Source organism: Callithrix jacchus, chromosome 7 (assembly GCF_049354715.1).
Source record: "Callithrix jacchus isolate 240 chromosome 7, calJac240_pri, whole genome shotgun sequence".
Classification (NCBI taxonomy): Eukaryota; Metazoa; Chordata; class Mammalia; order Primates; family Cebidae; genus Callithrix; species Callithrix jacchus.
The window spans coordinates 153,106,802-153,250,980 of NC_133508.1; the positions used below are offsets into that span (position 1 = coordinate 153,106,802).

Here is a 144,179-nt window from a genome sequence, read left to right on the forward strand (position 1 = left end):
AGTAGGACCTTTGGAGCTATTAGGTTTCAATGAGGTCATGAGTGTGGAGTCCCCAATATGATGTTAGTACCCTTATAAGGAGGTGAAAGGACCAGCATTCACTTTCTGCCACATCGCATGAAGATAGAACAAGAAGCAGTGTAGCAGCTAACTATAAAGAGGGTCTTCATAAAAAACCAAATCAACCTGCACTTGATCTTGGACTTCCCAGCCTCCAGCAGCGTGAGAAATAAGTTTGCTATTTAAGCCATACTACCTACAGTATTTTTGTTATAGCAGCCAAACCTAACAAAAGCTAACAAGTAAGGAGACTGAGTAAGTAGACAGACTGCTTAAATGTCCGCCTCCTTCCATTAAAGGGAGCACCCCAGGAAAGCAAGATAAAAGTACACAGCATTTTTTGGCTTAGCTTTGGAGATTATACAACAGAAACCCCTTCCTACTGATTGAGGCAGTCCCAAAGGCCTGCACAGATTAAAAGAAAAGTCATGGACTCTCCACTTCAATGTGAGAAGTATTGAGTCGTTTGGCAAGATGAGCTTCTAAGTAGGAAATATTGTTGAGGACATCTTTGGAAAATACCATCTGGCACCACAGACATGTATGTGTAAACTATATTTAAAAAGAAGGTTGTGGTTAGCTCTTTAGGAGAGAAGAGGCAGAAGGACAGGATGGGAAGGAGTATATGTGTGTTTTGATTAGTGGTCTAGTTCTGGAATGGGTGGTGAGCAAGGTCATTTAGTATCGCTGTATAGGCTGGAATTTGAACAACTTCAGGAACCATTATGAACTACAATATGAGTGGGAATCCCAGAATTGTGCAATATGGCTACCCTGGGGGGGGTTCACAGATGCTTATTATAATATAATTTAATATATGATCTGAAACGAACAAGTAATGGATAATAAATATATGAAAGGAAAAATAAATACACAAAATAAAAGAGGACAAAGAATAGTTTTAGTCAATCAAATAGTCAATGGCATTTTTGGGGAACCCAGGAGCCACTTCCTGGGAGAGTCCCAGAGATACCAGGGTTCTCCTTAGAGATTAATGCCTCACCACAGTGGATTGCACTGGGGTGCTGCTTGGCTCGTAACCATTCTTTCTCTTCTGGGACAAGCAGAGGTGGGTTCCAGGTGGTCCTGTCTGTGCTTCATGGTCTGTGCTTATCAGAGAATGCCCTGACTATCACCACAGGGACAGTCATCTGACCAATTTAGGCATATTGATTATTTCTAAAAATTTGTCCAAGCTGGAATTGAGAAAAGGGATTCAGCCTCTCTCCGGCAGTGGAAGCCAAAAGCTGTGAGGCTCTGTAGTTCTTGACCACCGGGCAACCTGCCAGGGAGACGGTCAGTCAGCAGAAGGGAATGAGGGAGCAGGCAGAGAAAAGCAGGGGCAGGAAGACAATGTGAACTGGTTCAGTTGAATTCAGCTACATCCTTGTACTCCCTGAAAACAAAGCTGGGTTTCTGTCGCTTCCCATCGCAAGGTTAAGAACAATGCATATATACCTGTCTGCAGAATGGCGCCTCATAGCCACGTTTCAACACCAGATTTAAAAGTGAACACCTAAGTGCTCAAGTGTTCCTTAAAAAAAGGTAAAAAAAAGTGAGCATTCATTTATTTACTCTATTCAGTCTTTAAACCAGCATCTATTAAGCACCTTTTGTGTGCGAGGCTCTTCTGAGTCCAGGTTTTTCATAGTTGGGCAAACCTGCCATGATACTCATGAAGCTTATAGTTTAGTGCAGAGGTAAACATTAAATCCAATTAGTCAACATGTAAATTTGTAATTATAAATTCTGATAAGTGCTTGGAAGGAAAAGAATATGATGTTATGGAAGAATAACTGGACTCGCAGAGTGAAGAGTGGGTGGTCAGGAAGGCCTCCCTGAGCAAGGGATACTTAAGTCAAAACCAAGATGGGGAAAAAGTTAGCCAGGTGAGAAATGTTATTCAGTTCATGCTTATCACAGGGAACAGTATGTGCAGTGCTGTGAAGGACAAAATGATGATATTGAAAACACAGTGCTTACTATAAGCCAGGCATGCTTAGAATTAATCCTAGCAACAATCCTGTGAAGTAAATATCATCATTAAGTCTCTCTTTTTTTTTCCTTCAGAATTGGAAGCCAAGGCACGGAGAGATTAAGTAATCTGCCCAAGGTCACACAGCTAAGTAGTAGAGCTGTGGTTCACTTCTAGGAGGAGGCTGTTGTGGCTGGAGCTGGTGGTGAGGGCAAGGGTGGCAGGAGATCAGGCTGGAAATGTGTGGAGGGTCCTGCGTCATGTCCAGCCTTGCAGGCCACGGAAGACAGTTTGAATTTTATTCTACATATCATGAAAAACAATAAAAAATACCTAACCAGAAAAGTGCATGATATCTACATTTTGAAAAAACAGTGGTAGGATTTTAAAAATTATATTTTATGATTATAAAACGTATATATGCTCACTTGGAAAACACAGAAAAGCACCAAGTCGAAAATAATAAAAATCACCTCTAATGCCACACCCTGCAAACAACAGTCACTGTTAACCCTGGAATATAGTCTTCCGAGTACGGATAAGTACCTTCATTACAGCATAGTTGGAATTACACTGCACATATTGTTCTGTCAACCACCATCTAAGAGATACACGGTATCATATGGTAGTTTTGATCCAGGATTTTTCAGGAAGAAATTTACATTTGTGATGTGGGGTGTGGGATGGGAGGATAGAAAGCTCTTGCTCTAGAAGAAATAGTCCAGCAGGAAGATGGGCCATGTCTGGGACAGGGGTTTAGGTTGTCACATTGAAAAGCTGCTTGTGATGGTTTACAGATTCATCCTTGTTCCTGCAAAGGACATGAACACATCCTCTTTATGGCTGCATAGTATTCCATGGCGTATATGTGCAACATTTTCCTTGTCCAGTCTGTCCTTAATGGGCATTTTGGCTGGTTCCAAATTGTTGCTATTGTAAACAGTGCCACAATGAACATACATGTGTGCATGTGTCTTTATAGTAGAACGGTTTATAATCCTTTGGTTATATACCCAGTAATGGGATTGCTGGGTCAAATGGAATTTCTTTTTTTTTTTTTTTTTTTTGAGACGGAGTTTCGCTCTTGTTACCCAGGCTGGAGTGCAATGGCGCGATCTTGGCTCACCACAACCTCCGCCTCCTGGGTTCAGGCAATTCTCCTGCCTCAGCCTCCTGAGTAACTGGGATTACAGGCACGCGCCACCATGCCCAGCTAATTTTTTGTATTTTAGTAGAGACGGGGTTTCACCATGTTGACCAGGTTGGTCTCGATCTCTCGACCTCGTGATCCACCCGCCTCGGCCTCCCAAAGTGCTGGGATTACAGGCTTGAGCCACCGCGCCCGGCCGGAATTTCTATTTCTAGGTCCTTGAGGAATCGCCACACTGTCTCCCACAATGGTTGGACTAATTTACACTCCTGCCAACAATGTAAAAGTGTTTCTATTTCTCCACATCCTCTCCAGCATCTGTTGTCTCCAGATTTTTTAATGATCACCATTCAAACATTTTCAGCAAACTGACACAAGAACAGAAAACCAAACACTGCATGCTGTCACTCATAAGTGGGTGTTGGACAATGAGAACACATGGACATAGGTAAGGGAACATCACACACTAGGGTCTGTTGGGGGGCGGGGGGTTAGGGGAGGAATAGCAGGGAGTGAGGAGGTTGGGGAGGGATAACGTTAGGAGAAACGCCTAATGTAGGTGACGGGGGATGGAGGCAGCAAACCACCATGACATGTGTATACCTATGTGACAATCCTGCAAGATATGCACATGCACCCCAGAGCTTAAAGTGTAATAAAAAAAGAAGAAGAAGAAAAGCTGCTTTTGAGCCACGTGCATGCTCTCTGAGATTCCCTTTTCTTCAAGTTCTCCAAGGAAGAGACCAGCGCCAACACCTCTCCTTCTCCCCTAGGACTCATGCACACAAAGCAGCTATCCTGTGGGACTCAGGCTGAGGAAAAATGGTCCTGCTGTGCTGCTTTGTAGCCTCTCTCTTACTCATCTTCCTTTCTGCCTTCAGGAGGTCGTAAATCTGGGATGAAGGGATGGGTAGGTTATAGGCTACAGACGGCTGCACCTGTTCATACATACAATAAATCACCAGCTTTGTCTCATGCGCAGCCACAAGCACTTTTTACATGTGTTATTTGAGTGAATTCTCCCTACAGCCTCTGAGTAAGTGGTGTTACTCCTCACCTTCGCTGGTGAGGAAACTGAAGCCAGAGGAAGAACATCTGGAAAGTGGAAGAGCCATTGCTTCCGGGCCTTTCTGTAAGTGGCATAACTAGTTGAACTTGAGCATGTCAGACCCAAATTCCATGCATTTATCTGCTTCTTCATACAGAATATGGCCCTTGAAACCCTCTCACATTTTTCTGCTTTGTGGGAGGCAGATGTTCATTGCTTTCCATCTGACCCCAGGATTGGGCTTGAGTGAAAGACGGCCACAAATTATAGTTAAATCTGACCAGCCCCAAAGGTTGGGATATTTAAGACATGTGAATAATGGGCAGGTGCTTGGAGGGTAGACAGCCAAGTGCTAGAAACCCAGGCTAGAACTACTGTGCAGACCCCTTGAAGAGGGGAAGCTGGACCACCTTGTGCTTTAAGATCAGGGCGAAGGTCTGAATCCTCACACATCCATCACAGCCTTTGCCACAGCCGGATCAGGTTGGAATAACTTCCCCAAAGCTGGCTGGGAAAATCCCCGGGATACCAGGCCACCAGGCAGCATTCCCAGGGAAGCTGACTCTGTCGCCACCCCTCCCTTCCATTGATGGAAAATTACAGGCAGCGCTGGTGCCCCTCAAGCCTTCAGGCAAATGCCTGACTGCCCTCTGGACTCACCAACTGCAAGTAATGACTTGTTTGTCCTTGGTCCAAGGCTGAAGGAAAACAGTTTCCCAAAAAAGCAGTTTAAAAAAATGTGGAAAAAATCCACAACCCAAGTGTCTGCACAGAGTGGGGTGGGCAGTCTCCTCCCTAGACAGGCTTGCAGCTGAAGATTCTGCGGTCCTCCTGCGAAGAGGCAGGGAAGGAATGTGAAACCCTATCACTCAGGGGGCAATGTACAGTATGCCTTTCACTTTCTGACCACTCATGGCTGCAGATCATGTTGGGAAATTGCAGCCTCCTGAGAGTCAGCTTCACATGCCAGAATTTCAGTGCATGCATGATTCAGGATACCTGTCTGATTGCCCAAGGAGCTCAATGGAGACCTGGAGCACACAACTTCTTCCTCATGGACATTGAGGTCTCCCAGGCCTTCCAGAACTAACCTACTCTCTATTATCCCTCCTTCTCTTCCCACCTCATGTAGTTATTCACAGGTTTACTTAGGATCTCATTTGACACTTGGCAGCAAATGAGGAAGTGAGATATAATAGGTGTATATTATTGGGTTTATTGTACAAAAGGGGAGCCTAGGATGGGAAGGAAGGGAGGGAAGTTGTCTGCTCAGCGTCACATAGTCCTGGCTCTCCTCTGAATCCTGGTTCCTTGCTACCAGACCACGGTGTGTCCCTGTCTTGTACCTGCAGTTGTTATCTCAGAAGGAAGAAGTACAGGGACTGAGCACTGGTCTTCAGTCAGTAGGCCTGACTTTCTGTGGCACTGTGCTTGGCTCATGGTTGGTCAGTGATTGCATGACTCAATGAGTGACCTTGGGCAAGTGACTTCACCTTTCTGTGCTTTGGTTTCCTCATCTGCACAATGCAAGTGTTAAGTTGGATGACCTCTGACATCCAAGCCCCATCTGGCTCCAGTTTTAAGTATCTGTACTTTCTGATTAAATCCAAACTGCCAATGAAGCTGTTCCTTTCTCCCCAGTCCACTCATCCCCCTTTCCCAGCACAGACTCTGTGACATGACTTTTCCTGATACCCACCTTGCCCTAGCAGAGTGAGTGCAGGGTCTGCCAGCCCCAGACCTGCTCTGCACTGCATCTCCACGTAGTGCCCAGGGTTGCCCACACAAAATGCTTTGCAGAGTCTTTGATCCCTTGCATAGTCCAGCCCTGGGAGGCTGGTATTTGGGTGAGAGACTGAAAAGTGTGGATGAAAGTCATGGGCATAGAAAAATTAAGGTCTCACATTGGAGTCGGGGTGAGGCATTTAGGATGTGGATCATGGCAAGAGGCTGAGAAATGGTGGGTGGTGAGGGTGAGGCTTTTTGACTGGAAGAGGAGGAAATGCTGTGACTCTGTCATCCCAGGCTAAATGTCTTCTGGACCTGGAATGGATGATTTAGGGGGCGCATTTCCTTTTACTGGTCTTAGATGCCTGGGTGTTCCATAGTTGGACTAATGGTGCAGGGGATAGAAAAGGCAGGGAGGGATCTGACAAGGACCAGGGACCCCAGTCCCTGAGTGCTGGGTGAGCTTGAGGGGGTCTAAGGGCTTGGCTTCCCACCCTGTGGATGGCTGCGCATTGTCTGGAGGTTCCATCAACATGGCCATGCATGACTGGCCAGGGTTGGTCTGGTGGTGCCAGTGGTTTGGGGAGAGAATGCAGAGGCTGACTTGGGGAACAGGGAGAACCTGGCACTGGGATGAGGGTGGGGCCACATGTCTAGGCTGGAACGCCCCACTTCTGTTGTGTGGAGATGGTGGAGGAGGGTGGGGGTGGGATGGCTCCAGGCTTTCTCAGACCGGCCACCATGTTGGAAAGCAGTTTATTGAATTTACAGTAAAGGTTTTATGGGGCTTTCCTGGAAGCTTCTCATTATGGAAACTCTTGTGCTGGCAGTTTGGTGGCTGGTGTCTGGTTTGCTTGGGAGAGGTTGAGTCAGGCTCTGTCTTGATGGAAAGTTCCTCTGCCTGGGTCACTCGAGGGGAGCAGGCTGGGGGCCTGAGTGGGCCTGCCAGCTTCTTGGAGAGGGTAGGCTGCCATGCAGCATGGTCCTGAGTGGGACCCCCTTGTTTTCTCTCTGAGCATCCTCTGTGGGTTCTGGACATCTGCTGCTCAGGGGAATCCATGGTGAAAAAGTCACCCCATTATTAGAGCTATTTCCATTATTTTCCACACATTTGAAAAGCATGAGATGCTGGTCCACTGAGCAAAAACAAACCAATTCCACAGAAAAGGAATTGTTGATTATAAACAGCGGGAACACACAACTCACAGGACCATGTCTGAATTGAGTATCCTTCAGGCCTGGTGTGAGGTCCCAACAGCTGCCCCTTCGCTGTCCCTTAGAGGTTTGTTTCTCTGGCATTTCCAACATCCTCTTCAACTCCCACTGTATTAGTTCACTGTTGCATTGCTGTAAGGAAATACCCGAGACTGGGCCACTAATAAAGAAAAGAGGATTAATTGGCTCACGGTTCTGTAGCCTCTACAGGAAGCATGATGCAGGCATCTGCTCAGCTTCCGCGGAGTCCTCAGGAAACTTACAATCATGGCGGGAGGTGAAAGGGCAGAAGGCAGGTCACACGGTGGGAGCAGGAGCCGGGGTGTGGGGAGGTGTCACACATTTCTAAACCACCAGATCTCATGAGTACTCAGTCCCTATCATGAGAACAGCACCAAGAGGATGGTGCTAAACCACTGATGAGAAACCCACCCCCATAATCCAATCACCTTCTGCTAGGCCCCACCTTCAACACTGAGAATTACAATCGAACGTGAGATTTGCGTGGGGACACAGATCCCAACTGTATCACCCACTTTCCACTTTGCACTGTCCTCCACAACTGGGCTCACATTGTCACGGCAGCGTGGCTGACTTCGTTAGGGGGCAGAGCAGGGGCTTTTTCTCCAGGATCTTTGAAAAGGCCTAGAAGCCTGTTTGTGAATGTGATGACTCTGTCATGCTGAGGCCCTGAAATAGAGACTGATTCACATGGTACCAGCCTCCCTTTGGCTGTTAGTGAGACTATGAGGTCTTGTGGCTCTGGGCCCCCTGTCCTCCTCCACGTACTTTTCATTTAGGCATTTATATCGCTTCTGTTCTTATTATTTAAAACACAGGGACGTTCACAGAACAGACTATCCTGCTTGGCAGTTGAATGACCATTGTGAGATCATTGAGTTGTGAAGGTTTCCTCAGGTACCCAGGTGCGCCCCTTTTGACGCGGGTGCTGAGGAGGGTCACAACAGCTGCACTTCCGCGGGAAGTAATGTGGCTCCTCTGCAGCGCTAGTGAACAGCCACCTTTCTAATGGTTTCAGACGTCCAAACGTGTTCTGTGCGGCTGTGGGAGACAGCGAGCTGCCCATCACTGGGGACGCCAGGCGGAATTTTCACCGACTGCTTTGAAGGGTGGTTGCCCTGGATAACCTCTAAGGTTCCTGACCTGAGATTTGAGGGGAAACTGCCTGTAGTGGACAGTTGTTGGCCGTGCAGTCCGTGAGACCCGGGTTCAAGTCTCAGTTTTCCCACATACCCGGTTTCCTTCTTTGCAAAAAAGAGAGAAGATAATAACGTCAACTTTGCAGGACTGCTGTGAGGAAAACATGACACAGCACCTGGAGCTATGAGGACTCTTATTATTCCCTCCTCTCCATTTCAAGTCAGTTGTGGGCTGAGGGTATGGACTCCACACTGGAAACAACCCTGCACTGAAAAATAAACAGCCACTTAGCTCCATCTGATACATGATACATACACCACAAGAGTGTTTTGCCTGGTCTGAATTTCTCCCCACTGCCTGCGTTTCCACCCTGTGTATCTGGGCGTGTCTGTGCTGGTTGGCAAACCCTGAGGCATTCTGAGCGGCACCTGCCTCGTAATGACGAGGATGAGGATATCAACACCGTTTTACATTTATGATCGCATTTGACTTTTGAAGTGCCTCCGGGAGGTGGGAAGAAGTAATGAAGTAAGTGGCCACAGTTGATGAGAGGCTGCCCAAGGACACACAGCTGGCAGTAGTGAAAAGACCAGACCTAGGACAGGAGATCGGTTTGTGGATTTAGTGGAAGGCTTTCCTGAATGACCCTCCCTCCCACCCCTTCCTAAGCATTCTTTCATCATGGGTTCCCGAGCCCCTTTGTTCTGGGCTTGGCTTGAGCCCAGACGGCTCAATTTTCCATGTGGTAGCATTACCTAGAAGGCTTTTCCCAGGACCTACCTGGCCTAGGCGTCTGGGGTAGCTGAGGGCTCAGACGTCCATGGTGTGAATGCCCTGGGAAATTAGAGCGCTGGACCCTGATGCAGACTTTTGCATCCCTGAGGGAAGGCCGGGGCAGAGGAGCATGGCCAGAGTGGGCAGGTGGCCATTTGCCCAGGGATCTGCAGGGCTGTCTTTCTTTTAAAGAGTGAGGGTCAGTCGGTCAGTCTTTTTTTCCTCACTAAATTAATGTGTTCGTTCATGCTTCTGGCCTGCAGGAAATATTATCCTCCGTGCTTTGTCATATACAGGAAAGGTGAGATCTTTCCTCGCCCTGAGAATTTTGTAGTCTAGTTAATGGGTCAACTAGACAATGGAAATAGACAAATGGGAGCACCAGAGAATAATGTAAAGACAGAGAGAAGGAGTTCTTTAGCAAAAATAGCGTTTAAATAGGCTCAGAGTGGGAAGCGGGGATTCAGCTGAAGGCTATTTTGGAATCCCAGGTGTGAAGTAAAAGGACCTAACCTGAAGTCACCAGTGGAAGGGAAAAGGAGACATACACCTGAGTGCAGGGACATGGCAGTCATTGTCTGATCTTCCCAACTTACCACTCACAGCTCCTAGCTCTGAAACACAGCCCAAAGCTTTTATTTTTGCCCAAGACTGGCCCTGGATCAGTCAGGGCATCTGCCCAAGTGCCAGTAATCCACAGGCTTGCCAGTGGCACGGCTTGTTTGAAAAGAGGAGCCTGGCCAAGCCAGATTCCCCACTAAGATCCCTGAACCAGAAGACACTGAGCGAATGGACAGCACTGGGACTGGTGCTGCAAGATCACGACATTGGTGGGAGTGTGACCAGGATGGGCACACGGAGGAGCAGGAGCTATGAGGTGGGGAAGATCGACAGACAGTATGGGGAATCCGAGAGCCATTCAGTGGTAAGGAAGGCACAGAAAAAATCGTTATCATGTCAATGACGGAACATTAGGTGGAAATGTATGAAGTCCCACTATTGAGGGGCCTGAGGTCTGCTGCAGATCCAGAGCCAGCCTCCACGTGCTGCTCCCACCCCCCCAAAGCCAGGCCCTTTGGCTTTCTCTGGGTACCCAGGTCCTTGCATCCTTCAAGAAATCCCCACGACAAGAGGAAAGATTGGTTAGTCTCAGTCTCATGCAAACAGAATCTGTGCTAGCCTCAGTCATTTCTTAGAGACCTGGAGAATGAAAGTCAGTGAACATCCCCAGGCACAGGCGCACATGTGAGTATCTCAGTGTAACTGTATCTACAGACTCCACTGCAACCTAGAAGTCCCGTGAGTGTGGAGCAAGCATGGCGGGAGGGGTGGTGGGGAGAGCTCCGAGTTGGGGGAATCAGGGAGGAAAGCGCTGCCTACCCTTCCTGGAGAGTGCAGTTGGAAGAATTCGTGGGTCGTGGCAGTAGAGAGTGCTGCTTTTAGTTTCCTTCAGGATGTGGATGCCATTTAAAGTCAAACTATTTCCTAATACTGGTGCCCAGAAAATGATTCACTGGAGAATGCTGATGTTGTTTTCTGTGCCCAACATGAGGCAGCATGAGGCTGTTTCAGAGTAAAGGATATTGGCCCAAAGGGCAGTAACTGTGTGCTGTCCCCAAAGGCTGTTTCTGGGCAGTGTTTATCTTTTGTCTGCCTGAGACTCTCCGGCGTGGCTGACACTTCCTCGTGATTCTTTGAATGCCTGTAACGTGTGTCATCTACACGTATCCTTTTCGCACCCATCACCTATGGTTTTGCTTACTTCCCTTAGAGGCTCGTGTTTGTGTCTGGGGGTGTCTTGCTTTCTTTGCTTCCCGGGACCCTGGATGCATATTCAGGAGTCCCTGCTCCGACACTTGGTGCTGTGTAAACTTCGACAAGCCACGAATGTTCCCACACTTCTGTTTCCTCACCTGTAAAATGGGAATGATGACCTTGGCATCTGACCTTCCTTTCTGTAAGATAAATTGGCCATTGAAGCAACAACGGTGAACTCATCTTTCAGAAATGAAGGTCAGATGCCAGCGTTAGAGAAAGCTTTGTAAACTCTGAATTGTGTTCACAGAGAAATTGATAACATTTTCTTCTTCTAAGGACTGTGCTCCATAGATTTTTAGTGGGTCTCTCATATCTGCAAACCAAAGATAGCACACGGCTGAGCAAATAGGAGGAGCTCAACGCATAATTGTAGAATGTGATCATCGTTGTTCTCATCCTTACAAATTCCTTATTAATGCCTGTTTGGCGTTGCCAGAGAACTCATTCTCCTTCGATGCTGATGTTAGATAAGTCTGGGACACACATGAACATGGTGAACAAGCATCAGAAAGTTACATAACTGGCCAGCAGAAAATAAACATCAGTTACACACAAAGGTTACGTGCATTTTGGAGGTTAGAAAAAGTGATGAGAGAATAATTGAGATAGGAAGGTGGTTTGTGGGAACAGCTTTAAGGATATAGGTCGAGGCAGGTGGGGTTGGGGAAGCTGCTTTTATCTAATTAATCTAAGAAGACCTTCCAGAGGAAGTGGGTTTTCAGGAGCAGGTAGACAGGAGGGCAGAATGGGCTTGGTGAAGAGATGGCCAGAGAATATTCCAGACACATGAGTGTCTGCAGGCTGCAGGGGCAAGATACCTTCAGGATGGTTTGCTCCTCTTGACAGCTTGGAATGGCTAGAGGTGTGTGTGTGTGTGTGTGTGTGTGTGTGTGTGTGTGTGTGTGTGTGTAGACATCAGGAAGAAGGGGGTAAGAGACAGAAAGGAAGTGTGGGAGAGAAAAAAGGGGGACCTGGTGGGGGTAATGAAGGAAATGGAGGACTGATAACCTTCAGGTGTGAGATGATTTGGAGGAGTCCTGTAGAGATTTCTTTATACTGTATCCAATAAAGTTGTCCTCAGCTTCTTTGTTTGGATTTGGAAGTTGGAAATGGGGCTAGTTTAAAATCAGAGGGAGAGATAAGGTTAGGAATGTGGGCAGGGTAAAGAAACCAGATCCCCAAATCTGTACAATTTACAGACCTCACACCATTTTACTTTAGACTCAGCCTAGCACCTTTTGGTTCGAAGGTTTATCATTACATAGCTTTTATTTACTTGCTTCTCATTATGGAAAATTGTTGAAACCTCCAGATTCCTAATTGTTCTAGGCCCCAGAAATAATTGATCATTAGGTATTGTAACATTGGTCTGGGACTTCCGATTGTGCACATCCACTTAAAGTGAGGACAGAGTATGGTTTTGCCCCTGTCCAAAACAAACAGCTCAGGATCACTTCCTGGCTTCACCTATTTCCATGGATCCTGCAGCCCAGACGTGATCTCATCAGGGCCATTCCCTAGAAGGAAGTGAAGGAGCACAGGACTACTCTGTCTCATTAGAGAAACTGAGGCACTGAACAACGAGAGAAGCTTAGTAAGCATGAGATAATGAGCTAACTGCAGGGCTGAGAACAAACAGGGCTTTGACTCAGACTGGCTGCCATCCAGTACTGTGTGTGTGTGTGTGCATGTGTGCACATTCCCCTCTGATCCTAAATCTTCCAAAGGAACACCCTGAAGATGACACAGTTTAAAAAGGGACCCCATTTTCCAAGACAGAATGTGTGACAATGAGCTAGTTAAAGAGCCTCTGTAAGTCTAGCATCCTCACCTGTAAATAGGGAATAATGGTACCCACCTTTACCGTATTGTTGTAATGAGTCATTAAGGTTTGTAACGAATCTTAATATCAGGATCCAATTTCAGATCCCCAGCAAACCCGTGAACCACCTGACCACCGTGCCCAGTTGGTGGAGTTTATGTACTGGGCCGACACCATTCTTGGTTACCTGGTTCAGTGGGGGAAGCCACGATGTGGCCAGCCTAGACACCAGCTAATCTAACGGGGGTCTGTATTCTATTGAATTTGCTTTCCTTAGTGGGTTGTTTCAGTGGGGGAGGAAGCTAGCTTTCATGCCTGCTATGTGCTGGGCAATTTTCTAGGTGCTTTACCTCAATGATCCTATTGAATCCTTCTCACAGTCTTGTGACAGCTGTTACCAAAGCAAGGGCTTGGATCCCCCAAGAAATCATTTAACCGAGTGTCCTGGACGCAGAGTGGTAGAGGGAAACAAAACTAACATTTTAAGAATCCAAATGGAAGAGATTACAAAGCTGCACGTCGGCAAGAACCAACTCCGTCTCCCATGCCCATTAGCTCTTCAACCTGCTGCAAGACCTTGTCTTGGTAGCCATTTCGTGAGGTTGGTCACACCCTTCTTCTGGCAGCTCACTCTTTTCTGGCTTCAGCTCTTTCCTTGTTCTCTCTCCACCTCTACCTCCGTAGGCTCCAAGGGGGCTGCTCTTTCTCTGACTGCCTGTTAAACGTTCGCTTTCCCTTGGGGTCTGTCCTCAGCTCTTTTCTCTCTTCATGTTGACTGCTTACCTTGAGAGAGCTTTTCCCTTCCAATGCCATAGATCACTGCCAACCCCCAGATCAGTTCCCGGTGCTTCAGAGTAAACACTCAATGACCAGTTACCTCCCAGAATTTCCTCTTGAGGCACACCTGATTCTGCATGTTCGGAACTGAACTCACCATCTCTCTTCTTAACTTGCTCCTTGCCTTTCACTCTGGGCTTGACGAAAGACACCACCATCAAGCTAGCCCGCCAAGCTGGAGCTGGGAGTCAGTTGAGACCCCTCTCCATGAGCAGGTCTCCTTTACCCTCCACACCCAATCTGCGCTAGTCCTGTCGACCTTCTCTCCTTTGCATCTCTTCCCCCTTGCCACTCCCTCATCTTGATCCTAATTTAGGCCCTCGTTTTTAAACTTGCCGTCTGTTTTGCTTCCCTGCAGTTCAGCTGCTGCTCCCCAGAGTGATCCTTTTATAAATCTGTAAAATTGATTGATGCTTCTGTGGCTTCCCGTCCTCTTTAGAATGAAAGCCAGGCTCTCCATGATGTCCCCCTATCCACCCCTCTCCAGCTTCCTTTCTGGCCATGACCCCCCACCTTCTCTCTCCCCAGGTGGGTCCAGAACATCTCTAATTTGTGCTAATACCCATTGCCCACTTGTCTGTCCAGCAAACATCTCCTCAGCGCGAGGGTCAGCTCTCTTGGGAAGACCTTCCTGGCCCATCCAGCCCTTTTGCCTTTGCAAGCCTGCATTCCTGGCACACACACTTGTCCCACCCCCAGTCTGGCCAATCCCTCTTGGGAGTGGTGATCATGACGATTCACACGTCCCCCTGGCGTTCATCATAGTGTTTAGCACATAGTGGGAACTCAACCAATGCTTGTTGACTGAATGATTGAAGCAGGGTCATGGAAAATTCAAGTCCGTGCTGATCAGGGGTGGCGAGCGCTCGTTCCCCCCGCTAGAGGGCACTCTGGTCGTGTGCTTCACTGGAGGCCGTGAGCAGCGTGGCTCCACCTAGGAGCCTTGTGAAACCAGCCACGCTCCAGTTGCCGCAGCCTGAGCCAAGCTGCACAGACGCCCTTTTGCTCAGGCCAGTCCCCTTACCAGGCGCCATCATTCTCTTCACATGGACCCTCTGTTTCTTTCGCTGTCTTCCCCTCACCTCCGCTCACGCTCCCCCTGGAGGTGCACAACCTTCACCCATGGCAGATTCAGAACTTTTCCTGCCTCCTTTAGCGGTAGCCAATAGTTACCTGAAATAACTTCAGCTGAGACACCAATCAATGTCCGTCTCCCAGGGTCTCTTCCCCCTGTTGACACAGTGCGACTTACCTGTTGCTTTTAATGCCTTTGAGTGACACGGAACCGTGATGTGTTCTGGTGGTGGACATTTTTTGATGGGAGGGATGGTTTTGCCCTAGAGCCCCCCGGATCTCCCCACACAGTGGCCCCTTGGGAAGTTACTGCCCGGATTTGAACAGAGTTGTACTTTTTTTTTTTTTTTTTAAAGAAAATATGGTATAATAATGCATTTTTCAGCTTCATTCATAAAGCTTCTTTTTCATGGAGTTCCACAGTCTTGTGTGTTGTGAAACCACACTTGAATTATTGCGGATAATTACTATTATCCGCAATAATTGAGCATCTCTTTTTGAAGACTGTGGGAATTATTCAAGGGTGGTATCAAAAGGAATGGAACAGCAGCGTGCTGGGTCTGGGAGCTGTGCCATTGGGGGTCAGAGGAAGAAATGGGGGTGCTGTGGACTGAAGAAGAAAAAGATGTCAGAGAAGTATGACAGCTTCCCGACATGCAGATGCTTCTATTTCCAGCAACATGTTATGAAGAATTAAAAAAATACGTGTTGTCAATACTAAAGATGCTCCTGGGATTCCTTCTGTAGAGCAGGATCTGGGGAATGGAGTAAGAGGAAACGACAGAAAATTAAAAAGCAAGAGAGGCTGGAGCACTCACCACCGTTACTTGTGCAGGATGGGGGTGGGGCCCTTGTGGAGAAAGGCTGCAGCCTGCTTGCGGGCTTGCTTGGGAACCGTCAATAGAGGGAGAGTTTTGGGAGCCTCTCTACTGTGTAGGAGATCCAAAGAGAAATATAAGGAAAGAGGATTGTAAGAGGATGATTGCTTTTTAGTCATTTTTGAGAAAGCCCAGTGTGTTTTTAATTGCATTTTCACCTACTCCGGGTTGTTAGACTCTTATTTGAATGAGATTTTATTGAGACAGGAATAGAAGGAGCTCTGGGATTATATGGGTTAAATGAGGAAGCGTTTTCTAATAACCAGTCCAGAGCAAGGCAGGCTTCCTCACCAGGATGTGGTGAGATCTACCGAGTTTAGATGAGCACCTGCAAGGGATGTTCTGCCCCAGGTGGAAGGCTGTGATGGATTCTAGGATCCCTTTTGATTCTGAGGTTCTGTGACTTCATGAAAGCAAAACGTTGTTGGGCAAGTCTGAGTGGCCCACCTTACTTGCCTATCCCACAGTCTGAAGTGGCTTTTATGAAAAGCTGGGAATACACAAGGAGACGATGGGTCCCCAGCCTACGGTGAACGGTTCTTTCCCGGCAGCTAATTAGCTCTAGGGGACTCCAGTTCCCACCAAAACATCTTGCAGTGTCGTGCACACAATCAGAACAGTTAAATAAAAATGCAGGTGGTTAGTTTAACAAACATCTGCTGGAGACATTCCATGGCCAGGTACATAGAGGTCTAGGCATTCTATGTCTCCAGCCCTAGGAGCTGGGGATACAAGTGTCACTGAGATGTAGCTCTTATTCTTGAGGCATTCATCACCTGTGGAAGAGAGGACTGTAGAAGCCAGTGATTACAATCCAGTGTCCCAGCATGGATAGAAATATGCACAAGGAGGAGGCTATGGGAGGTGAGGACAGCTTTGCTGTGGAAGCAGTTCTTGAGTAAGATTGAATGAGTGAATGAGGCCTACCAATGAGACCTACCAAGAGCAAGGATAGGAAAAAAGCACTCCAGGCAGACAAAGCACCATGGGCCCAGGAGAAGATATGTGAGGCCAAATAATGTATTAGGGGAGTCGAGGCCAGGGAGGGGTGGTCTGGCTGGAGCCTGAAGGTCTGGTTATGAAGTTGTATGACATGAGACTGCAGAGCTGTGAAGGGCTTTGTCTTCCATGCTAAGAAGCTTCAGCTTTATCCTACAGGGGCTTTGGATTCCTGAAGCATTTTAATCCTATTCCTTTTTGGTGAGCGAATGGAGGATGGATTGGAGGGGTGCGATTGAGTGTGTACACATGTGAATGCACATTTATGGTTTCCCATGATCCAGCTAACGGCCCAGGGGCATGGGGAACCTTCCCAAGCAGAGAGCCTCACAATCTGTTTCTAAACCAAGGTTTTATCCCCAAATTGTTTCACTTCACTCTTGTGGAATTAAAAAAAAAGTCATTTAGCTCAATTATCTCATTTGACAGAGTTGGAAATTGGGGCCCCAAGAGGGACAGTTCCTTGCCCAAGGCTACATAGCTAGGGATGGGCAGACCCCATGGTTTGTTGGCTCTTGATCCAGTGCTCTCTTTATGATGTCATTCTGTTTTCTGAAATGCTCTGATAACCATAGGACATTGGAGCTCTGGAGAATGGCTGATAAGGCTTTAGCAATCTGGGCACAGCTATCTTCTTCTCCACTAGGTCCCCAGCACATAGTATGCCTGGGGACATGTCTATGCTTCACTTTAAAATCTCCTGATTCTACTCTTCCTGAAGAACTCCTACTCCTTCTTTAAGATCCAGGGCAAATGTCACCTCTCTTCTGAAGCAGTCCCTTAGCTTGGTGACTCCTCTGGGAAAAACAAAGAATGTATCCTCCCTGTTTTCACAGCTCAGTATGGCAGGTGTATAAGCTTCCTGCACGATCAGTCTGCAGGCTCCTCGAAGAAAGGCGTCATTTCTACCCGCTTCCTGGTTGTAGCTCCCATGCCTGGCGTGGTACCTGGTACAGACTAGATGTCCACAAAATGTTTGTGGAATGACTGAATTAAGGACTGTATCAATCAAAAGGCTGACCTCAAATCCCTCATGTGGGTCTATTGTGAGGTCCTTGGGGCTTTAATTGAGCTCATGGTTTTGCTTGTTTAAAAACTCATGAAGTGGCCAATGCTAGTGTTCTCAGTAGAAACACATTAGACCTGGGAAATTTCTATGCATTTCTTTTCTCTAAAGCAAATTGAAGGTGAGGACTCCGGGCTCATCGCTTTTTCATAATTCCTCTCTATCGTATTGAACTGAGGAAGCTAATTCACCTTGAATACTTTCAGCCTTGGAGATTGTTTTTCTCTCCTGACTAACTTAAAGCTATTCTTACAGTTTCGGTTTGTTTTGGGTCTTTAGGGGAAAAATTCCCTTACTTTTTTTTTTTTTTTTTTAAATTTCTTCCTTCTCCTTCTCAAATTCCATGCTTGTTTAATCTTGTTTAAACAGTTAGATTCACCTTAAGAAAGTCAAAATTGGAGCCACTTTGGGGCCAGCACTCCTGCCTTGCCAGCTTTTCTTCTCTCCAGAGGAGGCTTTTAAATCCAGGTCCTCCTGCCAAGTGATCAACACCTCATGAGCAGCGCCCAGGCCCTGTCTTCCCAAGGGTTACCTCTTTCTGGATGGAGATGACTTGTTCTTTGTTTAGGGAGAGCTATTTACTTTTTTTTTTTTTTTTTTTTGCATTTGATTAAAACTCCTGGGCTTGGTGCAGGCAAAGCTGAGAGAGGATGACCGTGGGCCTAGGTGGATGCCATGTGTGAGCAGAAGACCCGCCTGGGTTGTAGATGTGTGGACACCTCCTTCCCTCACCAGCTTCATTTTTGCCTCAGCCTCGGCTTCCTGTCAGCTGGTGGTTGTGGGCAGGTGGTCACACATGGCACTGAAGCCCTGGAGCTAAGTGGTATTAAGTGGGTACAGAAGCGTCTTTCTGGAGCTCAGGGAAGTCTGAGGATGGAGTTGGTAGTAACAGCCACCTGGGAAGCTGAATTCGGAAAGTGACTGCAGGGAAGGGAAAGGCGTGGTATTTCTGGATCGCCTTGCAGGCTTAAGGAATTGGGCTGGACATGTTCAAAATGTCTGTTCATTTAGTCCTTGTGATAATGAATCACTACCCTTTGCTGAGCACTTAGCTTACACCAGGCAAATTGCACACGTGATTACATTCTGTCCTCAGAACGTTCTCCAGGGTGGACCTGATATCATTTCCATTTTACAGAAGTGGAAACTGAAACTTGGAGAGATCTAGTTAAAGAATTTGCTCAAGGGTGGGAACCAGACTAAGCTCAAAGTCCTGTGCCCTCTACCAACTCTACCCAGGCAGGGGGCTGAGGCCTTGAAAGTCAAGAGGGTTTTTCAGAATACCATAAAATATGACCTATCAATTTTCCTCCGAAGAGCCAGGAACAATTTCCCTAGCAAACAAGTGATTCTATTCTGTGTATACATTATTAAACCGCAAGCAGCCTGGGGCCCCAAAAAGCCACAACACATGCATGCTGATTTCTGAGTCTTTTTCATTAGTTTCTACTCATTCATTATTTTGTCTTATGTTAGTTCTGGCTAACAGGCAAGTGGTAACAGGCACTGAGGGCGGAACAAAAATTTATGGGAGTCGACGACTGAGAAAAGTCTATATGTTCACTTTTTTTTTTAGTGCATCAGGAAAGCCGATAATATTTAAGCGGTGTACACCCTGGCATGCCTCCAGAACACCAGCCTCCACCGTTGATTCTGAGCCACACTGAGCTTGAATGATGAAAGCAGGTGTTCGTTGGGGAGGGCTTGTCCCAAAGTATGATCTTTCTTCTGAGCTCTGAATGATGTTACACATCATTTTTATGGGCAGACAATTTATCTTCCGTGTCCTTTTTCCTAGGTTATTGTCAAATCTGAAATGCTCAAGGACACTCTTGGGCCTATGAATGTGGCCTGGGTACGCCAGAGTATGGGTGGAGGCGGGAAGGTGCGACTTCTCTGGAATTTTAGAAATGGTTGAGCATCATGCCTTAAGTGGACCACTGCACTCCCAGAAATCACCTAGTTGATCATCTTCTTCTTGGGAAGTTCTCCAACAGGCAGACTCACAGACCATCATTTTCTCTAACTTGCAAACATTCTCCCTGGGGAGAACAAGAGCATTCTGGTGTGTCTTCCTGTCCTCATTCCTCCTAAGGGCTTGGAAGGTGTGAGCACCACAGATTCCTACAGCCTTCCATTCCGTAGGATAGGGCTCTCTCTGTTTTACTGCTGCTGTTATGCAGAAGGTTAGCTCTGTTGACAAAATCTCACGTGGACCTCCTGTCGCTCCCTTCCTTTGGATGGTAAGGGTGGGTGCAAGGGTTGGTTAGAGGAACGATAACAAAGCTACGGCAATGCCAGTGCATTTCTCCAAATCATCTCTATTAAATAGTGTCTGCAGTGAACAGGGACTGGGCCCCAGATGATAAGGCACTAATGAAATGTTTGTGCTGCGCTTTGTACTGGTGTAAAAGAACAGATGTTAAATAACAACAATAATAATAGTAATATGATTTTGGTTTGAAGCTGAGGCCTCAGAATTTCAGAGATGGAACGCATATGGAATACATTCGTAGCTCTGTGTAATACTCTATAAACTGATTGGGTTCAGATGAGAAACATTTGTCAGCAAAGTTCCCATTACTGGGTGGGGTGGGCTCTGATTTGGGCTTTTCCTGGAGGGGCTGCCTTAGGAGACAAGATGCTCTTGTTAGCTGCGATAGTGGGAAATGTACTGCAGGGAATTCTCTGTATCTTCACATACGCTCTAAGCCAAGGAATGGCTGAAGTAGTTTGTTTCAGTCTTTTATACAGAAGGTGAGATAGATAAAATAGGAAATTCCTAGTAGGAGATCTGCTCAAGTTATGTATAGGTCATGAGAATTTCAGATTTCAAGTTCATCCCCATAAGGCCTTCGCTATTCTCTTGCCAGTAATGGGATATTGACTTTGGTGAAGTTATTGCAGGTTTGGGTAATCTAAAAGACCATATGTGATGAGTTCCAGCATACTGATGGTTGGTTGTGGTAAACTGTGGTGCTGTTTGGGTGTAGTATACGTAATAGCAAAGCCTCTGTCATTCCAGTGCCTGGGCTGGGCACCACTTTTATGATAAGGTAAACCACCATGTGACTACATGTTTGCTCTGGGAAAGAGAATGCTGAAGATTTTCCCAGAGGGCTGTGTCCCTGGAGTTTCCTGCTCCTCTGTGGTTTGGCTTTCCCACTTGGGTGGTCTTAGCGATCTACTGTTTTTATCCAATTTCCTTGCTTCTATTTAAATCATGATCACTACCAGTCATTGTTCCATGTTCCAATGGAAATTTTACAAATAGTTGAAAATGAAATTGAGTTAGAGGTTTATCAAATAGAGATGTCTGCTCATCTAGGGAGTAGTTTTAACATATGCAAAATATTACAAAGCGAAAGTCTATTTTAAGCAGGTTTTTCCATTGTGACATAAATTGGGTTTTTGAGTTTTGTTTTATAAAACTCAACTTTTGCAGAACTTGTCAGGGCTGTGGGTAAGTAAGAGACTTTCATGGAGTCTGAAGGAGAAGGGTGCTGGGGGCTGGGGCTGGTGGAGGTGGTTGAGGAAGGAGTCAGTAATGGACACATGGACAATTTACAGACAGTAGATATTCTGATGGATGATGTAACCACCACCATTATCATAAAAATTATCATTGATATGGTCTTACATCTAGAAAAGCCTGAGGACTCCACCAGAAAGCTCTTGCATCTGATAAATAAATTCAGTAGTTTCAGTATACAAAACAATGTATAAAAATCAGTAGTGTTTTTATACACAAAAAGTGATTTGGCTGAGAACCAAATCAAGAAGACAATTCCACTTACAACAGCTACACACACACACACAAACCCCAAGAACATATTTAACCACGGAGGTGAAAAGATCTCTAAAAGGAAAACTATAAAACACGGAAATTATATTGACACAAACAAATGGAGAAACATCCCATGCTCATGGATCAGAAGAATTAATATTGTTAAAATGACCATACTACCCAAAGCAATCATAAGATTCAATTCAGTCCCTATCAAAATACCATAAAAATTTTCACAAAATTAGTAAAAAAAAAAAGAAATCCTAAAATTCATATGGAACAAAAAAGAGCCCAAATAGCCACAGCAATCTTAAGCAAAAAGAACAAAGCTGGAGGCATCACATTTCCTGACTTCAAATTGTACTACAGGGTAGTAACCAAAACAGCATGGTGCTGGTATAAAAATAGACAAATCAGTCAATAGCAAAGAATAGAGTACCCAGAAATCAATTTACATACAGCCAACTGATCTTTGACAAAGTTGATATAAATATACACTGGAGAGAGGACACCCTTTCAATTAATTTGCTAGGAAAATGGAATTGCCATGTACAAAAGAATGAACCTGAACCTCTATCTCTCACCAGGTACAAAAATCAACTCAAGATGGATTAAAGACTTACATGTAAAACTTGAAATCATAAAAGTAAAATAAGAAAACCTGAGAAAAACTCTTCTGGACATTAGTCTAGGCAAAAAAATTCATGACTAAAACCTCAAAAACACAGGCAACAAAAAAAATAGACAAATCAGACTTAATTAAGCTAAAAAGCTTCTACATAGCAAAAGAAATAATCAATGGAGTCGACAAGCTGTACAGCAGGAGAAAATATTTGCAAACTATGCATTCTATACATCTGACAGGAGACTAATATTCAAAGTTGACAAGAAACTCTACCCAATGACAACCCTAGTAATCCCATTAAAAAGTTGTCAAAGAACATCCATGGACATTTTTCAGAAGAAGACATGCAAACGACCAAAAGGCATATGGAAAAATGGTCAATATCACAAATCATCAGAGAAATGCAAATTAAAACCACAGTGAGATATCACATTAGACCAGTCAGAATGGCTACTATGAAACAGACAAAAAATAACAGATGATGGTGAGGATGTGGAGCAAAGGGAGCTCTTATACGTAGTTCATGGGAAGGTAAGTTAGTACAACCTCTATGGGAAACAGTATGGAGATTTTTTAAAGCACTAGAAATAGAACTACTATTGGATCCAGTAATCCCACTAGTATGTACTCAAAGGAAAAAAAATGTTGTATGAAAATGTACCTGCACACATATATTTATCACAGCACTATTCATAATAGCAAAGATGTGGAATCAACCTAAGTTTCTATCAGCAGATGATTTAAGAAAATGATTTTCTTTTACACACACACACACACACACACACACACACACACACACACAGTGAAATACTACTCAGCCATAAAAAAGAATGAAATTATGTCTTTTGTAGCAACATGGATAGAACTGGAGGCCATTATCTTAAGTAAAACGAGTCAGATACAGAAAGACAAATATACATGTTCTTGCTTGTAAGTGGGAGCTAAATAGTGTGTATACCTCTACACAGAGTGTGGAATGATGGACAGTGGAGACTCAGAGGATAAGGAGATGGAAAAGGTTGATGAGAAATTGCTTATAGGGACAAGGTATATGATTTGGGTGATGGATACCCTAAAAGCCCTTACTTCACCATATGCAATCTGTACATTTAACAAAATTATACTCATATCCCATACATTTATACAAATCGAAAAGAAGTAAATCATCATCAAGTGCTTCCGTATGCCACTAATAGAAACATGGGAATGACTGATATGGCGAAATCTAGGAAAAGAGTCAGGTAAGCTAGTGTTTCTTAACTTACCAGAGCAAGAGGGCTTCCTGGAGGAGATGAAGCATTTGAAATGGTGGATGGGAAGAACTCTGAGCAAGAGGGCCAGGAGGCTGGCTGTTCTTGTCCTCTTTATTTAAAAAGTTTTTACACTATCTTCGTTAGTCTTTGTTAAAATATTCCAAAGCAGTAGATGAGTTTTAGCAGAAAGTAATGCTAACTTCCAGCAAGGGAAACTCCGCCTCCATAGTTTAAGCCACCCTGTCTCTACAGACTTTGGACCTCGACCTCCTGCCTGAGTCCCGGCTGTGCATTTCCCTGTTTGTTGAACTTTTCCAATTGCACGTCCACTTGGTATCCCACATTTGAAATGTGCAAAATAAAAGGTTCTTATCATTTCTCCCTTTTTTTCTTTCCTCATTCAATTTTACTCTGAAATGCTTTTCACAACCTTATGATTTTCATTCCTATCACCAGTACCACAATCCACTTTTGAGATCAACTTACTTCATAACAGTGTACTACCATGGCCGTATTTCCCATTGCTCTGCCCCACATTCTCACTTCTCCCATGTTCTGAAGCTAGAATAGCTTCTCATATATAGTCCAGTTTAATAAATGTTAACTAAGTGCTTAGCATGTGCACAAGGTCTGGCCCTTGTAGGCCTTGGATAAATGTGTCCTGTATTACAGCAGTTGAGATGCATAAGATCTCTTTCAGGGCTACAAATACAAAGTCATAAAACAGAAAGAACTGAACAAGGGGAAGGGAGAGATTAACATAAAAGAAGAGGACAGAGAAGAACTTTCCAGCAGCATGGGATAGTGGACTCTGTGTGGGAGGATCTGGGAGTCATTGCTAGTCAGTGGTAGACTTGCAGCCACGTGCAATCCTGTTCATATCAGTTACCAGACCTTGGGCAAGTTATTCACTGTCCCTGGACCACAGTGTTCTCATTTGTAGAGTGATCATTAAAAACTAGATAATCGCCAGAGTCCTTCCTAGGGGACAATTCTTTGATCATTTTGTTGACTTTTGGTCATTTGCCAGTTATGCCTAAGGGCTTAGAGTTGGGGTGATAATGAACGATTTAGTTCTGAAATAAGCAAGTCAATAACTTCCTTAAAAATTTGAGTCCTTGAGTCTGTAAACATGACAAGACGCATGCCAGTTCATACTGAGCTCACAGACAGATGTGCAGGTCATGTGCTCCTGCAGGCCAGTTCATACTGAGCTCACAGACAGATGTGCAGGTCATGTGCTCCTGCAGGCCAGTTCACACTGAGCTCACAGACAGATGCGCAGGTCATGTGCTCCTGCAGGACAGTTCACACTGAGCTCACAGACAGATGCGCAGGTCATATGCTCCTGCAGGCCAGTTCACACTGAGCTCACAGACAGATGTGCAGGTCATGTGCTCCTGCAGGCCAGTTCATACTGAGCTCACAGACAGATGCGCAGGTCATGTGCTCCTGCAGGACAGTTCACACTGAGCTCACAGACAGATGCGCAGGTCATATGCTCCTGCAGGCCAGTTCACACTGAGCTCACAGACAGATGTGCAGGTCATGTGCTCCTGCAGGCCAGTTCATACTGAGCTCACAGACAGATGTGCAGGTCATATGCTCCTGCAGGCCAGTTCACACTGAGCTCACAGACAGATGCTCAGGTCATATGCTCCTGCAGGCCAGTTCACACTGAGCTCACAGACAGATGCGCAGGTCATGTGCTCCTGCAGGCCAGTTCACACTGAGCTCACAGACAGATGTGCAGGTCATATGCTCCTGCAGGACAGTTCACACTGAGCTCACAGACAGATGCGCAGGTCATATGCTCCTGCAGGACAGTTCACACTGAGCTCACAGACAGATGCGCAGGTCATATGCTCCTGCAGGACAGTTCACACTGAGCTCACAGACAGATGCGCAGGTCATGTGCTCCTGCAGGCCAGTTCACACTGAGCTCACAGACAGATGCGCAGGTCATATGCTCCTGCAGGCCAGTTCACACTGAGCTCACAGACAGATGTGCAGGTCATATGCTCCTGCAGGACTTTAATCTGCATCACTATTCTTGGGATTGACATTGAGGATGATGGCCAGCCACCAAGATGGGTGTGTAGGTAAGGTCCCAAACCTGGAGCAATACTTAGCCACCATCCCTGTGATCCTGTAAGAGTTCACCTTATTTTTGACCCTCAACTCCCAAAGTTCTACTATAATCCTTGTTTGTAATGTTCTGAACAGTGCTTCAAAAAACCCAGGCAATATGCTATGCTAGTCTGTCAGATAAAGCCTGGGACATGGTTAGTTAAGGTCACCAAACTGTGAGTCGCTCTGAACACAGGCTTCTGGAAATCTAGTTCCAGGTATGTTTTAACTCAACTGTGATAAAAGAAATTATGAGATCAAAACAACTCCAACTTTAAATATTCCTTAGGATCTTGTATTAAATTGCCTAATGTTGAGTACATGGCTTAATTTCCCTGGCTTATTAAATGCCAAAATATTAGTTTTGAGGAGCAGCGCTGGAGGTCTGGAAATCATCTCTGGAAAAATAAATCATACGTCTTTTAATTCTTCCCAAACCTGGGAAGAGTTATTGTCATTAAGGATAATAAATTTTATCAGCCTAACAAGTCGAGGAAAAATTAATTTTTGTCCCAGGGTAAGATTAATAGGAGAAAATCGTTCATATGCATTCTTTGCTCTTCCAGCCAGGCTAATTTATCCTCAGCATTCTCTCTCTCCATGCAACTTTCTCTTTCCTCTACCTCTATCAGTTTTTGCCTTTGGGTTTTGATTCTTCTCTATCAGGAATTGAACTTTACCCACTCCTCACAGAACTCTGTCACTGGTGCTCTCCCAAACTTATTCCCTTTATAAGTCTTTCATTATCAAGATATCCAGCTGGAAGATCACACAGTTGTGTGATAGTAGACGACTCTTAACCCCTGCCTCATTATGTTTCATCTTTGAGATGAGAGTGGGTGTAGAATATTAAGGACCTGTCTAACTCTTAAGAACTATGGCTCAAGATGTGGAAATTTGTATGTATTTTCCTTCTTTGTAGGAACTAGATTGCAGATTCAGATACAAGGGGAACAGAAACAGATCTGTGGCTCTGTTTGAACAGAAATAAAACATAGAAGACACATTCCAGCCCTCTCTGCAAAGTAGATTCTTCCCTTCTTCAAATTAATGTGATCTCTATTCTTTCTGATATCCACCCTGTAAGGACAGGGTCATTTTGATTCTTTCTGTTCCTGTAGGCTCCCTCCCCATTTAAGGTCATCCTGGTGTGAACTGTATTATTAGGTTGAACCATACGAAATTGTCTTTTTTTTTTTTTTCAGGTCAAAAACAGTCTAATATTGGCAGTTTCATCTGGTCAACCTACTACACAAGCCTTTCCTGAAGCTCTTCCCTCAGTCTTGCCACTCTGATTATGCCGTTTCTCTCACCATATCCCTTTGACCAACTGACAAACTTCTACTCATCTTCCCAGGTTTTGCTCAGGTATGAGCTTTGTCTCTGCAGCGTTCTCTGGTCTCTTGAAGTACTTGTACTCATAGTATGCCACATACTTAACTTGTGATGTCAGGGTATCAGTAGGAACACATGGCATACTCAAGTGGGGGTAAGCAAGGAGAGTTTAATGAGGGCACCATTTATAAAGATGTGGTCATAATGAAGGGGAACTAACAAGGGATGTTGAAACACCTGGGTCTAGCAACAGCAGGGAGCTGTTGCTCACCCCAAGGCCTGAAGAAGCAAGATGAAAGAGAATGACTGGTTTCTGGAGAGATCCACAGGAGAACCCAAGAGAGGCCTACACTTAGAAGTTGTGGCCCTAGGTAGAGAAATACAGCAAGTTCTAACCTGCTGGCCAGCAGGGAGGAAGTCAGGGAAGAAACACCCTGTCTTTTCTCTCTTCTTGTCATGCCATCTCTGCCTCTGCTTCCAACTTGCCAGACCCAATTTAGCCAGAGGACAATAATCCTGTTGTTCTCACAGGTCAGTTTCCCAAGGCTAGAGCAGGATGGAAGGGGGTCTGCTGAAGGTCACAGATGTTTCCGTGTCAGCAGCTGGCCAAGGAGAGTTGATGACCTTACTGCCAACTTTTGTTTATCATAAATTTCCATTTGCATCTCGAAGAAGAAGACATATCTAACAGAATCAGACAACTGATCTTTTGTGAGGGAAGCAGGAGCTTGTAGCATGCTTCAAGCGGGATAATTCACATTCATTTTTTGAAAGTTAGAAAATGTTTCGAACATAGAAAAGCAAGCAATAATGTAATAGGCACCCAATATTCCCATCGCTAGGTTCAAGCAGTTCTTAATATTTTGCCATATTTGTTTCAGATACATATTTAATGAAACAAAACGTGAGAGATTCAGCTATAGCTGTCTCCCCTAAATCCCATCCTCCTTCTCAGAGGTAACCATTTCCTGGAAGTAGGTCACTTTTCCATAATTTTGTTTCGCATTTATAAATGATATGCATTATCTTGTATGCTTAAATGTATGTAAGTGGCATCTCATGGTGTAAAATATACCCTTAGCAACTTTATTTTTTACTTAACTGTATTTTTGAGACTTATCTATGCTAATAAATTAGATCTGGTTCATTCATCATAATAACTGCTCTTTGTGTGACTATACCATCATTTATTTATCTATGCTTATATTGATGGATATTTAGGTTGTTCTAGATTTTTCCTTTTCTTTTCTCTTTGCTGTTACAGATAATTCTGCATTAAACACTCGTATCTGTGTACTGTGCAAGAGCACTTCTATTTTTATTTATTTTATTTTTAAAATTTTTATTTTATTTTTTTTTGAGACAGAGTCTCACTCTGTCACCCAGGCTGGAGAGCAATGGCATGATCTCGGTTCACTGCAACCTCTGTCTCCTGGGTTCAAGCTGTTCTCCTGCTTCAGCCTCCTGAGAAGCTGGGATTACAGGCATATGCCACCATATGCTAATTTTTGTATTTTTTAGTAAAGACGGAGTTTCACCATGTTGGTCAGGCTGGTCTCAAACTACTGATGTCGTGATCAGCCTGTTTCCGCTTCCCAAAGGGCACTTCTAGAAGTGGAATTGATAACTGGCAGGAAATGTGCATCTTCATCTTTACTGTTAGTCTTAGTGCTAAGTTATCCTTCAAATCGGCTGCACCACTTTATAAGGTTGTGGATCAGAGGCATGTTAAGGCCTTTGTGGTTGCCCTAGGGTGTAATTCCCCAAGATGTTATTTGCAGAGCATTTAGGACAGTCATAGTGAAGACTACAGGCTGCTGAGGAGTCCTGTCCAGTGTTATGTAGGATGCTGAAGAGCTCTAGCTGGTGTTTTTGTGTGAGTGGGTAGGTAAGCGACTTGGGCAAGGTGGCAGGTGGGTGGTTCTTTGACCTTAGGAAAATAGAACCATCCATGGTCCAGCTGTATGGGAGCTTTCTACATTTCTTTGTTTCTTCCCCCACACATAGAGAGCTCCAGTTTCTTGTCCAGACTGGAATATCCTGGTTCACTCTTTCCTCTTATGGGATCACTATATTTATGCTAAATCTGGTGCTACTGCTCAGAAACGTGAAGAGACTTGCCTGGCATGGCTCCCTGTAATCACAAGGTTGAGTCAAGGAGCCTAACTGCTGTGTGCCAAGTGGCTTGACCTGGAGAAGCTTGAGCCAGCTCCTGGGACGAGAGGCAGCAGTGACACATCATGTGACTGCGCATGCTTAGAGCTCCTTCAGATAAAAACAATCCTTACAGAAGGCGTGAGGGTCATGTAGATCTTGTAAACAAAGTAAGAGAGGTCACTTGATGGTTTTTGAGTGTTAAAAAGAGGCACAAACTCCGCAGTGGCTGATGATGCTCTACATTATTCTGTACATTTTCACATTTTCTCTGTGTGTCCAAAGCCTTCAAGTTGTTTTTCAGTTTAGTGGATGAAGATGAGGGTTGTTTTCAAGAGCCTGAAGTTTATACAGTTTGGGGGATATGTTTTAGGAAAAAATATAAAATTGCTAATATGAAATTAAGCTATTGGTAAAACTGCCTCTGCTTTGGTGATGTTGTGAGGGAGAAGGAGGGGAAGGGGTATCCGCGAAGGTACTGCCAGTGTATTCAGGCAGTGAGAAAGATGGAGATGGAGGTGAAGAAGCAGGTATCAAGGCACACATCAGGCCTGAACAAAGCCTGGGAGGTGACATGTTGGGAGGGCATGCAGAAGACAGGAAGGACGGTGGAGGAAAATCTGGTGGAGAGCGGTGTAAATGATGGTAACAAAATGAAACATTAAAGGCAAAGTTGTGAGATGAAAGAAGAAGGAACGTTGGCACCTGGGAGTATCCCGTGGTATCCACTTATTGGCTCTGCCACTACTTAGAACCAGTATGACCACTGATATACAAAGATAGGCCAATGATATACCGAAGTGCAGGAAGGAAATACGAAGGAGCATAAGGACCCACTCTCTCACGCTCTTTGCATACGGGAGAATGAAGTCTATAATGGCTGGAGCAAGATAACATTTTGGTTCTCACTAGTAGTTCACATATCTCTGTGGTTTATAGACAGTCTTGAAAAACTAGGTATTTGCACTAAAGAAATAGGCACATGACGATATACAGACAGCATATTGTATAAAGTGGAAGGGGAGCAAGGAGTGCCCCTCACCCCCAAGAAAAGAAACCCAAATCCATAAACTAGTTTGAGGGTGCCAGGAAGGGAAAGGGTGGGGTCTTTGTGGAAATCCTCAGTGCAGGAGAGGAGATGATGTGGACATGCGCCAAAGGTTTTCTTTCTCTAGAAAGTATGCAACTTCGAGTAAAGGGGGGTCATGTTTTCTAAACCAAAAGTGAGGAACATAGTCCAAGGAAGGAACAGAATGTTTGAAACCCCAATTTTCCAGGTGCATTCTGGTTCCAGGAAAAGACTTTTGGATGCCTGAGCTTTCTTGGAGAACACTGAAGAGACACCGAAGATGTTAGGTTTATAAAGAAGCTACATGGGGATGGGCACTTTCAGAAAGTCATCTCATTTGGTTTCCTCATTGAATCCATGCAATGACCCTAGGAAGTAATATAATTATTCTGAGGCCTGGAAAGTTTTAATAATTTTCCCAAAGTTACCCATGTTTATACATGGAAGAGCCTGGACTCTTCAGTAGCACCTGGTCTCCAGCTCTTGAGAAAGGAAAGATGATCACAGGAATCTATCCTTAGTCTGGGTCTGGTGTAGCAATGAAGAACTGCTTCTGGGTCCCTTCTATTACCTGTAACTTTGGACCCAGAGGGAGAGGGAGAGGAAGAGGGAGAGTCAACATTTGCCTGTGATAGCTTGTATTTTCCTTGGAGAGCCCTCTTGGAGAAGAAAGTCTGTTCTGTGTGCTCAGGGGCAAGAGGAGTGCTAAGAGAAAAACTGGGAACTTTATTCCGAGTGCTTATGGCATGCCAGTCGCTATTTAATGAATTTAGTTATTTTTAGCATTTTGAAAGAAGTATAATACACATATAGAAAAATATATATCACAAGGATAAATGTGCTCAATAAATTATAACAAGTATCTGTGCAACCTCCACCAAAGTGAAGAAAGAGAACAGTCACCACCCCAGAAACCTCCCTCATGCCCAGCCCTCTGTATTCACACTAGAACTTTCCTCAGTGTCAACCATTACTTGACTTTTAATGCTACAGTTTAGTTTTGCCTGATTTTGAACTTTATATAACTAGAAGCCTATAGTAATTACCATATCGTAATTTTTTCTTTTGTGTCTGGTTTCAAGTCACTCATTCATGTTGTCAAATGTATTTGTAGTTTGTACATTTTCATTGCTGTATCATATCCCATTGTAATATACATGATAATGTGTACATTTTACCGTTGATGGGCATTAGGTCGTTTTAAGTTTTAGCTACTACATATAAAGCAACTGTTGAGCATTCTTGACCATGTCTCTTGATACTGCTATGCATGCATTTCTGTTGGGTATATAGCTGGGTTACAGGATATGAGTACTAAAAATACAAAAATTAGCCAGCATGGTGGTGGGCACCTGTAATCACAGCTACTCAGGAGGCTGAGGCAGGAGAATTGCTTGAACCTGGGAGTTGGAGGTTGTAGTGAGCCAAGATTGTGCACTCCAGCCTGGATGACAAGAACAAGACTCCATCTCAAAAAAAAAAAAAAAAATCCTACTGAAATTTTTATTGGAACTATTTGAATTTACAGATTAGTTGCAGAGATAGCTTTACAATATTTGTTTTGTCAAACCATGAACATGAATTATTATTCTATCTATTTAGGTCTTCTTCAGTTTATCTCCATGATGATTTGTATCTTTCTCTGTGAAAGGTTTGCACATTTTTAATTAGAATAATTTCTGGGTATCTAATATTTTAAATGGTTTCAAATATGGCATCCCCCTTTTAAATTGAGGTTTAATTTGGAAACAGTAAAATGCATAGATCTTAAGTATACAGTTTGATGGGATTTTATGTATACTAGAGATGTACAAGATATGCAACTTTTCCATCACCCTGAAAGATTTCTGTTCTTTCCCTGAGTCAATCCCTCCTCCCTCCCTCCTCAGAGGTAACCACTGTTCTGTTGTTCTTATTTCTTTTACTATAGATTTGTTTTGCCATTCGAAATGTCATGTAAGTGAAATCATGCAGTATGAGCTCTGTTGTGTTTGGCTTCTTCAATTCAGCATGTGCCTTGAGGTTTAGCTGTATTCTTGTATGTGTCAGTAGTTCTGTCTTGTATTTTGCCTAATAGTGTTCAACTGCATAGATGTACTACAATTTGTTTTTATATTCTCCTACTGATAAAAATTTGGATTGTTTCTAGTTTTTGGCTATTACAGATAAAGCTTCACTGAACATTCTTGTATTAGTCTTTGTGTGGACATATGTTTTCATTTTTTGTGGGAAAATACCTAGAAATGGAATGGTTGGGTCAGAGGTAGGTGTATATTTAAATTTAACCGAAACTTCCAGATGTAGTTTCAAAGTGAATGTACAATTTGACGTTCCCTCCAGCAATGTTTGAAGTTTTGCTTGTTACTTAACCTTACCAATATTTGGTATTGTAGTTCTTTTTAAATGTAGTCATTCCAGTGGATATGGTAATATCTTATTGTGGTTTTAATTTTTTTCTCTGATGGCTAATGATCTTTAGTATCTTTTCATGTAATTACTGATCACTTATAGATCATCATTTGTCAAGTATATATTCAAATCTTTTGCCTATTTAGGAAAAATGAATTGCTTATATTTTTATTATTGAGTTGTTAATGTGTCAAAAATTTATTCTTAATATGTCCTTTGTCAGAAGTTGTGAATATTTTCTTTCAGTCTGTCTTGCTTTTCATTTTTTATAGTGCCTTTTGATGAGCAGAAGTTTTAAAATTTTGCTACAATTAACTTACCAAGTTTTGTCTTTTATAATTACTGCTTTCTGAGTCTTATTGAGAAAACAGTTACCTAACCAAAGATTGCAAAGATTTTCTCCTATGTTGTCTTTCAAAAGCTTTATAGTTTTAGCTTTTACATTTAATTATGTAATCCAGCTACAGTTCATTTTATTTATGGGTTGACATTCTTTTTATCAGATATGATAGGAGATTGTTCTAGCATCATTTGTTAAAAAGATTTCCCTTTCCTCATTCATTTGTTTTGGCATGTTGGTAAAATATTAATTGACCATATAGTATGGGTCTTCTTTTGGGCTCTGCTCATTCTATTGATCTATTTGACTATCTATTTATCTTTTTTTTTGTTGTTGTTGAGACAAGAGTTTCACTCTGTCGCCAGGCACCAGGCTGGAGTGCAGTGGTGCCATCTCGGCTCACTGCAACCTCCGCCTCCCAGGTTCAAGCAATTCTCCTGCCTTGGCCTCCTGAGTAGCTGGGACTACAGGTGCATGACACCACGCCCAGCTAATTTTTGTATTATTAGTAGAGATAGAGTTTCACCATGTTGGCCGGGATGGTCTCGATCTCTTGACCTCATGACCTGCCCACCTCGGCCTCCCAAAGTGCTGGGATTACAGATGTGAGCCACCGCGCCCAGCCTATCTGTTTATCTTCATGCTACAACATTGTCTTAATCACAGTGGCTGTATAATAAGTCTTGAAATCAGGTAGAGTAAGTTCTCCAAGTTTGGTTTTTTGAAGATTGTTTTGATTATTAATATTTCCATATAGATTTTAGAATCAGCTTGTCAATTTCTATAAAAAATGTCTTTGATGATTTTGATTGAGATTGTGTTGAATACACAGGCCAATCTGAGGAAAACTGACAAAATAGTGAGTCTTTCAAACCATGAATATGGTATACGTCTGTATTTTTTAAACCTTCACTACTTTCAGCAATGTATAACAGTTTTTTATTTATGGATCTCTTCCACACGTGGCTTCAAATTTATCTTTGAATGTGTTACATTTTTGATATCAGTATCAATAATACTTATCATTTTATTTTCCATTTGTTTTGCTAAAAATAAAAATACAACACATTTTAAAAATATCTTGACCTTATTTATTGTTACCTACCACCGTGTAACAAATTACCTCAAAACTCAGCAGCTTAAGAAAAGCACAAGTATTTATAATCTCACAGTTTCTGTAGGTCAGAAACCCAGGAATGACAGCTGGCTCAGTCTCTCATGAGTGGCAGCCAACTGTTGGCCAAGGCTTCAGTTCGCCACAGATTCAACGGGGGCTACAGAATGTTCACTCAGGGTCACTCACATGACTGTTGGCAGGAGGCCGCCGTTTCTTATCATGTAGTCATCTCCATAAGACTACATGCGACATGGCAGCTGGACGTTCCTTGAGCAAATGATCTGAGAAAGAGAGAGTAAGATAGAGTATCCAAGGCAGAAGCTGCATAACCTCATCTCAGAAATGATACACTATCGCATCTACCATATACTGAGCCAGACAAACTCTGGTACAGTATGGAAGAGGGCTACAAAAAGATGTGAATGCCTGGAAGTGGGAATCATCCTGGACTATCTTGGAGTCTGGCTACCATAGTCTGTTCTCTATCCCCCAATGATTTATATCTCTCCCACATGCAAATACACTTGTCCCAACCCCAGGCCCACAAAAATTTTATCTCATTACAAAATCAGCTCAGAGTTCAGAATCTCATCTTCTAAATCACATCCAGGTCCTCAGACATAGTTCCCTAAGCACAGCTCCATGAATACAGTTCTCAATTTGTAGGCCAGTGAATTTAGGAAACACTTTATCTGTTCCCTGCACACCCAACATACAATGGTGCCGTGGGTAGAGGACAGCCAACATAGACACTCCTGTTTAAGAAGGGGAAACTGAGGTACAAAATAGTCACTGGTTCATATCAATTCTGAAATCCAACCAGATAAATGTTTTAAGTTCTATAAGGACTCAGTCCTATTTCTGCCTGAAAATTACTCTATAGTTCTAGGTTCTGTTCTCTAGGTTTTTATTTCGCCTTTTGAATTATCCTTCCTTTCTTATTAAGGGATCATGTATTTGCAGCTGAGTGATTTTTTTCAGGCTATTTCTCACGTATAGATGTTTGAAGATTCAAAGGTTTCTTCATTTTTTACTGTCTCTGTCACTTTCAGTCTGTGTCATGAGTACACCTGGTGATATAAATCTCTCAACATTTCTGTGATCCTCCTGTGACTCTCACTGGGGTCGGCTTCATTAGACAAATCTACACCTACAGATATCCTTGAGATAAATCCTTTCCATGTGAATCTTCTATGGAGACGGCTGAGGAACTTAAGCTTTTTAGAACCCTTATTATTTTATGCTTAGATGCTGTGAGGCAAACTTTAAACTCTTTAGGGGGTCTTTTGTCTGACTTATCATATTCTGAAGAACCTCCTTTTAACTTAAAAAAAGGTTCTAAAAAAGGATTTTATAATTACACCCTTGGCTTCACCTCTAGAACATTGTTTGTAGAGGGTGTCCTGGATTTGACCCTTGCTTGGGAGCAATTTCTTAATTTTAGTATTGTCTGCCATCTGGATAGCCTTTGTATCTCCACAGCCTTCCAGATCCCATCTTCTTTTGGTTTAATAGTGCTTTCCTTAGCTTCTCTCTCTCCTCTCACATATGAATATAAGCAGCCACAGGAAACCAGATGGCACCCTCAACACTCTGGCTGGAAATCTTAGCTAAATGTCTACCTTTCTCATTACTGCAGGAGACAGTGCTGCTAAACTTTCTGCCGTATAACAGGGACCTCCTGTCTTCAAATTCCCAACACGATTTTCCTCTCTGTTTTTTTAAAGACCTCACAAACAAGCTTTTTAAAGTCTAATTTTTCTAATGGTCTGTTTGAGGCAATTTAGGTTTTCATTAACGTTTTCCTTAAAGTCCTTATAGCCATTCCATCTTCTGCTCACTGTCTGGTTCCAATGCCACTCCGGCATTTTAGATTTTTGTTATGCCAGCACCCCATTTCCAGGCACAAAAAATTTGTATGGGTAGATATAGTAGAAGGTATATGTTTTTAGGTCATTAAATGATGAGTCATTCGACCCACCAAGAGAAAACAAGCAAAGGAGAGGTGTCTTGGCATACACTGCTTCTTTCAACAGATGGTCATCTGGGTCCACCTAGAGTCCCTGAGTTAGTGTGAACCAGACCTGCAAGACTCTAGGGGCCTTGGGAGGAGTTGGTGACAAACACATATGGGGAAATATGGAAAAATCTTGGTCAGTGCTAAGTTTTTAAGAACACACACACACACACACAGAGAGAGAGAGAGAGAGAGAGAGAGAGAGAAAGAGAGAGAAAGAGAAACCTAGATTGATCTCATATTAGAGATGAGGAAGGAAGCTGTGATTCAGAAGGGTAAAGTGGCTTGTCCAAGGTCACCATGGCCAATTAATAGTTGAGAAGGGAATGAAACTAGTTCTTTAAATTTTATCCAGTGTTCTTTCCAGGTGCCATGTGGCCTCAGGCTCCCACAATGTTGCATGCCTTCCACAAAGCATCTTTGCCTGAGAGCTCTCAGTGGCATCGTGTGGGAAGAAAACCAAGGGAAGAATGTTGGAGTTTCCTGTTAGAATATTTTACCCTCTGCAGTAAGTCAGCTTGCTAATGCTGCTCATGGGAGCCTTTCCATTGAGAGTCTGAAGATCTGAGAAATTCATTATGACATCTTCAGATACAAAAGAGCAGAGGATGATCCCTGACTCCTTCTTTTGTTTTTGTTTCAGGAATGATAAAGCAGGAATATTTAAAAACAGTTTTAATTTTCCTGTTTACTTTTCTCCATGGAAGTAAACTTTTCAGCTCATGTTAACAAAAAGCTGGATTCTGAACGACTTGGTTCACCTGCCTCAATGAATGGTCATAAGTAAAAATCAGCCAGTGAATTCTTAGCAGCTTCTGACTTACATTTCCAGCTGCCCATTGGACTTTAGGACCCTGGCTCATGGATGCCTCAAATTCACTGTCTTCCTAACTCAACTCATTATCTTTATTTCTCTACCTGCTCCCACTCTTGCATTTTTAAATATAAGAAAAAAGAGGTGAAAACTTTGTTTTCAAAGAAAAAAATAACCAAAAAACTTGAAACTGTTTTTGAAGATTCCTGCTTACATTTTAGTTGCCCAATATAGAAAGTTTGGATTTTTTCCTTTTACCTAGACCAAACTCTTTAGAATCTAATTTAGAAAATATTTCTTAAATCTACATTTTCTCTATATCCCTACTGCTATTCACCTGTTTATTTCTCAATTTATGCATTGACCTATGAATGGTGTTTATTGCATGCTTATACTATGTAGGGCAATCTGCTTTGTGCTGGGATACAAAGGTCAACAGAATATGATACATGGGCACAAGAAACTTATCTCTGCCTGAGGGGTAAAGAAGAAGACAAAAACAAATAATGATGGTAAAATGTGATTTTTTACACACGCCATTTTTCTCCTAAGCCATTCCAACAGATCTTGACCTCTTTCGGCCTTCCTTCTCCCCTTCTTAATCCATTCTCTTCGTTGCTACCAGAATTGCCTTCCTAAAATACAGACTAGGTCATGATCACAGTCATCTTTGCCTTCCTGTTGCCTAAAGAATGAAAGCCCTAGTCCTCAGTATGTTGTTCAAGGCCCTTACAAGCAGGCCCATATCTACCCGTCCTCCTCTCCATTCCTCTCTCCCCTAGCATTGAACTCTATGCTTTAGCCACACATAGACTGCTAGTAGGTCTCCTGTAGGCCTCATAAACTCTCACATTTCTGCTTTTAATTTTCCTGTCCCTTTAGTCTTGAATTCCCTTCAAATCCCATTCACCCTCTGGGTTCTTACTCATCTCCCAACCCTTACTCATCACTTAAGACTCACCTTCCTCAACTTCCCTACCCTGAGGCAGAATTAATTACACCCTCCTTTGATATATCACAATTATATAATTTATTTTATTATAGACAATTTATAGATGCAGAATACCCTCTTACCACCCACCATGTTTCTCAATATATGTTGTATGATTGAAAAAAATCTAAAATATTAAAAATGTACAGTGTACCACTGTAGGAGGTGTTCTTATTTTTACTGGTAATGCCATTGTGAAAAAGTTAAAATACCCAGAGTCCCCAAGAACCTTTCCAGCATAGTACAAATTCCTGCATCTGGAAATCAAAGGACCTTTCCATGTCTGTTTGTCATGCTGTCTCTTTCATGTAAAGTTTGGGGATACAGGTTGGGACATTTCTGTTAGGATATACTGAGTTTACAAAGTGGAAGATGGACAAAATGACTCTCAGGGATTCCTATCAGAGAAGTAAGCAGTGGTGGGAGAGGATTCCTCAGGGATGCGAGAGGTCAGGAGACGGTCCCACTTTCACTTCGTGGATGTGGCTGAAGTTCTTCCACAATCTGTTTCCTGGTGCTGGCGGCGAGGTGTATGTGGATGTGTGTGGCAATACTTGGAGATAGTTTGAAACTTAGACATGACAGGACCTAGACATGATTCACTCGTTGCTGTCAGCGCATCTTCCCTAATAACTTGATGAGTAACTGGCAAAATATCTGGCTTAAGCTCTTTTTCCTACCAAACCCTGCTTTGAGAATGCAAACATGATGCTTTAGAAAAGAATATGCTCCGTATTCAATTAGATAAAGATTTCTCATGCATTTGGGAAAAATCACTCAGAAAATTTGCATCCTTCACTGCAGATTAATCCCCAGAATTTCGTTTTATAGACTATCCACTATTTCAAAACATTTCCCATAGGGAATTCTATTAATGAGTAGGACGTCTCAGAAAGTCACAGATAGGAGCTAGAATTCTCTCCTTTTCTTTAAAAAAACCACCTGAATTTCCAAGAACTAGACCAGATGATCCCTAGACATGGTTTAGTGTTTTGTGTTTTCAGGCTTTTAGAACGTTGGTGCTGGAAGGGACTTAAGGGAACATCTGGTTCAGGCCACTCACTTTACAAATGGCATCAGGAAACTTAATGGCTTTTTAAGGTCCTCTAGCATGTCAGGAGTAGAGCTGGGACTAGGACTCTCAGGCCCTCTAACTCTTAGCCAAGGGATCATCTTTCCTCCATGCCAACTTAGACACAAGGCGACTTGCTATTCAAGATGAAAACAAATTTTTTTTAAAATGCAGGGCTTTAAACACCTTGAGTATGGATGGGTACCACTGTTTGCCTGAAACCTGAGCTTCACCGTAGGACCTGCCTCTCAAAGGGAGACTTGTAAGAGACTTCTGCTGCCAGCCCTTGTCTTGCACATGATCTTAGAGGACCTGGAGATGTTTATGTAGATAATGGATCAATATTTAACTTATTTATCTTAGATTTTAGAGGCTGGTTAATTCAATAAATTTAATTGGTATGTGCTGTGTCCTCCCATAACTAACAGGAATCTCTAGTGCATCTCCAACTTTCAGCCTCCTTTATCCCTTAATCATTAAAAACTGCTTCCTACTCCCCTGTGAGTGAGTCCCGCTTCCCTCTCTTTCTATCCAGTTCAGCCCCATTCCCACCCTTGCTGCTCCTCAGTGGGATGCTTCACCTGAACCCAGTGGAGCCCCGGTTCTTTTGAGAACAAATTCCCTTAACCTTTCCCTAAAGCCCCTTTTCTGCTTCCTTACCACAACAGAGACTTGTATTTTCCCTGGGTACTGTTCTTGCATTCTTCTTCTGCAGAGATTTTCCTCCTTCTATTCCCAGTGGGGTACAGAGGCTGGAGAGAATGGGCTTCTTCCTTTCTTCCAGATTGTGCTCACCAGCCATCCTCAAGCACTCTCAATGCCTTTGCTTTTATTAAGTTTCTTAGTGGCTCACTAAGCCTTCTCTAGGAGTCTATTTTTTCCTCTCTCTTTAAACCTTGAACAGTGCTTCTGCTTCCTCGGGCTTTGTAGATAGCTTCTGTCCTTCTTTTGGAGAACACTAAGGCTTTTCCTTCTATTTCAAAATATCAATGTATTTTCATCCTCTTAAAAAGTCTTTCCTCCTGTTTCAGAGAAAAAGGCCAAAACTTTAAAGCCAACTTCCCCACGGTGTCTGGATTCTTGCCTCTTCTTGCTCTCGGACATCGAGACCCACATTCCTGAGTTGCCTATCTTGGTATTTTCTTTTCACTGCATGGGAACTCTCCTCCCCCATGTACATTGGAATCATTTAAGGTATTTCAAAATGCAGTATCTTTAGTCTCTTCCTAAAGAGTGCTGTCCAGCGAGTGCTGTATCCCCAGTGGCTACATAAAATTTTTTGGATCTGATTCTTTTATCCAGATCCAAAGATTTGGATTACAGGTTTCAGATTCCAAGGTAATTCTTAAGCACAATAAGTGTAAGCCTAGAATCATGTGCAGACTTCTCCTACAAAAAATGACCATTCTGTATTAGCTTCCTATTGCTGTGTAATGAATTATCCCAAAATTTGGTGACTTTAAAAACATTCATTATCTCAGTTTTCTGTAGGTCAGGAGTCAGCATGTGGCTAAGCCAAGTTCTCTGCGCCCAGGCGTCTCACAGCAGCTGAGTGTTGGCTGGGGTGACTGTCCTTGTCAAGGCTCCCTGAGGGAAGGATCCGCTTCCAGCCACATTCATGTGGTTGCTGGCAGCTCTCAGTTCCTTGTGGGCTGCTGGTCTGAGGCCCTTATTTCTTTGATGGTTGTTGGCTGAAGGTCATTCTCAACTCGCTACCACGTGGGCTTCCTAGGGGAGCTCATATCATGGCAGCTTACTTCATCTGAGTGAGTAAAACTGAGAAAAACTAGAGAAAGGGGAAAAGAAGAAGAGTGCAATTAGACAAAAGCGACGGTCTTTCATAACCCAGTCTCAGACATGTCATCCCATTCCTTTTGCCATATTCTATTTATTAGAAGTGAATCACCAGGCCCAGCCCGTACACAAGGGGAGGAGATTAAATAAAGATGTGAGCATCAGGAGGAGAATTATTGGGATCCTTTTGGATGCCAACTGCCATATACCTCAACCCCAAAGTCTTTTCCTTAAATGCTGCCCATTTAAGGTATCAACCTAGTTTCCTCCTTAATTTGAGCACGCAGCTTTCTCTGGAGAAGAATATGAACTGGTAGCCTTCACTCCTGACTCCATGTTCTCTTCTTAACCTATCCCACTGTGGCTTTCATTCTCACCACTCTGCACCACTATTTTCTTGATTCCAAGTGAACTCCTGACTGCCAAGTTCTTCTCTCCTCCTCCTCTAGCTGGTCTCTTTCAGCATTGGATTGCCTCCTTTTTCTTAAGATTCTCTCCTCTCTGGCCTCCATGATATTTACCTTTCCTTGATTCTCAGGTTCTCTTAACTTCTCTGTCTACTCCTCTACTGACTCCTGCCTTGAAATTTTGCCCAGTTATTAAACTATTCTGTACATATTATTTGTATCTGAATAGGACATATTATCTGAGGGAGATCCAGAAACTTTTGGGAGCAGCTCAATATTTCATGGGGTCAGAGAAATGACAAGTCTACTAAGCCTGTTTGGAAAGACAGTAGGAGAAAACTAAGATTGCTTTAAAAATGCACCCTATCCTGTCCATGACCATAGACCTGTTCTGTCTTGACCTTGACCTGTCCTGTCCAGTCCATGACCATAGACCTGTTCTGTCTTGACCTTGACCTGTCCTGTCCTGTCCATGACCATAGACCTGTTCTGTCTTGACCTTGACCTGTCCTGTCCTGTCCATGACCATAGACCTGTTCTGTCTTGACCTTGACCTGTCCTGTCCTGTCCTGTCCATGACCATAGACCTGTTCTGTCTTGACCTTGACCTGTCAAGGGGACTTGATCAAATTCCGTGTGGGACTCTGGATGGGATTCTGGAAGAGAAAAAAGATGCTAGGTAAACACTAATGAAATATGAACAAAGTAGGCGCTTCAGTTAACAATAATCAATATTGTTTCATTAATCATAAATGTACCATACTCATGTAAGATGGTAACACTTGGAGAACTTGAGTGTGAGGTACACAGGAACTCTGTACTGTTCACAGTTTTTCTGTTAATCTAAAACTGTTGTAAAATTAGAAGTTTATTTTTTAGAGTGTGTCTTATCAAGTTCCTGTCTTCCTGTGGAAAGTTCACACCAGTACTATGGGCATTTACATATATGTCTCATGTCTCTACAAGATCTTGCCTTCAGGTTTGTGGTCACCTTTGTAATCCTTAGAACTAAGTCCAGGGCATTGCATGGTCTGCAAGTAATTGTTCAATGAATGAGTGAGTGAGTGAACGATTGTGAAATACCAAAGTAAACTCTTGGGCAGGATTCTGTAAGGACATAATTAACCTGATTGAAGCCAAGGATAATGGGAACGATTTACTGGCCTTTGTCTTCAGTTCATTCAGTTCAACCAAACCTCTAAAGTGGCCCGTTTCTACTTTCTTCTTCAAATTACATGTTCCTGCTCTGTTTTTATCTCTGTCACTCCCTCTTCTTTCTCTCCTCTTTTTATCTCTATTATGGTTTCTTCTGCTGTGGTACACTTTCCACCCATTTTTACCCAAACAATAGTTATTCTTCCTAATGAGCTGCGGTCTAGTGGAAAGCTTGAGCATCAGTGATGAGCTCAGATTGAAGGACGCAGAGAGACAAAGACACTCAGCCGTGGATGCGTGCCACCCAGGTAACCACAGATCCTGGACCCAGCTCTGTGCCACTTCCCATGGAATTACTCAAAATTGACTTGTCTTTACTAGCATTAAACAATGAGACTTAATCTCCAAATTTCATCATTTTGGAACAATTGTTTTGATTTCCATTAGCTACAGTTTTAGTGTTTGCTTATGGCTATGATCGTCAAATAAAGAGGAAAGCTTCTTCTTCTTTTTTTTTTTTTAAAGACAGAGTTTCACTCTTGTTACCCAGGCTGGAGTTAAATGGTGCAATCTCAGCTCACTGCAGTCTCCACCTCCCGGGTCAAGCAATTCTCATGCCTCAGGCTCCTGCTAATTTTTTGTATTTTTAGTAGAGACGGGGTTTCACCATGTTGTCCAGGCTGGTTTCGAACTCCTGACCTCAGGTGATCCACCCACCTTGGCCTCCCAAAGTGCTGGGACAGGTGTGAGCCACCGCACCTGGCAGAGAGTCTCTTCTTTCATGATCACTCATGGAGCTCCCATCTCCACGTGATGCCAAACATTTGTGTATTTAGGAATATCTGGATGATTGGCCACATTTTTCCGCTTCTTTCTCCTTCTCCTCTCTCTCCAAGTGCATTCTCCTCTCCTCTTCTACCCTCTTCTTCTTCTCCTCCTCCTCCTCTTTCCTCACCTCTAGATAGATGACTTGCCTATTCATGGACTTGGGTTTTCCTGGACCTTGCTAAGTATCCTCTTTCTGTTTCTTTTGTGTGTCAAACAAACAAACAAACACACAAAACATTCCATCCTCTGAATAGGAAGCTAGTGCTATTGGCTGATGCTCCGAAGGATAGATGGGGGTCAGCCGGTTTCTACTGGACTTAATCAGATGTCCAGGGTTTCCCTGTAACATAAGAACAAATGCAGTTAATTAGGCCACAGGGTTTTGACTTCGGCCACACTGTTTTCTGATCCTCTGACTTAGTTGGTGATAGATTACCATTTTAAAATGCTTGTATTTTTATATTATTTCATGCTCTTCAAGAACTGTCTGAGTTTTACAGCCTTTGGACATCATTCTTGCAGGAATCCTACTTCTCAGGTTTTCAGTCCAGCATGGTGCTGGGTGGAAAGTGTGACTTCCTTGGAATGGGCTTCCTTGGACTGTGTTTCAGAGTGGTGAAGGCTAACTGTAGGGCCTGGGAAGGAATTTATGACCCTTCATGGAAGCAGGGACTGCATCTGCCCTTTTAATGGTCTCTCCTCGTACCCAAAACAGTACATGGCAGCAAGTATGCACTCAGAGAAAGTTGGTACAGTATCTCTTACTCTTGTGGAGGTAAGAGCAGGGAGCTAACATGGGCAGAAGGCGTGGTTTACTCTCATCATCCATGTCCCCAACTAGAGGCTTTAGTCAGCAGTCTTGGGGAAACTGCTGTCCCCAAAGTGCTCCTATTTGTAGGAGAGGGGTGGGCTTGGCTCCATTCTCATGTCCCTTCTTATATGACAAGGTGATGAGTTGTTAATTAGATTAGCCACAATCCTGGACATAGAGCCACACTTCCCAGTGGACAAGATTTGAAAGGCAACAGGCAGGTGTGTTTGCCAACCCACACATGTTTGTGTGGGCTCATCTTGTGGTTTTCTATGACTGGCCCGAAGGTGGTAAGACCTTTGGACTGGACACATGTGTCATCCCAGCTTACCAGGATTGCAGGGGAGTTTCAGGCCCAAACCCACTTAGATGGGTATGTAGTGGTATGTTGGTTTTCCATTTGCCATTTTTCCTCATGCTCACATCTATCCTGGGAACTCACAAAAACAAGGGGTGGCTGAGTCAAAGCAGGTCTTGGATACTCCATGGGCAGGACCCCAACTAGGAGCTCTCAACCTCACTCAGGTTTCTCATGGAATCACTTTTGGAGGTGCTGTTCTCTTACTGCTCTGTAGTACCCCTTTAATCTGAATGTGTGCTGAATAGATGCAAACATCAGTCAGCAGTGAATACTTTGTGTGTAGAAGATCCCACAGACTATTAGTCCACTTGTTCTCTCCTTCTCCTCCCATCTTCAGGCTTGTCTGCAGTAGCTTCTGGAAATAAGCAGTGTATTACTTTCCTATGTCTCCTGTAAGAAATTGCCACAAACTTGATGGCTTAAAAACCGTTTTTATTTCACAGTTCTGGAACCTGGAAGTCCCAAATCAAGGTGTTGGCAGGGCTGTGATTTTCCAGAGGCTCTGAGGGGAACATCCCTTTTTGCCTCCTGAGCTTTTGGTGGCTGCCAGCATTCCTAGGCTTGTGTTCACATCACTCAGTCTTTGCCTCTGTCTTCACATGCCATCCACTCTCCTGTGAGTGTCAAATATCCTTCTGTCTCTTTCTCAAGCGTAGATATGTGATAACATTTAGGGCCCACCTAGATCATCCAGGATGAACTCTCTATTTCAAGATCCTTGACTTAGTCATGTATGTAAAGATTCTTTTTCCAAATAATGTAATATTCATAGGTGCTAGGGACCAGGATCTGATAACTTTGGGGTCTCGTATTCAGCCCACTATAGTAAGACTCTAGGGTTTTGCTTTCACTTCTTTTTCTGTGTAAAAAGCGAGTGGCACGTCCACAGCTACATTTGTTCAACACACTAAGCATGCAGGTTCTGTTCTTGGGCACAGATCTGGAAGCGCCTAGCTAAAGGACGGGTGGCCTCTCAGTTCTTACAGTTGTTGCAACTTATTCCGAATTGTAATAGAAAACATAACTTAGCTGTGCCCACAGGACTTCCATGCATGGTCTACATTACACCAACATCTGGATGAAAAGCAAAAACCCAACAGAAAAAACCCCAGCCAGTTAACCAGATGCTTGTTTCCAAGCATCTAGATGTTTGGCTCTTGTATTTCGGGTGCAGGAAACTGCACAGGCAGTCCTGGGTAAAGGAGAGGCAAGTTTCCCTTCACCCAGATTGGACAAGACTCAGGGAGATGACGCTGGGCAGGGGCAGGGCTGGTGTTCTGGAGCTGAGGGGCCACCTTCAACCTTGGCTTAGATGAAAGGGAAGAAGGTGAAAGTTTTGAACTGCCCAGGAACTTGCTGTGGAGGTGAACTCTGTGGAGAATGAAGACAGAGACAGCAGCAAATGTGAGCTCCGGGCCCCACCGAGCATCCATATTAAGGATCAAAGGGACAAAGGCTGTGCGTTCCAGACAGAATCAGGCAGCAAAGCACCACTATGCAGGCATTCTTGGCTGTCATACTCTCGAGTGCTGAGAGCAGGCTCTTTGCTCAGCACTCTGTGTTCTGCCTGCTGAGTCAGGAATGCTCCTTTTAGGCTTCGCAGGGTCGGGGCTGTGGCAGGGAAGATTTTCAGTGCGATCAAAACAAGATGCTTCAGTGTAGTGGCTCCTCTCTGCTTTCCTGGAGTCAATTAGGGACCTTTGGGAAGAGGAGAATGGAGTGAGGGACTCAGTCTCCTTGGTGTCTGAGCTTTTGGGAGCAATTTAACTAATTCATATTTAGGCCAGGGCTTTCTGAACAATCACCTGGTTGACAGCCCATTTTCTCTTTGGGACCTTTCTGAGAGCTCAAGATTCTAGGCTCCTGGTCAGATTGTGCTTGACCAAAGGAGGCCAGAGCAGTTGTTGCTTGGGTCTGAGCCTCCAGGCCTTTTTGTCTGGGATGATGATGTGATTTTTCTTTGTCTCAAATGACAGAAACTGATATTACCCCCTTCCCTGCCCACAGTGGCTGGCTTGGATGTTAGATTGGCTAGCACATGCAGGCCATGCCAACTTGATCATGGCTCAGGTGAAAGTGACATCCAGATGGGCCGCTGGCATCAGTGTAACTGGGTATTAAGAGATAAGCTCTGAATCTGGTGGCTCTGCCTCTTACTAGCCATGTGATCCTGAACCTTGGCTTCTTCCTGTGAAATGTGTGATGATAATGCCTACCTTTTGAAGTGGTTTTGAAGACTACATGAGATACATTTTGTAAAGCACTAGTTCTGTGGCTGGACTATAATAGATGGCCAATAAATGAGGTTTTTATTGTGATTATAAACCTACTTCTCTGAGAAAGATATTTTTTCCTCTTTTTCTTCTCTTGCTTCCCCCTGCTTCCTTTCCTTTTAGAATTCTACATCTGGGAACCAAAATTTGGAGAGAGAGAGAGTGAGTGAGAGAGATAGAGAGAGAGAAGAGAGAGGGAGAGGGAGAGAGAGATGAGAGAGAGAGAGAAAGAGAAAGAGAAAGAGAAAGAGAAAGAAAGAGAAAGAGAAAGAAAGAAAGAAAGAGAAAGAGAGAGAGAGCATGGATTCTTCCAGGGGCCCTCTCATCCTGGGTGGAAGCTTATTTGTAAAGCAGTTTTGGGTCACCCATGCTCTGAGGCAATTAATTATTTTTATAAATCTCTAAATCCCACCTAAAGAAAAAACTGTGAACCACCATGATGGTTCCTGGTAGAGTTACATCCAATTGGTAGGTTAATATGCCTTTCCTGCAGGAGGCCATGGTACCAGGTCTTTGGGCCAAGCTGCTGTGTATTCTCTTCATTCTCCACCTTTATCTTACCCATCTCCTTCCTGAGGCTCAGGTTCCAGTTTTTCTGATACTTCAGACTTATTCTTCACATGCGGGTCATGCCTATCTGATTTTGGAAATCCTAGTGAAGCAGAATCCCTTGCTCCTAGTAGGTGCTCAATGAGGTTAGGATGAATAGTTCAGCTTGCTTTCAAGTCTGTGGGTTTTGCTAGCAAGCTTCTCTCCCCACAAAAGGAAGGATGTGCTCACAACTATCTGTAAAGTTAGTGGATGGTTGCCCAGGTGGCATGGTTTAGAGCTGCAAGTAAAGGATCCCCACTTATATATAGAGCCCACCTTTCCCTGCCAGCTGGAATAGATGGCATATATCCTTTACAGTCAACACTCTGACTTCCAAAACCAGCTATGCTGTGGACGGACTGTGTGACCTTGAGCAGGCTCATACCCTGAGAACCACGGTCACCTCATGGTCACCTCATCTATAGTATAAAGATAGTGATATACATCTCAAAGAGGCTGATAAAGCCTAAATGGAACACAGTGACGTATATGCCTGAACACAATGAGGATTTATCCAAATGATTCCAAGGAAGCAACCCTATATGTGAGACTGCACAACGGTGGGAATATGATGGACAACTCTCTCAATTAGATTATTTTCAACAGCAGGGTAGTGTTTGGGTAAAGCCCAGCCTGAAACAATCTTAATGCCCATTTGAAGGGCTTTAGAGATTTTTAGACAGAATCTATGGGAGTTAAAAGTACAGTAATTATTACTGAAAATGAGGCTTCTCATTTGCAAGTGATGGATGTAATGGTAAATAAGTCCTTTGAAGATCATTCTTAGATCATAAACACTCACCTATGAGAAAATGAGGTCAGGTATGGTAGCTCATACCTGTAATCTCAGCATTTTGGAAGGATTGTTTGAGGCTAGGAGTTAAAGACCAGTTACAGACCCTGCCTTTACAAAAAAAAAAAAATTAGCTGGGCATGGTGGGGCATGCTGCTCAGGCAGGAGGATCACTGAGCCCAGGGGTTCGAGGCTGCAGTGAGCTATGTTTGGTGGCCTGCAGTCCAGCATGGGCAACAGGGGGAGACCTATCTCTCACAAAGCAATCAATCAAGCAAACAAACAAACAATAAAAGCAAAAAAGTATATATATAGCAGTTCTGATGTTATACATTGTAAATTGCTGGTGTTATAAATTGTAAGTTGCTTTTCTCCTGCCTTTCTTCCTTCCTTCCTTTTTTCCTTCCGTGGCTTGGGATAAAATTTCCAGTGACAGGCTTATGTATGATCTTGAAAAATATACATGGATGAAGTGAAATGCTCTAGAAAACAATGTCTGATAACTCAGAAGATGGCTTCAGGGAGACCAGGACACTGGTATTAAAAATAAATGAGAAGTTTGAATACAACTGTTTCATAAACTGTGGGTATGGAAAATAAAATTTTAAAACATATCGTTTTATATATGTGATTTTAAACATGTTTCTAATTAAATGTTCTATTGTAAGTAGACATTTGCTTATTTCATCTACTGCCCTATTTGTCTGTGTATTAAAATTGGGGAAAGTTCCTTTGGGGTAGCACGGGTCCCTGGAGACTGTGAGGGACGGGGGATATTTTTTCCTCTGCATCCACTTCGCTGCACATGTCAGCTTGCTCCCTCCCTCACTGTGACCTGAGGTTTCCTGGTCATGTCAAGGAAAATATGGCTCCCCCCACGCTTCAGTTTTTCCGTCTTACTTGTTGAAGGCTTTAGTCCACACTGACACTGGAATTCCTGAGCCTCTATTCCATGTTTCCCCAGGGGAGACTCCGGCTGTCCAGCGTCAGGTCAGGGGCTCAGGCCTGGACCACTTTGTACAGGCTTTAGTTCACACTGACACTGGAATTCCTGAGCCTCTATTCCATGTTTCCCCAGGGGAGATTCCGGCTGTCCAGCGTCAGGTCAGGGGCTCAGGCCTGGACCACTGAGCTGTGGCCAGGGCCACTTTGTACAGCCATGGCTCCAAGGAGCTCGTCCCTCCCACCCCACGTGCAGCTGGCAATAAAGTGACCAGTGTCGGGGACAAGACATCTCTGGAGATCCTGAAGACATTTACAGGGCCTGAATTTGGTATGAGGTGGGGGGTTCTGAACCAGAGGCTACATCTGAGAAAGGTTCATCTGGTGATAATGTAAAGAATGATTTCAGGGGGTGAATAACAATTTACTAGAGACAGTATTATGGGACCGGGGGAGGAGAATTGGGAAGGCTTTGGGCCTTCAAGAGTTTTCTAATAATAAACTGCACTAGGTAGGGAGGGAACTGCCTTTTTTACAGTTATCCCCTATGAGTTGATAAAAATCATGGTGGCAATGAGGGGAAAAGAAGCCAGAGGAGGGAGGCTTCTGAGGAGGACCTGTGGCAGGGCTTGCGGTGGTCCTGGGCCCCGTCTCACCGGGGTGCTCACGGTGAGGCGAAAATGCAATTGCTGATGCCCGACGGGCCTGGCTGGGAAGCAGAGCTCCTGGCCTGACACAGCAGGGGCAGGCTGGGCCTCAGGTCTGTGGACGAGGCAGCAGGCAGTGAGTCAGGGCAGCGTGACAGGACAGTGTGGCGACAGAGCACAGGGAAACGTGAGGGGAGCCCTGAGTCATGGCAGCTGGTGGAGTCCGCTGAGTGTGTGGTGTAGATACAGACACCCACGGGCACACCCCACAGCCCTCGGCCAGGAGGGCAGCCCACCGGGACCGGGCGGTGACTCAGAAAGCAGCCACACAGATAACCGCTGACTCAGTTTAAAATTCCTCAGCTCCCTCCGCATGCCTGGGTTTGAAGGACAGGTGACTCACAGACTGACCCTCTCTATGGTCTGGTTTTTCAGAGGGCTATCTTTAGATCTCCAGGTCATCCTAACCTCGGGGACATCCCTTGTCTGGAGGCCAAGCCAGCCATGTTGACGTTCTCAGCCTACACTTGGTTTGCTCACTGTTCCAGCAGCCTCTCCATTCTAGTTGTCTGCCCTCTGCACACATTTTCAGTTGTATCTATAATGCCTCGGCTCCATGCTGGGCACTGAGGACATGGCAACGCACCAGAAATGACCCCTGCCCTTGGTGACAGTTTCTCACTCACCTTATGTGGAAGTTGGTTGAATCAGGAATGAGATACCTCTTTGGGCCCCCGTCCCTCACCCAGGGGCCCACACTTCCTGGTGGTCGGCTCTCTAGTTTCCTGGTCTGCTCTGAGCAGCTGGATTGTCTCCCATGTACCTGCTTCATTTTTCCTGCAGGTACATGGGAGAAGAGAGTGAGTCCACTTCCTTCCACTAAGTGTGTAGTAATGTGGGAGTGTTTTGGTAGCTAAAGGGCTGCTGGCATGTTGTACTGAGCTTGACACACATGCAGAGGCAACGAGCCCTGCACTGAGATTCCAGGAGATTGTCCATGGACTCACTCTGGGACAGCAGTCACTCCATTTAGAGAGCCTGAGTTTTATGTACAACTTGATGACCAGAGTACCTCTGTGAGCTAGAGTTTTATCAGATATTTAACATCGGATTGTATTAACATCATTGTTACTTCATATGTCACTAAGATCTCACAGCTTGTAAGAGGCAGTTCTGTTTCACCCTAAACCTGCCACTCTTCATGACTTGTACATATTGTTCCAACCCTAAGGTGAGTTCTCTACCCTCTTGGGAGCAACCTTATCTGGAGATCAGGGCTTCTTTATCTTCCGACTTCCCAAGGCCCATAACCTCATTGGGGCATAGAGGTACAGGCTGGCAGCAGAAGGAAGGGACAAAATCTAGATAAGAATGTGTGGGTACAGATTCAATAAAAGTAGAGAGCTCAGTGTTGTGGGGGACGGGTGACCAAGGCTTGTGATGGCCTGCAGGATGGTCTGGGGCAAGGCTGTCATACAGACATGATGTATCATCAGGCTCCAAGATCTTTAGTAATAGCTCCTCATGGTCCTGGTTTGGTGGGCCGCTCCTTCAGATGAGCCCCACCTCTGCTGCCTTTTCAAGAATGTGAAGGGAGAAGTATGCTAGAATCATGAACATATGCTTTTGAGCTGGAGGGGTCTCAGAGGTCATTTAATCCGATTTCCTCATATAATAGGCAAAGAAAATGAGAGGCAGAGGAGATTCTGTGACTTTCCTGAAATGCTGGCAACATGGAGACTTGAACCCAGGTCTCTGTTCTGCCTAGTGCTCTTTCTCTGACATCACCGCTCAGTACTCTGAGCAAGATTGCAGGCAGCTTGAGAGTCTATAAATTTGGCATAAAATACAAGGAAGCTTTCATCTTACAAGTCCACACCGATGGCCTACTCCTTCCCCATCCCCTGGACTCCCCTCTCCAAGTAACCTATCTCATTATTCCATTCTAGGCCTCTTGGGGCCCATCCTCCCCCATCCGTTATTTATGTAGCCTTAATGAAGAATCCGCAGCATAAGAATTACTTTCTAACAATGGCATCTAAGAGTGGAAAGTCTAACGTAAGTTTGGCGGGGAGAGCAAGCATTGTATTCATCTGCAGATGTCCTTTCTCTCTCTTTTGGCACTGATAACTGTCAGTTAGATCCCCTCCACCCCGCAAGAACCTGTATTTGGCTGAGTAGATATGTCAGCATGCTTGTAAAGTACATTTTTTCTTTGTGAGAGGCCTTGCAGAGTGAGTTCTTAGCTTTCTTCCACTGGCTTCAAAGTGTCTCCTCTTGGGAACATGCGTGATTCCCCTTAGACGACGGTGTGATGGGGTGTGATGTTGTGGAAAGATTTAGTTCCTAAAGGCAGATAGCTCTTAGGCTGAGTCCTGGCTCTGCTGCTTGAATAGTAGTGAGACCTTGGAAAAGATACTTAGCTCCAAATCTTGACTTCCTTATCTATACTCCGGGAAGATTCGGGATCACATGAGAAAAAGTGTATGAAGGGGTCTTGCGTGTGAGATGGTCTGGATGCCTCCTGGCAGAGGCAGCTTGAGCTTCAGGAAGTTGGGGAGATTCGGCTCCCAGGCCTTGCCTGAGAAGGGTAAAGGCTTTAACTTCAGGTAAACCCCACAATTATCACTTTGGTACACGTTTGTGTACCAAAAATAATAAACAATAAAAAGTTTTTAAAATAAAAGTAATTATTTATTTAAAAAATAATATATTTAATTATTTTAAAAATGATTATTAAAAATTTTTTAAAAATGATTATTTTAAAATAAAAAATAATTTTTCTCTTGCTGTTGTCCATGTTATTTTCCTCAGTGGCATCATGGGGAGAGTGGTTACCATCTAGGGGAATAGCAGGCCCGGTGTGGGGAAGTGTGGCTCAGAGGGCCCTGGTCTTTTCCCCAGCTGGCATTTACCAGCAATCTGAGACACTGGGCATGGTATTTAACTTCAGTTGACTCACATCTAGAAAGTAATAGGAACAGTTACACATCATGGGGTGATAGAGGATTGATGGGAAGGTGCTTGTGGAGCACTTACTGTACAGGGTCTGGTGTGTGGTAGGTGCTGAGTTAGCATAATTTCTGAAATCCTTGTTTGAGGGTATTTCTACATTATTAATGAGGCAATAGTTGATTATAGGAACCTCGCCTAAGAGCTGATAATTTTCCTGGCCCCCCTAAAGCTTTTCCAATTGCCTGGGTCATGTTTCTGATTTTGGAACGCAGGCCTTCCTTAGCAGGAGGGGCCTCGGTCTACATAGTAAGTATTGCTTATTCTCGGTTCCCTCCACTCTTTCTGGAGCTCGAGGCTTCATAATCTTGAGCCGTAATATGGGTGTGTTGCTCATCTTGGACCCCAACCAGGGTAGGAGAGAGAATACGGTTAATTTTCGAAGTGCCAAAATATCTTTGCATATATTGTTTTCTCTGCCTGGAATGGTCTCGCTTCTCCTGGTAAGTCCCTAGTCATCTTTTAAGAGGCTTTTTTTTGATCAAAGCCTTCTCCAGCCACCCTCAGTAAGTTCCATCACTCCTTTCTCCATGCACCCCCTCTATTTAAGCCCCTGCCATGTGTGGTCCAGGTGGCTCTGCTGGCTGTCCAGCTTTATCTCTGACCACCTCAGCCCCTGAGTTCTATGCCCCAGTCTTAGTGCATCCTCTTAGCTTCACAGGCACGCTATGCCTTCCCTTTCCTTTGAGTTTTTATAGCTAGTCCCTCTGTGTGTGACACTGGTCCCCTCCTCTGACCCCAATTTCCTTGACTCCCCAGCCCCAGTCAATTTCCTTGACTCCCCATCCTCAGGGCTCAGTTAAACATCCTTCTCCTGGTCAAAAGTCCCTGTGCTCCCAAGTCTGGGGTCCTCTTATGGGCTCTTGTGGCTCCTTCTCACAGACCCCATCACACTTTGTGTTTTATATCCATCTCCCCAGCTAGACTGTAGGTATCTTGTGGGGAAGGGGCTGTGCATCTTTCTCCCTCTCTTATCCCTGAATCTAGCACAGGCCTGTAGTAGCTATTCATCATATTAAAAACTGAAATCGATTTTCATGTTTTCTCCCCTGAAGATGGCTAGCCCCTTATCTCTCTTATCATGGAGTCCAGTGGTTGACACAGTGCTGGGGGCTTCTCATCAGGGCCAACTTACAGCGTGAACTCCCAGGTCCTGTCACAGCCAGCTCTGAAGTTACTTTCTCCTGAACAATCAAATTTCTCTTTTTAGCATCAGAGGAGCAAGAAGCTGGAAGGAGTCCCAGAGCCCCAGCTCCTTTCAGAAGGCCTGAGCTCCTGTCCCCTCCCTGGTGGGTGGCCCTGCATGCCTTCCCTCCCTCTTCTCTTCCACTTAGGCCCACTCTCAACCCCCCACGCAGCCAAGCTGTTATTGGCAATGAACGTAACTTTTCTGGGCTTTTCTTCAGGCTGAGACTCACTCTGGTTTTGCTTAAGATCGTGAATCAGTTTTGTCCGTGCTTGGACCTGCCAATGTCCGTAAATGATCTTCTAAATCTGGTCATTGCAAACGTGACTCCATCCTCTTCATTTATCAATATGTTGAGCAACCAGGTCAATGGGAGTCGCCCCATGGATTCCAGGCCCATTTATTAAAAATGTGGAACAATTTAAGTTCTTGCTGCTTCGACTGAAAGTTGTAGAGCACATGTTATTTCCAGCAGGCTCCAGGGCTGGAAGGTCAAGTTTCAGATGCGATTAATTCAGTGTAAAGGTGAGCCTGCCAGGCTTGGAAGAAAGAAGAACTGACAGCTGATTTATGATGTGGCTTTTAAGCAAATCACCCCTAAAACTCAGCTCATTTCATTATGGCAGAGGTTCAATTTGTAATAAAGTGTCATCCTTGGACACTGAGTCCTGCCCCTATAGTCAGCAGCTGGAAAAGAGAAATGGAATTTCAGCAGTTCCAGAAACCCTCTCCACGATGCTTGGCAAAAGAAATACCAGGGCCTTAAGGTCCCTCTCATATCTGCTTAATGACAAAATGTACCATGAGCTGCTGAGCATGTGTGCGACTGTACAAAAATAGCTCTGTGTGTCCCCATCCTTGGGGCCAAGGGTGACCACATATGCAGAAACACCTAGTCACAAACTGCCCTTTGCTTCTGTGGCCTGGAGTGCTTTCTGGAGGTGAATGAGATTAGGTGTAGGGACGGGTATGGAGATGATGAAGCTGCTCTATACTTTCGGGAAGTGACACTTGCCTGGAAATACTGATGTGACGGGGACCCTTTTTCTAACTAACATGCTTCAGTTTAGTGCGTGCCATGCAGGAGCTAGAAAGCACGTGGCAGTGCTGAGGAAGTGAGAGTGTGACTAAAGCCTTCTCTTAGGTTTCGGGGAGGGCCTGACATCCAGGTATTGTGGTGCTTAATGACAGACTCTGCTCTAAACATGAAATGGAACATTTCGCCACCATCCAGACACACTGGGGCCTAAAGTGGCCTTCTCACCCGTCTTCCCCGAGTATGGCAGTGTAGGGAGTGGCCCTCAGACGGAGACTCCGTTCACTTTCCTAGGTTTGGTCTTCCCATCCCTGTCCCAATAACAATGACTCAGTGGCAGAAAAAGTGGAGTCATTTCTGAATCCCAGACACACTGCTGCATGGGCTCCTTGTTAGTGGTCATCCAGGCAGTAGCTGGCGGACCGTGAGGGAGCCATCTGTATGGCTACAATGGAAGCGCGATGCTGAGAGCCAGGGCTCTGAAAAGCCATGGTGACAGGGGAAGAAAACCTCTCTGTGAGGGGTGTGTGCACATGTCCATGTAGGTTTTTGGCCAAATAATGCAGGGTAATGAATGCTCTTACACCCTGGGTTTCCAGGCTGTGCTCTGCTCTGCTTGGCTTGAGATAGACACATAAGTGAAGATTGCTCCTAGGAGGGACAGCACTTACTCCGGGTGTTTGCAGACAAAATGCCTATTAGCATCTGGAGCCCTGAGCCAGAGACGCCAACGTCTCTTGGCTGGGCCAGCGGCTTCCTGGACTGTGGAGCTGCGGCCCATAAAAGGAGAATTTATGAAGAAACAAGGAAACCTCTCTCTTTTCTGCAATGTTAAAAGAATATGTTTTCAACATGAAGTCTTCACTGCTGCTGTTTTCTGGTAAACCAATCAAACTTAGTAAATATCCCATAGTTCCATATACTACGTACACACACACACACATATAATATATGATAGGATACAAATTTCGTATATAGTATACAACTGTAGTATGCAAATATACTGCAGTTCCCCACTGAGTCTACCGTGGGGTCACCTGCCGCCCCGCCCCGACCGCCTCCAACAAGCTGTTTGTATATCTCATCCTGCACATATCACATAATGCCCAGGGCTTGGGGGCATTGACATTTGTCTATGTCCTCAGTATGATTTGGTGAAGAGAGTTTGAGCTTTAGAGCCAGACAAGTTCAAATTTAAACCAAAATCCAACTTTTCAGTGGCCGTGTAAGCTTGAGAAATCCAGTTAACTTTTCCTCGTCTGGCTTTCCTTCTCTGGAAGATAGAGCCACTGATTTCAGGGTGACAGTGAGGGATAAGTGGGGCAATGCATATACCGTAGTTCTGCTGCAGTGAGAGGCCTGGCAGAGGGTGGGCGGCAAACTCCATGTTAGTACCCATCTCTCTCTCCACCTCAACTGGACTCTCGTTCCTTAAAGGTAACATGGTATCATATGCATTCGTATATCTCTCTTGCTGCTCAACACACAATCCATTGCCTTGTATCTAGTAGGCACTCAAATAATAAAGGAACTCATTTTATTTTAACCTCAAAGTGGAGTAAGAAATGGACCAAAGGTCAGGTGAAAGGAATGTCTGATTGGGCTTCGACCCTACTCGAAGTGCGGGTCAAAGACCGGCAGTATCAGCACCACCAGAGAACTAATTAAAAATGCAGAATCTCAGGCCCCACCCGAGCTACTGAACCAGAATCTGCATTTTAACCAGATGGCCAGGTGATCCACGTGCATGTTGAAGTTTGAGAAGCCCTATTGTGTCAATAACCAGGTACTAAATAAATAAATGAAGGAGTAAGATTAGGAAGCCAGCAAAATAGCTTATTAGAACACCACTGGTTTTATTTAAAAGGAAAAATCTATTAAGTTGAAATATAATACTAAGAATTTCAAGACCAATGGCAGTTGTACTCTAGTTCTAACAGACGCTGTTCTTGGCTATGATTCTGCAGCTGCAGACACGGACTCCCTGACTTATGTTTCCCTCTCCCTCTCTGAGCCGCTGTCAACTCTTCCACTGTGCTATGCTCTGCAGAAGGCCATCTCCACTCCCCAGGTCTGGGAGCTACTTGGGTCTCCCCGAATAACCTGTGTCCCAGGACGCTCTGTTACCGCAGCTGCTTGCAGTCCCCTCTGGGGATCTTGCTCTGCTTTCCACAGAATGGGTATTGTTCTTATTTGGATCACTGCCCTAAATTCAAGTTCATTCAAAAGCGCCTTTGAGAACTTGGCTCTCTCTTGCATCTGCCTTTCAGAGTTGTATGTACCTGGAGCGCAGCCTGGGGACCACTGCTTCCAGGAAGATGAAGCATCCCTTTGCATCTTTCTGTCTTCCTTATGGATAGGGGTGCGTAGTCTTTTCTGCCCTCTTCCTTTGGGTTTATGCTTGGCAGATCATCTGATCAAGTCATATGCTTGAGCTCTAAACTCTGTGGCTGCCTATAAAACCTGTTTTCCAATGGTGGTAGAAACAAAGTTATAAACACCTGTGGATTTTATCTCTAAAATATCTCCCAAATGCCCCTGCTCTCTGCCATGAGCACCACCGCCTCTCTGGGCCACTGCGCTCTCCTGCCTGGATGACAGCAGTACCCTCCTCAGTACATCCCTGCAAGCTGTTCTCCCCACAGTGAGCCAGAGATCTTTTCTTAAACATAAATTGAAGTGTCATTTTCCTGGAAACCCCCCCCCCCCCAATATCTCTGCACTGCCCTTAGAATGAGATCCAAACTTTTTCTGGTGACCTCCAGAGGCTGCTGTGACCAGGCCAGCCTGGCTCTGGGGCCCTGCCACCTTTTCCCTGACTATCGTGCTCCTTTTCCAGAAGGATTTGCTGCTCTTCCAGCCTCTCACACTCACCCAACTCTTTCCTGCCTCACCTGAGACATTCCCTCCACAGACAGGACTTCCTGTCACCCAATTGTCACTCCTAGCTCCTTTCTTCATTCAGCCTCTTTGCTAGCTTTTTATTTATTTAGCCTGGCACATACTAGGTATTCAATACACACCTGCTGGATTGAATCCATAAACCTATTGGATGCTAAGTGTTTTCTCCTGAAATTCATTTTCCTGTCTCTATCCGTATTGATGTTCTTCACTCCTCTAGGTGCCCTCCATCAGGCAGATGGAATTCCTTCATGAGGACTTCCTAACCCACTCTAGTCTGGAATTGTCTTCTGTCTTAGGATCTGTTGTCATCCTATTCACCAACAAAACTCTTACCTCACTGAAATAGCTTCTCACTCCTCCCCTGCACACCCACACTCACATGTACACACACCTGTTCTTTCTGTGTTGGCGGGATGTTATTCATAGGGCATGGTAAGGAACAGTGGTTAAGTATCTGGGCTCTGGAGCCAAACTGCTTGGGTTCAAATCTTGGCTCTGTCAATTACTTGTGGGGCAGGTGATTTAACCTCTCTTTGCCTCGGTTTTCTCATCTGTAAAGCAGGGGCAATGCTAGAACCTTCCTCACATGGTTGCTGTGAAAATTAAATGGATCAAAACGTATCAAATATATAGAACCGTGCTGGGCACGTATTGAGCAGTATAGAAGTAGTAGGTATTATGGTCATTTGAATGAGGAAGAAATGATTTTGCACTGTGAGATTCTCATGAACTGGGTTTTCAATCTAGATTTCTCCTAGACTGAAGGTCTATCCACCTTCACTATGTCTGCTAAGGGATTCCTCTGGGTCACATTTCTCCTGGCATCTCTTAGGGCTTAGTCTGGTTGAAAGAGAAAGGGGAGTTTAGGCATGAGCAAAAACATATGTTCATTTAGCAACTTCAGTTGCTCTACTGACCCCTGACTGCCAGCTGGACACAGGAGGCCAGGACTGGCTGGGCTCCCAAGATGGGCTGACAGGCAGAGGGGACCATCGAGCAAGTGATGTTGTGAAAGTGGCTGCCCTCACATCCCCTTCATTCTCAGTGGCGGCGGGGATCCTGGCCTTCCCCTTCTATCCGTTCTGCAGCCTGCTGAAGTCTTCATGGCCTTGCTCTTTTTTTGGGATTAAGTCTTTTGGGATTTGTCTTAGTTAAGTTGCACCTCTTTTGATCTCTCCACCACAGTTTTCTGTCCCTCCCCTCCCACTCTAACAGCTGAAATGTCTCAGCCTCTGGAGCTGACTCCTGGTGCCTCCTGTTTCCTAGCCCTCCCTGAGAGTCAGCAAGGGCACAGGTTAAATACATGGTTTACCAGGCCTTTCTCCTGGAAATTCTGATTCTGGAGGCCTGGATCAAAGTCTAAAGGGAATCCGCACCTTCAACAAGCGCTCCTGGTGACTCTTATCTTCAGCGAAGCTTGGAAGTCACTGCCCAGGGCTTGCTCATGTTTTCATTCTCCACAAAATCTCATGGTTTCCTCCAGCCCAGTATGCATCTCATGCTTTTGACAGCAGACAGATCTTGTTTTGTTACCCTGTGTTGCTATCTAACTCTCAACAATCTATACCTTTTCTCTTCAAACAATAGAAACTTCTAAAGAGTGGGCATCAAGGTTTTTTGTTTCTTACATAGTAGGGCCTCAATAAATATTTGGTTGAAATTTTACTTTTTCTTCTCATTATATTCATTTGGGGTGAATACTGGAATTGTTTTACGTATCATCAAAAGGGCATGAAGGAAAGGGCTTGGAAATGTGTTAGGTAGGCTAGGTGCAGTGGCTCATGCCTGTGATCTCAACACTTTGGGTGGCTAAGGTGGGTGGGTCGCTGGAGCCCAGGAGTTCAAGACCAGCCTTGGCAACATGGTGAAACCTGGTCTCTACCAAAAATACGGAACTTAGCAATTCTTATAACCCAGTCTCAAAATAAATAAATAAACAATCGATCAAAATTTAAAAATAAAATAAACAATTTTTAAAAAGAGATAGGTAAAAGAGGCATGTTACTTTGTGATTACACAGGCCTTACATATTCAGGGTTTGATTAAGTAAGTTCAATGAAAACATCTCTGGTGACTGGAATAACTCGCTGCTGTCTAAAAGTGAGTCATGGATAGAGCAGCATGGATGTGTTACTCGAAGAACTTCTCCCCACCACGAATTGTATGTGTGACCTTTTTTTTTTTTTTTTTTTTAGATGGAGTTTCGCTCTTGTGACCCAGGCTGTAGTGCAATGGTGCTATCTCGGCTCACCGCAACCTCCGCCTCCTGGGTTCAGGCAATTCTCCTGCCTCTCAGCCTCCCGAGTAGCTGGGATTACAGGCACGCACCACCATGCCCAGCTAATTTTTTGTATCTTTAGTAGAGACGGGGTTTCACCATGTTGACCAGGATGGTCTCGATCTCTTGACCTCGTGATCCACCCGCCTCGGCCTCCCAGAGTGCTGGGATTACAGGCTTGAGCCACCGTGCCCGGCCTATATATGTGATCTTAAGTGAGATGTGTCTGCAAAGTAAGCGTCAACTTCCTTATTCAAAAAAGGTTAAATTCTGACCTCACAGGGTGCATGAAGTCAAATGAGATACTGTGTGCAGAATCATTTTGCAATTTGTAAAGTGCTGTACAGAGGGTGGGAATTACTCTTAGTCATCCTTACAGTTAGTTTTCCAGCTCACCTGCCTGTCTGCATTCCGTCACAGCGTTCCTGAGTCATGTGACTACATGTAAAGGCTGTGCTAGGGAGCCTAGGAAATCTGCTTCCCGACAAGAGCTGTGAAACCTCACATCCTAATTGACAGAGACAAGGAGCAACGGTGATTCACAGGCAGCTCCAGGAGAGCAGCCAGCTCAGGCCTGAAAACGTCTCTTTGGATGGGTCTGCTGGGGAACGGGAACAGATCCCTTCTAAGCTTTGGTTTGCCTCAGAGAGGAATTTAGGAGCTGGACTATGATTGGAGAAATGGTTAACGTCCACAAACATATACAAGGTTTTCAGATGGCAATGCTTAAAATCTCAACAACAATAAAAAATCATAGCTGCATTACAGCAAAAGGGGGTTGCTGTCCTCTAAGTGAACCCTCAGAGAGTCACTTTTCTGAGCTTGATAAGAATATATTACAAGACGCAGTTTTCAGAGTTCTGTAAGCTTTGGCAGGGATGGGCTGGTACGGGTGAGAAGAAAGCAACAGATTTAAAAAATCTGTATAAACACCGATAGAAATAAACTTGCTGCTTGCTGCAGCGTACCCATGTCGTTAGAGATTTTGCCCTTAACATCTCTCTTTTAAATCTGACTCCAGGAAATAGATTTGGAACCTGATCAATCCCATCCTTGACTCTGCCATCCTTCTCCCAGAATTATAAACATAAGATTATTACAGCGCATTTCCTGCATGTGCCTTCCATGTGGCTCCAGTCTCCACCTCACAAGTGCAGCGAGTAAACGCTCCCCAAGTGTAATTCTGAAGTGCGGCCCATCTGGTGCGGACTTGATGGGGAGGGCTGGGGACAGACACTGCATACTGCCAGAGGTTGTGCCTGAGGGAGGAAAAAGGTCTCCCAGTGGCAGGGGATGCATCCTTCCTTCATTTCTTGGCATGTTTGGTTGGTATGTGGGAGCTACAATGGAAGGTTGAAAACGTTTTCTTTTCTTTCTTTCTTTCCACAGATCCATTTCAATCCATCCCATTCCTGGAAAAACCACAGTCCCCCAGCAGTCTCTAAGCCCTTCACTTTTGAAAAGCACACAGCTTCCCTGCTACCCCTTGCTTCTGTGGGTCCGGCTGGAACGGTAATTAATTTTCGTGTAAATGAGTTTAGGGCTGAGGCTTTCATTAATGTGTTAAGGCTCCAGGGTCCTGTGGTTTGACACCATTTGAGTGCACAAACTGTTAGCTTTATAAATTTTCAACAGTTTTCTTTCCTCTCCTGAATCTCATATGAAACTCATTTCCCAAGGAACTGACCAAGGTCCTTTGACCTCTTGCCTCAATTGCTTAAAGGCCTCCAGTTCTTTTTCTTGGTCTTTTACTCTTGATATTAAAAGGTGAATTGAACTTCAAAGGGCAGTAAGCCAGATGCCTTCTTTCCCCCGTGAGGGGCTGGCTTCCTCTCACGCGGGGAAATGCTTTGTCGGCACTCTATGAATTCAGGTTGGTGTCCATTTCCCCTGGGCCTCAAGTAGTTTCTCCCGCTATACCCAGATGCTTGGGTTCAGGGCTCTAATTTGTGTGATTTGCTGGTCCTGATGCTGATATTTGACAAAGTTCCTTGGTTTGTGCTGGTCTGGTATGAACATGTGCATATGTGTGTGCACACAGCATGTGCATGTGTGGGTATGTGTGCACAGGCGCACGTGTATCCATGTGGGAATGTGCGATGTCCTCTGTCAGCACCAGCGGCACACACGAGACCTGCGCTGTCCGGTACCCGTAGCTATTAAACACTTGAAAAGTGGCTGGTCCTTGTTGAGATGTGCTGTGAATACAAAACACACACCAGATTTTAAAGACTTAGTATGAAAATTATAACTGTCATACAACTCAAGAGGTTTTTACATTGATTACATGTTAAGGTGATTGTATTTTGGATGTATCGGGTTAAACAAAATATATTATCAATATTAATTTCACTTCTTTCACTTTTGAAAATGCAGTTACTGGAGAATGTGAAATCACACATATGGCCTGTATTATATTTGCACTGGACAGTGTTGATCTAGATTGCCAGTTGAGGGCCTGAGTCATGTTGTTGCTGAATCACAGCTTCCACCTCAATTTCTCTGGTGTCCTCCAACCCTCAAGTTATGCAGCATGTGAATGGCTGAGCTTCCATGAATCATGCTTTGTAACTTGGAGCTGCAGAGGACACTCTGTATGTGTCTTTATGATCCCACCTCCTGTTTCCTCTGGCGTCCCTCCACCCTGACCAGGCTGGTCTCCTGTGTATGTGCTCATGTACAGCAGGAAAGACTAGTGCCCCTGGGTCTGGGGGCCAGAAGGAGGCTGCTGGTGACTCACACCTTCTTGGTGGCCCACACTATACCATAGGTGTTGATATGGTTTGGCTGTGTCCCCACCCAAGTCTCATCTTGAATTGCAGTTCCTGTAATCCCCATGTGTTATGCGAGGGACCCAGTGGGAGGTAATTGAATCATGGGGGTGGTTTCCCCCATGCTGTTCTTGTGATAGTGAGTGAGTTCTCACAAGATCTGATGGTTTTTTAAGTATCCGGTATTTCCCCTGCTGGCATTTATTCTCTCTCTCGCCGCTGTGAAGAGGTGCCTTCTACCATGATTGTAAATTTCCTGAGACCTCCCTAGCCATCTGGAACTGTGAATCAATTAAACCTCTTTTCTTATAAATTACCTTGGGCATTTCTTCATAGCAGTGTGAGAATGGACTAATGCAGGTGTACTTGTCCTGCACAGTACCCATTCACTTCTTACAATGTCTGGGCTGGACCATTTCTCTTTGATATTAACATACTTAGGATGCGGCTTAAAGGCTTTAAAGATTATCTAGTCTTATCTTTTCATTTTACAAAAGAGGGCACTAAGACCCAGGAGTACAGTGCTAGAGGGAGACGATTATAAGCTTAGACTTTGACAGAGGCAGCTTCAAGTTCAAATCCTAGCCGTGCTACTTCTTTGCCAGTCTCCAGCACAGCACTCCCCAGTCTGTACTGAAATGATCTGCTCAATGATCTGCGTCCCTCTGAGTACTGTGGGCTCCTTGAGGACTAGGTCTGTCTCGTACACATTATCATAGCTCTTTGGTTTTTTCAATTGTGTATTAAAGATTGGTCATATGCCAAGCCTGTTGTAGACCTTTGGGATGCATCCAGGAGAAAAACAGAGAAAGCTATTGCCTATGTGCAGCTTATAATCTAGCTGTGGGAGGTGGATACCACGTGGGAAGGTTGTGTGGGTTTCAGTTTATGCACAGTCGAGATCCACACATTTACCTTGTCCTGTGGGAGCAGCCCTGGCCACAGCTTGCTGCTGGTGCCTCCTCTACCCACTGCTGCCACCCTGCAGGCTCAGGGGCCACTGCGAGGATTGCCCCATCCCTCCTGTTGCTCACATGCAGGGCCTCTATCTCCTTACTGGCTGCCTGAGCTGCTTATCTCTCCACTCTCACCTTCTGCCCTGGGGCTTCCTCACTGACTCTTAGGTAAAGGACCATGTACAGCCCTTGTTCTCATCACCTGGAAGTATGAGAAAACCGACACCCACAGGGCAAAGTTTGACCAATGGAAGTCAGATACTGAAGACACATTTTCTCTCTTTCACTGTCCCTAGGCAGACGGTGGAGACACATTAGCTTCATGCCCCTTTCTGAATATGTCCCCTGGGACCCAGCCAGTAGCTTGTTACAGGGCTGTGGTCAATTTGGAAACCTATGTTTGCTCTTCCTTTTTCCCTCCCTACTCCTCTGTTCCCTCCTTTCTGCTTCCCTGGAATTCAACCTCTTGAGCTGTGTACTCTAGAGACCCTGTCCAAGGCAGCAGGTGCTAAGTGCGATGGAAAAAGCAAACCCAGAGCAGGCAGGCTCAGAACAGGGATAAGGAGTGCGTGGAGGGGCTGCGGTTTTCAACAGCACTATCAGTTTAAGTCTTGCTGAAAAGGTGATATTTGAGCAACAACCTGAAGAAGCTGGGGGAGTTAGCCACTCCGGGGAAAAGGTGTTCCTTCCAGGGGGAGTTAGCCACTCTGGGGAAAAGGTGTTCCTTCCAGGGGGAGTTAGCCACTCCGGGGAAAAGGTGTTCCTTCCAGTGCAAGGGCTCCAAGGTATGACTGCGGGAGAGCAGAGACAGGGTTTTGTAGAAGATGAGCTTAGGGAGGTGAGAGAGGGGGTTATCTTATGTCTTTTAGGCCATTGTAAGGGTGAAATTGGAGCCTGGGTGGAGTTTTAAGCAGCTCTGAGACTTGGCATCTAGCAAGTGCAGTATGCCTGGCACATAGAAGGCACTCATTCAGAGTTGTTGATTTGAAAGAAGGCATGCCGTTGATCTTCCACAGATGTCCCGCCACCCCCTTCTTCAGAGCAGCACTTTGCAGAGGAGCCCCTCACCCTGCAGAGGGGTAGAGCTGGACTTGTACATTTCTAGCCAAGAGTTGAAAACAGATGGAAACAAAAATGCCAGCATTAATCCAAAAGGCATGTGGAAGAAAGATCAAATGGGAGAAGAGGATGAATATGTTTTCAGCAGAGCTGTGTGCTTCCTACAGAACTGGACTGTGGGAAGCCAGTTGAGCCAGTCTGTGCCTCGTGGCGGAAAATGGATTTTGCCTGGAGACTTAAGATGGGAAATTAGGGGTGGGCTCCCTGCTAAGAGCCAGACAAGTTCTGTGAGCTTTGAGTTGTTGGGAATGCACACAACCAAGTTTGCCATATTTGCTTCTGTAAAACCTCCCTGGCAGAGTCCTTTCAGGTGTGAATTCTGTGAATCACATGCTTTTAAGGTCCTTGGTGCAGTGGCTGGCTTTTTTTTCCTGTCACAAGGACCAGCCGAGAGCAGGAGGAATGTCAGGGATAAGAACCCACAACATAATCCTTATTTTCCCTAGGGGCTTCTCTTCTCCTTGGCCCCTTTCTTTCATACCTACCTTTAAAAGATTATAAGTGTAACAGGAGAAGGAGTCTGCGGTGGTGGCTGGGAACTCTTGGAGCAGAGGTGAGGGAACAGGAGAGTAGAAACATCCCAAATATTTTCCCTAGTAAGGGGGGATATTTGCTTCCAAAAAGCAGAAATCAGGGGAAGTGTGATTATATGAATCCTTTTATTCCGGGAGCAGTGGCTTGGGCAGAGGGAGGGATTTATAGGCCAGCAGTTTTTAGAGACTGAATTTGACACGATATTGATTATTTGTTTTAAGGAAATCCCGAGACTTGTACTTAAGCCAAGGGAAACAATTGGGCTCTTTTTCAAAAGTCTTGCAAGTTCATCTTCCTGACGATCTTATTTTGATGCACAGCTGCCCCTCGGTTATGTTGTTAGAAGGACAGACAAAGCTCAAGGATTTTCAGGTGTTTTCCAAACAAGATCACATCAATCTTTGATTCAGTATGCAGTGGGGGAAGTGACTGAGATTTGTTAGGGTAAATAAACATTGTGTTTCTGAGGAAGGTCCAAGGATCTCACAAGTGAGAGCAGCCGGTTAGGCAAGAGTAAGTCTCAAGCATTTTATTTTATTTTATTTTATTGCATTTTAGGTTTTGGGGTACATGTGCAGTACATGCAAAATAGTTGCATAGGTACACACATGGCAGTGTGTTTTGCTGCCTTCCTGCCCTTCACCCACATTTGGCATTTCTCCCCAGGATCCCTCCCAAGCTCCCCGCCCCGCTGTCCCTCCCCATTCCCCCAAAGAGATCCCGATGTGTAGTACTCCCTTCCGTGTGTCCATGTGCTCTCATTTTTCCTCACCTACCTATGAGTGAGAATATGTGGTATTTCATTTTCTGTTCTTGTGTCAGTTTGCTGAGAATGATGTTCTCCAGTTTCATCCATGTCCTTACAAAGGACACGAACTCATCGTTTTTGATTGCTGCATAATATTCCATGGTGTATATGTGCCACATTTTCCCAGTCCAATCTATCATCGATGGGCATTTGGGTTGGTTCCAGGTCTTTGCTATTGTAAACAGTGCTGCAATGAACATTCGTGTGCATGTGTCCTTATAGAGAATGATTTATAGTCCTTTGGATATATACCCAGTAATGGGATTGCTGGGTCAAATGGAATTTCTATTTCTAAGGCCTTGAGGAATCGCCACACTGTCTTCCACAATGGTTGAACTAATTTACACTCCCACCAACAGTGTAAAAGTGTTCCTTTTTCTCCACATCCTCTCCAGCATCTGTTCTCTCCAGATTTTTTAATGATCGCCATTCTAACTGGTGTGAGATGGTATCTCAGTGTGGTTTTGATTTGCATTTAAGCATTTTAAGAGGTTCTGCCTATTTCCCAGATGGACAACTGAGGCCTAGGGCCAACTGGGAGGTCCAGCTGAGGCCTGGGCCAGGTGTCACCTGAATTACTTGATTCTTTTTAGTAGCTAGAGGAGCATATGATAGCCAGGATATGTATTGCTGTTTTTTTGTTTTGTTTTGTTTTTTAGATGGGAGTCTTGCTTTGTCACCCAGGTTAGAGTACAATGGTTCCATCTTGGCTCACTGCAACCTCTCCTTCCCAGGTTCAACCAATTCTCCTGCCTCAGCCTCCAAAGTAGCTAGAATTATAGGTGCCTGCCACTAAAATTTTTGTACTTTTAGTAAAGATGGGGTTTCAGGCTGGTCTCTAACTCCTGACCTCAAGTGATCTGCCCACCTTGGCCTCCCAAAGTGTTGGGATTACGGGCGTGAGCCACCGTGCCTGACCTGCTTTTGTTTTATTATTTAATTTTTTTTTGAGGACTTTAATTACCCTGATAGAGTTTACAGAAATCTAGGAAGCACCTTTTTAAAATTTAATTAATATAAAAGCATGTGAAACCCCATCACGACATCCTTAATTACGGGGGAAAGGGTGGTACGATCCATGACTACACAACGTCCTGTTAGAGAAGTAAGTGAAACTCGTAAAAGCTGGATTGGAAAAATGTGGCACATATACACCATGGAATATTATGCAGCAATCAGAAATGATGAGTTTGTGTCGTTTGTAGGGACATGGATGAATCTGGAGAACGTCATCCTCAGCAAACTGACACAAGAACAGAAAATGAAACACCGCATATTCTCACTCATAGGCGGGTGATGAAAAATGAGAACACATGGACACAGGGAGGGGAGTACTAAACACTGGGGTCTATTGGGGGGAAAAGGGGAGGGCCAGTGGGAGGGGGAGGTGGGGAGGGATAGCCCGGGGAGAAATGCCAAATGTGGGTGAAGGGGAGAAGGAAAGCAAAGCACACTGCCATGTGTGTTCCTATGCAACTGTCTTGCATGCTCTGCTCATGCACCCCAAAACCTAAAATCCAATAAAAAATTAAAAAAAAAAAGCATAGAGGGCAGTTATTTTCTTCACGTTCAGTCCAGTGTTTCATCCCGTACAGATTCCCCAGGGCCGTGGGTTTGGAAGCTGCTCCTCTACGCCGGCTGACCCATCCTGGCTCCCCACCTGTCATGAGATCCTTTTTCTAGGCCAGGCATGGCAAACCGTACTCTGCACACTAAATCTAGCCTGTTGCCTATTTTTGTATATGATCTAAGAATAATTTTTACATTTTTAAATGGTTTTTAAAAATGTAAAAAGAATAGTATTTTGCAGTGTGAACATTTTATGAAATTAAAATCTCAGTGTCCATAAATAAAGTTTTACGGAAACAGGAATGCTTATTAATTTATGTATTATGTGTGACTGCTTTTCTCCACAATGGTAGAACTGTGTAGTTGAGGCAGAGTGAATTCACACGAAGCCCTTTACAGAAGGGTGTTGACCTCTGCTGCAAGCCTTGGGGATCCCCCATGATATCCTGGTTGCAAGGAAATCTCTTGTTTTTGGACATTCTTTCCCCCTCCCCAGGAACCCCGCCTCCTTGATTGTGCTCCTTCTTGGCACACTTCTCAGCCAGTCACTCCTGACAGCCCCTGGATGGCACGGAGTGGGACTGGAGGGGAGGATGAGAAAGGAGCAGAGGACAAAGACTCTATTCTTGCCTGGTCACAGCCTGAAGTCACCATACGACCACCAGCCCTTCCATGCCATTGGGGGCAACTCTGTCATATCTTTTCTGGATTTATAATCTAGAAGAATTTCTGAATCTGTCTCTACCTTGAGCTTATTTTAGTATCTCTTTATGCCTAGCCTCAGGAAAGGAGGAGATTTAGGGGAGAAAATATAATCTATCTTGCCACAAATGCTTTCCCTATGACGGGAATGAGAATTCACAATGTAGAAGGCATGTTGATCATACACCCTTACCGCTAGCTGACCTACTTCTGTGAACAGCACCTAAATAATGCTGCTGCTTTGATTTTTTTCAATTCTTTTTCCCTGTCTGAGATCTGTTCCTCATCTCCACCTGGGTCCCATTCTTCTTTAAAGGGCTGCTGATGTGTCACCTCTTCCATGACGCTTTCCTAGACTGTGTCTGTGACAAAACCCCTCCTGAAGTTTTAGTATTTCCTTTCTACTTCTCACTGGGCTCTTGGGATCGTTAAAGACAGTCCTGCTAGTTGACTTCCATCCCTCTGATCTCCATCCCTATGATCACTGTCTCAACCCAAAAGCATCTTCCTTCTGAACCCTTCGAGGTGACCGGTAACTGCAGCCAGGCTTGTCCCGGGCAAGTCTTCCCTCCATAGGGAACCTGGAATCCCACAGGGCTGCAGAGGCTTTATCTGAAATGTCAGTCTGACTACCGTAATGCCTGTCTCCTCAGCTTCAAACCCTCTGTTGCTCTCTGAATATGGTGTACAGAACCTCATGTGAGTTGGTCCTCACTCACCTCTCCAGTCTCATCCCCTGCTTCAAATTCTATGCTCTGGCAAAACTGCACTGCTTGTGGTTTTCCAAAATGCTGTTGCATGTGTTTTCCTCTCTGCCTGGGATCTTGACTACATTCCATCCGGTTCCTTTTTCCGAACTCCCGCTTATATGCTAAGGTTCAGCTCAGGGGCCAACCCCTTTCCAAAATTCTTACTAGACACCCCCTCTTCCCACACCAGATTGAATGAGGTGTTTATCTATCTGTGTTCTCATATGCCTAGCTTTTTTTTTTTTTAATTTGAGACGGAGTTTCTCTCTTGTTACCCAGGCTGGAGTGCAATGGTGCGATCTCGGCTCACCGCAGCCTCCACCTCCTGGATTCAGGCTATTCTCCTGCCTCAGCCTCCTGAGTAGCTGGGATTACAGACATGTGCCACCATGCCCAGCTAATTTTTTGTATTTTTAGTAGAGACGGGGTTTCACCATGTTGACCAGGATGGTCTCGATCTCTTGACCTCGTGATCCACCCGCCTCCGCCTCCTAAAGTGCTGGGATTACAGGCTTGAGCCACCGCGCCCGGCCTATGCCCAACTTTAAGGCTACGATCACCACGCTCTTGTATTCACCTGTTTCCGTTATTGCCGCTTCTTTACTGAACTATAGCAAGGACTGTGTCCTATTTAATCTTCATACTGCTAGTGCTTCTTTCAGTCTCTGACTTATAGGAGGTGCCAAGTGTCTATTGAGTAGATAAAGAGATTGATAATAAACCCTTTTAAGACAAGGCAGTGTTTTATATATTTGTATATCCCTAGGACTTGGCTCAATACCTGTTTTTGCTGTGGATGAGGATGCTTCCAGGTTTTAAAGATGCCACTGCAGACTCTTGGCCAAACCTGTGGCTCACAGCAGGCCTGGCAATGCCTATCTGTTCTCTCACACAGTTCTTGGTTCATACTATGTAATCATGACGAAATTAATTACAGGCTGAGTGGTTGCTTTATGTGTACCAGGTGTTCAACATCTAATCTCTAATTCTAAACAGAATCCTGCAAGGTTGGCATTATTCTCTGTCAGAGAAACTGACGTACGGGGAACTTAAATAATTTTCCCGAGATCATACAAGAAGTCATTGGCAGAAGTGGGCTGTGCATCCAGCCTCGTCTATCTATGAAAGCCTTAATATTTCTGTGATCCCTTTTCCTGTCTGTAGTTTATATTTTAGCAACATAAATGAAACTACAAAGTAATAGTTCATAGTTTAGAAAAAGAAGGAAAATAAAAAAGGGAAAGTTCGGTCATCACCCTGCCACCTGAAAAAAATCCAGCTGTTTTAATTTAGCCATGTTTTTATCCTGTGTGTCCACATGTATATCAAGTGAATATGGTAGAGCTGCCATTTGTGTTTTGCTATCTTTCTCCCTCTCTCTTTTGAACCAGACATTATATCAGAAGCATTTTCCAATGTCTGGGCATAGTCTTTGTGACTGTAATTTCCACAACTTGCGCTTCATTTCTGATCTTGACATGAATAAGACTCCCATCTCCAGTGGCTCCCCGTCCCTTCTCCTTTCTAGTCACTGCTCTGTAAGTGCATGTGGCCTTTATTGGAGGCAGCTATGAAGAGAGTGCTGCATTTGGTGCCAGAAAAGTTGGACTGAGTCCCAGATCTCAGAGTTACTAGTTGTGTGACCTTGGGCAAGTCAAGTTCATTCAATTTCAAGCTCCTCTCTTGGTCTTTGAGCAAGTTTAAGGCGGGGATTATTTTATTTCTCCTTCGTAGGCTTTGTTTCTGGGACAGCATATGAGATCAATACATGCTTGATAAATCTCTCAAATTCCTCATCTGTAAAATGGGATAATTAAGCGTATTCCATAAAGACATTGTAATTAAATGAGGCTTTATACACACACACACACACACACACACACACACACACACACATAAAAACACATTCTCTGCAGTTGTAAATCATAATATAAATAAAAGTTGATATAACTATTATCATTGCTGGGTTTGTACAATTCACATAAAAGTCCATTCAATTATCTGAAGAGCAGCAAACTTCCTGACTGAAAGTTCCATCTTTCATCCAGATGTTTGGTATCCTATAGGCACAGTAGACCACAGACTTAAAGGAGTCAGTGTTTATGCTGACTTGCCTGTGCTACTCTGACATGATGTTGTCTGCCTTGACGATAGAGACTGCACATGTTTGACGTGCTGGATGCAACACCATGCTCAGCCAGGACCTAAATAAGTGCACTTTAGCGTGATTGAAGTGAGAGATGTGGAATTTTTTTTTAAAAGTTCAGGTCCAAGCCAAGGGACATAGTAGTTTGCAAGAACTTTCTAGTAGGTGCAGTCATTAGCCAGGGGGCAGACTAGGATTGGTTGGGTTTATCCACAAGGAAACAGTCCAATAGTGGGGGAGCAGTTTTTCATTTTCTCCAGGTATAAAGACAATGGTCTCATAGAAACAAAAGCAAATAGTTTAGAGACTTGTGAAATAATTCTTATCACATCTGTTCTTGTGGTAATAACAATTCTTTTTCACAAAAAAAGTCCCAAGAGCCAAATTCTTCCATCATCTACATAATATCAACATTGTAATTCTCAGTATTAACAAAGATTAAGTTGTTTTAAAGGCTGGTTAACTCAAAAAAAAAAAAAAAGAAACATTTTGGCACATAACACTGGAAAATAAATACTTCTCGAAATTTTCACATTTTATTTAGAGTGTATTATTGTTATCTGCAGGAAGGTTAATACAATACAAGCTACTCTGCCATTACAAGAAGCACACTCTCTCATACTGCTTTTAAACTACATTAATCAAAATAAACAGTATTTTAAAATTACACACCTGAAAAAATGACCACAAACAATACAAGTGATGATTGACAAACTAGAAAATCTAGAGGGAATTGAGAAATTCCCGTAAACATACAATTCCCCTACTTTGAATCAGGAAAAAATAGATATCATGAAGAAATCAATAAAAAGTAGTGATATTGAATCAGTAATAAAAAGTCTGCCAAGAACAACAAAAAGCCCAGAACCAGACAGATTTACAGCTGAATTCTACCAAATATTTAAAGAAGGATGGGTACCAATCTTACTGAAACTATTCCAAAAGATTGAGAAGGAGGGAATCCTCCCTAATTCTTTCTACAAAGCCAGTATCACCTGGATGCAAAAGCCAGGAAAGGGCATGACAACAACGAAACAAAATTAAAAAAACTACAGACCAATATCTCTGATGAACATAGATGCAAAAATTCCCAACAAAATACTAACAAACCAAAGCCAAGAGAACATAAAAAAAAAAAATTCACTATAATCGAGTGGGTTCCATCCCAGGGATCAGAGAAGAAGGTTCGACATACACAAGTCAATAAATGTGATTAAAAACAAAAGCCATATGATCATCTCAATAAATGTAGAAAAATCATTTGATAAAATCCAGCATCCCTTTGTGATTAAAACCTTCAACAAACTAGGCATAGAAAGAATATGCCTCAAAATAATGAAATCATATATGGCAAACCCACAGCCAGTATCATACTGAATGGGGGAAAAGTTGAAAGCATTCCTCCTAAGAACTGGAACAAGACAAGGATGCCCACTTTCACCACTTCTGTTAAACATAGTACTGAAAGTCCTAGCCAGAGCAATCAGGCAAGAGGATGAAATAAAAGGCACCCATATGAGAAAAGAGGAAATCAAACTATCTCTGTTTGCCCATGATATGACCTTGTATCTAGAAAACCCTACAGACTCCTCCAAAAGACTCCTAGATTTGGTCAATGAATTCAGTAAAGTCTCAGCTTACAAGACCAATGTACACAAATCATAGTACTGTTATATGCCAACAATGACAGAGCTGAGAATCAAATCAAGAACTCAATCTCTGTTACAATGGCTATAAAAATAAAATAGAGTACTTAAGAACATACTCAACCAAGGAGATGAAAGATCTCTACAAGGAGAACTACAAAACAGTGCTGAAAAAAATCGTAAGTAATACAAACAAACGAAACTACATCCCCTGTTCATGTACTGGAAGAATTAGTGTGATAAAAATGACCATACTGCCCAAAACAATCTATGTATTTAATGCAATTTCTTTCAAAATACCAACATCATTCTTCAAAAAAATTAGAAAAAACAATCCTAAAATTCATACAAGACAAAAAAAAAAAAAAACAAAAACCTGAATAGCCAAATCAATCCTAAGCAAAAAGAATCTGGAGGCATCACAGTATTTGACTTCAAATTATATAAGGCTATAGTAACCAAACCAACATGATACTGGTATAAAAGTTGATATATAGACAAATGGAATAGAATAGAGAACCCAGAAATAAAGCCAAATGCAACCAACTGGTCTCTGACAAATATACAAAAACACAAACCAGGGAAAGGACACCCTTTTCAATAAATGGTGCTGGGAAAATTGGATAGCCACATGTGAAAAATAAAACTAGATCCCTATCTCTCACCATATAAAAAGATCTAAGACCTGAAACCATCAACATTCTAGAAGAAAACCTAGGAAAAACTTTTCTGGACATTGTCCTAGGCAAAGAATTTACGATGACCTCAAAAGCAAATGCAACAAAAACAAAAGTAGACAAATAAAGGACAAATATCCTGAATCTACAAGGAAATAAAACAATCAGCAAGGAAAAAAACCAAGTAATCCCACTTAAAAATGCGCAAATTACATAGACATATCTCAAAAGAAGATATACAAAAGCCATATGAAAAACATGCTCAACATCATGAATCATAAAGAAATACATTAAAATGGCAATGAAAGACCACCTTACCCCAGCCAGAATGGCCATTAATAAAAAGTGAAAAAATAATAGATATTGAGTCGATGTGGTAAAAAGAGAACACTTACATGCTGATGGTGGGAATGTCAATTAGTACAACGTCTATGAAAAATTCTCAAAATGCTAAAAGTAGATCTACCATTCCATCCAGTGACTGGGTATCTACCCAAAGGAAAATAAATCATATTAAAAGGACACCTGTATGTGTTTATTATGGTGCAATTCACAACTGCATAGATATGAAATCAACCTAAGTGCCCATCAACTGATAAGAGTATAAGGAAAATGTGGTATAAATATATCATGGAGTACTAATTAACCATAAAAAGGAATGAAATAATGTCTTTTGCAGCAAGTTGGATAAAATTGGAGGCTATTGCTCTAAGTAAAGTAACTCAGGAATGGAAAACCAAATACTGTATGTTCTTGCTTGTAAGTGGGAGCTAAGCTGTTGGGTATGCAAAGGCAGATAGACTGTCCAGATACAACACACCATGGAAACTCAGAGTGGGGAAAGCAGGAACGAGGTGAGGGATAAAAAAACTACCTATTGAGGTACAATATACACTATACTACATGTGATTTTACAGTTGACTTTATTTTCTAACAAACTAGAAAATATTTTTTACTGTATTATTTAAGACCAGTTCATTTTGCCACTCAAGCAGAAGAGATGCCTTTAAAAATAACTATGATTTATCTCGATTTATTCTTTGATTCTTAAATTTAATTTATTTGGGTATATGTTCATTTTGAATTTTCATCAGATTTATTTATAAAGTAATGAAATAAATATTTTAATAATCAGCAAACAAAATAAGACATATAAGGAATAGTGGAGAATAAAAGATAAAGAACTATTAGGATGGTCCAAAGGTAATTGCGGGTTTTGCCATTGAAATCTATAATTCTACAGCCAGCAAAAACTTACTTCAAAAATAAAAGCAAAATTAAGATGTTTTTTGATAAACAAAAGCAGAGAGAAACCAATTCCAGCAGACATAATTATAATAACTGCTAAATAAATTCTTCAGACGAGAAATTTAGATCTATTTTAAAAATAAAGAGAACTCAAAATTCTAAATATTTTTTAAAAATATAAACATTGCTCTATTTTTCTTCTCTCAATTTCTTTAAAAGGTAACTTAGTTCCAGTCACAGTGGAATAACAGAACTAGGCTTACCTTCCCACCGTAAACAACTAGAAAGCTGAACAAATACATGAAGCGATGTTTTCAACAAAGGACGACAGGCAGCGTGAGCTTATCATTCCTGTAAGAAGGAAAATATATAAAGTGAAAGATACAGAGCAGGCCCGTATTTCTGCTATTCTAGTAGGAGGCACATTCGAAATGAAAGTATTTGGAGGAGTTTCCAAAGCAGAATCAAAAGTTAGGTGATTATACAGAGCTCAGAGTTCAGGGAGGCTGAGGTAACTGGAACCCATGGGGCAGAGTTCTGTAGAGGAGGAAGCTAAACAGAAAACGAGGTCCAGAAATCTGTGTCTTAAATGTCCAGTTGAGTCTTTGCTGAAAACAAAACTGCACCTGTGTAGAGTGAAATTCCACAAGGATGGGCAAAGAGAGGCTGCGGAGCTATAAGCTGAGCAAAGCTAGATCTCACACAGGACTGGAACACAATTGTATTCCGACCAGCAAGAAGAGAGAGCCCGTTTTAATCACCCAGGGCACAAAATAGAGACTCCTGGTGGGGGTTGGGGGTTTCATGCTTTATTAGTAAGGTGAAAATACCTCCACAAAAAGTGAGTTCTATTTTAGATTCACCACAACAAAAAGCTCAAAAACAACTTCTGAAAGAAGTAATATTACTGAAAATTATTACTTTCCTGAAAAAATGAAGCACAATTTGATTGTTTAAAATGGCAATAAATTGAGGCACTCAACAATATAAAATTCATAATATCCAATGAGCAATTAAATATTTCTAGATGTGACAAGAAGAAAAATGTGACTAATAACAAGTCAGTCGATAGAAATGAACCTCAAAATAAAAATGATAATGGGAATAGTACGCAAACATGCTAAAATAGCTCTTACAAATATGTTCAAGTATTTTAAGAAAACAAACATAATGATAAGAGAAATAGTACAAAAAGAACCAACTGGTACTTTGGGAATGAAAAAATTCTAAACATTTCACAACATCTGAAATAAAGGCTCACTGGATGGGATTAACAAAAGATAAGACACAACAGGAAGAAACACGAGTGAACTTGAAAACATGCAATAGAAAAGATCCTATTTGAAGCACAGAGAGAAAAAAGAACAAAAAGAACATTGCCTTAGTGATGGGTAAAATAATATTAAGCATAGTCTAATGTAAAAGAAATATTAAGGCGGTATAAAAACCATATTAACAATTACATTAAAGGTAAAGGGCATAAACTAATTAAAAAGCAGAGATTGTGAGACTAGTTAAGAATGCAACATCTTACTACATGCTGTTGAAAAGGAATCCACCAAAACAATAGTTTAAAAGTAAAATGATGGCAAAGATATGCCATTGATCACTCATACATTGCTAGTGAGAATGTAAAATGGTATCGTCATTCTGGGAAGGAGTATGGCAGTTTCTTACAAACCCAAACAACCTAATAAATGGCATCTGCAAAAAAACACACTATGTAGCTAACATAGTGCTCAGTGAAAGACAGAGTCTGCCCATCGTACCCACTCCCAATATCGTAATCAAGGCAAAAATATGAATCCTCACTACCTCTTTTCAATATTTTACTGTAGGCTTCAAATGATACAATCTTGTATATATTGTTTATTTTCTTGTAAAAGTAAAGCATAGTTCTATTTTCCATTAAAGTCCATAAAATCCTAACAAATCTACAAAAAAGTTGCCAAAAGTAACGTGAGTGTAGCAAAATCACAGGGTAAAAGAACAGAAAAATTAACTGCAATTCCGTATACTAGTAATGAAATTAGCAAATGAAACTGAAAAAACATCACCTTTTATAATAACATCAAATTTGGAATTCTTCAAGATAAATTTAACAATTATAGGCCAGATTGTACAATGGAAATTACAAAACATTGTTGAGTGAATTAAAGAAGACCTAAGTATTAAAGAAGACCCTAAGAGGGTTAAACCAATATTCCCAGATGACATGGCTGAATATTGTTAGAATGACAGTTCTCCTCAAATGGTCCATCGGTGCAATGGAAACCTACCAACAATCTCAGACTGTTTTCCTTTGCAAACTATATAATCTAATTCTAATATTTTATGGAACAGCAAAGGACTGAGGTCAAAATAATTTTTAAAAGAGGAAGAAATTCAGAGGATTAAACTACTCGATTTTAATACTTACTATGAAGCCATAGTAAACAAGACTCTGCGATGTTGATGTAAGGATAGATAAACATGCCAAAGGGACAAAACAGAAAATTCAGAAACAGATCCATGCATACATGGTTGATTGATTTTTTACCAAAGGCATCAAGATAATTCAATGAGGATAGATTAATGAACCTGCCAACTAGAATAAATGAAAATTAATCAGAAATTACATTTATGAAATAAACATTACATAAACTTGAAATAATGAGTACACTAAACTCAAACTTATTTGCCTAAATGCCATTACCCAGAAGAATAAGAAAGAAAAAGATGAGGAGCAAGAGGAGAAAGAGAAATGTACAGAGAAGAGAGCCCCAGATCAGAAGCTAAAGATCTGAGACCTGGTCCTAATTCCAGTGCTTATTAATGATGCAGATTTGAATGACTCAATATCATCTTGAAGCCTCTGTTTCTCCCTCTGCCACTCTATCGGGGCTGCTGTAAGTGAGCATGTTTAGGAAACTACAATGGGTCTCCTGGGCAGTGGGAATTGACTGTATCTAGCCTTTCAGGGAAGTGTATGACCTGTTGTATAAGATTTGCCTGAGATGGTCTTTGTTCCAGGGTTTTGCATGCATTACATTCTGGGAAAATGATGGGCTGGTGACAGCAGAAGAACCTGCCCTAAAAATGTTGAAAAAACATTGTCTTTTCAACAATGGTGTTGGAACAGTTGGCTATCCATTAAAAAAAAATAAATCCCAGCATTTAACTTATTCCTTACACTAATGTATCTTCAAATTAATCTTAGATCTAAAAGTAAAAGCTAAGACTGTAAAACTTCTACAAGAGAACATTGAGGAAAATCTTTTCAAACTCAAGCAAAAAATTTTATAGACAAAATTTAAAAAACTGTGAATCATGAAAATTGTTAAACATGGTTTAGTTTTCACAAGCAATAAAAACTTTTGCTCTTTGTCATTGTTAAGAAAATGAAATTTCTATACACCAATAACAGACTAAAAGAGAGCCAAATCAAGAGCAAACACCCATTCACAATTGCTACAAAGAGCATAAAATACTTAGGAATACAACTAACAAAGGATGTAAAGGACCTCTTCAAGGAGAACTATGAACCACTGCTCAAGGAAATAAGAGAGGACACAAACAGATAGAAAAACATTCCATACTCATGGTTAGGAAGAATCAATATTGTGAAAATGGCCATACTGCCCGAAGTAATTTGTAGATTCAACGTTATCCCCATGAAGTTTCCAGTTCTATGACCCTCTTCACAGAACTGGAAAAAACCACCTTAAACTTCATATGGAACTTAAAGAGAGTCCACAGAGCCAAGAACAATCCTAAGCAAAAAGAACAAGGCTGGAAGCATCATGCTACCTGGCAAACTATACTACAAGGCTACAGTAATCAAAACAGAGATGTAGATCAATGGAACAGAAGAGAGGCAATGCCACACATCTACAACCATCTGATCTTTGACAAACCTGACAAAAACAAGCAATGGAGAAAGGATTCCCTGTTTAATAAATGGGTGTTGGGAAAACTGGCTAGCCATGTATAGAAAGCAGAAACTGGACCCCTTCCTCACACCTTACACTAAAATTAACTCCAGATGGATTAAAGACTTAAACGTAAGACCTAACACCATTAAAACCCTGGAAGAAAACCTAGGAAAAACCATTCAGGACATAGGCATAGACAAGGACTTCATGACTGAAAACCAAAAACATTGGCAACAAAAGCCAATAGACAAATGGGATCTAATTAAACTCCACAGCTTCTGTACAGCAAAAGAAACTATCATTAGAGTGAACTGGCAACCAACAGAATGGGAAAAAATTTTGCAATCTACCCATCTGACAAAGGGCTAATATTCAGAATCTACAAAGAACTAAAACAGATTTACAAGAAAAAAACAACCCCATTCAAAAGTGGGCAATGGATATGAACAGACACTTTTCAAAAGAAGGCATTTATGAGGCCAACGAACATATGAAAAATGCTCATCATCACTGGTCATTAGAGAGATGCAAATCAAAACCACATTGAGATACCATCTCACGCCAGTTAGAATGGTGATGATTAAAAAATCTGGACACAACAGATGCTGGAGAGGATGTGGAGAAATAGGAACACTTTTACACTGTTGGTGGGAGTGTAAATTAGTTCAACTATTGTGGAAGACAGTGTGGCAATTCCTCATGGACCTAGAAATAGAAATTCCATTTGACCCAGCAATCCCATTACTGGGTATATATCCAAAGCATTATAAATCATTCTATTATCAAGACACATGCACATGTATGTTCATTGTGGCACTGCTTACAATAGCAAAGACCTTGAACCAACCTAAATGCCCATTGATGATAGACTGGACAAGGAAAATATGGGACATATACACCACAGAATACTATGCAGCCATAAAAAATGATGAGTTCATGTCCTTTGTAGGGACATGGATGAATCTGGAAACCATCATTCTCAGCAAATTGACACACAAACAGAAAATCAAACACTGCATGTTGTCACTCATAGGCAGGTGTTGAACAATGAGAACACATGGACACAGGGAGGGGAGCATCACACACTGGGGTCTGTTGTGGGGGAATGGGGAGGTATAGTGGTGGGTAGGGAGGTTGTGGAGGGATAACATGGGGAGAAATGCCAGATACAGGTGATGGGGGGATGGAGGCAGTAAACCACATTGCCATGTATGTACCTATGCAACAATCCTGCATAATCTGCACATGTACACCAGAACCTAAAGTGCAATAAAAAATATATATATATAAAATCTGTTTTAGTTCTTTGTAGATTCTGGATATTAGCCCTTTGGACACAGGGAGGGGAGTATCACACACTGGGGTCTGTTGTGGGGGAGTTGGGGAGGGACAGCAAGGGGCAGGGAGTTGGGGAGGGATAATATGGGGAGACATGCCAGATATAGGTGACGGGGAGGAAGGCAGCAAACCACACAGCCGTGTGTGTACCTATACAACAATCTTACATGTTCTTCACATGTACCCCAAAACCTAAAATGCAAATATATGTATATACACGTACATACATATATATTTATGTATATATATATACAAGAAAATGGAACAGGGAAGCCACAGACTGGAAGGGAATATTTGTCTCACATGTATCTGACCAAAACTTCTATCTGAAATATATAAAGAACACTTATAGTTTTATAATAAAAAGACAAACAATCCAATAAAGACTTTAACAGGCACTTCACAAAGGCAGATATACAAATAGACTCTAAGGGAGAGCATATGATCAGAAAAAAGAAAAGCTTTTCATAATAATAAAATGAGGGCATTCTAATTAATTCATTAGGAAAACATGACAATCACAAATGAGTATTCACTTCACAGCAAAGCTTTTACATTTATGAAATGAAAACTGACAGAACTAAAGGAAGAGACAGAAAAATCCTCATAAAAGATGAAATTTTTAACAGTTCTCATTCCAAATGTCCCACATTACAACTTTTCTGCAATGTATGTTACCCTGAATGAGCCTTCTTGGCTTCAGAAATGCCAGGCCGCTGGGGAGAATGAAAAGGAGGAGACCTGTGTTCTGGGACTACATCTGACCCTTAGGATCTTTAAGCAAATTTCATTTAGTCATTTAACAAATACGTATCTAGTAGCTTCACCCATGGGACCCAGATTCCCTAGAGGCAGCAATCTAGAAACAATCTGTTCTCTGGATTTATGGTTTAATGGAGCACATAGTGAGTACTTCTCCAAGACTCAGTTTTTCGGTTTCGGAAATGTGGGCCACAGCTACAATACGGAAACATCATAAATGGCCAGCCACATACGGATGCACAAATACACTGGGGTATAATCGTGAGAATCTACAAAGCAGTGAAATGGATCAACTGGAACTACATTTATCAATATGAATAAACATATAAAGTGAACTGGAGAATGATATATTGGTAGATTATGCATATAAGATTTTAAAGTGTGCAGAACAGTAATGGATTATAGGCACACATCGACAGTAAAGGCAAAAAGTCTTGTCTGGGAATAATATATCAAATGTAGAAAAAGATCTTTGGACTTTTATGGTAGGAAAAAGAGGTCTTGAGAGTTACAAATGCAAGAGAAAATTTAGTAGAAAGATTGGAAGATAAAAATGGAAAAATATTTCAGAAACTGTAGAAAAAAGAAATGAAAATTAGCAGTGAAAAGATATAAAATTAGAGGAATAATCCAGGAGGTCAGGTAACTAAATATTAGGAGTTCAAAACAGAAGGCAGAGAAGACAAAGGGGAGGAAATATCAATGAAATGAAAATTTCCACAACTGAAGTCTGTGGGTCTTCAGAGCCCACTGAGTATGTATCACAATGGTTAGAAATAGATCCGCATCCAAGGATGCGCATGTGAAGTTCTGGAATATTGATGTATTTATCAAGATTATTAACGTCAGCTCCTGAAGCAGACAACCCTCAAAAATCCCAGTGGCTTAACGAAACCACTTGCTTCTCATTTATGCAAAATCTAGTGCAGAAGTATTTAATCTTTTGGCTTTTCTGGGCTACCCTGGAAGAAGAAGAATGATCTTGGGCCACATAGAAAATACAGCAACACTGATAGCTGATGAGCTAAAAAAAAAATTGCAGAAAAGTCTCATACCGTTTTTTAAATGTTTACAAATTTGTGTTGGACCAGATTCGAAGTCCTAAGGGGCTGCATGAGGCCCACGGGCTGAGAGTTGAACGGGCTTGGTCTAACGTGCTTCTGGTGGTCCCACTTCATCTTGTAAATGTGTCACTTGAATCATGTGTCCCTTGAAATACCGGTGGCAAGAGAAAATAGGATTGAAGGAAGTGCACTGGCTTTTAGCTTCCTTAGCTCGGAGGTGACATGTGTCACTTCTACTGCCAGGCCACTCCCCAATCTAACTATGGGAGAGGCTGAAAAACCCAGAGGGGCACATACAATACTTGATGTTTTACATACCAATCTGAGTTACAAAAGGAAGATCCCATACATTTTCAGAGAAAGCCAAACTGTTCATACAAAAAAGATCAGGAACCAAAAAGGCATTGGATTTCTCAATAGCAACATTGGAAATTAGAAAAAGTGAAGTAATGCTTTTAAAATTTTCAGTGGGCTGGGTGCGGTGGCTCAAGCCTGTAATCCCAGCACTTTGGGAGGCCGAGGCGGGTGGATCACAAGGTCAACAAATTGAGACCATCCTGGTCAACATGGTGAAACCCCGTCTCTACTAAAGATACAAAAAATTAGCTGGGCATGGTGGCACGTGCCTGTAATCCCAGCTACTCGGGAGGCTGAGGCAGGAGAATTGCCTGAACCCAGGAGGCGGAGGTTGCAGTGAGCCCAGATCACGCCATTGCACTCCAGCCTGGGTAACAAGAGCGAAACTCCGTCTCAAAAAAAAAAAAATTTTCAGTGAAAGCAATTTATACGTAGAAATATTTACCCAGCCAAACAATCAATGAAGGGTCAGTGCAGACTAAACCCATTTTCGGACATTGAAGGTCTCAGTTTGCCTTCCATGTACCTTTTGTCAGGAAGCTACCACAAAATGTGTTCCATTAAGAGAGTGAAATCAAGAGGAAGACAAAGGATCCAGGAAGTAAGAGACCCAATACAGGAGAGAGGTGAGAATTCTCAGGATGATGGTGAAGGGAGATCCTGTGATGAGAGCTGTGCACCTGGAAGAGAAAAACAAACAAACAAACAAATCAGCCAGTCGGATAGTAGCAGGTGAGAAAACTCCAGGAGAGGCTTCTTCTACAAGAGATAGTTGACAGATGACCTGGAGTATCTGAATATGTTGAGAGAAAATGTAAACAGTTGGCCCTGAGTTTGTTGAATCAATCATAGCTAAGAAAAGAAGAAAATGGGGGAAAAGATAATTATTAAATCTAGAGACAGCAAAAAGTTTTGCAGGGAAGGAATTAATTAGCGCTTGCTATAAAACTCAGCTGTGAGCTGTGTAATAGTCATCATCCCATTAGATTGTTCTAATCAAAGTTGTGATCTAACTACATTGGGAGGCCGGAGGGATGGAAAGAATGTATGTGGCAGAGTGGGCAGGGGCGGCGGGAGGGAGAGAACCAAACTTCACCTTCTACTGTGAAAACTTAGCTGATAATTCCTAAAACTGGGAAAAAAAAATGTAGCAAATATTTTAAGAGATAGGAAGTAAATACCCACGGAACCCAAAGAACCAGCAAGAGGAAATGTGAAGGGTTGCCTTGGGGAGAAAGAAACGCAGAGGGTGGGGAAGCTGGGAACTGCTGTTTCACTTCACTTTGATCTGGGTGACTATGTGCTTGTATAACTTTGATTAAGAACAGTTAAAAAAAAGATAAACCAAGCTCTAGCACTATGTGGTATAATACTAGTTTCATAAAATTCTCCGCATTGTATTTTATAGACACATACATTGATGTGTATGCACCAAACAGAAAACAGCATTACCTCTGGGGTGGTGAGCCTGGTATAGTGTTTATATACCAGGATAATTGAGTTTTATTGTCATAAAATGTATTCATGTGTTACTTGTGAAATTAAGCATAAACAAAAGACAAATTTTAAAAGACAAAAATGTATTTTAGATCCGGAATGTAATGGCCTAATTAAAAAGCCGTTTTTGAACTCATCCCATTTTTGCAGAGTTGATAGTGGAAGGGTCAACAGGGAGGGTCAAGCTGAGTACAGAGGTGACCAGGGGAGGAGGCAGCGGGGGTGGCGCTAAGGGAGGGACAATGCAGGGGACCTTTACTTTGTTTCACGGTACATAACTGCATGTGACTCATCTGGTCCAAGGCCTATCAAGAGAATTTCACATTTTCAACAAGAAAATCCATTCAGGTGGAAGCTGATTACCACTGTCTCCATATTCCAGCCTTGAGAGAAAACCCAGATACAGGGTGGGGCTGGATGAGGACTTGTTCAATGTCAGGCACTAAATTAGGATTGGTGCTGAGTTGCCCGGGAGTTTTATCCATAGTTAGAGCTTCTTACTGCTGAACACTCAGGCAAATGGATTTGGATTCGAATTCCAAGTTCCCTACTTACTGGTCACGTAAGGTTGGCAAGTTCCTTAACTTCTCTGAGCTTTAGCGTCCTCACTTAAAATGGTGATAATGCATGGGACACCCTTAGTGACTGTACCATATGCCTGACACTCAGCAAGCACTCAATATATGTTGAGAACAATAAATACAATAATCAGAAAGTTGGCCAGGTGTGGTGGCTCATGCCTGTAATCCCAGCACTTTGGAAGGCCGAAGTGGGTGGATCACCTGAGGTCAGGAGATCGAGGCCAGTCTGGCCAACATGGAGGAACACTGTCTCTACTAAAAATATAAAAGTGAGCCAAGTGTTGGGGCGTATGCTTATAATCCCAGCTACTCAGGAGGCTGAGGCAGGAGAATTGAAGCTGAGATGGCGCCACTGCACTCCGGCCTGGGTGACAGAGCAAGACTCTGTCTCAAAAAAAAGAAAAAGAAAAAATACTAATCAAACCTTTTACTTGCCCTTCCTCCTCCCTCTGAAATCAAATGACGTGTTCTAGTTCCAAGCAGATATGCTCACGGTCTCCTGTTGTTTTGGGCTATCCATAGACATTAAATGTCGTATTAAACTTTTATTTTGATATATTATAGGCATATCAAAAGTATAAATAATAATATATCAAGCATCTGTGTACCTACTAGGTATAAATATATTTATCAAAAGTATAAATATTAGGTACACAGATAAAATGCTTCAGATTCAATCAAAAACTTCTGAGTGCATCTTCCAGTTCCTCTCCTCCCCAGAGATAATAATTTTTCTAAGTTTGGTATATTGTTCCCATGCTTGTTTTACTAGAAAGACATGTGTCCATAATCTATTAGTAAAGATTTTTGTGGTAAGGGTACTATGCATCCGTAATTACTGACACATGTATACAACTGAGTCATCTGACCTGCATCCTGATAAAGCAGATCCTCCTCAATTTCCCCTTGCTTTTACCAATATGCTGTCAAAAATGCAGTCTTACTGCCTGTCCAGTCCTGTGAATGACAGAGGTCCTGACCCAATCACATGCAGGAAGGACAAGAAATTCCTCACTCAGAATTCCTTACCTTACATTTCTATAATGTGCGTTGCCCTGGAAGAGCCTCTTTGGCCTCAGGGAATGTCAAGAAGTTGGGTAAAATGAAAGGGAGAGATCTGTCATCTGACACTGAGTTTCTTTGAGGAAACTTCATTCAGTCATTCAACAAATATGTATTGAGCTTCATGTATGTGCCCAAGATTCCCTAGAGGCAGCAATCCAGATGCAATCTGCTCTCTGGATTCATGGTTTAATGGAGCTCACAGGTGAATACACATCTCTGAGACTCAGCTCCCCTCTGCTTTGATTTGGTTCCTGGATTTCTGCCTGTTCCTCATTACCCGACTTGTTGCCACAACCAGATGCACCTTCCAGCCTAACTTGAACTATTTTGAAAGGCTCCAAGGGAAGCTCTCTCCATTCAGACATCAGCTCCAGAGAGGTGATTGTGTTCTTGTCAACTTCAGAACAGGGGTTGGTACTTCCAGGCAGAACCAGTCCTGTGACACGTGAAGGCCTTTTACCCACCCGGAATGAGGTGCCCGCTGGGCACTTCATTCAGTCTCCTGTTTACAGGTTGCTCCATCCCTGCCGGCCCCTGCTTCCACCCCTGCATGGGAGGTCCCAGTGGCTCACTGCAGGCCCTGTGCCCTCTTCATGACACACCGTGCTGGGATGGTGTCCTCTGTGGAAACCTCTTGAGTGCAAATGGCCCCTTTATGACAGAAACATAAGACCATTCCCCAGGGGTGCTGTTTGCTACGGTAGTCCGTCTACAGATTTTCCCACCAGGATCCTGGAGCGGGTCCAGTTTGGAATTGCCACTGTTATGAGAAGGGAACGGATGACCGTGGAATGAAGTAATAGCCCTTCCCCCTCGCCTCTTCGACCCTTCGATTTCAGAGGATCTGTACTCACTATTAGTGGTCAGGACTCCAGCAGCTTCTTTTTGAATGAGGAAGATGTGGGAATGAGAGGTTTTTCAGGCACTTAAAAGTGGCAACAAATAACCCACAAAATTACTATCTGCAGCTTGAGAGACCCTTGCTGTGGACCTCCCTGGATCTTAGCCAGGAAAACGACTCAAGCCAACCCCCCAAACAGGCTCCTTGCAGACACGTTCTTAAAAAGAAAAATAAAACAAAATCTTAAAAAAACAACAACAAAAAACTCATCCAGAAGCAATAATAGTATTTGTAGAATGATTTCTACTGTTGCTCACTTGGCTCGTCTATCTGTGAAAATACGTTATGGACTGACAAATAGCATGGCTGTCAAGAAGTTTCTTACCATTTTCCCCACGAAGCAGCAGGTTTCAGATTCAAATGAGGCTCTGCACCACGATTTCTCACCTTTACCAAGGCTGTTGAGGAAAAGTCTGTGAGGTGTGGAGAAGACTCCTGCTGAGGGTGGTCCCCGCATTATTCCTTGCATTTTCTAGAAGGCCTTTCAGATTGAATAGATGGCCTTTTATTGAAAAAGGCCAGCCGGCTGCAGTGGCTTACCCAGAACTTTGGGAGGCCAAGGTGGACAGATCACAAGGTCAGGAGTTCGAGACCAGCCTGGCCAACACAATGAAACCCCATCTGTACTAAAAATACAAAAATTAGCTGGGCGTGGTGGCGCACACCTGTAGTCCTAGCTACTTAGGAGGCTGAGGCAGGCCTTGAACCTGGAGGTGGAAGTTGAAGTGAGCTGAGATCGCACCACTGCACTCCAGTTTGGGTGACAGAGGGAGACTTTGTCTCAAAAAAAAAAACAAAAAAAACAAGGCCTACATTGTGTTGGAGATACCTCACTATGTAGGCACTTTTGCAAATTTTGGCTCTTTTGAGCTTCAGGAGAACCCTTCTTGGTAAATAAGAGCACTAACTCCATTTCACAGACAAAATGAAGATCAGAGAAGGGTAAGCAACTTGCTCAGAAAATAGCAGATTATTCTGGTTTTATGAAACTGAGTTAGGGTTCCTTACTGTCCTTAAAACCACTTATCCATTTTTTAATGACAACTTAATGAGAGGAGTTAATATGTGACTACACAGGGTCACAGCCATGTCCTGCCATTTTAGAACTGTGCCTTGCAAACCTGATCTCTACCTGAAATTCTGGACTAATCTCCAACTGTCTATTCAACATCTCCCTTGGATGGCTAGTATGCTTCTCCAACTTGACAAAGCCAAAACAGATCTTTTGAGGTTTACCCCCAAGTCAGCTACTCCCATAGTTTTCTCTATTTCTGTAAATCTCCCCACTATGCACCCACTAGCCCAAGCCAAAGTCTCATCCATTAGAAATCCTAAAAAATACAACAAAATCATTGCACTTCTTTCCTCTCTACCACTACTGCTCTACTCCTTTTTCTGTTTCTTATCAAGATTACTGTGAAGAGCGGTAGTAGCCTATCCTCTGGTTCTTCTATTTTTCCTCTTCCCTTCAATCCCATCTCCATTTTCCATACACAAATTAAATAACCATGCAATTTCTTACTCAAAACTCTTCAGTGGCTTGACCCTTCAATGGCTTTTAGGTTAAAATCATAACTCCTACATGACTTCCTTATCTGACCCTCATCCCACACCAGTCTCACATTCTCCACCACGCCAGCTACTCTGGCATCCCCTCTGTTTCTTGAACGTGCCAAGCCAATGCCATTCCTGCCTGCAGACAGGTGTTACTCTCTTTGCCTCTGATTGTTGCATGCCTGGCTCTGCTTGGCATTAGATCTTAAATGTCTCTTCCTCAGAGAAGTCTTTCCTGATCACCCAACTTAAAATAAAACTCAGTTATTTTCTATGACATCATCACCCTTTCCCTAATTTTTCTTTAAAGTACTTACAGATACCTGGTTGTATCCATGCACTTATATATGTACCTCCCCGTGTAGAATGTGGATTTGGACTGGTCTTTCTTATTTATCTCCAACGTCCAGAACAGTTTTCCCCAATACCTAGAACAATGCATGGCACATAATAGGCATATCGTGTGAATGTTTTTGTGGGCAGCAGCAAAGAACAGTTTCTGGGAGATTTTTATAAGTGTCTTCTATGACCGAGTCCTCAGAGGTAGAGATATACACTGTTCTGTGTTATATGTCCAGATGAAAAGATGGCAACTTCAGAGATTAATGTTGCAATCAAGGACACAAACCTAGTTGGTGACAGTTACAACTAGACCTCAGGTCTCTTTTCAAGGGACCACGATCATCTGTCTGTCACTGTCTCCATGTTGTCAAGGGCTTGCTGTGTGACTAGTGAAGCCTTCTTCACCTTCCTTAAATAAAAGAGTTTCTCTAATTAATTCAAATAATTCACTCATTTATTTGATCTTCACGCATGTATTCAACAAACATATACTCAATGTTCAGTGTTTCCAAACACTTTGATATGATTGTAGAAAAGGTTCTGTATTTGTGGCTTGAGCTTTCTGAGAAAAAAAAAGGAACTGATTGCAGCTGCTGGGGGATTTCTGGCCAATTAGAAGGAACGTTTGACTAAAGAGCTGAGTCTACTCCTAGGAGACTGAGAGTTGGCCTGTGGGAAAAATTCTCAAAGACTCCATTGCCCCCACATATCCCTCACTATGTTTGTCATAAGAAGTTATATGGGTACCACTGTGTGTGGACCTCTGGGACTAGCGATGTGGGGGGAACCCTTCCCCATGGACCCTTGGCTTGACAGCCTGGGGTCTAGTTGAAACTTTTCAGGCATGTACAGGTGAAGGCAAATGGTATGACTCATGGCAGAACAATGACAAAGATGTGCTGGATTCTGGCCTTTTTGGTCACATTTTAAGCACTTTACCCTACTAGTCCTGCCCTTCCCTAATGTTACATACCCTGAAGAACAATATATTTTAAGCAAATGTCATGTGCGGAAGCCTATCCTGCTACTTCCTATTTACATTTGTAGTTCTCCCCCTACTTGGTCCTCCCCACCCCCATTCCCTACCTACTTTCCCCCATAGCATTTATTAGTTTCAAGCCCTCTGGATAATATACTACTTTTTTGCTTATTGCAGCCTTGATTAGTAACTATTTGTTGGATGAAAAAATGCATCAGACACGACGAAATATGCAATGTTTTTTGACCTAGAAATTATATTTCTGGGAATCCATTCTTCATAAATAGGTGTGAATGAATGGAAAATAAGTCAACTAGTATTGTTCATTTTCTTATTACTTAGAAATGTGAAAAGTGAGAAAAAGCATTAAGCAAGAATGGGTTATTTAGATCAACTGTGGTACATTTATACATTAGAATGTTATAACCTTAAAATTCATGTTTGAGAAGAATATTTAATAACATGGGGATTAGGATATATTGTTAAATGCAGATAATGAGTATAGTATAATTTGATTGCAAATTTGTAAAATGCCTATGTTTGCGTGTACAGAAAATATAGTGGAAAGATAACCAAAAGTTGACAGCAGTCATCTCTGGGAGATGGAGTAGCAGATTATTTCAATTTTCCTTTTTTGTGTTTTTCTCTGTTTTGAACTTTTCTATGATGAAAAGAGATTGGTGATGGTGGATGTTTCCGTCTGCCGTGGAGGACTGGGAGAAATGACCTTCTCTTTGTTACCTCCAGGTAACAGCAACCTAAGGAAGACCCCTCTCACGCTGATGCTGGGGCTTGGCCATGTGACTTGCTTCTGCCAATGGAGCTTTAGCAAACGTGAAACAGAGTTTTAAAAAGGACTGATGCATTGGGACTATCCTGCTGCTGGGAGTTCTTCCCCCATCATGTGAACAAACCTGCCTGACAAAAGATTGATGGGAGAACAAACCTCAGAATAAGAAGCTATATGATGAGAAGCTTCAGCTATCCCAGCCATGCCAGTCATGCCAACGGAGAGACCTCAGACATGTGAGTGAGGTCATTTGAGACCTCACAATATGGTGGCTACTAAACATTTAAAACATGGGTGGTCCATATGCAGATGTACTGTATATAGTGTATGAAATGCATACTCGATTTTGAAAACTTGTATGATAAAACAAATGTCAAATATTTTATCAATAATTTTTCTGTTAATTATATATTGAATTAATATTTTGAGTACCTTGGGTCAAATTTTAAAATGTTATTTAAATTAACTTTACTAATTTCCTTTAATTTTAAAAAACGTGGCTACTTGAAAATTTTGAATACATACATGGTCTGTATTACATTTCTGTTGGACAGCTCTATCTTAGACCATGCAGCCACAGCCAAGTCATCTCAGACCAAAACCACCTTAACGACCCAGAATCGAAGCACATAAATTAGTTGTTGCTGTAAATCACTGATTTGAGATCTTTTGTTCTGTAGCAAAAACTCTCTAATATCACAAGTATACTGTATTTTACAGATCCTACCAGATTCACTTCTTGGCCTTATAGGAAGGAGCCAGAGTCCCAAAGAAGTCTGGGGAGAGCAGGATGTGGCAGAGAACAGTGACCAGTGCCTTCGTGTGGAACTGGGAGCATTGGTGAAAGACTGCAGGGTTTGGGGGAGGGAGAGACTGAGGGTTCTTGGCCTTCTGAGATTCCCAGTCTGGAAGGCACACTCGCTCAGCCTGCAGCCTGGAGAGCAGAGGCTTGGGAAATGCTGGAAAGGCCCTTTCTCCCCTTTCCCACTCACACCCTCCTTTCCTATCTGCCCTGTCTGTGCTCTGCCGTCCTATCCCACAGAGTTCTGTGGGAAAAAACACTACATCAACAACAACAAGATAATAAAGGGCATGTCAACGAGAGAGCAGGACAGGGGAGGGGGAAAGGGTGATTTTGGCAGCAATACCCCATCATCTAGTGCCTCTGCACTTCCCTCACCTCCCTCCTCCCTGAACCAGATGGGACTGGAAGGCAGAGCTGAAGGAAACCATAGAGATTGCCCACCTAACCCCTTTCTCTTACAGATGAGGAAACTAGGCCCCAAAGACATTAGCTGATTTGCCTAGGGTCACATAAGAAGTTTGTGATGGTCAGATCAAGAATTCAGTTTCCAGACTCTCAGTCCAGTGCTCTTTCTGCCACTCCCAATGATACCGACTTGTCAGGTATCAGTTATGTTACACTCAGCCTTGGCTTTTGGAGACCCATTTCCAAGAGCAATGTGAATCCAAGGATTTCTTTTTGTCTGAGCACTGTTTCTCTCTCTGAGCTGATTCCTCCTCTGCTGCTTAGCTTTGGCTCTAAGACATCAAAAGTTCAGAGTCCATTCCCATGGAGGCCTCTCTCCTCCTACAGTGCTCTTCTTGGGTGGACTCTCATTCTGCCCCTCTTATCTCCTGCTGTATGCTGACTAAACAGAGCTATGGGCCCTGGAATGTTTCTGCAGGCAGCAAACAGAGATGGATCCTGTAACACAGGGACAAGGATTGACAGCTCTGGGACTAATGTGGAGGAGAGTGAAGAAGTCCGGGAGGCACCACTTCTCTCCCTGTGCATGCCCAAAGGATGAGCTGGGCTGGGATAATCCTTGCATCTCCTCTGCTTCTGAGCACAGCCCACTTTGAAGGCCAATTCTCTCTCATATTTGCACCATTTACTGCCTCACTGCATTTATCATGTGACTCCAAGTGGACAATCTGTGGCTGTGCTCCATGATTTAAGCATATGCCGAGATGCTGGGATCATCTCAGGGATGTTGCCGTCCACCTGGATACATCCCTGCACCCCCAGCTCAGTTCCTTGATGGAATCAGCTCACTGACTTTTCTGTTTCTCTGTAGCTGTTGTTGGCCGAATCCTGGGGCTGACTGCTAGGCCATCGCCAAACACAGCCTTGCTTATGTTCAGGATTCCACGATCTCTGACTCTTCTCTCCTGTGCTTTCAGCTCTTCACTTGGCTGCGTCAGTCAAGTGTTCTTTTCCTCTTAGTTCTCCTTGCTGACTCGGTCCCCTAACTGGGTGAAGGCACACAGTGCTTTCCTTCTAGGACCTTGCTTCCTTTCCTTGGGGCAGAAGAGTTCATGCCTGAAAGACTGCCTAATGTCAACAAAACAACATTCAAAGAAGCATTGAAACGAATAACCTAAAAAGGACCAGATTTTTAAAAAAGCCGGTCCAGTATCAAGAACTTTGTCACCATGACGCTAAGCATCTTATTCTTTGAAAAGCATTTTCCACTTCCCGCCCAGATGTTTGAAGTCAGGAAGATGCCTCTAATATTACATAATTACAAAGCTGCTCACTCTCAGTTTCAGGAGGCAAACGTGGCCCACTTCAAGGAAACCAGCCGTTGGCACATGATGGCCATCACAGAGCTCAGGAGCTGACCTTTGGGTGGTTTCTGGTCCACGTGACAAACCCTCCAGGTAAGTCGGAGCAGAAAAGCTACCTGAAGTGATGGGCAAGTTGCAAAGAGAAAAGGGTGTGGTGCTATCTGGGAACCATCTAACGAAAAACCTCTTGCAAGGCAGATTGAGAATTTCAGAACAACACTTTCCGACCCAGCTGCCCCATGACATCTGTTAACACAAAAGGCAGAGCTGTTTCCTGGAAAGGCTCTTAGTGTTTACAAGGGTGCGACCCTCCTGATGTTTTTGCAACTTTAATTAAAAGATGAGGGATGGATTCATATCCTCGGCATTTCCCGTGGGGGAACACACAGGCTGGTTGTACACAACGCTGTACATTCAAATGAAAAGAGAAAAAGTGAATCAGTTATCCAGATGTTTCTGAATTGTACATGGTCATAGCCACAGTGGGGATTTGGTCCATGGTAATAATATATTATTCTTGCAAGATGGTGGGAGAAAAATGTTCTGAAAGGAAGAAGAAGGTGTTTTCTTCACACCCTTTTGCACTTTCTTCTCCTTTTTGGGTTTGTGGTTTAACAACGTCCAACAAAATAGAACATAGAGACTGAGGACAGAAAACAGAAGCGGAGGGCAAGACCCCTCTTCCAAATCGCTGGTGGGGGCTGCGGGTTGGATAGAAACAGCCTTGGTATAGGGTAGGAGTTGTGGAAACAACACTCAGGCAGAGCCCGGCGGCTCCAGGCGAAGGCGCAGATATGTAGCAGGTGGGCACTCAGAAAGTATGAATGGCACTAAACATGACAGTTTGTGTTTCTCAGGTAGTTTAGTCTTTCTTTCTTTGCAGTCTAACATTTCACCATTAGAAATCTTTTCTTTGACTTAAGGAAAATCTTCTCAGACATAAGCGTATGTGAGAATCATCCTAGAAATACGTTAAATTGCAGGTTTCTGGGCCGGGGCCACTCTCAGAGATTCTGATTTAGTGGGTCTGGGGTGGTCTCCGTGAATGTGCACTGTGAACAAGTACCCCAAATGGTTCCAGCATGTTTCTGTTTGTGAGACAATTAAGGCATTGCCTATTCCAGCTGCTCTCTTTCAAAAGAAGACACAGAAACTGCAAAGAGTGACCGTCCAGCCACAGAGTGGGAACCAGGCTCCAGAACACCTAGGGTCTAACTTCGGCTCTTCGTGTGATTTTGAGCCATACAATTAAACTCCGAGGAATTCCGTTTCCCCATCCACAAAATGGAGAAGAAAATTTTAGCCTAACTACCCTTCTGACTGATGGGCCAAGGTAATAACATTATTAAATAAAATAATTAATGTAAAAGCGTTGAAGAGGCTTTGAAAAGCATTTCATTCAATGCACATAGAAACTGTTCTTATTATTTCCCATTATCACCCATTAACACATGCATGTGGATTAGTTTTCAAGATTAAGCATTAGGGTGAGGTGAACTTAGAGCATAAGGGATAGCTCAGAAAGGAAAGGTGTGGGCGGTGCCACTGCGGCTTACTCAAGGCTGCCAGGAAGGCTCAGGAGGCCACGGAGATGGGGAGAGAGACAGTAAAGTGTGGAGGTGAGAGTAGGGCTAAGCGTCAGAGAAAATCTGACCTTCACAATTTTGTCTTAGGTTTCATCTTACTGGGCACTAATAATGTGCGTGGGGCGAGTTCTATGTTTTTTATTCTCAAGATATTTTAATAAGCCTTGAGAGACCCAAACAGCAGAGTGTAGGAGGACCGTTTTTCGTGGAAAGATAAATAAAGAAGAGGAACATTATGGAAATCGTATGGGAAAAGAATCAGCTTCAATGCAAAACTTAAAGAATGTATTCAAACCAACCACAGACAGCCTCTCACCTTCTGGATAATCTCACTCTCTTTTTGGACAGCAAGAATGGTCAGCTATCTTCATATCCCCTAGGCTGGTTTTGAAATAGCCACTTCCTTTGGGAATTCAAACCAATAAAGAACCCTGCCTTCCAAGGGCAGGGAACCAAGCTATGTGTGTGTGCACTCATCTCTCAAAAATGGTGATGGGGGGGTAACATCTCCATCTCTCCTGCTGCTTGTGATTAGCAAATTCAGTAAAAGGGGAATGATGCCTGTCCCTTCCTTAGCACAAAACATCAGAGACCTGAAGATGTGATTCCTAAGGGAAGGGAGGAAATATAGGACTGGGGAGCGGGGCCGGTTGCTCAAGGAGCCTCCAGTGGAGAGGTTAAAATGAGCCTGGATCCGGCAGATTACCTCTTGACCAGCGAGACCATTCTGAATCGGACAGATCCCGAAGCTCCCTGCCCGTGTTGTCAGTTCAGGGCACCAACTGGAGTTCGTGCAGCCACTTGGCATGGCACCGTGGGGCACTGAAGGACATCTACTTCCCGGCGGGGGGGGGGGGGCGGGAAGTGACAAACTTTAAAAACCAGAGGAGAGGGTGAGACAGGAAATGAAGAGCAACACATTTCTCATATAAAATTTTGTGGAGAGGGGGCACAAATGGAGATTGGATTATCAACTGGGAATTTGGCCTGGAACTGCGGAGTCAGGAATGCTGAAGGGATGGGGTTCAACCTGCCTGCAGAAGGCCAGGGAGGCCTTTTGTGGTCAGGGGGAGTTGGTTGGGCACAGAGGCTGGCTGATGAGCTGGATGGGACCCTGCCTTGCTACTGAAAAGTCTCTTGCTCATCCTGAGCTCGGAGAAGGGAAGGCGCCATGCAAATGTGGAGCTGTTTTCACGTCTCTAACACATCCCAGATTTGTGCTGCTGAGAGTCTGGTCCGTTCCTGTGAAATCCCTGCTGTTTTTCTGTTTCTAACAAAACCACAGGGTGAGATGTCAAGACTGCTGCTTCTTTGAGCAGCGTAACAGAATGGGCCGCAGTGAAGATCCTGGAGGAACAGGAATGTGGATAATCCCTACCTCTGGAAAAAACCCCAAATCGTGAAGAATTGGCTTTGGAATTGTGTGTACGTGTGTGTGGCCGTGTGCATCTGTGTGTATGTGAGAAGGAGGCATACAGAGAGAGAGAGTGGGGGTGGGCAGGGGAGGAAAAGGGTGGGTTTATGCCTATTGTGCTTGTTTTGGCTGATATTAAAATGCATAAGCGTTTCCTGAATCCTCATAGAGTATTGACAGGCTCTGCGACACCCTGCAGCATTTGTGAAGCATTTGTGGGCAGAGGGATGAGAGGATGTCACCCTGTGATGCCAAATTGGGTGGAAAACTTGTTAAAGAATGAAGTCATGTATGTGTAACGGAGTGTTTACTGCACTTGAGGATTCTTTTGAAATGGAATGTGATGTCAATTCTTGGTGATATTTCTATTCCTTTTCATTATTTTCTCATCCGTCTGGGAGTGGAAGAGAATTTTTTCCTCCATATGCAAAGTAGTTCTAAAGCATGCCTGTGGGCCAGCTCTGTCCTCCAAGGTGGCTGGTGACTCCAGTGCACCTGGGGAGTCTGATTAACTTATGGATATATTTCTGGGAGAAAAACTAAGGGGAAAAGCACAGATGGGCTTCTGAGAAGCAGGGCCTTCATTCTGGGACAGGAGCATGTGGTTTTTGACACCCTGCTTGTGGACACTGCTTTTACACCCCCAGTGGCAGCGAACTTGCTACTTACTACCTAGAACACAGAAGCATTTTTTGTTGCTGCTGTTGGCTAGACTCCTGAAGGGGAAAAATCCTCGCGTTTTTACACTGTGTTGGGATGGACACCTTGCTTTCTTGGGCTCTTTTAAAATGTAGCTTCATAGTCCTCTACCGCTTATCTTCACACAGTCCTTTGGGAATTTCTGGAGGTAACCTGGAGTCTCCCCAAACTTCCTGCAGCCCAACCAACCAACCCATCCACCTGGCTGATGTATATGTGGAATATCGGCTTCATGTTCTCTGAAGGGCAAAAAGGACACCAGAGTGTAGCCTACAGGCACTGCGGCCCAAAGCTCATTAAGAAGATAGTAGATTTAGGCCGGGCTCGGTGGCTCACACCTCTAATCCCAGCACTTTGGGAGGCCGAGGTGGGCGGATTGCCTGAGCTCAGGAGTTCGAGACCAGCTATGGGCAACAAGGTGAAACCAGTCTCTACTAAAATACAACAAATTAGCCGGGTGGTGGCAGCGTGCACTTGTAGTCCCAGCTACTTGGGAGGCTGAGGCAGGAGAATTGCTTGAACCCGGGAGGCGAAGGTTGAGTGAGCTCAGATTGCCCCACTGTACTCCAGCCTGGGTGACAGAGTGAGACACTGTCTCACAAAAAAAAAAAAGAAAAGAAAAGAAAAAAATTATGAAGACACACAAATAAGTGCTTAAAATAATGGCCCTGATATGCTGCAGTCTGAGGTGGAAAGTTAGTAAGGTCTGGACTTCCTCAGAACATGACCTAGTTTTCAGACCACGGAAGCTTCTTCATGGGAGACGCTGAGGTAGTTCCCACATCTTCCGGATGCCCCACAGCCAACAGCATATCGATTTGGGTGAGTTTTAAAGATTTGGCGCTGATAAGTCCCTGAGACCCCAGGGATATTTAGGAAGGCCATATGACTTCCAAAGGGTCCCCCAATGGAATGCTTTCTCTCCTAGTCATGGGGACGAAGGTGGCACAGCCCGGGGCTAAATCCTCACTCCATCCTTACTCATGTTCAAGCAATCCCAGCCTTACTGATCCATGAAACGTGTCTCAGGTGTGTCTGTGGTTTCTGGGTTAGGAAGGAAATGGGCTTTCGCAATTCTTTCTTATATAAATAGGAAAACTGAGATTTAGAAAAGTTGTGACATGCCCAAAATTATGACAAAGCCAAGTAGGAACTTGGTTCTCAGAACATGCAGTTTCCCTCAGACAATGTTAAAAGCGGGAACTGGATGAGTGTGGCTGCAGGAGGCTTCCCACCGTCTCCACTCCCAGTTTGCACGTGCGTTTCCTCTGGAGCTCATGAAGCAGGCAGCATCGCTGTGGTGAGGATCCAGTCTCAGAAGGTCTACGTCAATGGAGTTTCAAGTCATCACAGGGACTGAATTTAGTCTCAGGTACCATAAAGAAAATATTTTTAAAGCTCTTCTAAAAAAAAGCTCCTCTGAAGAGAAGTTGGGCATGTGGCTATTGTGTTTGGAAACATGTTTTCTGTAAAACTCAACCTCATTAGTCTACTTGCAAATCCAGAAAGACAGCTTTCACTCCACACATCAGGGCTTGTCCCAGATTTTCCCTACTCACAGTGGGAGATGCAGGGGTGTGAACCATCTGCTGAAGGTGCCTCTGCCTCGATTCCCCGAAAACAGTTTAGGAAGGGAGGGTTTGGGTTTAGTGTCCCGCCTGGGCTCAGCTCTGGATGCTGCCAACCTGGGCCCAGGAACCTCCAGGGAGGCTGCTCTCTTTGCCCTTGTCTTGCCACCTCCCACCCTCCACATCATAGGAGGAGCTTGGAAGGGGCTGAAGGCTGTCACCTTCCTACAAATCAGGGAGAGGGCCTCTTCTCTCTAAGAACGGCTTTTGCTGCCCTCTGGGTCCTGCTATTTCCATGGCTGCTGAAGAATCAGCCTCTGATGTTTCAATTGCTCCTTCATCAGAACTGTCAAACCTCGTGAGTCTCTTCTCTCTTTCTCTGACTCACTCGCTCTAAAACATGCATCTTGAACAAGTTTTGAAATCACCGAGGCGAGGGAGAAATACAAAAAACTCAATTCCACATAACATTGTCATGTTCTGCCGTGTAATTGAGGCTAATCACCATTCGGAAGTGCAGGTGTGGGTGGCTCTCTAAGGAGAGGATGCAAGTACAGTGGGCAGGTGGGCCCATGGCCCAGGACTCGGGCACTCACAGCCTCCCACGTTTCTTCTCTATTTTACAACTGCTGATCCAGGGCAGGAGGGGTGCCATTTACGTGTGGCATTCACAGGAGAGAGGTGGGGGTTGTGGGTCTTCAGCGCAGGCCCCTGTTGTGTCCTCAGTGAATCCAGGATCGAGTCCCACATTGGACAGACTTTGCCAACTTTCATAAACCTCTCTCAGGACACTCTCCTCCAGTATCGCGACTTGAACTGATGTAATTTCTTGCAGCGAAAAAAATTGAAATCCACCCTTCTTGACCTTCATATTCAGCATGCATATCAAGAGAGTTGTCTTAGCAGCAGCAATTTTATGTTGGGAGATTTGAGCATGGACTGGCTGTTGGGAGAGCTTTATGAGGCGTTCCACCATGTCTTGGCTTTAATTTTGCTTTTATTTTGATGTGACAAGATGTGTTGGACGGAGATGCCTTTGGGCTCCAGCCCTGGAATGTACAAAAAGGGAATTCTGTAGGGTTATGGCGTTGGGTGGGGGTGGCGGGGGGGGGGGCGCTGGAAGATGCTACCCACTCACAAGGCTTCACACAGCAACATATGTTAGAAGAATAAACTAACATTGGAACAGTAAATACAGACACACACACACACACACAGTGTAAGAGAGAGAGCGAGCAAAGCCGGTGTGTTAGATCCTGGACACCCCTGCTGGGTCCTCATGCCTGCCTTTTTCTCTTCGTCTTGTGAGAGCGGGGAAGCTCTTTGGTATTCTCCTTTCTCACTTGTAGGAATATAAGGAAGAAAGGAACCAGAAGCAAAGTGTCTGGGCCTCTCTCAGCTGTGCTTTCATTTCCACTCATTGTCTAAAGTAATTCATTACTACTTCTGTGCTCTCTTTTCATCTCTTCCTTGAGCCTTCCCCTGAGCTCCCTCGAAGGTGGCAGGTGACAGGCTGGCTTGACCAGAACAAAGACAGTTATCCCTGGCTGCCACCTGTCTCCCAGTGAGCGCCTGCCCCGTCTTGTTACATTTTCTCTATGTATCTAATTTATACTGCAAGCCCTCTGGGCAGTGTTTTTAAAAAAAATTTTTTTTTTAAATTATCTGCTTTTCTCTGCTTACGAAGAATGTTTAACTTCTCCACCTCAACTCCTCCTCATTCTTAAGTAAACGTCAACAGAAAAATATTTAAAATGATTGCTGCTGTATGTAGAGACAGGAAGGTAAAACAGAGGCACAGGAGGCTTTGGGTGGGTAATGGTGGAGGCCTGGGAGCACTTGGTGATTGACAGGCAGAAGAGCAGAGTTAGTCAAGGAAGGGTCTCCTGGGTTTGCTAGGAGTGGTGGCCAGACACAGACAAGGACCGGGAACAAGGCCAGGACCTCTGATTGCTTTTCTCAGAACAGAAAAGATATTATTATTTGAACCTAAAGGCTGGGCAGTTTCCTGTGGTAGAAAAACTGACAGGGCTCATGGCCAGAGAAAGGTACCAAATACTTTCTTGGGTACTAATGGTTCTTGTACCCGACACAGGAAGTTAGGACTAGACAAGATCCCGGGCCTGGTGGAAGTATCTATTTAACCCATCCATCCCTTAATCCATCCAGCCACTGATCCATCCATCCACAATGATTATAGTGAAACAGAAGAAGTTTTTAGACGATAAATGTGGTCAAATATCCTAAAGTTTTATCCACTTGCATACAAGTAACGGTGACGTGCCTGGAAGACTGGAGGAAATGAAATGGAAAGGGACATTACCTGGGCCCCCGGATTTGGGAAGCAGCATGGGGATCTTCCCATTGCTGACAGAGCCCCAGTAAAGCATCTGGAAGGGTTTTAAACAGAATGAGGGTGTAACAATGACAGATATAGTCTTCCTTCTTCAAAATCCACAACAAAATAAACAATGACAAAAAAAAAGAGAGAGAGAGAGGAGAGGTCAATTTAGGAAACTTTCCTAGAAAAGTGCATGAGGTAGAGGAGAAAGGATATGAAGGAGACCCAGTATTCTAGGTTTCGAGGAAGACCTAGGGGATGCCTGAGGGTGAGGATGAAGGGGCCAGTGAACACGTTCCATGGGCCTTCTCTGGGTATGAGTGCAGTGATGGCACCTGAGGCAGGGTTAGAGGAATAGATGACGTAGGGTGCAATGAGCATTCCATGGAGAGGGCACGCACTGTGGGCCTGGGCTTACTGGGGAGGTGGAACAAACAAGGAAATGGTCCTCAGTGGAAGTGAGGATGTGCATTCCACATCAGGCTGCCTGCCCACACCGAGGCCCACATTTGTGGCTCTGAATCTGTGTGGAGGTGGAAATGGTCTGGTTAAGATAGTGACAGCATGCTATGTGTTTGTGCCCGAAGGGCCAGGGACTACGGCATGGCACAATGAAGGCATTGAGAGTCAGCAGTCCCAGAGACTAGGTGCCCTGACAAGATGCCAAGGCCCAAAGGGACAAGAGCTGAGCACTTGCCATGAAGGTGCCCAGAGCTGCAGTCTCAGGCCTTGGAAACATCTTCAAAAGAAGCTGTTTTGAGCAAAATGCATTCCATGTGTTGGCCCTGCCCATGTGTTTCTTGTCAACCAGGCCGATCTTCCTGGGTTCGGAAGGGTTTCTGTTTGAAATTTTATGAGCCTTGGCTGGGAAGCAGCCCTTACTCCTGAGTTTGTGGGAGTTAATGGCCTTTTCTGGCGGCACAACTCTGGGGGCCTCAGGGAATTCCCAAATGCCAGGAAAGAAGAAACCCATAGCCCATATTTCAAATGAAAATTATGCTTTATTTATAGGCAGCCAGGGAGAAAAGACTCCCCAGAGCACTTCCCCAGCGTCACCTCAGTGTGCTGTGTCTGGGCTCACAGGCCCTTCCTTGGGACTGCCTTTCCAGCTCATGCCAGCACTCTGTGGAAAAGATATGCCTCACTCCCAAGTGCCAAATAAAGACATCAGCCTACATCCAGAGCAGAGACGGCATTTGTTCATGAGTCTTCCATTTTCCCTATTTAAATAGAGAAGTCAAACTAGTTCTTGATATACTGATGCCCCTCTAATTTACTTCAACAACAGGTACGGGGCACAGACTGGGAGTTGGTCATTTTATTGGGCATTGTGATGAGCACAAAGGAACAAGGGTGAGATGGGCAATCCCGAGGGTCTTGGTTCAAGCCGCTCCCTTCCATTGTCTATCATATTCTGTCCCTGGGACAAATCTTGTCCCCTCCGTGGGCTTCTGCCTCCTCATTTGTCAAATGAGGAGCTTGGACCAATGAATACGAATTTGAATAAATTCAGCATACGAGGAAGAGTCTTAAAATATTAGTCCTAAAAGGTTAATTGAAGGAGATTCATGGAAGTGATGCAAATATTGGTGTTTTGCATGAGTGGCACTTAATTGCTTCTTGTCTATGGCGGATGCTGTCCCTGGGATAGCTATGAAAGGACCTTTCGCTGCCTGGTGTGGCTCTCTGTGAACCCTGCCAGCCTGATGTGTCGCATCAGAACTCCCTGCAGAGGAGTTGCTGTCCGCAGTGTCAACCAGGCCAGGCTCTTGACCTGTACCCTATCGGTGCTTTGGTGTCTTCGTCTGATTCTTGGCCTTAGCTGTTCTCTGCCCTTTGGACTTGGGGTTGCTACTTTCTCTTCCTGTCTTGATTCTCAGTTTTCCCTCAAGGTCTTGGCTGGGACCCATCCATGAACTCATGTTTCCTTTTTCAAACTACCTCAGATAGGATTTGAGCGCCCTGTTAGATCCCTTGTGACTCAATTGCTGTTTCTGGACAAAGAAAAAAGAAAGTCAAGGGAATTGGAAACTTTACAGTCTAATACTCCTTGCTGGGCAGTAAGTATTGTGCCAGAATTCTAGCCAAAAGGTATATGTATAAAAGAAACCATGTTAGATTGAGCTAAAACATGACTCACTGAGAATTCCAACTCTTGGTTTTAGTTTTTCCCTTTGAGGTCACACATGAATAAGCCTAATTCCTTCTCATATGATAGATGTTCATATATTTAATTATTATGATGGAGCTCCCAGCCTTCAGTGACCACTCCCTCTCCTGCCAAGTCAGTTATTCTCTGGGCAAAATATGTCAATTTCTCTAGCATTCCTCAGATATTTCAGTTCTGAATCCTCTTGCCAATCTGACGGCTCTTCCTAATCCAGTTCAACTGATTTCTATTCCCCTTCCTTTGAGGTGCCTGCAGCTGCACGCAACACTTAGATAAGCTCCAATCAACCCAGGGAATTGAATTCCTTTGCCTTAAATTGATGCTTCATAAAATGTGTTCCATTCATCCTAGCTCCTGCGACATGCTCTGGAGGTCAAGGCGGGGGGTGGTTACTTAGTTTCATAGTCAAATATGTTTGGGAAATCCTGCAGACTAATATTCCTCTTGGAGATCTCAGAATGTTCGTTAGAGTACTAAGGGATCTGAGTAGTCCTGTTTACCTCTACTTCATCTAATTTTTTTCCAAATTATTTGACCACTGAGCCGTTTGTTAAAGTATTGCTCATTAACCTCCTTAGTGTGCCATGAAGCTTTGGGTGGCACTGGTCAACTTCCATTTATACCACCTGAAATCATTTATTTTTTCCTCTTTTCCTCTCTCCCTCTCTTCCTCCCCCTTCCTCCTTCTTCCGTCATGCTATTATTCTGTCATGCATATTCATATGATATGTTGATTTTCATATCAATCAAACCTCCTAGATATTTTTCAAACCTGTTGCTGACAAATCACATGGGAAGTCCCTCACCGCTCTTTATCTGGGCACTCATTATTTGATATTGATCTCTTATGTGTTAAGCGTGCCTTTATTTAGGCCCTTAATAAAAATGAAACCTCATAAATATTTGTTGCATAATTTAAGTACAGGACTGAGGCCTACACCCTTTCGACATGGTAATTCGATTAGTTATGAATTGTCCTAATCACACTAGTATTCAGTCCATGTTTCTCTGTGCTTGTCCATGAGGCTATCTTGAAATGTTTGTCAAATACATTGCTGCAATCAGATTCACTACAAAGAGAGATTCTGTAATCTACCAGTCTAGAACAATCTTGTTGAAGCAGGAGATGAAATTGACATGGCGGGACTTTGTACTTCAGGTTCTTGTGCAGGAGTTTAGAAACACCGGTGAGCCTTGATGGGAGGGTAGGATTTAAAAAGCAGACAGGATCAGAAAAAGGATTGTGAGCTGCTTGGGGTAAGCATGAGTAATGGACTATAGGCAAGAGTAGACATGCTGGGAATGGTTAGGATAAATTCAACAATATTTATCCAGTGTTTACTATTGTGAGGTTCTATGCAGGGAGCTGGCAGATAGATAAATAGCAGGTTGGCTGAGATGGATAAATAGCTAATAATTAACTTTGTAAGTACCACTTAAAAGATAAAATGTGATGAGTGTTGCATAAAAGGAAGGATAAAGCACCATAGAACATTTGTTCTGCAGAGTCAGGGAAAGCTTCACAATCGAGGTGGCCCCCGAGCTGCTATGAAGACTGGGCAGTGCTTTGCTGGGGAGTGATAGAAGGTTTCAGGGTTCAAAACTTTGGTGATGGAACAGATCTGTGAATGGAGGTGTCAATCTGGATTAAAGCATCTAGAGAACTGGTAAGCATGATTTCTGGCCATGTTTGTGAGGGTGTTGCCAGAGGAGACTGGCGTATGAGTCGGTGGACAGAGTGGGCAAGAATATCCACCTTCAATGTGGGCAGGTGCCATCTAATTGGTGGGAGGCATGAATAGAAGGCAGAGGAAAGGCAAACTTGTTCTCTTCCTGGAGCTGGGGCACTCTTATTCTCCAGCCCTTGGACATCAGAAGTTCAAGTTCTGTAGCCTTGGGACTGTAGGACCTACACCAGTGACGCTTCAGGTTCTCAAGCCTTCAGCCTTGGATGGAGAGTTACACTACTGGCTTCCCTGGTTCTGAGTTGTTCTGAGCCACACTACTAGCATCCCAGAGTCTCCAGCTCATAGACAGCCTGTTGTGGAACCTCTCGGTCTCCATAATCTTGTGAACCAATTCCTCTAATATGTCCGCTTTCATCTCTCTTTCCCTCTTTCCCCCTCACCTCCCTCCCGTGTCTCCATCCTACTGGTTCTTTCTAGAGAACCCCGACTGATAGAAGATTCAAATGATGACAAACTCAGTGTCATTAAGGGAAGACAAGACTTGGTAGGATTGAGGTGCCACGGACATGACGTAAGAGTGTGACATGAAAAATGTGTGTTTAGGAAGAATGGTAGGACACCAGTGTGCTGACGGTATATGGAGGCGTCCTCCCAAGAGGGTCTTAAAACAGGCACAAGGGGATGAAGACCTGGGCTGGGGTGGTAGCCATCTGGATGGAAAACCAAGAGCAAATGTAAATAGTTTTCAAAAGAAGAAATCGCAGGACATATTGACTGTTAGGATTGGGAAGGATGGAAAGAAAGGAATCAAAAATGCTTGCAAGCTTTCAGCTCCTGAGGCTGGAGGGGGAAGAGGAGGGATGGCAAGCTCAATCACAAGGACGGGGCTCTGCTAAATGCCCTGCTGCCCACCAGTGGGTGAAAATCTTGGCATTAAACATTCTGAGTGTTTAGAGTCGGTTTGGTGCCAAGTATGATTTTTGTTTTATTTCAGATGTCTCTGGATGTGGTAAGATTAGCTCATGTCACTTTAATGAGCCAGTCTCACAAAACAAATGCATCTTTGTATTTGCTGAACACAGGACAGTGCAGGAAGTAATTCTGACATGTATTTCCCTGAAGCCTAATGGCTCAACAGGACTTTGTAGGTTTCCTCACTGTGGGACTTTTCATATGATCAAACACTGTGGCTCCTGTTCTGAGGCTGAAGTGGGTCTGAGACAAGCCCATATAGGTCCCTAGATCCTCCACACCGGCTTCCTTTTGCTCTTTTCCTAACAGGCCTCTGGCATTAATCCACTGAAGAACTGGCTAGAATAATTATAATTTATGAATTCATCAATACATTGCTTCTTTCATTCAGGAGAGTCCTACCTGTTAATTTCTTACTGTCCCTTGTGGGAAAGAATCTGTTCTTCCTTCCTCCTGGCCTTGCCTGTTCCCATCTTCCCCAGAGTATCGTATCACATTTTTGGTCTGTTTTCCCCATGGTTGCCATTTTCTGGGTGAGAACCATCCGAGAGGAGGCTTCATGCTGAGCTATAGAACAGTGATGACCGACAAGTGTCACCCACCTCATCTACCCACCCTGCAACATGCTCTTCGCCTTGACACTCCTAAATATGCTTCAGAATCTTCAAGGATCGTCAAGGTTGGCATAGGGCAGCTAAGGGATGATGACCAGCTGTGGCCGCCTCTGCTCCTTGTCCCTCTTGAGAAACAACAGGATGGCTCTCAGCTCTCTCCAGGCCGGTGAGCCATTCAGCAACAGCACCGAGGAACAGGGAGTCAGGGAGTCCCCACTGCACGGTCACAGTGACTTTAAAGGTGCTGTAGAGAGGAAGCTCTCTGTCCCCTCATTTTAGCCCATGTCCCCTCAGGGTCCCTGCCTCCGGGTCCTGCTCCCCAGACAGAGAGGAGTGCTGTGGAAAAGGACCAGCCACTAGCCTTTGGGGATTTGTGGGACTCCGTGCCACCTATTTATTTCATGTAGTTACACAGTTCCTCTCTAATATGCCTGCCTTGCCTATTTCAAAGAAAGCACATTTTCTTCTGGTAGTCTTAAGATTTGTTTAAAAAAACTTAGTATAAGATAATCTGAATTTAGCAAACAAAAGAATGTAGGCTTTGTGGCAAGACTCACCCACCAGTTCCCAAAAATAGTACTTACAATCTATTGAGTGCTTAAGTGAAAAGATCTTTACGATATTTCATTTAATTCTTAAAAAGACCCGATGTGACCAGTGATCAGACCCATTTTACAGGTCAGGAAACTGAGGCTGAATAACTCTCCTGAGGTCACACAGGCTGTGAATCAGAACTGTGCCACTTTAGGGTCACGCCTTCAACTTCCACATCATTCAGCATCCCTCTGTCAGTTTCAGATGTCACATCTGCCTCTCTAGGAACACATTCTTGGGGTGAATGTCTCCTTTTTCTCTCCCTTCCCAAAAGGTTATTCTTGGCATTAGAATAGTTTACACCACCCAGCTGTATTTCACACATCAATGTCTTGGACACTGGTCTCAGATGATTAACTATTAACAGTTGTGTGTGAGTTTCCCTAATACTCCTGAACCTTTGCTCCTTCCAGCAAAGCTGGGACCCCAGGTTTTGAATTAGTTCAGAGTTTCATGGAGAAACCCAGAGGCTATAGTTGTCCATCTACAAGGACATCAGGTTGAATCTCTTGGCTCTTTATGCAGCAGGGCAGATGGAAATGGAGACGGGGATAAGGACGATGATGGGGAGAGGAAAAGGGCCACAGGGTTTTCTAGGCCAAACATCAGGTTATACCTTTTTGGGCCCTAGGACATTTAAAGATTAGGGATTCCTTATGCTTTCAGGGCAAGAACTGTTGATAACTCAATCTCAAAGGAAATAAATCACAATTAACCTTATTTAATGTTACTCAGGGACACTATCAAATGCAGTAGTGTTCACTTAAATGTTGCTGATTGTATGGCTCAGAGCAGAAGGAAGTGGGCATTCATCCTGACTTGTGGGACTATGTGTCTAAGGCAGGAGGGGATGGGGAAGATGAAGGGAAGGGAAACAAATTGTATAGACAGGGCTCTAGTGCTCCATGGGGGAGGGGTCCTCTAGGCAGCGAGAGTTCTCTTCCAGTGAAGTAAGCCTGAAATGACTGCCCTGGACCAGACATTTTTTTTTTAAATTGCATTTTAGGTTTTGGGGTACATGTGAAGAACATGCAAGATAGTTGTATAGGTACACACATGGCAGTGTGATTTGCTGCCTTCCTCCCCTTCACCTATATCTGGCATTTCTCCCCATGCTATCTCTCCCCAACTTCCCACCCCCCACTGTCCCTCCCCTATTCCCTCCAACAGACCCCAGTGTGTAGTGCTCCCCTCCCTGTGTCCATGTGTTCTCATTGTTCAACACCCACCTATGAGTGAGAACATGCAGTATTTCATTTTCTGTTCTTGTGTCAGTTTGCTGAGAATGATGTTCTCCAGATTCATCCATGTCCCTACAAAGGACACGAACTCATCATTTTTGAATGCTGCATAATATTCCATGGTGTATGTGTGCCACATTTTCCCAATCCAGTCTATCATCCATGGGCATTTGGGTTGGTTCCAGGTCTTTGCTATTGTAAACAGTGTTGCAATGAACATTCGTGTGCATGTGTCCTTATAGTAGAACGATTTATAGTCCTTTGGGTATATACCCAGTAATGGGATTGCTGGGTCAAATGGAATTTCTATTTCTAGGTCCTTGAGGAATCGCCACACTGTCTTCCGCAATGGTTGAACTAATTTACACTCCCACCAACAGTGTAAAAGTGTTCCTATTTCTCCACATCCTCTCCAGCATCTGTTGTCTCCAGATTTTTTAATGATCGCCATTCTAACTGGCGTGAGATGGTATCTCAATGTGGTTTTGATTTGCATCTCTCTGATGACCAGTGATGAGCATTTTTTCATATGATGGTTGGCCTCATATATGTCTTCTTTTGTACAGTGTCTGTTCATATCCTTTGCCCACTTTTGAATGGGCTTGTTTGTTTTTTTCTTGTAAATCTGTTTGAGTTCTTTGTAAATTCTGGATATCAGCCCTTTGTCAGATGGGTAAACTGCAAAAATTTTTTCCCATTCTGTTGGTTGCCGATTCACTCTAATGACTGTTTCTTTTGATGTGCAGAAGCTGTGGAGTTTGATTAGTGGACCAGACATTTCAAGAATGCAGTCACGGTGGGTCCTAATGAATCATCAAGGCCACTGTCTTGTTTCACAGATGTGGCATCTTGGGCCCCTAGAAGCAAGATACCTTGCCAAGGCCGCCCAGCTGGTTTGGGACAAAATAGCAGCTAGAATTCACTTTCCAGACTTCCAGATTCATGACCTCTTTCCTGGACCTGGGCAAAGCCTTGTGGCATTTTAGATGGAGCTGGGCTTTAGAGTCACACGCACCTGTGTTTGATTAGTCACTGACCGGCACTGTGACCTTGGGCTCTGCCTGAACCTCAGGTGGATCATCTATAAAATGAAGGTAGTAGTATGACAGTAGCAGTGAGGATTACATAAATAGTGGAAGCAAATCTCTCACATACCAGGGGTGCTTACTGAACCTCCTTCCTCTCATCTCTCCCAGCCACTCCAAATAGGGAGGAACAGTGAGCACTCTGGTCTATTGACCACAGGTCCTGGACCCAAGTTACTTAGGTCTTTCACTTCCTTCAGCTCTAACTGGTTTACTGGAATACTAAGTAATAATAATTGGTAATGGTTGTTACAACAATAATAGCAGTAGCTGGGCACAGTGGCGTAGCCCTGTACTTCCAGCTACTCGGGAGGCCAAGATGAGAGGATCGTCTGAGCCCAGGAGTTGGAGACTAACCAGGGCAAAATAGTGGGACCCAATCTCTTATTAAGAAAAGCAATAGTTAACAATGATTGTTTTGTGCAAGGTGCTATGCTAAGTACCCATATTATCTCATTAAATCTTTATAGAATTAGAGATTCTTATAGTAGGGATTATTACTATGCTCATATCAACAGAAGCAGAGAGAAGGCTTAGAGAAGTGAAGTAACTCACGGGTTTGCAAAGCTAGCCAGCAGCAGAGCTTGGATATGAACTTAGATTTGTCTGGTCCCAGAGCCCCTCTCTTAGTCACTGTAGTTTTCACGACACACAATATCTAAAGCTCTGTGGCAAGTCTACTGTAAGCCCACCCAGCCTGCTACCCCAGCCTCCCTGACCTGGATCTAGAGGAGACTGGCAGGCCCGCCGGGGCCAGCTGCCAGGAAGGACTTGTCTTCATCACTTCCACAGGGACGGCGACTTGTTAGGAGCAAACAAAACATGAAGAGAAGGCTTCCCAAGGCACGCAGCCTCCCTGGTTAGTCAGGGTGGCTGTCGTAAACCCTTCAGCCACAGCATCAAGGTCGTAAAACAGGAGGGTTGCAATTTCCTCTCTTCAACCCTGGCTCTGGCGGCATCAGGAATTGATGGAGGAAGGGGGCACTCCAGCAGGCCTTGACTCCTTGCTCAGCTGGGTCTGGGATGTTTCACAGGCTGTGCTGTAGTTAGGACTGAAATGGCATTTACATCTCTGGACCCGGAAATGATGTCTAAAAGAAAACAACCACCACCACTAACATGTAGTTCTATAATTACAGAGCATTTATGCGTGTTGCTGCATACCTGTATCTCCTGATTGCTTCTTAAGTTTCCTGAGCCAAAGTCCATGAGTCTTTTCAACTCGAAGTATTAAAGTTTTCAAAAAAAGGCTAAAGTTTTCAAAGAGTTGTCAAATTATTTTGGTTCTTTTGCCCTTGTTTGAGCAGAAGAATGCCATTCTAAGCATTATTTGTCTCATCTTTAAAAAGAGGTAATACTGACCTTACCTGATTTGTAGATCAGATGAAATGGATGTAAGTTGGTGTTGGAAGGTCTAAAGTCCTGAAACCATATAAAATAAAGGAAACTTGTAGTTATTTAAATGCATGTATGTAGCTTCTTGTTTGTGCAATGTAAATACATCACTGTCCATCTATGAAATTTACCTGTCCCTCTCTGACACACGTAGTAACCGTGATCATTAGCATTCACTTAGCAATAAGTGGTGTATTGTTTCATGATATCTCAACGATTACCTGGAACTCTTATTGTTATTTAGCATTTCATGTAATAACAATTCTTTCTTTCTAATTGTACTGTAAGCGCCATCCCGGTGGAAACTGAATCTTAAACCATTTTTAGATACTGTCTGGTGTCACATGTGGCTTGCCTAGGTTAAGGATTCTTTAAAGGTGGCAACTTTCCCATTCTTGGCACAGAGCTTTCACAGCAAATGTCAGTGTAGTCCGTTTCATGTATTTGTTAACGACTTTCAAGAAAAATCACTTTATGCTGAATCAAATACAATACGGAATACAAGAAAATGAGTTGATAGAAACTGAACCCACACCATGGAAAGAATTGGGTAGAATTTTTCAAGTAGTTAACTCAAGAGCATGGTGAGTACATAGGTGTATGTGTGTATACTGAAATCAGACATGTTAAATAAAAGAAAACCCAAGTAGTGTAATAGTTCTGATTCTGGCATTTATTACCAAAACAACATGCTCTACAGAGTATTAGTGAGATCCTGAGTCAGGCATGATTAAGGAGAGTTTTTCTGGTGAATTCAGTTTCAGGCCTCTACCTCTTTTGTCCTCTTCTGGGTGTCAAGTTGATTTTGAACAGTACATACGTCACTTTCACTGATTAATCTCAGGGGTTCATACTAACTGTGGAGAAGGCTCAGTCTCTGCCTATGAGTGGTTTGTCTCTCTCTCTCTCTCTCTCTCTTTTTCTGAGACAGGGTCTTACTCTGTTGCCAAGGCTGGAGTGCAGTGATCCTGCTGTCTCAGCCTCTTGAGTAGCTGGGACTAAAGACTTGCACCACCACACCTGGATAATTGAAAAAATTTTTTTTTATATAAAAGGGTCTTCAGGGTCTCACTATGTTAGTCTCAGACTCCCGGCCTCAAGTAAACCTCCCACTTCAGCTTCCCAAAGTGCTGGGAATGTAAGGGTAAGCCACCGGGCTTGGCCTTTCTAGTGGTTTAAGGTACAGAATTGTCATCCCTCTGATTACTACAATATTTTTTGTGATCTTGCTATTTATTGTGTGCAATGCTGGCCCTAAAAAAAGAAGGACTTTCTTTGTCTTTTCTGCAAATTTTCTTGTTTTAAATAGCGTATTACAGAATCTCTTTTTCTTTGCCCTATGGCAGTTGAGAATTCATAAGATTCTATAAGAGAACAAATTTAGGACCGATGATGCTAACTTCATCATCCTTCATCACTTATGGTTACTTCTGGTGTCCTCTCAAACTCTACTTCCTCACTTGCTAAAGTAGGCTGAGCCTTGGCTGTCTAAAAATTTCATATCTGCTGTATATCTTGCACACAAAACTTCATTCATAAATTTTGTTAATGTGGTTCCCACTTTGGTGTGATGACCTCTATTTTATTGTCTGTCCTACACAGCATTGACATTAAGAAAACATAAACGGGAGGTGTGTCTTTTCTTTTCTGTCCCTTTCTTCCCTGGGGTGGAATGAGGGTCAAGGGTCACTCATGCAGGTAACCTGTGGGCTCATGCAGCCTCTCCCAGATAGCAGGCTGCAGTTTAGGGTAGCTTTTCTTATAAAATCAATTCTCAGCTAGCTGTCACAGAGAAAAGGTGGTCGCCCCCGATGTAGACTCTAAGTAGAATCATGTGCTTTCAGGAAGAAAAGGCAAATGAGAACTGCACCATTATGCTTCAAATTGTTAGGTAATAAATGAGTCCTGGACACCCAGCCGAGGTGGAAGGAATAAAGCAGGACACAAGATGTCAGGGGAAAAGTGTTTGGAGAAAGTAGATGGGGAGTTAAGTGGCTGCCTAAGACTGATTGCATGAATGAAAGAAAGACTTCATTCCAGGGAGGAAAAGAGGTGATAAAGTGGTGCTGTTGGATATATATGTCTTTGGAGATTATACGCACATGCACACACAATATACTATGGAAATATTGATAATCTCCATAACATATTTTATGTGTTTTACGTAAATAATCTCCAAAGACATGTATCTTCCTTGTGTGTGTCTGTATGGCCAGTGTGAAGGGTATGTCCTAAAAGGTGAAGCTGAAATGTCTGAAGAAGTAGAATATCTGATAAATTCTGGTATTGCTTTATGAATTTCTCTCTTAGAAAATGGAAGAAGCTGTGGGGTGAATCGGCACTGTGGACTTATTTTTAAATGTATTATTTCATTTTGATACATGAAAAACACAGAGAATAATCTAACACAAATGAATCTATAACTAACCCCCACAATTAGCAAGTGTGACTGCTTTGAGACATTTGCTCTAGACTTATTGAAGAACTAAATAATTACAGATAAAGTTGAAATTCCCTTTGCACCCCTACCTCAGTTCTGTGTCCCTTCCTCCCTCCCCAGAGACTGCCACTGTTTTCAATTTGGGAGAATCCTTCCAATCTCCAGACTCAATGCTTATCCATAAGAAAAACTGATTTTAAAGATGAAGAAATGACAGAAACTTTGGGAGAAGCAGTCTTAGCAGCAGCAAGGATGCAAACTCTGGCACCGTCCTTGGATTTATGGAAGCAAGTGTAACATATCAGATGGAAACCCAGAGCTCTGAAAGTGGAAGCAGATTTAAGAGACTGGGAGAATCTGAATCATAATTGTGACATTTCATTGTAAATGAGTCTGATATGGAAGAAAGAGGAAAACTACCTGTAGAAATATGTAGTTTTTCTGGACACGTCTGTAGTCCCAGCTACTCAGGAGGATGAGGTGTGAGGTGAAAGAAATAACATAGTTGCCCCAGGAGCTCTGGTTGAGTTCAGCTTCTAAAGGTACATTTATGAGACACAGAAGGAAAACCTACTGCAGGAAGAGTGTCATAATTCCCAAAGTACAGAAGATGCAGTTTTCAAGTAGTGTTGAGAACAAGAATTCAAAAGGTACTTTTAAAAGGAAGATCAAAGGAGTCACAGGCCCACTTTTTGAATGGCTGGTGAAATGTTAATGGACAATGAAAGAAACCAGAACGACTCAAACTCGAATTTTGTATCCATTGTCTCCATTAAGGGGAATATCTTCCACATAGGGAAGGTGTGGACCAATGACAAAGACGGATGGAGGCCCGAGACGGGTGAGGAGCTGGTGGGAGGGCCCGCAACATAGTCTTTCAATGAGTTGCGATTCCCAAAGCAGATAATTTGCACCCCACGGTCCACATGCAATTGCAGATATCATTATGGACTCTTCAGTGCTTCAAAATTAGGGATGGGCAGATGCCTCAGTATTCAAAATGGTAGAAAAAGCATATTCAGGTATTCAGAGACCAGAAAATTTGTTTCCATTCTGAAGCAGAATGGGCAAGGAGTGGAATGGAGAGAAGACCATAGGAGCCGATATTCACAAGAGGATTAGTCCACCTCAGGCCCTTCAGTTTCTGGTGGCAAAGGAACCAGGAGATGCAATTCAGAGATGGCAGCCCGACCTCCAAGGGAGAAGTTGAGGGTGGGAACTACCAGAAGATGCTGAGTTTACACTGGCCTTTTCTGTGCTGCCCTTTAGATAGCTTCTACCTCTGTGCTGCCCTTTAGATAGCTCCTACCTCTGTGCTGCCCTTTAGATAGCTCCTACCTCTGTGCTGCCCTTTAGATAGCTCCTACCTCTGAACCTATTTTTTTTTTGAAGTCTTCAGAAATCCTTTATCAGCCCCTTGATTTTATAGACATGAAAGCTTGGGTGCCCGGATTGGCAAGGCCTGGCGAGAAGATGCAACGTGTCCAGGTTTACACAGCTGCTAATGGCTGAGCTGGGGTTAGAGCCATGTGAGATGACTCACCACCTGGGGTTCTCCCTATTTACTCCGCACCTGTACTGCCTAGCATGTACTTTTAATCTTTACTTCTTTGTCTTTCATCTCCCCAGTAAGACGGCATTCATTTTACATTGATTGGACATTTAATGTGTGCCGGGCACTGTGCTAGATGCTTTGTGGATATAAAGATGACTAAAATCGGGTTCTTGGATTTAGCGAGCTTCTAATGCCATAAGGGACTCAAAGCAGACTCATAGAATAGGCAGAGTGGAAGGGAGCATTGGGAGTTCAAGGGTCCAAAAAGACTGTTCCAGGGAAAATGAGCTTTCCAAAGGCAGGGAGAGTATCTGATACAGCTTCGCATTTTTTCGAGAGCCTTGAACAGCATGCTAGAAGCCAGAAGAATGATCTGAGACCTCAGCAGAGCTTACTGTTTTAGAATTTAGAGAACTAGTTCAACCTGTTCTTGATCCCTGCTCTGAAGGATGCTAGGGACCAAGACATTTTACTTTCTCCTTCCTCTCCCCATCTCTCTCTCTCTTTTTTTCTCATGCCACTCAGTTCTTCTGGGCTCTTCTTCAAAGATTTAATGAAGATTAAAAATTCACTTTGGAGCCAGGATGTATCACAAGCTGGGAAAAGAGGCCAATGAATCATACCAGGAGGCCGTGAGTTTCTATCCCTCGCACTGGCTCTGAGGCTGGACTGCACCCAAGGCTGCCTGCAGGAATGGGAGGAAGTTACGGGGTGAAAAGCATTGCATCTTGAGGCCTTCTCTCTGAGGCAGCATGGAAGCATCCACAGCCCAGTCAGGAAATGCAGAGAAAGAAACGAAACCGATGACACAGATGTTAGGAACACATTCTTTCCCACTGAGCCTCGCTCCCTGGGGTGCAGGCCTATGGGGTGGTTTGGAATAGAGGCAGCTCTCTGGGTGCCTAGACTGGCAAGAACTGAGATTTGGCCTGAGGCTGCGTCAGGTTCCAGATTTCACCGGTGAGCTCCAGGATCCCATGGGGACGGTGTGCTGTGGGCTCTGCCACTAAGGCCAGGCACTCATTCATCGGCACTGGGTATCTGCAACAGGAGCCTGATCTGGGTATCTGCAACAGGAGCCTGATCTGAAGTAGTGGAGGGGTTGGGAAGAACAGAGCCATGAGAGCCATTAGGTTTCAAAAGTCAGCTTTATTCTCTTATTAAGTTGACCTCAGTGCACAAAACCAATTTTCCGAAACTCAGAAGGACTTGGTGTTACTGATGGGTGTTTGGAATACAGAACCTCTAAAGCTCTTTTTCATCTCAGGAATCTAGAATTCCATAAGAAGGACTTTGAGAGATCCCATGTATCCTCTGCTTTTTCTTTGTCATGAAGTTGTCATTCTCATTTACTAGCTGGGTGATCTTTGGCTCTTATCTTTTCTAGATGTTCTGTCTTCAACTGTAAAATGGGCCTAATATTTTTCTACTGCTCTAGGTTGTCTTGAAAACGCCATGAGATAATATATGTGAAAGTGCATGGTTAAAATTCACAGGGGCTTAACCAACATAAAATGTGTTCTCTTCCTTCCTCTCTGTGCTCCCCGTCGTCAGTAACTCAGAAGGACACTGATGCAGGCAAGCACGGTAAACCGAAACCAGTCTTATGCAACAGTGAGGCTGCCAGTGAAAAAGCATTAGGAAGACCCTCCTTGCCCTACCCCAGACAAAAATTTTATCTCCCAAGTCCTGTGATAACGTCTGTGATAATGCCTGATGTGGGCCATTAGTCATTGTTTGTCAAATGGTCTTATTATACATATTAGTCATTAAAACCTTAGTATGAAATGATTTTAGAATTGGAGCTTCTTAAGGCTGGAGATCATTTTGTCCAACTCTCACTCCACAAAAAATTATTTTGATAACTCCCCTGACAGTCATCCAGACTCTTCCTGAATGATTCCAGTGATTTAGAGCTCACTGTTTTATGAGGTAGCCCGTTCACTGCGGTACAGCTTAAGTTGATTAGATATCCTTTTTTAAGTTGAAGTAAATCTCCCTCCTCAAAATTTTCTGTCTTTGTCCTGAGTTCTGTAAAATAGAGCAAACAGAGGTTAATCTGCTGCCGCATTCATCTGATGGCACTTTAAACAATTAAAAATAGTAATCTTCTCTTTTTCAGCCCCTAACACTTGGTTTATCGACTTTTTTTCTCATGTAATAGTTTCTAGATCTTTCAGATCCTTTATAAGCCAAATCACTCTTCTCTGAGGATGCCCACATTTCCCAGCATTCTCAACATACGGCATCTGAACACGACCCAAGGATGGTTCCGACAGTGTGAAGGATGGAAGGTTATAATGTCTCTTGGTCTGAATTTAGGCTGAGGGTTTGTGTGTGTTTGTTTTTTAAATCAGATTATATGATTGTTTAATATTTAGTGTCTAATAAATTAATGCCTCAAGATATTTCTATAGGAATTTCTATCAACTTATGCCTTCCCCAGATTAGACTATTATATTAAGCAATTTAATGTTTTAATTCTAAATGCAGATAATTTTATTCTTAATTCAAAGTTCTCTCTTGCCCCATTTATTTCAGGCCGTTGCTTTGTCTGTTTACTAAATCTTAACTTATCAATACACCCACTAGTGGTTCCTCCCAGCTTTGTATCATCTATAAATTTGACTAAGCAGGTCCCATGACAGAACCCTTCAGCCCAACATTAGAGGCTTTATTAAAACTGGCACATATCCATTATCCCTGAGTAAGATTGCTGAACTGCAAAATTATTTAATAGTTCTTCCACTGAGGCTATAAGCTTGAGAACTCCCAAGCTTGGCCATTGCCAGTCATTCAGCTAGTAAGTGAAAGTTTATTTGTTAATCTGGGTGGGGTTCTTAAAATGCATATACTTGCCAGACAATATTAATTGGTATGAGGTTTCTGGATGCCTACAATGCCACCTACCCAGGTGGAGTGATGCAGAAATTATTATTCTGACCCAGGGGCAAAATATTCATTCACTGACTATGCGGAACATTGGGAAATGCACATGAGAAATTATTGACTTGTCTCAATGTCTCAGAAGGTTAAGAAAGAGCTGACTAGACCTAATTCTGCTTGTAAATGGATTCTTGTCCCACCCCAGGATGTCCAATCTTCAAGGGATTCTCTGTTTTCACTTCGTTCCTTTTATCAGCAATTGCATGAGCAAATTCTGCTGTTGTGAGGAACTGCTAAGAAAAGCAAGGACTTGGTGACTGGGGAAGGAGGAAGTATGGTCATTAGGAGGAAACCTAAAACTTGGCAAAGAAGCTCAGAACATTGGCCTTCATGGTGAGAGAAATGGACCTCAGAGTGAGCCCTGGCATCAGGTTAGGGACAGAGGGAGGAAGGGGTTGTGTATATAACGTTTTCCTGAGACCCTAGGCTTAGCTTGGTCAGCTGAGTTGGTTTTGGTCCCTATCGGCTAGTATATATTCTTCATGGTCATTATATATGAGCATGAAGCAGTCACCACCCTCAAGTTTGATCCAAGATATTTGGAACCCCTCAGTATGCCAGCCTCCTATAGAAACATTTGCCAACTTATCCAGCATGTAGAAGACACAAACTTTGGGTGAAAGCATCATATTTTCAAGTAATTTGTGAGGGCCAAGGAAGGGTTTTCTTATTTAAATGGCATATGGCTTGCAGTTTCTGATACAGCTTTTCAAAATATCCTAATGATATAAATATCCCTGAAGGACCAGAAAAGAAGACAAGACCCCATAACATTAAAAATTAGGATTCGTGGACAATATAGTGCTATAATCTAAGAAGAATCTCTTTAATGTTCGAAAGATGGAGCTAAATTAAAGGAATAAATCTTGTGTAGGTTTCTGTTTGTGGCACAGCCAGGTTTCATTTATTTGACTTCATGAAACAGAATACCTAGGGTGTGGGGGGAAATAATTTCATAATTCCTTCATGTCCGCTTCATTGATCAGAGGCTGAGGATGTTCAAAACCGTAGAACAGGAGGACTTTCCTTTAGGGTACGGGGCAGAGCGTTTAGATCTACATGAAAACCATTCTTTCAGCACTCATTTTTCTTCCTCTATTTGTAGACGGATATAGTCTGGTCAGTTATGAAAATAATACCATCGTATTGGGAAAAACCACTGTACTTCTAGAAAATAATTCTGATGACAAAATGAACAGAAATTGGAGAAAAGCTGAAGAAACTAGTGGTGAAACACTTGATTTAAATAGGTGAGGTTCTCATGAGTAAAATAGGTGGAGTCAGAGAGAAAAACAATATTAATAATACATGCTGGAAACTATAGATTTCCTGGAACCATGTTTGTTAAAGATATTAGAGACTCGATCAATGAGTTTAGGGAAAAATGCCACCGGAGCTGAACTAGATAAAAATCTATTAAAAACGATAGCATTAGGAGAAAAAACCACCATGGCATGTGTATACCTATGCAACAAACCTGCACGTGCTGTACATGTACCCCGAACTTAAAGTATGATAAAAACATTAAATACAAAAAAATGGTAGTAACTTGAGTTGTAACTATCAACCTACCCTTTATCTGTAGGGAGGAGTCATCCATTAGACTAGGAGTTAGACAATTCATATACCCTGCTGTTGGCAAAGACTCAAAGTATACAGACCCTGCCTCATAAGAGGATGAATGAACAGGAAACCCTGTCCAGAGAGAGCACCTAAAAAATACTATATAACAAAGAAAATTTAATTACTGTGAAACCTCAGAGGAAAGGATTTCTATTTTTAATGACATGAGAGAGACTGGAGAAACCCTCCAAGTTTAGAACACCTAAAAATGCTGGATAATTTATTTAAAATTTTTTTAAGTTGGTGGAAAAGTAAAAGACACCTTCAAAGCCTGAAAATGACAAAAGAATTATGGCCTGCATTTGTCATGGAGCATATGTGGATCCCTCATGGCCTAGAGCCTAGACTTTAATTAGGCGGAAGATAAAGCCCATGTAAGTTGAGAGGATAGTCAGATCTGAAACTACTACATGAAGCTGGCATCACTGTCAGGCAGAATCCTCAGTGGTCAATTATAATAAAACCTCACACCATAGGGATTGTGGGGAACCTTGCCTGTTTGGCTTTGAGTCTGGGTGGAGTAAAATAAGGTAAAAGCTTTCTGCAAGAAGTCCTCACCTCAAGCTTACCTTCGCAGGTATCTGGGACCAAAATCCCCAACTCTACAACTTAAAAACCAACCTCCAAGCTGAATATGTACTTTAAAGAGGTGTCAGGATTGGTAGTCTACTCAGGTTCATGGAAGAATCAAATGAAAATCCTCTGTAGGAATATTTTACACACACACACAGCCATCATGTGCTAGAATCAGAACACACAGTAAACTGCAGAATTAGATGTACAATGCATTAGAATTGTTAAAGTGGAATGTAGAGTGTTTAGAAATATAAAAGAGAAGGAGATTATGAGAGTGACTAAAAGATTCCTTTGAAAAGGAATCAAATAGAATTAGACAATCGACATATGGATTAAAGAAGTTAAACAACAGCTTAAAATCACCAAAAGAAAAAAATCAGCGAATTGAAAGACAAACTAAAATATTATCCAGATTTTAGTGGAGAGAGCCAAGAAAAAGAAACAAACATGGAATATTGGGAAGCATGGAGGTTAGCCTAAGGTATGCCATTACCTCAATCAGATTTGCATAGGAAATATTAAAGAGAATGGGTGGTTGTGGAGGATAATATTCTGTCATTAACAAAATAAAACAATCTTTATATCAGGAAGCCAAAGCAGAATAAATAAAAAGAAATCTACACCTAGACACACCATTGTAAACTGTAGAACAAGAAGGTAAAGATCATAAAAGCAGTCAAAAGAGAAAAAAATCAATAACCTGCAGAAGAATGCCAGTTAGATTTATGACAAACTTTTAAAGGGGAATAATGGATATTAGAAGACAATAGTGTAATGGCTTATAATTGTAAATCTGGAAGTATATACCCAGAAAAAATTATCTGACAACAATAAGAGTAAAATAAAACCTTCCACACAAATAAAAACTGAGAGTTTACAACCAACTTATTTTTATTAAAGAAAATTATAAAGGGGATACTTAAGGTAGAAAGAAAATAAAAAAGAAGATATAAAATGCAAGAGGAAATAATAAGCAAAGAAAATGATAAATGTGGGAAAAGATAATCATTAATAAAAGGTATAATAAAATCTAATTTTGGAGAAAAACAACGTAAAATTAAAATCATGGAGGAAAATACACGTAAATGGGACTGGGGGATGGAAGATTGCTGTGATTTAGAAATAAAGTGTTCTAAGCCCTATATTCAGGGAGATGGTAAAAACTCTTGTATAACTTTGACTTTATTAGATTATACATACATGTTAAAAGTCTAGGATGACCAATAAAAGAATAGAAATTGTAAGAATTTTAAATTAGATGATGGAAAAATACAAAGCATGAGAAAAAACTCCCACAGGCTTGGGGAAGAATAGCAGGGGGTGGGGAGACTGGGGAGGGATAACATTAGGAGAAATACCTAATGTAGACGACAGGGGGATGGAGGCAGCAAACCTATGTATATACATATGTAGCAATCCTGCAAGGCCTGCACATGTACCCTAGAACTTAAGGTAAAATTAAAAAAAAAAAAAAAAAAAGGCCCACAAAATTCAATTAATCTAAAAGAAGGTAAAAAATTAAATGAGTGTAAAAGAGATATAACAAATGAAAGCATAAAATAAAAACTTTTAAGTGAATGAAAATATATTATGATTTACAATAAATGTCAGTGGACTAAATTCCCCAATGAAAAGTAAAAGGCTGCATTTCAGAAGATAAAAACAAAAGCAAAATCTAATTTTATGCTGTTTATAATTGTCAAAAAAAAAATTACAGCAAATTAAAGGTCCTAATTGGCTGATTTTGATGGTTGTATTGTGGTTATGCAGGAGAGTAAGGAAATACAAATTAATGTGTTTAGGTATGATAAGGGCATCAGATTGGCAAATTATTTTTAAATAGTTCAGAAAAAAGTTCTTTGCACCGCAAACAGCTTTTCTATAAGTTTAGCATTGTTTAAAAATAAAAAAAAATTAAAAATACAAATGGGAAAAGAACACACCATACATTTGAGAATACTCACTCAAAATAACCAATACCAAGATATATACAAATATAGACTTTATACCAAAATTAGCCCTTAAAGAGAAACAAAAACATCCTTTAGAGATCTAGACAAAAAGATTCTGTGATTTATAAAGAAAAGAAAATTATGTTAACATCAGACTTTTTCACAGCAAAGTTTTATGTTGGAAGAAAACAATATCATTTAAGATAGTCTAGGAAAGAAAATATAAACAAAAGCTTTTATATTCAGCAAAACTGACTTTTAAGTAAAAACAGCTTCCTGTCCTATTTTCTCCATACATATCAAACAACTGATACATGACTCCTACAACATTCTCTTTCCTGAGTATATTCTCCCAATTCATCATGTAACAGTTTCAATGATTGGACCACCACCTCATGCCAGAGGCTATTGGTATATTGTCTTACCATCAATAATGGGGTTCTCATTGCCAGATAAGCATTGAATAATCCAGCTTCAAAATATTGTTTTATTGCCTGTTTTCTCATGTCATTTCTGGTACTAACTGTTGTAGTTTGGATTCTTTAGAGGCAGACATTGAGACGGAGATGTTTATTAGGGAATCAACACCTATGAAAGGAAGGGAGAGAAAGCAGGATGATTGGGTTATCACACAAACCCAACAAAGTCTCAGCCAACTTGGCAAGAAGCTCTGGAGCAAGTACCAACTATCAGATTAGGCCCAAAATGCCAGATCTTTATACCCTCTCCTCTCTTATTCACTAGATGAAGCCTGTGATAAGAAGAGCCTATCTCAGGAAAGTGTCTCTTTGCAGCTGAGGTAGTCTCTGAAGTAGCTTCCAGGTGTAGGATCTCTACTGATCCAACTCCTTGAAATTGGGCAGGAAGTTTTTTTGTGAAGGAGAATTTGGCAACTCATTTCCGTGGCTACACAATATGTAATGGCTACATTATTATATACATCATACATTATATACATATATATACATATATTAGCTATCCTTATTATAGCCCAATTGTTTATGCTAATACTAAGCATACATTGTCAAATGTATATATGCAATATAACAGGAATAGCACGTGCAAATATATTTTAAAATCATGATTAGCGGTGGCAGTAGTAGTATTATATTATGCTGAGATAGATATGTGTGAAATGTGAATTAAAGTGCATGGTAATGGATATTTTAATTCTATTACCCTTCATGTCCTTGAGGATAAAAGCTATTTATATATATATATATCTACTAAAAGGCCTAGAGTAAAACTAGAACAGTAGCAACGAACATTGCTAGAACCTAGAATGTAATATTGAATTATCATTTTCTTCTTTTTTTTTTTGAGACGGAGTTTCGCTCTTGTTACCCAGGCTGGAGTGCAATGGCACGATCTCGGCTCACCGCAACCTCCGCCTCCTGGGTTCAGGAAATTCTCCTGCCTCAGCCTCCTGAGTAGCTGGAATTACAGCCACCATGCCCAGCTAATTTTTTGTATTTTTAGTAGAGACGGGGTTTCACCATGTTAACCAGGATGGTCTCGATCTGTTAACCTCGTGATCCACCCGCCTCGGCCTCCCAAAGTGCTGGGATTACAGGCTTGATATCATTTTCTTCTAAAAGAAACCAGGGCTTTTTGGAGAAGTGACTGATTCAACATTTGGCAAAGAAATATATTAGATTAAACTAGAAAATCTTGTCATGCGAAATAGCAAGGAATGTCACAAAGCCTACTAAAATCATAGCAAAAGAACTAAGGAACCAACTTCAAGAGACTCCTTTTGGCCAAAGAAGGGATAATTCAAGAATCAATAAGGATAAGAAAATTGAAATATATTTGAATTCTTGTGTTTATAATGATATTTTAAAAACTAATTGGTTGACTTTGGGTGGTGATAGAAAAATCAATTCATTGTCTTAAAATTAGTAAGTAAGGAGAAAGAATAAGCATTTATTCTGCCTTCCTAAATGAACTGAACTACTGGGTAACCAAATAGCAAAATGAGGGAAGCATTTTTTTATAAAGTTCTCCAAGCTAACAAATAAAAACAAAATTATAGAATTAGAAATATCACCATAATCCAACTGCTAATTAATTACTGGATGTGAATAATAAGCAACAATATCATAAGAAGAGACACAACCGGGGATTCTATGCCTCCTGATGAATAAACATGATACCACCTGCAGTATTGTGAAAGAGATCAAGCCTAAATCTGATTGAGCCTCTACATGCAGCTGCCATTTAAAAAAAATCCAGAGAACAGAGGAATGTGGTAAATTCCACCATGGGCATACAATAAGCAAAATCTGGACTGTAGGAAACTCTGGGGGTCAAAAGTCTTGGGTTTCAACAGCTAAATTATAAGTAAAAAAAAAAAAGAAATTGACAGAAAACTGTAGAGTAAAATAAATGTTAAAGACCTAACAAACACTATAATTTCTAACGATGCATACTTGGGAGAGAAGAAAATCCAGTAAAACAAGAATGTGATTACCAAAGATGGTTACTTTTGTAGGAAAAGGGGGTTGAGATTGGGTCAAGACAAATAAAGGGCTCCTGGGTGGCTGGCAAAATTCGATTTTCTTTTTCTACTATAGCGATGTTTACAGGAATGTTGACTAAAATATTCCACTAGTCTATACATTTGTTTATGCTGCTCTCTGTATATGTGTTTCATTTTACAATAAAATGGCTAAACATTTAAAAAAAGTAATAAGAATAAAATAGCAACTTTTGAAGTATGGTTAAAGCTGTACCCAGAGGAAAATCTATAGTCTCAAATGTTTATATTAGAAGAGAAGTTAGGGGAGCATCATACATTGGGGTCTATTGGTGGGGACTAGGGGAGGGACAGGGCAGGGTAGGAAGGTGGGGGAGGGAAGTGCCAGATATAGGTGATGGGGGGATGGAGGCAGCAAACCACATTGTCATGTATGTACCTATGCAACGATCCTGCATGATCTGCACATGTACCCCTGAACCTATAGTATAATATATATGTATATATATATATATATATATATATATATATATGAAAAGAAGTTAGGTTATAATTAGTAAATTAAGTTAGAATAAAACAAAATAAAGTAGAATAAAGGAAATCATGAAGATAGGAACTGAAATTAATGCATTAAAAATGAAAATAAAAGACCAATAAAGCCTAAGTGGAGACATTGATAAAAATCATAAAATCAATTGCAAGACTGATCAAGAAAAGAAGGAGGTATGAGATACATAGATCATGACATATCTATAGAAAGAGGAAATATTTCAAAGATAAAAGAATACAACGAAAACTTCATACCAATAAAATTGGAAAATGTAGGTGGGCAGGAAAAATTTCTGGACTCAACATTACAAAAACTTTCAGACTGAATCCAAGAAAAACTGGAAAATATAAATGTTCTTATGAATATTTGAGGAATCAAGTATAGAAAGAGCTTCCTAAGGAGATATAACCATGCCTAGACTGTTTTATAAGCAAATCTTACATGAATGTCTTCCATCATACTTCTATTTAACATTTTTCCAGATGAAAGATCTAGCAAATAATACAAGAATTATAAGTGAAAATGATATAAGATTTGAAAAGAAAAAAATAAAAAATGAAAATGTAGTTTATAGTTTATAGGTAATACGGTTATCGATACAAAAAAAACTAAATCTACAGATAATTAAATTTTAGAGATTCATGATGTTTATCAGATATCAATGTATAAATACAAATGTCTACATATGAATAGAAAAATCTATTGTGTGTCTATATAATGGCAGCATCTACTTAGAAAATGCATTTATAATTGAGTTTGAGGGATTTTAATTAATAGCACCTATTTTCCCAGCCGGAGTTCTGAACCAGACAAAAGAATAGGCATACAGAAAAACTAAACAAATAACCTAATTAAAAAATGGACAAAGAACTTGAATAAATTTTTTCTTTAAAAAAATACATATGAATGGCTAATAGGTATATAAAAGATGCTCAATATCACTACTATCTGGGAAACCAAATCTAAGCCACAATGAGCTATCATGTCACACCTGTTAGAATGGCTGTTGTTAAAAGTCAAAAGACAGCACATGTTGGTGAGGATGTGGAAAAAAGGAAACCCTTGTATACTGCTGGTGTGAATGCAATGCAAATTAATATGGCCATTATGGAAAACAGTAACATTTCTCAAAAAATTAAACATAGAACTACCTTGTAATCCAGCAATCCCACTTCTGGGTGTCTATCCAAAGGAAATAAATCACGATCTTGAAGAGATATCTGCCCTTTCATGTCCTTTGCAGCATTATTCACAATAGCCAACATATGGAAACAACCTAAATGTCCATCAGTACATGATTGGATAAAGAAAATGTCACACACACACACACACACACACACACACACACACTGCAGCCTTTAAAAAAAGATATGGTGTTGTTTGTAATAACATGGATGAAGCTTGAGGACATTCTCCTAAGTGAAATTAGCCAGACACAGAAAGACAAATACTGCATGATCTCACTTAACATGTGGAAATTAAAAATAATTTTAGCTCATAGTAACAGAGAGTAGAATGGTGGTTACCAGGGGCTGTAGGGTGGGGAAAAAAGGGAGGTATTGATCAAAGAATACAAACCTTCAGTTATAAGTTAAATAAATACTGGAGGTCTAATGGATGAAACATGGTGAATGTAGTTACTGATAATGTATCATGTACATGAAATTTGCTAAAAGGGTAGATCTTAAGTGTTCTTACCACACCCACACATACACATCACACACACAATAGTAACTACGTGACGTGTGGATATGTTAATCAGTTTGATTGCGGTAATCATTTGACAATGTGTATATATACCAAAATGTGATATTTTATACCCTAAATACATACAATTTTTATTTCTCAATCTTAACTGAATAAAGCTGAAATAAAAAGAACAGGTAGATAGAAGCTTAAATACTTTCATTACCAAAAACATTTATTTTGGAGAATGTTGCTAATATTTATGCAAAAGAGAGATTCATAATCCTGAATTCCAGAACCAGACAGCCTTACCCAGTGAGTCACCAGCAGCATATGAACACCAAACATCTCTCCTGTAGAGGAGAGGTTGTTTCTGTTAGGTTTTCTGCATGGCTTAGAGTAATCAAGACCACATGTTCTTATAGACAGAGCAGCTTCTAAGAAGAAGGAAAGAAGAAGGGCCTGAGCACGAAAGGCAAGTTTATCCCTTCAAATCATTAATCAGATTATATCGCTTCTTCTCCCCCGGGCCAGAATGAGCAAGGGGCAGAGATAACCAGGATTGTTTCAGGGGTGGAGCGCCCTCCACGTGGAAGAGAATATTCAGAGTGGGGAGGGGTTTCCTACCTCCTCCTTGTCAAAAAAGAATTTATAAAGTCACTACCCCTCAAAAAGGCTGGCCCCTAGGAATAGATTTTGAAAAACATATGCAAGATTGTTATGGAGAGAGGTATATAAATTTATTGAACGATATTAAAGACAACCTAAATAAATAGAGACCTATCACGGTCACAGATGGGAAGATGGATCATTGTAAAGTTATTAATTTTCCCCAAATCAATTCACAGGTTCAGTATAATTCTAATAAAACTCTGAAGTAAGATTGTGAAGAATCTGATTATTTTTAAAGTTTTTATGGATGAGCAAAATGCCGTAAGTACACAATATATCCGTAGAGAAAAATGTTAGGTGGGATGACTTGCTCTCCCAAATCAAGTCTTATCTCAAGCTATTGTAGTTAAAAGTGTGGTTTGAGAGCAGAGATAGGAAGAAAGTCCAATGGAACAGAATAGAGCCCAGAGACAAACTCAAACATAACTGATAAAAGCCATTACATGAAGAGCTGGTATTAAAGATCAGTTGGAAAAAGATTAATTGCTTAACAGATAGCATTAAGACACTGGTCACCTATGTGGAGAAAACACTGGATTTCCGCCACAGACACACGTTCTAAATGAGTGTGAGGTTTCCACTGAAAAAGGAAAGCTATAAAATGTTTAGTGAAAAATACAGACAATGCCTTTTAATTTTGGGAGTGGGAAAGAATGCCTTAAACAATAGTCATAGGAGGAATACCTTATAAAAATTAGATTGTACATTTGACTGCTTCGTAATGAAAAACTTCTTTCTTTCAAAAGACACCGTAAAGAAAAAAGATAAGCCTCAAATAGTTAGAAAATAGTTGCAACATATTAGCTAATAAAGAATTAATATCATATAACAAAATTCTGTTAATTAATAAGAAAAAGGAAAATGGGCAAAACATATGAGCAAGCCTTTCACAGAGAAGAAATAGGACTGGTCAATAAACGTGGAAAGGTGTCCCACTACGTAAGTAATATCACAATCGGGTGGCACTTATATTAGCTTTCTTTTCAAAAACTAACACATCTTATATACTAAGGATGTGGAACAAGAAAAATATTCTTACATTGCTGGCTGGAGTATAAATTGCCTTAAGCCCATTGGAAAATCGTTTTTTGTGTAGTTGAAGATGTGAATATCCTGTGATCTAGGAATTCTACACCAAGGTGTCTTTCGTAGAGAACTTGCACAGGTGCCCCAGGAAACATGAAGACAATGATTGTAGCATTGTTTGCAAGAGCAAAAATGGAAATCATGGCAGTCCATCAACACTAGAATGGGTAAATAAATTGTAGTACATTTATGTAATAAAATATTATACCAAAGTAAAAATGAATAAACTACAATGATAAGACCAATGGAAATGAATCTCTAAAAATAAAAAATCATGAAAGAATACATGTAGTATGACTCAACTTATATTAGTCTAAAAAGGCAAACTTGAACTTATTTGGGGGGATATATTAATTATGGTAAACATGTAAAAGAAAGCAAAAGAATAATTAACAGCAAATTCAGTTATCTCAGGGTCAGGGATAAGGGGGAAAGGCTTACAGGGAGTTTCAAAGACACTGATTGCTATGACCTGAATGTTGTTCCTTCAAAATGTATACACTGGAATTTAATTTTCAATGTGATAGTATTAATAGGTAAGGCTTTTAGGTGGTGATTAAGTGATAAGGGGCAGAGCCCCATGAATGGGATTAACACCGTTATAAAAGTGAGGGAGACAGTTTGCCCTTTCTGCCAAGTGAGGGCACTTACAAGTCACCATCTATGAGGAACAGGTCCTCACCAGACACCAGATCTGCTGGCACCTTGTTCTTGAACTTCCCAGCCTCCAGAACTGTGAGCAATAAACTCTGTTGTTTATACGTTTCCCAGTCGAAGATATTTTGTTACAGCAGCAGGAACAGACTAAGACATTATCTAGTTCTATGTTTAAAGCGAAGAGGTGCCTGCAAGTGTACTTATTTAATAAATACTTTTATATAGTAGACATAAATCAATTATACATACTATCTATTAACATATGGTACAATGTATTTTATTTGAAGAATGAAAAACGTTTCTCTGAAAATGATATACTGAAAGGTTCAGAATAAAAATTTAGCAAATTATTTGGCGTCTTCAGTGAAATGCAAGAAGATGTAGTTTGTACAGCAAAGGAGAAGAAAATTCTAAGGAGACAACAGGCTGGGATGAAAAATCAGCAGGTTGAGAAATGAAGAAAAGAGCATAGAATGAATTTGGAGGGGCTGAGATGATTTTTTTTAATCATGGAAAATTAATATACAATAGTGGAGTTTAAATCCATATTGGAAGCAATAAGATAAAGATCTTTATTTTAGTTTAGAAAATCTTTAGTTTAGAAAAATTGAATAAATAATGTGAAGAACAAATGTTAGAAGATTTTCCAAAAGATAGATAGAATAGACAGACATAAAAGTGATGCGAGAAGATGAAAGATGTGGATGGGTCCAGTTTTCTCTTTCAGTCCTTCCTTGACATCTCCAGAACCAGGGCTGGGGCACTTCTCCTGTGTTCCCACAGCTACCTGCATTACCCTGTTGGAGCACTTACCACATTCTGGTGTGATTACCTGCTAACCTTTCTCTCTCTCCTCCCTTGGAGGTTAGCTTGTAATATTTATAAACTCTATCTGATTTATGGTGTATTATCTAGAGTAAATGCAGGGTTTGCAACATAGCATTTGCATTCTTCAGGGTACAGTCAGTTGTGTCTAGCAGAAAGTTCTAGTAAAAATATCTTAGACCAGTGACCAGCAAACCACAGCCCACAGGTCAAATCCAGGCTGTTGCTTGTGGTGTAAATGATGTTTGCAATGGAGTGAATGTTTATTACCTACCAAAATTCATGTTGAAATCCAAGATGATGGCATTAGTAGGTTGGACTTTGGGAGGTGATTAGGTCTTGAAGGTGGAGCCCTCGTGAACAAGATTAGTGCTATTGTAAAAGAGACCCCAGAGAGATCCCTCACCCCTTCTGCCATATGAGGCTATAGCAAGAAGAGAGCTAGCTGTCTCTAAGCTAGGAACTGGGCCCTCACCAGGCACCAAGTCTGCTAGTACCTTGATTTTGAACTTCCCAGCCTCCTGAACTGTGAGAAATAAATACTTGTTGTTTATAAGCCACCCAGTCTATGGTATTTTGTTATAGCATCCTGAATGGGCTAAGACAATGTTTTATTGGTACACAGCCACTCCTTCATGTTTAGTCTGTGGCTGCTTTCATGTTGCCATGGCAGAGTTGAGTAGTCGCTACAGAGAAAATATGGTCTGCAAAGAACACAATGTTTATGCAAAGTTGCCAAGCCCTAGCTTAAACAACAATAGGATTTTTTATCTTATATATCGCGAGTTTCAGAGATGATACTTGTGGACCCAAGATTGATTAGGCAACTCAGTGACATCACTAAGAACTCAGATTCCCTATACCTTTTCACACTGTCATTATTGGTGAGTTGGCCACATTCCGTGGTCACATGGTCGCAAGAGAGCATGAATATCCAGGAACAAAAAAGAATTGAATTTTTTTTGGTGTCTCTTTTATGAAATTAACACATATGTTCCAAAAGCCCCTCAGAAGACTTTCTCTCATGATTGGCCAAAACTGAGTCCATAAATCACCACCTAAACTCTCCTTAAATCAGTAACTTGTCAGTTACATATTCAGAAACACCATGATTAGCCTAGATCAAGCAGGATTAAACTAAGTCATCTGGAAGAAGAACAAATACTGGAAACAAAATTGAGGTTCTGTGAGCATTCAGGAAGGGGGAATGGCTTTTAGACAGGCAATAATGCTGGATGCTGTGACTCTCAATAAATGAATTAATTACAAATAAAACCTCTAACGTTTGGATAATTAAAGTTTCTGAAGCACTCAGGGAAAAATGAGCAGAAGAAATAATTAAGGTTGCAATGGAAAAATATAGAATACTCATTTTCTGCTTTGAACAAGGACTGGTGTATATAGATTACAAAAATCTATTGTGTTCCAGGGAAAAAAATCAATGAAAGGAGATTCTTGGCTAGATTTTTCTGACCCAAATCTTGAATTACAGAATAAAAAAAGAAGTTCCCAAGTGACATTATAATGATGCAATATACTGCAAATGAACTGAGATCAAGCTGTCCTTAGATGTATACCCTTCAACACTAGTTACTGGAAGATAGTGGAGCAATGTGTATGTGTGTAAACACCAGAAAAAACTGTGACTCAAGTGCATTTTCACAGCCAAGGTGTCTTCCATGTGTGAAGGTAAAAGAAAGCTATTTTCTGACATGCAAGGACTCATAAAATATTCCTACTTATACCTTCTTGAAAAAATAATTTCTAAAGATGTACTCTTACTAAGGATGAAGAAAAATGGAGTGTTCAATGATGGTGAGGCCTGGTATAAACAGTCTGATACCTGCTAATTGCCAGGTGCTTGGTCTAGATGCTCGACCAGGGAGTCTGTCAAAGTATCTTTACTGCCCTAGGAGGCATGTCCCTGTGTTCCTTCTTCCACCTCCACTGAAAATCAGTGTGTAATTAGGGGTGGTACTGTAAATCTAGAGCCATCTAGGGCAGTGCTCCACAGCCTTGATAAAAATATCAACACTTGTCCCACTCCAGCAGTTTTGATTTGCTTTGGGGTGGGACCCAGATACAGGATTTTTTTAAAGCTCACGAAGTGATTGGAATATGCAGCCAAGGTTGGGGAGTACTCTTCTAAGAGAAGAAAGCCTGTATTAGTTTGCTAGGGCTGCCATAACAAGTTCCATATACTGGGTGGCTTCAGCAACAGAAATGTGCTGTCTCCAGTCTGGAGGCTAGAAGTCAGAGGTGAAGTTGTTGGCAGAGTTGGCTTTCTCTGAGGCCTCTCCCTTTGGCTTGTAGATGGCCACCTTCACCCTGTGTCCTCACGTGGTCTTTCCTCTGTACCTACCTGTATCCTACTTTCCTCGTCTTACAAGGACACCAGTTTTATTGGATTAGGATCTACCCTTGTGAATGACCTCATGTTAATTTAGTTAAAGACCCTATCTCCAAATAGAGTCACATTCTGAGATACTGGGGTTAGGACTTCAGCATATGAATTTTTTGGGGGAAAAATTCACAACAAAACCTTTGGCTCTTCCACATCTTAAGCAATAGGAGGAATACTGAGGCATCATCAAATTCTAGGGAATTTTCCTAGACCAAAGAACTAATGGCATGGTCTGCCTCTCTCTTGGGATCTTGAATCTTAGAAATTCTACCCCCACTCCACAGTGATGTACTTTTTGCTTCTACTACAAGGCTGATGAAAGAAATAGAACCGACTGCTGCCTCTGCCTAAAATTTCTGTAGCAAGTAGTTCTAGGCACTGAAGGACTCTCTTCCTTCTTTTGTCTAATCCATCCCACTAACACTTCCACTCTGTTGTGCTAAGATCAGGCAGCCAGGCAACTTCTCGTTCCAACCTGCTCAGTTCAGCTCAAGACCCTGGTCCTACACACACTTGCCTTAATGCAAGAAATTTAGAATCTAACTTTGAAGGAGGGATAATAATAGTCCCTCCCTAAAACAGAATCCCTCCTTGTCTGGAGACTGAAACTGCCTCTGTGAGACTAATAAGAGCTGACACGACTAGGATTATGATGGGGGGTGGTTGAGGCAGGGGGAATTCTGCTAAGATGTAGGCATAGTTAAATGATAACCAACCATTGTTCTCCAGCTTACTTTTCTATAATCCCTTACTGCTCAGGAGTCACGTGGCCAGAAGTCACAAGATTTGTGACTTTCCCAATTTCTCCTATAGATAACATCACTATTGTAGAACCTAATAATGGTCTTTTGAAATGTTTTTCAGACTTTCACATTCTGAAAACTGACTGACTCCACCCAGATCTGTGACTCAAGACTCAACTGGTCCCATGGCCCCCACCCAGAGGCTGAATCAGCACACAAGGACCCTTTTCCACACTCCCATAATTTCATCCCCAACCAGTCAGCAGTTCCATAGCCCCCTGCCCACTGGATGATCCATAAAATCCCTAGCCTCTGAGTTCTTGTGGAGGCTGATTTCAGTAATAAACTTCTGTCCTGTTACTTGGCTAGTTCTGCATTTATTAAACTCTTTCTCTATTGCAAGACTGCTATCTCAATAAATTGGTTTTTTCTGTGCAGCAGGCAAGAAGAATCTGTTGGAAGGGTGTTGAAAATTAAAATAAGGTGGTCAGCAAAGGCCTTATTTTCTTGAGAACATGATGGTTCAAGCAAGGCTTGAAATGAGAGCAAGAAAAAAATCAATCTGCAAAGGGAAGCATAGAGAATGTTAAGTGTACATTGAGGCCTGATTTAGTTAAGAATAAGTAAGAGATCACTTAGTCACTTCCAGTTCAAGCTTCCAGACTTAGTAAAAAATGTATCCTAGAGCACTTAAAAAGATGCATAGGACTTTATTCTCACTCAAATGGAGACAAATAAATATTGTGATTTTTTTTTTTTAGAAAATAGGAAAATATAGATTCTAATGGATTCTAATACTACTTGGTTAGATTTCTCTGTTTCCTTGACAGAATTCTAGAACATATAAACAAACAGATGATTTGTGTGCATTTAGACAAAGATGTAGTTACTGGTATCTAAATGTACCTGTATTATATAACATACTCCTAATATCTCTGCATGAGGGGTGTGTGTGTGGGGGGGTGTGTATGTGTAAAAGAGAATGAGAAAGAGTGAGAGTGAGAGCAAGAGAGTGAGAGTGGGGGAGAGCACAGATTCCCTGGCCAACCGATTTGAAATTCTTCATAGAGTGTCACTCTAGCTAGAGATTCACACTACACATTAGCATATGAAAGGCTCCACAGTAAATAAAATAGTTTAATTTTATTTAACCCAAGAATACTCCTTAAAGAAAAATACCCAAAACCTATTATCTGGCAGAAAGAATGTTTTGTAAAACATGGAAACGAGGGAAGGAAGAGCATCAGGATAAATAGCTAATGCATGCTGGGATTGGTAGGTACAGCAAACCACTGTGGCACTCATCTTCCTATGTAACAAACTGGCAGATGTATCCTGGAACCTGATAACATAAAATAATAAAAAACATACAGATAGATCTGCTATGTGAGAAGAAAGAATTAAAGGTGGGATTTGAACATCAAGGAGTTAGGCACAGGGTTTTGGAGCAAGAATGGACTAAACTAGAATAAGCAAGGACAGCCCTATGCAATAATCAGGAACAGCTGGGGGTAGTGGTATCACGCAAGCTAGGCTGGCTTAAAGGGCCAGAAATCGGACAAGTACTAGCATATGGCCAAGTTCTCTAAGAACAAATAATTCCAAACTAAACTCATTTTCTTTAACAAGTTATTGACCATACATATCCAGGTAATGCTACAGACAGTACATGTTGACTTCAGGAAAGCATGTGATAGAGTTTTTTATACTTTTGTAAGGAAGAATGAAAGTAGATTAAATGATAGTACAAATACCGGCCTTTTAGCTGGTCAACCCAGTAATTTCTAAAGAGCGTTGATCATTGGACTATTGCTGTCAAGGTAGAGGGAAGACTCTTGAGGCCTGCAAGCTGGGGCAATACAGAGCCGTGTAAGACCAAAGGCTCTGGAGTTGGACTGCCTGGTCTCAAATCCCGCCTCTGCCATTTGCTAGCTGGATGACTGTGAGCCACTAACTTAACCATCAATAAATGAGGGATACTAATGATACCTAAATGTTAGTGTTGATATGAAGATTAAATGTGTAAATTCACAAGAGGCATCTGATAGTGCCTGCCCATGGTAAACAATAAAAAAAAATGTTGATAATTATTTTATATTCTGTTCTGGGCTCCACTGTATACATACTTCTTTTTACTTTTTAAGTCTTGGGCTTGGATTAAGACACGCAAGTCACTTTCCTCCCAAAGACGGGAGGGATGGATGGCAAAGTCAAGGCACAAACAAGATTTCAACAGGCTAAATAAAGCATTTAAACTGTGGAGATAAACATTTCAGAGATAAAGCTCTAAAAACATTTCAGGGTCAGCTCTATGCCTCAACAAATCTACAAAGTCCAGGATACGGTGAAGGGGAGTTAAAAGCAGTTCATACATGCAGGGGGACGTGGGGAAAGCCCACAGATAAACCACAGAATGCTATCATTTTCTGGCTTTCTGAAAAACAAAGGATAAGGGAAGTCATGGTTTGAGTGTTTTCTGTACTCAGCAGACCACACTCAGAGGATTTCATTCCTTTGGGGGAGTGCCCTGCTTGCCTGCAAGCTATCCTCAAGTGGCAGCATATCCGGTGGGGCTGCCTGAATGACGAAGGAAGAGCCCCACAATCCCATCATGTGCAGGCTGGTTTCAGAAAATGGGGTCTGTTTAGTCCTAAGAAGGGAAGACTCCAAGGAAGCCTGACAATCCCTTTAACATATTTGAATGTCTGCCATGGAAAAGAGGGATTTATTTGATTTATCCTTTGAAGCTTCATAGGGTAGAACAGGTCTGGTTATATGAGTTACAGGGAAGCAATTTGGGGTGAATGTAGTGGTCATGAATAAGAGGCTTCTGCCCCAGAGGTGCTGAGCTCCTGTCATTGGAGGACCCCCACAGAGGGGAGATGGCCTCCAGCCAGACCAGCTTGGTGACAAGAAAATCCTTGCATGGGGAGGAGCGTCCTTGTAGATGCTCTCTAAGGCCCCTGCTGACTCTGAGATTTGCCATTCTGTGGGTCTGGTAGGTTTGGGAGGATTTTCTTTGAAGAAAAATTCTCATGAGTTTATGTCTGGAGGAAAACGCACAGAAGCATTTGGAAGTTGGTCTACTGATTCCTGGAAAAGGGCAGTGAAATTGTCACATCCCAGCCCACTCACCTCTGGCCCATCTCTTTTTACAGTATGGAGAAGGCCTTGGAAACAAAGCCATTTTTGGAGAAAATAAAATAAAAGAGGAATCAAGAAAGTGTGCATGCTGTAGAAAAGGACGTTACTTGGAGAGTTTGTTTGATTCTTCTTCTTTGGTTATTTTCTAAGCAGCTTGGCAACCGACCTGTTGGAGACAGCTTCCATGCGCTGGGGTGTGAGTTTCCAGGCATTAAACAGCCTGTCTGAAGCTGCTTTGTTTAAGTGAAGAACCGTTTTTAACAAATGTGGCAATCCATTTCAATAAAATATTTTAAAAGATTTTTGTGTCTGGGTAAGTTCCATATCCTGATCTTAACTTCTTCATGGAGATGATCAGGACTCCTGAGCTATTGAAATCCAGAGCCACAGACAACTGACTCTACCACAAAAGAGAATGCCCACCCCCCTACCCGACCCTTTGTTTTTACCCATGGGGGCCTTTTCTCTGATCCTACCTTCTCTTATTTTACGGTAAAGTTAGGCTTGTGTGTTCCTGGTCCTGATAATATATTTAAACAGAAAAACAAGGCCCACATCTTCAGGAAGCTAAAAATCTAGAGTGGGAAATAATTCAACCCATATGAAGTGACTTGAGGATAACTGAAAGGCAATTAACAGGTCTCGCCATGGCAAGGATGGAGACAGGCCATACTCACCACCCCCCGTGCGAAAATGCTTTCTGTGTGTGTAGAAAAACTCACATTATGGCAGCTTCTTGGGGAACACACTGACAGATAGGGGTAGTTGCAAAATCTGTTACATCAATCTCAATCCCTAGCAAGTATGAAGCTCTAGTTGGCCCCTGTTCTTCGGGAGGCAACTTAGAAGACAGTAGCCAGGGGGAGCTTGGTAGGAACTTGCTGACATAGAATGTTTGTATCTTCCGCACATTCCACACATTGGCTTTGAGCCAGATGAACAGAGAGAATAGTTCACATAACTGCATACAGTAATCCTGGTTAATTTATGTTTCACAGATGAATCGATAAATATTGTCATTCCACATTCCTTTTTTGAGTTTTTATCTTTTATGGGCTGATATCTGCTAAGTGTGTGGTACCTGATTGCAAGAGAGATCTGATTGCTGTAGAAGAGACAGACTCGTGAACAAAAATTCCGATATGTTAGATACAAAGAATTAACCAAGCTACCCTGTTTTCCAGCCACAGGTCAAAATGAATTCTTTGGGACTGCTTTCCATACCAAGTATTCTGAATTGAACCTTAAAAGTGTCTTTAATTTTTAACTTCTCATACACAGTGATTAAACAAAAAAGGAAGAAAAAACAATAAAAAAAGCATTGACAGGAATTGATAAACACTGTTTCATTTAGGGTTGGGAGCGTGAAGAATGGGTCTCTTCTTTTTCTGCTAGTGATTATCCACATAAGGGATTATGTCATTATTTGTCCAGCCTTCATGAACCTCACTAACAACAGTGCTCTCCACACAGAAACTGGAGTTAAGATTCACCCTCTTAATCCTGAAGGCTTCCTGCTGTGTGCCTTGGTTGAAAGACGGGGTTTGCAGAAAGGATGTTGGGTTTGGCTAACCAACAACATGTGATTATTTTATTTTGTTAAAGATTGCGATGTCATGCAGCCCTTTCCCCTCCTGTCAGGATTTTTTCTCTCATGACTTTCATTTCTTCAGAGGTGTCGAGACCACAGTCCCTGGTTTCAGGCTGGACACACGTCCTTCTCCTAGAGTCTGCAAGTCTGTCTTCATTCTACAGGAAACCATCTACCTGAATGCACTGACCTCTCATTCAGTCTTCACCAGGGAACACACAGTATCTGGTTCCTTCTTCCAGCACTTTTTTCCTTTAAGTTCCAGAACTAAGTTTCTTTAAGTCTTTTAATGAGCTGTAACTGCTGCTTTGGTATCTTTGTTCCTAGCTGTTTGTCTGTACAAAAAGAATTGGTTATCCAAGTGAAAGGGGGGCTTTGGGTGGGTAATTCCTATTTGAGACCCTTTGAGATTTAGTTGTTTCACTTGTAAAATAGATTGAGGTAATGTAATGGGTGCAGAGGTTCTTTAGAAATGGTAAATATCTACAAAATTACACAGTATTACTATAAAATATGCCCCTGAAATATCTCAATGGCAAAAAATTTCTTACCAAATTTACACTACCTGGAAAACTAGGAATCATCCTTTACTCCTCCTCCATCATCATCTGTGTTTAATCTTCCACCAAATCCGCTGATTTGCACTGTGGTATCTGATGCTTTTCTTCTCACTGTCTCCACCCTAGTCCAAGTCTCATTTTACCCCCATATCTCCCGCCCCATCCTCCTCTTAGCTTCTTACACACAACTGGAGTGAAGGTCCTGCCCCACTGCTCAAAGAATTACTGTGCTTCCTGCTCCACTTTCTGGCCACCAGTGCCTACCATCAACATTTCTTATACCCACTTCTCACCACCTCAGATCTCCTAATTCATTGACATGGATTCCTAACTCTTGAAAATATATTTGTCACTACAGGAATGTGATTGCAACTGTCTGATTTTTTATTCCTTTAACCTTTTTAATAAACATTGGTTGTTTTTTTCAATCTCTGTGCCAGGCTCTGTGCTCTGCGCTGAGGAATCAAAGTGCTGTAAGAAATAGCCCTTAGTCATTGATGCTGGAGAGGATGTGGAGAAATAGGAACACTTTTACACTGTTGGTGGGAGTGTAAATTAGTTCAACCATTGTGGAAGACAGTGTGGCGATTCCTCAAGGATCTAGAAATAGAAACACCATTTGAGCCAGCAATCCCATTACTGGGTATACACTCAAAGGATTATAAATTGTTCTATTCTAAAGACACATGCACACATATGTTCATTGCAGCCTTGTTTACAATAGCAAAGACATGGAACCAACCCAAATGCTCATCAATGACAGACTGGATTAAAAAAGCCACCATGGAGTACTATGCAGCCATAAAAAAGGATGAGTTCGTGTCCCTTGCAGGGACATGGATGAAGCTGGATCCATCATTCTCTGCAAACTGACACAAAAACAGAAAACCAAACACTTCATGTTCTCACTCAAACGTGGGTGTTTAACAATGAGAACACATGGACACAGGGAGGGGAACATCACACACTGGGGCCTGTTGGGGAGTGGGGAGACTAGGGGAAGGATAGCAGGGGCTGGGGGATTGGGGAGGGATAACATTAGGAGAAATACCTAATGTAGGTGACGGGGGGATGGAGGCAGCAAACCACCATGGTGTGTGTATACCTATGTAACAATCCTGCACAATCTACACATGCACCCCAGAACTTAAAGTATAATTAAAAAAAAAGAAAGAAAAGACTTCAAATAAAAAGAAAAAGAAAAAGAAAAAAGAAATAGGCCTTAGTCTCCAGGTAGTACTGTGTAGAATGAAAGATCTGGGTTTGAATCTTGGCTCTGACATTTACTAGCTGTGTGATCTTGGATAAGATGTATATCTTTTTGAATCTCAGGTTTTTCATCTGGTGTTGCAAGGTGTAAATGAAACGTATCTGATCCATATCTTTGATCTTTTGTAATTGTTAGATGTTATTATTATTATTATTATTGTTAATGAGCCGGGTCAGCCAACACTGTAATTCAGCTAGAGGAAGGAGAAAATGCAGGGAGGAAGGAGCAAATGCAAGGAAGAAAATGATGGGCCATTCCTGTGGGGGACAAGAAGGCTTGGTTTCAGAGCACGGGTGAAATGCCCCCGAGTGATGCAATCAATCATAGAGAACATTAGTGGGAAATTTTATTTTTGTATTTGGTCCTACTGTGGTCAGTGTGGCTTGGAGAAGGCACGGTCACACTTCAGCATTTGGCCATTCTCCTTAGCTGCCTGGGAATCCCAGGGCCACCTGTCTCCTTTTCTTCCCTTGTCACCTGCATGTAGAGTGTATTTCTCACCTTTACTGTTTGTAGTTCTGTTTGTGCTACAAAGCAGCAGATTCTGATTGTATTACAGAGTAACTCTTATTTCCTAAGGCTTTGTACCTCCTAGAAGGGAGGAAAAACTTTGTTAATGCTGATAACTCCTATGTTACAGTAATGGCTGCTCCAAAAGCATGTCATATGTGAGCAAACTGAATGTCAGTGATGCCTCATTGATTACTGATTAGTTCCAAACTCAGCCCACAGCCAAAATGTTTTGACTTTATCTTTCACTGTTCTCCAGGGCTGCTTTAGACAATGTAGTCTCCTCATGGTCCTAGAAAAATATAATGCTTATTGCATTCTTGTGGTTTAGAAAATTTCACACGCTTTGGAGCCAAGGATACTTATGTTTGAAAGCCAACTCTGTATTTATTAGAAGTATGTGTATAGGAGAATAAGATTTATGATTTCTCTGAGACCCAAACTCATCTGTAAAATGAGGATCATAAAGTGTAAACTTTTCTACCAAGCACTTGGAGCATAATAGGTGATGTATAAATTTTAGTTTCCTTCCCACTTTCCTGTGTCATTTTCACTTCTTCTGGAGATGCTCTTTCCGCTCTGTACCTCCCACTTACTCACTTCTTCTCTTTCAATGGTATAGCCATCCTAACTCTTCCTTTTCTTATTCAACTCACTCGAATTTCCCATTCATTCATCCATTCATTCATCAAACTGTAATTTGGCACTTTCTTCACTGAGTCCTTGATTACACACTGTCCTATATTTTTGTCCTGTTGCTGGCAGTAACCTGGGGCATTCCCGTAAGCTAAGCCTCTGTTATCCTGATTCCCTGAATGAGGGGGATGTGGAGCAGAGCCCTGACTCCTCCGTGACTTATGAAAGACACCTCACACGCATGGGAATTTAGGCATTTATAGTTTTAAGTTTCTGAAATTAGTAGGTGATCCTGCCTGATGCAGGTATCTTACCTCCTGAGTAAGGCTAAGTACAAGGACTTTGTTTTCCCCTCATGTCTCATGGTACCTCAAGGAGTACAGTGCACATACCAGACATTTAGTATTTGTTTCTGAGTGAAAATATTTCCCTTCAGTCAGCATCTTGGGATTGAAAGGGATGACTAACAAACTAATGTCAATATTTTTTTGTCTGAATCTTTTCTATATATTTTCTGCCTGGTGTTCGAACAATTCCAGTGACAATTTCACTCCATTCCAAGTCAGATTGTCCATTTTTTAGAAAGTTATTCTAGAAATTTCAGCCTTATGTAGATTTTTAAAAATGATTTCAACGTAGCATCCTCCCCTTGGTCTGAAGCGGCTCTTAAATAGAAGGGAAAATGCTGGTGCCTGAGCCCCGCTCCTAGCTGTGCTGGTGTGAGGAAGGGGTGGTTCCTCCTGCCTGACGGAATTTACATCATTAGATTCCATGATCCAGGTGGAATTTTCCTCCCATTCAAGAAAAGCCTCAAAAGGCACCAGACCACTTATGAAACAGTTTTCAGACATGGGACATGGCCATTGCGTGAAGGAAGAGCTCTCTTTCGGCCACCTCAAAGTGCGGAGGGGCTTTGAGAAAAGGCAGGTGCTCTGTGTGGTTGTGAACGGTGAGGACAAAGACTGTCTACGTGGACTTCTATGGATTTTTCCCTCAGATGTGATAAGGCAATCCCAACTGCTGCCATGAAACCTTGCAGGCATAGGCATCCGATAGCCCTGAACTTGGCTCTGCTGGCTCCAGTCACAGACAGCCCTACGCTTTCCCTAGTGAAAAGGCCATGACTAAGAGGCATGGGAGGGTCCATCTGCAAGGATGCTGTTGACGTCCATCTGGATAAAGCCCTTAGGGACCGTGACTGATTTCCGTGAACTGCGTCTCAGGGCTCTGCAGGCAGCGGTGGTCCGCAGAGGAGCAGCACGTTACATACGCAAAAGCATGCTCAGCCCCTGAGCTATCCGGCCCCAGAGGAGCGTAGAAAGTTGAAAGCTCAGCAGTGGAAATAATATCACAAATTGAATAGTTTTGAACCATAACAAAATGAGTTTTTCTTGGAAACTGTTTTGTTTCTTTAAATCGAAAACAAAACCTCTCAGACTGCAGAAAAACACAACCCAGAGACTTAGGCAATTTGGGGAGCTCGTCGGTCTTTTGATCCCTCCTCTTTCGTTTTCTCCCCTTTCATTTTGAAGAACCATGTCTTTGACAACTCAACAGTCCCCAGAGGAGCCTGTGACTTTCCAAGGCCTAAAGACTGAGTTTTCTTCAGGATGATAGAAAGAGGAGAATAGAAAATGCGATGAATGTATTTGGGTTCAGTCCCAAAACAATTATTTAGTCCGTCTATTTTCCAGGCACTGCAGAGGTGAGGAGGAACAAGACTCAGCGCCTATCTTCAAGGCGGAAGGAACACCCATTCAATACATAATTGGGGTGAGTTTTGATACATAGATATGCAGCAACTAGCATGTGTAAAGCATTCTTAAGAGCAATTAATTCTTAAGAGCAATTAACATTTGTTGAGTGCTACTGTGTATTAAGAGCTGAGGCCGGGCGCGGTGGCTCAAGCCTGTAATCCCAGCACTTTGGGAGGCCGAGGCGGGTGGATCACGAGGTCAAGAGATCGAGCCCATTCTGGTCAACATGGTGAAACCCTGTCTCTACTAAAAAAAATACAAAAAATTAGCTGGGCATGGTGGTGCGTGCCTGTAATCCCAGCTACTCAGGAGGCTGAGGCAGGAGAATTGCCTGAACCCAGGAGGCGGAGGTTGCGGTGAGCCGAGATCACGCCATTGCACTCCAGCCTGGGTAACAACAGTGAAACTCCGTCTCAAAAAAAAAAAAAAGAGCTCAATATTTCTCGCTAAACCCCAGTGGGGTAGAGGTACCCATTGTTATTCTCCCCTTGTAGATGTAGAAACTGAAGTACAACATGGATAAGTAACATGGTCAAGGCCTCACTGCAAGTAAGAGGTGATGGCTACAACTAGAACCAGATCTGTCAGCTTCTATCACCAACAGACAACCATGGAGTTATACACACAGACAAACATAGAGTATAACCCTCCCAACAGACCTGGTAGGTAGCAACAAATATGCTTGTTTTACTAAATGAGGCAACAGACACAGACAGATTAAGTAATAACTTGCCCGAGGTGTCATGTCTAGTGAGTAGCAGAGCCAGGGCTTGCCCCCACGTTTGTTTCCAGCAGACTCTCTGGAGGACAGTCCGAGGCAGCTGGGCAGGACAGAACCATGCTATCTATCATATAGAGGAGGGGTGTTTGCTGTCAACTAGCATCCAGCATGGTGCCTGGTACCTACCAACTCTCTGTTGCTGTTTGTTACCTAAAATTTAATTCAATCTTCTACTTTCTCATGAGGGAAGAAACTAAGATCGAGAGAAGTAAGGGATTTACTTGAATTTGCAGAAGTAGTAAGTTCAGTTACTTAAAAATTGAAGTATAAGAAGGAGTTTGCAAGAAGATATAAGCCTGGCTATTAGAATCGAGGTGAATTGGTATATCTGTATTCATTTAGGCAGGCCAAGTCACACTGTGGGTATGTAGTTTTTCTCTATAGCATACCAAATCTCAATTGCCAAAAGGTTTACAAAACAAAGGCTTATTTCTAGTTTATGCGTTAACCCTGTGGCTTAATGGAGAATTCAACCCATACGTGTCTCTGAGGACCCAGGTGGACAAGGGCTCTATCATTGTATGGGTTCATCTTCTCAACACAAAGTTTTGGGGTTCCCCACAGCAGAGAAGAGAGTATGGAGAATTACATACAGGCTGAAATGCTTTCACCGGGACGTGATCACATCACTTCCACTCGCTTCTCATTGATCATAGCAGCCAACATGGCTGCTCCTAATATTAAGGGGGCAAGGCAGAGGCCTCCTTAAATCCTCTCTTGTGCTTGGAGGGAGCAGAAGCGTTAAAGACGCGTGATAGTTGACAGCTTAGGCTCTAGAGTTGGAGAAGTATGTCTGCGGATTTCATCTGAGATGTTTATTGCTGTGTGATCTTGACTATTTCTCATCTGTGTTTTTTCATCTGTAAAATGGATTAATAGTAACGTATCAAATGCTTAACCCGGTGTCTCACACGACATAATCCCTCAATACATGTTAGCTATCACCATGAGGTCACAGTCAGCTGGGAAGCATGACAGTTGTATTTCTGTTTTGAAGAGGAAGAGGAGAGGAGGTGGGTGTGAGGGCAGCAAGACCGGCGACAGCCCCAGCAGCGAGGAAGCTGTAGCAGCGTTCCAGGCAGGAGAATGAGGCAGCAGGTGAGCAAAAGAGGGATCAGATCTGAGAAAACTGAGAGCTTAAACTCACAGGACTTGAGAGATTTTTCTTTAATGTTAGTTAAGTTCCCTTCGGTACCTTGGATGTTCACAGTTGGTGGTATGAGGAGGAGGGAGGCACCGTGGTAAAGTCAGAAAGGAGAAGAGACTGTCACAGGAGGCAGGAGGAGTGATGGCCTGGAAGCCGCGATGGTGCCCAGTGCTTTTCCCTCTCTACCCCACCTTAGTTTGAAGTAAATGAGGAACGGAAGAATGAGAAACCATGGGGAGAGTGGTGGGGGATGCCGTGGTAAACATTTACATCGCCTCAGAATTCACATGCTGAAACCTAATCCCCAGTGTGCTGATATTAAAAGGTGGGGCCTTTAGGAACTGATTCGGTCATGAGGGTGGTGCCCTCATGAATGGGACTGTGCCCCTAAAAAAGAGGCCTGGGGGAGCTTGTATGTGAAAACACCACGAGAAAGTGTCATCTATGAAGCAGGGAGCAAGCCCTCACCAGAAGGCAAATCTGCTGGAACCTTGATTTTGGATTTCCCAGCCTCCAGAACTGTGAGCAATGCATTTCTGTTGCTTAATTTATTTTATTCATTACCTAGTATGTGATATTTTTGTTACAGCAGCTCAAACCGACTGAGAGAGGGGAGCAGTGTCCTCAAGAAGTGTCAGCTTTTGCTAAAGCCAGAGGGAGAAAGTGCAATGAAATGAGATTTCCTGAGGAGGCAAAAGGATGAGAAGGTATCTATGCCGTTAGAAACCAGGGATGAGTCAGCACAATGCCTCGAATACTTGTCAAGGGACCGACTGGGAGCCAATCATCTCTTGGGTCCCGAATCTCTTGGGAAGGTTACAACCAGGAGGCATAAGGTTTGAG

At 42.6% G+C, this 144,179-nt stretch overlaps 1 long non-coding RNA gene across 1 annotated transcript; it reads left to right on the plus strand.

The window, feature by feature from the left end:
* The first annotated feature begins 21,219 nt into the window (after positions 1 to 21,219).
* Positions 21,220 to 95,728, plus strand: LOC118143101 (uncharacterized). The gene is made up of 5 exons (XR_013520357.1): positions 21,220 to 25,372; positions 26,606 to 26,768; positions 59,654 to 61,248; positions 89,763 to 90,041; positions 90,526 to 95,728. It is a non-coding gene; the product is annotated as an uncharacterized LOC118143101 (long non-coding RNA).
* The last annotated feature ends 48,451 nt before the right edge of the window (positions 95,729 to 144,179 follow it).